We start from the raw sequence: 144,179 nt of genomic DNA on the forward strand, positions 1-144,179 counted from the left end.
TCAGGAGTCGCGAAAAATTTCGTATTTTATAGGAGATTGGCATGGGCGCACAAAAACGGCTCGATAGCGCCACCTACAGTGACTTTTGTCCCGACGCCCCGCATACGCTTTAACGTACAAGCTTGATTTTTACAGGGCATGTTCTTCAGATGGAGACCTACAAAAAAGTCTGAAAGGACCCACCTGTCACTCGCACAGGAAGTCTGATATATTGAGGTCAATATGTCATTTTTGCTTCATTTTGGACATTTGCAGGCCTCACTCTAGAGCGAACTCCTCCTAGAGATTTGTGAATAATGACTCCAAACTTTGGTTTTGTAAACTAAACACATGTCCAATGTTAAATTGCGAAGCTTTTAAGTTTTTACGGATGTTTGTGACCGTGGCGGCGCGTCGAAAATGGAGGTCATTTTGAAAACACGCCATGAAAAGAAAAATGGCCATTACTCAGCCATGCAAAATCCAATCTGATCCAAAGTTGATATGCATGATTGTAGTCTGACTTTGAACACATATGCAGTGGAAGAATCTGGAATAGGTGTAGCGCCACCTGCTGGTAAAAGGAAATGACATGTTTTACTTGGAGCATCACTGCTCCAAGTAGGATGAGCCGACACACCTCAAAATGATGTCCACCTGTTGAAAAGCCATTGATGTTTACTCTGATAAAAAGCCATAACTTTCAATGCGGGGGTGTGGTCGTGACAGAGCGGCGAAGTTGGGCGTCTCGCCATGCACACAAAAGTTGCTCTCACGTGCACATTCCTTGTCCAATCTCACTGAAATTCAATAGAGGTGATGAGGCTTCCATTCTGAACCAATGGATATGACAATCTTGGACGAGCTCCACAGCGCCACCTAGATATTGACAAATACATTTTATGTCACATTCTGACCTATCTTTTCTCTGTGCTTTGTCCGACATTCATAAAATTACAACAGGAGATACTCATAAGGGTCTTCTCTCATTGTTTAAAGTTTCATGGGCGTACACCTGACGGTGCCTGCGCAAGCCACCGCCAAACAGGAAGTGGTTGATTGCGTTGCAGTCAGATAATTAAAAATTCATAAAAAATCAGCCGTTTGTATCACGAGGCTGAGATTTCAGAATGAGAGGCCTCTTACATATCTCCAACTTAGATACACAGCACTTGCATGGGTGAACAAAAAACGGCTCAATAGCGCCACCTACCATGTTTGTTTTTGAGAGCCCCGCCATGTTCTTTAACATACAAGCTTGATATTTACAGGACATGTTCATCAGATGGAGACCTACAAAAAAGTCTCTTGGAACCAAGCTGTCAGTCGCACAGGAAGTCTGCTATATTAATGTCAATATGTCAGTTTTGCTCTATTTTGGTCCTTTGCAGGCCTCGTTCTAGAACGAACTCCTCCTAGAGATTTTTGAACAATGACTCCAAACTTTGGTTTTGTAAACTAAACACATGTCCGATGTTAAATTGCGAAGCTTTTAAGTTTTTACGGTTGTTTGTGACCGTGGCGGCGCGTCAAAATTTGAGGTCGTTTCGAAATCACGCCATGAAAAGAAAAATGGCCATTACTCAGCCATAAATAATCTAATCTGATCCAAATTTGTTGTGCATGATTGTAGTCTGACTTTGAACACATCTGCAGTGGAAAAATCCGAAACAGGTGTAGCGCCACCTGTTGGCAACAGGAAATGACATGTTTTACTTGGAGCATCACTGCTCCAAGTAGGATGAGCAAACACACCTCAAAATGACGTCCACCTGTTGAAAAACCATTGAAGTTTACTCTGATGAAAAACAAATCTTTCAACGCGGGGGTGTGGTCGTGACAGAGCGGCGAAGTTGGGTATCTCGCCATGCACAAATGTTGCTCTCAAGTTCACATTCCTTGTCTGATCTCACTGAAATTAAATAGATTTGATGAAACTTCCATTCTGAACCCATGGATATGACAATTTTGGACGAGCTATATATGTTCATAAATGATCATGAAGCATGATCATATAATCAAGCTTCATAGGAAATCAGCCGTTTGTCTCAGGAAGCTGAGATTTCAGAATTAGATGCGTCTTACAAAGCTCCACGTTTGAAAAGCAGCACTATACGTACGAGAAACATTTAACCACCTTAATCACCCTATTGTGCTGAAAGCAAATTTTTGGACATTTTGACTCAAGCAAATATTTTTATCATAACTTCTGTTTAGTTTATCAGCACCAAAATAAAAAATATTTACATTTATAAAATGAACTGGTCAACTCTAGGATTTTATTTATTCAATCTTACATCCTCAAGCTTTTCATCAGTCTCCCCTGCTGCAGGAGTGGAGTTAGCCCCCCACCCCACCCCCCGGCTGTGTGATCACATGTAAATTAGCCACGAGTGGCAGACAGAAAGTAGAATAGTTAGAAAGCCTAGTTCAACACTAAAATACAGCAATTTCCTTTTTTTTTTGTTTGTCTTTTATACATCCTTAGCACTAATCATTGCTTTTTTATTCATCCAAAATACAATTAACTTTATATTTTATCTTTTTTTTTTTTTACAAACAAAATATATGAATGTGCTCCAAAACAAAACCCAGCCTCAGTACACTCCTACAGATGTAACATCAGACAGTAAATGTCTCTTTTATGCTTTTTTAATCAATGCTGCAACTTCTTTTCATTTCCTTTCAATACATCCAAAGAAATTAAACTACAACGACAACAAACACAACATATAGCAAATGTCTCTAAGAAGATTGTGTATATACATTATGTACCACCTTTAAACACCAAATAAATAACAAATCTTTCTAATACAATCACAAAAAATGGAACACAAAATGTAAAACCCAAATTAGAAATTGCAATTTTAAAAAGATACATTTTTCAGCAGCTTTTCAAATCAATCACATATTTTACTCTTCTGTGGATGAAACAAAGAAGTCCAGAGCAATGTAGCCACTTCTCCAAAGTCTCTGTCACCTTCAGTTTTACACAAAGTCTGTGAAAATCCACCATACATTGGTCACATGTATTCAGAGACCTGCTAAAAGTCCACAATTGTAAAAGCTCTTATATAGACAACTGTTTGTTTGCTTGGAGCTCTAAATATAAAAAAATGCTTTTCTATCACCTAGACACAGGTGGAGAACCATATCAACTGGATTAGTAACAGGGAAACATGTTTAGGTTTAAACTTACATCAATAGAGAACATGAAGCTGTTCATCACATTTTTGACCTAAACATGTAAACACATCCTTGGCTCTGCGGTTAGGAAATGGTACTTGGGAATCTCTTCATACCAGGAGCCAGCCTGAACATTGGAACATCACCACAGTGCCCATCCAGACTGGGAAAGCAACGGGGTCCACTTCACAGCCGTGAGGCTGCTATGTTTAACTCCAGCTGTCCCAGCAAGGGAGACAACTGCAGCAACATCCACTGACCAAGCTGGCAAGCCCTGGCAGAAAAGATCCCCACAAGAAAAACACTGGCTCAGGCAGGCTGGTCAATAAAAAAATATAGTTATGCCAATGTCTTGCAGCTCGCAGATCAAGTGGTTTAGTTTTCCAGTAATGTCAGTCAAGAATACAAGTTCAGATTCACCATATTCAGCAGATATCACCACCAATAGCACCTTAAAAATCCTGTTCTGTTTCGCTTTGCAGCTGAGGTTTTTTATGATTTTCACAATAGGAGTCATTATATGTCCAGAGCCAATCACTTCTGCACATAAGGCCTACTGGTGAAAGAAGCAGCAGTAATGCAGACATTTTGGAAAGTCTTGGTCAGCTTTATAGTGAGTGATGAAACCTGTTTGTCGGTCAATCATAGCAGGAGCCCCGTCTGCAGGTATGGCTACCAGCTTTTCTAATGGTACCTTTTTCTATACAAAAACTCCTTCACCGTGTTATACATTTCAACTCCTCTTGTAGTTGTCTGTTAGGGCAGATGTCTCAGGAGTTCTTCTCTTGTGGAAACCAAAAGCTATGCTGAACTGTTGCCGTCCACAGACTCATCCCACTGGACGTTAAACCACCTGCACTTTGTAAGATCCCGGTCCAGCTAATTGGCCAAGTTATCAGACATAGCTGACACTCATCTAGACATTGTAGTGAAAATTGAATGAGTTCTATTGTTCTCATCCTTAGGGACAGTGATAGCAATTATCATCATTGCTTGTTTCTTAATCTGATAAAAACCTTCTTCTACTTGATGAGAAAATGAGCAGGTCTAAACGAGGCTTAGATTTAAGAATTTTTTTCATGCTATATGCAAAAGTCTTTGTCCTTTAAGGCAACAGATTATAGTCCCCCCCCCCCCCCCCCACAGGCTGCTGTCATATTAATATTAGCTTGGAGCTCCAGAATGGACAAGAAAAAACGACGAGAATGGCTCGAGCAGGGCGTTGCTCACGGGGCGGTCGCTCGTGCCAGGCGGTGGCACGTGCTCGGGCCCGCTAAATGCTACTTGTAGCTTTAATTATTATTATTCTTTTTCTTCCGACGGAAGAGTCGCCTTTTTGAGGCCTTTAACATACCCCAAAACTCACCAAATTTGGCACACACATCAGGAGTCGCGAAAAATTTCGTATTTTACAGAAGATTGGCATGGGCGCACAAAAACGGCTCGACAGCGCCACCTACAGTGACATTTGTCCCGAGCCCCCGCATATGCTTTGACATACAAGCTTGATTTTTTCAGGACATGTTCATCAGATGGAAACCTACAAAAAAGTCTCTTGGTACCAAGCTGTCAGTCGCACAGGAAGTCTGCTATATTGGTGTCAATATGTCATTTTTGCTCTATTTTGGACATTTGTAGGCCTCCTTCTAGAACGAACTCCTCCTAGAGATTTATGAATAATGACTCCAAACTTTGGTTTTGTAAACTAAACACATGTCCGATGTTAAATTGCAAAGCTTTTAAGTTTTTATGGATGTTTGTGACCATGGCGGCGCGTCAAAATTGGAGGTCGTTTCGAAAACACGCCATGAAAAGAAAAATGGCCATTACTCAGCCATGCATAATCCAATCTGATCCAAAATTGATGTGCATGATTGTAGTCTGACTCTGAACACATCTGCAGTGAAAAAATCTGGAAAAAGTGTAGCGCCACCTGCTGGCAAGAGGAAATGACATGTTTTACTTGGAGCATCACTGCTCCGAGTAGGATGAGCCGACACACCTGAAAATGACGTCCACCTGTTGAAAAGCCATTGAAGTTTACTCTGACAAAAAACCATAACTTTCAATGCGGGGGTGTGGTCGTGACAGAACGGCAAAGTTGGGCATCTCGCCATGCACACAAAAGTTGCTCTCACGTGCACATTCCTTGTCCAATCTCACTGAAATTCAATGGATATGATGAAGCTTCTATTCTGAACCCATGGATATGACAATCTTGGACGAGCTCTATAGCGCCACCTAGTTATTGCATGGGGCACATTCTGCCCTGTATTTTCTCTTTGCTTTGTCCGATGTGCATGAAATTAAAACTGGAGATACTCAGAAGGGTCTTCTCTCATCATGTAAAGTTTCATGGGTGTACACCTGACGGTGCCTGCGTAACAGGAAGTGGTCGATTATGTGCACCCAAATAATAGAAATTTATTATAAATCAGCCGTTTGTCTCAGGAAGCTGAGATTTCAGAATTAGATGCCTTTAATAACCTCCAGCTTTGATATGTAACACTATAGGGTCTACGAGAAACTTCATCACTTGATTTTTTTAATGAAATTTTGGACTGAACAAAGATTTTTAGCATAAATTATGTTTAGGTTATCAGCACCAAGAATTCAACTTTCATAGGCATTTATGTGCTACTGCTTCCTAAAAAAATTCAGAATGATTGAAGTTACAGGTGACATCTTAGAGAGCGTTACATCCAAAAAGGTCCGAAAACGTCTTTTTAGGCAAAACTGCAAACACCTATTTTTTTGCATAACTTATCTTTCAAATATCAGCACAAAAAAATTAAAAACGGTAGGGATCTGTGTTTGCTGCCTTCCATATTTTTTTCAGACTTAAAAGTGTAACAGATGATTTATAAAAAATCCTTTTCATCCAAAAACCTGTGTTAAATCTGTCTAGACTCCAAACAAACATTTTTTTATGGTAACTTATGTTTCAACAATCGACACCAATTTTCACAGACCTAAAGCTGAACATGTCCCATAGCTCCCTGAATATTTTCATAGATATAAAATGAACTGGTCATTCTAACATCTGGCATTCTAACATCTAACATCTTACATGTCAAAGCCTCTCTCAGCCTGGCTCTGCTCAAGGAGTCGTGTTACAACCCCGCCCCCTCCTGCTGGGACCCCTGCTATGTAAATTAGCAAGCAGTGAACAGAGAGATGAGGAGTAAGAATGGTCATTACTCAGGCATGCATAATCCAAAGACAGCCAGTTAAACACTGAAAGACATATTTTTTCGGTATGTCTTTCATACATCTTTAGTATTAAAAACTCTCCAAGATGAATGTGCCTGACTCCACCTGCAGGTGGATCACAGACTTCCTGACGGACAGACAGCAGTATGTGAGGCTGGGGAAGCTCGTCTCAGATACTCGGACCACAAGCACCGGATCCCCCCAGGGCTGTGTCCTTTCACCCCTGTTACTCTCCCTGTACACAAACAGCTGCACAGCTGGTCACCTGTCTGTCAAACTCCTGAAGTTTGCTGACGACACCACACTCATCGGCCTCATCTCTGACGGAGATGAGTCGGCCTACAGGAGTGAAATAGCCAGGCTGGTGTCATAGTGCAGCGCTAACAACCTGGAGCTTAATGCTCTGAAGACAGTGGAGATGACAGTGGACTTCAGGAAGGCCCCAGCCCCCCTCCCCCCTGTCATCCTCTGTGACTCCCCGGTGACCTCTGTGGAGTCCTTCTGCTTCCTGGGAACCATCATCAGCCAGGACCTCAAGTGGGAGCAGAACATCAGCTCCATCACTAAGAAGGTCCAGCAGAGGATGTACTTCCTGAGGCAGCTGAAGAAGTTTCACCTCCCTGAAAAGATGCTGGTAGACTTTTACACCGCCATCATCGAATCCACCCTCACGTCCTCCATCACAGTCTGGTTCGCTGCGGCCACGGCCAGAGACAAGGCCAAGCTGCAACGCGTCATCCACTCAGCAGAGAAGGTGATCGGCTGCCACCTCCCGTCTCTCCAGGAGCTGCACATCTCCAGGACCTGGAGGCGGGCAGCCAGGATTGTAGCCAACCCCTCTCATCCAGGACATAATCTCTTTCGGCCCCTCCCTTTTGGCAAGAGGCTCCGGTCCATCAGGACCAGGACCTCGCGCCACAAGAACAGCTTCTTCCCCACTGCAGCCAGCCTGCTGAACAGAACCCCAACTCCCCCAGGTGACCCCCCTCCCCCCCCCGCCCACCAAAGGACTGTCGGTGCCACTTACAGGCCCCACCATCCCAGCCCATCTGTGCTCCCACTTTAATTCACCTTACTCTACTGTATATAGTGTGTTGTTGTTGTTAACTTAATTTTTAACTTATTCTTAATTGCACTATACACCAAGTCAAATTCCTCGTTTTGTAAAGTGCGCTCTACTGAACCTGGCAATAAAACTTTTTCTGATTTCTGATTCTGATTCTGATTCTATTAATCATTGTTTTTTATTCATTCAAAATGCAATTAAATCAATATTTTATCTTTTTTCTTTTCCTTTTTCTTTTTTTTTATCTCTTATATCCTTTTTTATAATCAATGTTTGAACTTCTTTTCCTTTCTATTGTCATGGTTTCAGTTTGTTGTCTTGTTTTTCGCTTTAGTTCTTGTTCTGTCTTGTTTGGTTCTGTTTCCTGTTTTATTTTGAAAGGTTTCCTGTCTTGTCATGTTTCTTGAGTTTTACTTCCTTTGGTCCCCATCTGCCCTAATCGTGTTCACCTGTGTCTTGTCTGCCCTGTCTGTATATAAGTCTTGTCTCTGCCTTCCTCCTGTGCTGGTCCATTAACTTCTGCTCATGTTGATCACGTCTTCTTGTCTGGCGTCCATGTCCCTTGCCATGCCACAGTAAGTTTTTGTTTTTAGTTTTGTCATCCTGCTCTGCAGCGCTTTTTGTTAGTTAAATAAACCCACTTGCCCTGAACCCGTTTGCCTCCCGTCTCTGCGCCTGGGTCCTACCTGCTCTCGAGCCTCCCCCCCACACGACATCTATACATCCAATGAAATTAAACTACAAATCAACAAACACAACTGATAACAAATGTCTCTAAAAAATGATGTGTATATTTGCAGAACCTTAAAAACACCAAACAAATAACAAATGCTTCCCAATTAAAGCACAAAAAATGGAACACAAAATGTAAAACCCAAGTTAGAAATTGCAATTTGAAAAAGATACTTTTTTCAGCAGCTTTTCAAAATCAATCACCAATTCTACTCTTCTGTGGATGAAACAAAGAACTCCAGAACAATGAAGCCATTTCTCTAAGTCTCTCTCACCTTCAGTTTTAAACAAGGTCTGTGAAAAGCCACCATACATTGGTCACATGAACTCAGAGACCTGCTAAAAGTGCACAATTGTAAAAGCTCTTTTATATAGACAACTGTTTGTTTGCTTAGAGCTCTAAATATAAAAAAAAATGCTTTTCTATCACCTAGACACAGATGGAGAACCATATCAACTGGATTAATAACAGGGTGGCATGTTTAGACAACATGAAGCTGTCCATCACATTTTTGACCTAAACATGTAAACACATCCTTGGCTCTGCGGTTAGGAAATGGTATTTGGGAATCTCTTTATACCAGGAGCCAGCCTGGCCATTGGAACATCGCCACAGTGCCCATCCAGACTGGGACAGCAACGGGGTCCACTTCAGAGCCGTGAGCTGCTGTGTTTAACTCCAGCTGTCCCAGCAAGGGAGACAACTGCAGCAACATCCACTGACCAAGCTGACAAGCCCTGGCAGAAAAGATCCCCACAAGAAAAACACTGGCTCAGGCAGGCTGGTCAAAAAAAATAGTTTTGCCATTGTCTTGCAGCTCGCAGATCAAGTGGTTTAGTTTTCCAGTAATGTCAGTCAAGAATGCAAGTTCAGATTCACAATGTTCATATTCACCATATTCAACAGACATCTCCTCCAATAGCACCTTAAAAATCCTGTGCTGTTTTGCTTTGCAGCTGAGGTTGTTTACGATTTTCAGAATAAGAGTCATTATATGTCCAGAGCCAATCACTTCTGCACATAAGGCCTGCTGGTGAATGACGCAGCAGTAATGCAGACATTTTGGAAAGTCTGGGTCAGCTTTACAGTGAGTGATGAAACCTGTTTGTCTATTGATCATAGCAGGAGTCCCATCTGCAGTCACTGCTACCAGCTTTTCTAATTGTACCTTTTTCTGCACAAAAACTCCTTCACCGTGTTATACATTTCAACTCCTCTTGTAGTTGTCTGTTAGGGCAGATGTGTCAGGAGTTCTTCTCTTGTGGAAACCAAAAGCTATGCTGTACTGTTGCCGTCCACAGACTCATCACACTGGACGTTAACCACCTGCACTTTGCAAGATCCCGGTCCAGCTAATTGGCCAAGTTATCAGACATAGCTGACACTCATCTAGACATTGTAGTGGAAATTGAATGAGTTCTATTGTTCTCATCCTTAGGGACAGTGATAGCAATTATCATCATTGCTTGAATTTTTTTCATGCTATATGCAAAAGTCTTTGTCCCTTAAGGCAACAGATTACAGCCCCCCCCCCCCCCCCCCCCCCCAGGCTGCTGTCGTATTAACAATAGCTTGGAGCTCCAGAATGGACAAGAAAAAACGACGAGAATGGCTCGAGCAGGGCGTTGCTCACGGGGCGGTCGCTCGTGCCATGCGGTCGCACGTGCTCGGGCCCGCTAAATGCTACTTGTAGCTTTAATTATTATTATTATTCTACCGGAAGAGTCGCCTTTTTGAGGCCTTTAACATACCCCAAAACTCACCAAATTTGGCACACACATCAGGAGTCGCGAAAAATTTCGTATTTTATAGGAGATTGGCATGGGCGCACAAAAACGGCTCGATAGCGCCACCTACAGTGACTTTTGTCCCGACGCCCCGCATACGCTTTAACGTACAAGCTTGATTTTTGCAGGGCATGTTCTTCAGATGGAGACCTACAAAAAAGTCCTAAAGGACCCACCTGTCACTCGCACAGGAAGTCTGATATATTGAGGTCAATATGTCATTTTTGCTTCATTTTGGACATTTGCAGGCCTCACTCTAGAGCGAACTCCTCCTAGAGATTTGTGAATAATGACTCCAAACTTTGGTTTTGTAAACTAAACACATGTCCGATGTTAAATTGCGAAGCTTTTAAGTTTTTACGGATGTTTGTGACCGTGGCGGCGCGTCGAAAATGGAGGTCATTTTGAAAACACGCCATGAAAAGAAAAATGGCCATTACTCAGCCATGCAAAATCCAATATGATCCAAAGTTGATATGCATGATTGTAGTCTGACTCTGAACACATCTGCAGTGGAAGAATCTGGAACAAGTGTAGCGCCACCTGCTGGTAAAAGGAAATTACATGTTTTACTTGGAGCATCACTGCTCCAAGTAGGATGAGCCGACACACCTCAAAATGATGTCCACCTGTTGAAAAGCCATTGATGTTTACTCTGATAAAAAGCCATAACTTTCAATGCGGGGGTGTGGTCGTGACAGAGCGGCGAAGTTGGGCATCTCGCCATGCACACAAAAGTTGCTCTCACGTGCACATTCCTTGTCCAATCTCACTGAAATTCAATAGAGGTGATGAGGCTTCCATTTTGAACCCATGGATATGACAATCTTGGACGAGCTCCATAGCGCCACCTAGATATTGACAAATACATTTTATGTCACATTCTGACCTATCTTTTCTCTGTGCTTTGTCCGACATTCATAAAATTACAACAGGAGATACTCACAAGGGTCTTCTCTCATCGTCTAAAGTTTCATGGGTGTACACCTGACGGTGCCTGCGCAAGCCACCACCAAACAGGAAGTGGTTGATTGCGTTGCAGTCAGATAATTAAAAATTCATAAAAAATCAGCCGTTTGTATCACGAGGCTGAGATTTCAGAATGAGAGGCCTCTTACATATCTCCAACTTAGATACACAGCACTTGCATGGGTGAACAAAAAACGGCTCAATAGCGCCACCTACAATGTTTGTTTTTGAGAGCCCCGCCATGTTCTTTAACATACAAGCTTGATATTTACAGGACATGTTCATCAGATGGAAACCTACAAAAAAGTCTCTTGGGACCAAGCTGTCAGTCGCACAGGAAGTCTGCTATATTGATGTCAATATGTCGGTTTTGCTCTATTTTGGTCCTTTGCAGGCCTCGTTCTAGAACGAACTCCTCCTAGAGATTTTTGAACAATGACTCCAAACTTTGGTTTTGTAAACTAAACACATGTCCGATCTTAAATTGCGAAGCTTTTAAGTTTTTACGGTTGTTTGTGACCGTGGCGGCGCGTCAAAATTTGAGGTCGTTTCGAAATCACGCCATGAAAAGAAAAATGGCCATTACTCAGCCATAAATAATCTAATCTGATCCAAATTTGTTGTGCATGATTGTAGTCTGACTTTGAACACATCTGCAGTGGAAAAATCCGAAACAGGTGTAGCGCCACCTGTTGGCAACAGGAAATGACATGTTTTACTTGGAGCATCACTGCTCAAAGTAGGATGAGCCGACACACCTCAAAATGATGTCCACCTGTTGAAAAGCCATTGATGTTTACTCTGATAAAAAGCCATAACTTTCAACGCGGGGGTGTGGTCGTGACAGAGCGGCGAAGTTGGGTATCTCGCCATGCACAAATGTTGCTCTCACGTTCACATTCCTTGTCTGATCTCACTGAAATTAAATAGATTTGATGAAACTTCCATTCTGAACCCATGGATATGACAATTTTGGACGAGCTATATATGTTCATCAATGATCATGAAGCATGATCATATAATCAAGCTTCATAGGAAATCAGCCGTTTGTGTCAGGAAGCTGAGATTTCAGAATTAGATGCGTCCTACAAAGCTCCATGTTTGAAAAGCAGCACTATACGTACGAGAAACATTTAACCACCTTAATCACCCTATTGTGCTGAAAGCAAATTTTTGGACATTTTGACTCAAGCAAATATTTTTATCATAACTTCTGTTTAGTTTATCAGCACCAAAATAAAAAATATTTACTTTTATAAAATGAACTGGTCAACTCTAGGATTTTATTTTATTCAATCTTACATCCTCAAGCTTTTCATCAGTCTCCCCTGCTGCAGGAGTGGTGTTAGCCCCCCCCCCACCCCCCGGCTGTGTGCTCACATGTAAATTAGCCAGGAGTGGCAGACAGAAAGTAGAACAGTTAGAAAGCCTAGTTCAACACAAAAATACAGCAATTTCCTTTGTTTTGTTTGTCTTTTATACATCCTTGGCACTAATTATTGCTTTTTTATTCATCCAAAATACAATTAACTTTATATTTTATCTTTTTTTTTTTTTACAAACAAAATATATGAATGTGCTCCAAAACAAAACCCAGTCTCAGTACACTCCTACAGATGTAACATCAGACAGTAAATGTCTCTTTTATGCTTTTTTTAATCAATGCTGCAACTTCTTTTCATTTCCTTTCAATACATCCAAAGAAATTAAACTACAACGACAACAAACACAACATATAGCAAATGTCTCTAAGAAGATTGTGTATATACATTATGTACCACCTTTAAACACCAAATAAATAACAAATCTTTCTAATACAATCACAAAAAATGGAACACAAAATGTAAAACCCAAATTAGAAATTGCAATTTTAAAAAGATACATTTTTCAGCAGCTTTTCAAAATCAATCACATATTTTACTCTTCTGTGGATGAAACAAAGAAGTCCAGAATAATGTAGCCACTTCTCCAAAGTCTCTGTCACCTTCAGTTTTACACAGAGTCTGTGAAAATCCACCATACATTGGTCACATGTATTCAGAGACCTGCTAAAAGTCCACAATTGTAAAAGCTCTTATATAGACAACTGTTTGTTTGCTTGGAGCTCTAAATATAAAAAAATGCTTTTCTATCACCTAAACACAGATGGAGAACCATATCAACTGGATTAGTAACAGGGAAACATGTTTAGGTTTAAACTTACATCAATAGACAACATGAAGCTGTTCATCACATTTTTGACCTAAACATGTAAACACATCCTTGGCTCTGCGGTTAGGAAATGGTATTTGGGAATCTCTTTATACCAGGAGCCAGCCTGGCCATTGGAACATCGCCACAGTGCCCATCCAGACTGGGACAGCAACGGGGCCCACTTCACAGCCGTGAGGCTGCTATGTTTAACTCCAGCTGTCCCAGCAAGGGAGACAACTGCAGCAACATCCACTGACCAAGCTGACAAGCCCTGGCAGAAAAGATCCCCACAAGAAAAACACTGGCTCAGGCAGGCTGGTCAATAAAAAAATATAGTTTTGCCAAGTCTTGCAGCTCGCAGATTAAGTGGTTTAGTTTTCCAGTAATGTCAGTCAAGAATACAAGTTCAGATTCACCATATTCATATTCACCATATTCAGCAGATATCTCCACCAATAGCACCTTAAAAATCCTGTTCTGTTTTGCTTTGCAGCTGAGGTTTTTTTTATGATTTTCACAATAGGAGTCATTATGTGTCCAGAGCCAATCACTTCTGCACATAAGGCCTACTGGTGAATGACGCAGCAGTAATGCAGACATTTTGGAAAGTCTGGGTCAGCTTTACAGTGAGTGATGAAACCTGTCTGCAGTCACTGCTACTGGCTTTTCTAATGGTACCTTTTTCTGCACAAAAACTCCTTCACCGTGTTATACATTTCAACTCCTCTTGTAGTTGTCTGTTAGGGCAGATGTGTCAGGAGTTCTTCTCTTGTGGAAACCAAAAGCTATGCTGTACTGTTGCCGTCCACAGACTCATCACACTGGACGTTAACCACCTGCACTTTGCAAGATCCCGGTCCAGCTAATTGGCCAAGTTATCAGACATAGCTGACACTCATCTAGACATTGTAGTGGAAATTGAATGAGTTCTATTGTTCTCATCCTTAGGGACAGTGATAGCAATTATCATCATTGCTTGTTTCTTAATCTGATAAAAACCTTCTTCTACTTGATGAGAAATTGAGCAGGTCTAAACGAGGCTTAGATTTAAGAATTTTTTTTCATGCTATATGCATAAGTCTTAGTCCTTTAAGGAAACAGATTACAGTCCCCCCCCCCCCCCACAGGCTGCTGTCATATTAACATTATCTTGGAGCTCCAGAATGGACAAGAAAAAACAACGAGAACAGCTCGAGCAGGGCGTTGCTCACGGGGCGGTCGCTCGTGCCAGGCGGTGGCACGTGCTCGGGCCCGCTAAATGCTACTTGTAGCTTTAATTATTATTATTATTCTTTTTCTTCCGACGGAAGAGTCGCCTTTTTGAGGCCTTTAACATACCCCAAAACTCACCAAATTTGGCACACACATCAGGAGTCGCGAAAAATTTCGTATTTTACAGGAGATTGGCATGGGCGCACAAAAACGGCTCGACAGCGCCACCTACAGTGACATTTGTCCCGAGCCCCCGCATATGCTTTGACATACAAGCTTGATTTTAACAGGGCATGTTCATCAGATAGAAACCTACAAAAAAGTCTCTTGGGACCAAGCTGTCAGTTGCACAGGAAGTCTGATATTTTGATGACAATATGTCATTTTTGCTGTATTTTGGTCATTCGCAGGCCTCGCTCTAGAACGAACTCCTCCTAGAGATTTGAGAGTAATGACTCCAAACTTTGGTTTTGTAAACTAAACACATGTCCGATGTTAAATTGCAAAGCTTTTAAGTTTTTATGGATGTTTGTGACCATGGCGGCGCGTCAAAATTGGAGGTCGTTTCGAAAACACGCCATGAAAAGAAAAATGGCCATTACTCAGCCATGCATAATCCAATCTGATCCAAAATTGATGTGCATGATTGTAGTCTGACTCTGAACACATCTGCAGTGAAAAAATCTGGAAAAAGTGTAGCGCCACCTGCTGGCAAGAGGAAATGACATGTTTTACTTGGAGCATCACTACTCCGAGTAGGATGAGCCGACACACCTTAAAATGACGTCCACCTGTTGAAAAGCCATTGAAGTTTACTCTGACAAAAAACCATAACTTTCAATGCGGGGGTGTGGTCGTGACAGAGCGGCAAAGTTGGGCATCTCGCTATGCACACAAAAGTTGCTCTCACGTGCACATTCCTTGTCCAATCTCACTGAAATTCAATGGATATGATGAAGCTTCTATTCTGAACCCATGGATATGACAATCTTGGACGAGCTCTATAGCGCCACCTAGTTATTGCATTGGGCACATTCTGCCCTGTATTTTCTCTTTGCTTTGTCCGATGTGCATGAAATTAAAACTGGAGATACTCAGAAGGGTCCTCTCTCATCATGTAAAGTTTCATGGGTGTACACCTGACGGTGCCTGCGTAACAGGAAGTGGTCGATTATGTGCACCCAAATAATAGAAATTTATTATAAATCAGCCGTTTGTCTCAGGAAGCTGAGATTTCAGAATTAGATGCCTTTAATAACCTCCAGCTTTGATATGTAACACTATAGGGTCTACGAGAAACTTCATCACTTGATTTTTTTAATGAAATTTTGGACTGAACAAAGATTTTTAGCATAAATTCTGTTTAGGTTATCAGCACCAAGAATTCAACTTTCATAGGCATTTATGTGCTACTGCTTCCTAAAAAAATTCAGAATTATTGAAATTACAGGTGAACTTTTAGACATCATTTCATCCAAAAAGGTCCGAAAACGTCTTTTTAGGCAAAACTGCAAACACCTATTTTTTTGCATAACTTATCTTTCAAATATCAGCACAAAAAAATTTAAAACGGTAGGGATCTGTGTTTGCTGCCTTCCATATTTTTTTCAGACTTAAAAGTGTAACAGATGATTTATAAAAAATCCTTTTTCATCCAAAAACCTGTGTTAAATCTGTCTAGACTCCAAACAAACATTTTTTTATGGTAACTTATGTTTCAACAATCGACACCAATTTTCACAGACCTATAGCTAAACATGTCCCATAGCTCCCTGAATATTTTCATAGATATAAAATGAACTGGTCATTCTAACATCTAACATCTTACATGTCAAAGCCTCTCTCAGCCTGGCTCTGCTGAAGGAGTCGTGTTACAACCCCGCCCCCTCCTGGTGGGACCCCTGCTCCTATGTAAATTAGCAAGCAGTGAACAGAGAGATGAGGAGTAAGAATGGCCATTACTCAGGCATGCATAATCCAAAGACAGCCAGTTAAACACTGAAAGACATATTTTTTCGGTATGTCTTTCATACATCTTTAGTATTAAAAACTCTCCAAGATGAATGTGCCTGACTCCACCTGCAGGTGGATCACAGACTTCCTGACGGACAGACAGCAGTATGTGAGGCTGGGGAAGCTCGTCTCAGATACTCGGACCACAAGCACCGGATCCCCCCAGGGCTGTGTCCTTTCACCCCTGTTACTCTCCCTGTACACAAACAGCTGCACAGCTGGTCACCTGTCTGTCAAACTCCTGAAGTTTGCTGACGACACCACACTCATCGGCCTCATCTCTGACGGAGATGAGTCGGCCTACAGGAGTGAAATAGCCAGGCTGGTGTCATAGTGCAGCGCTAACAACCTGGAGCTTAATGCTCTGAAGACAGTGGAGATGACAGTGGACTTCAGGAAGGCCCCAGCCCCCCTCCCCCCTGTCATCCTCTGTGACTCCCCGGTGACCTCTGTGGAGTCCTTCTGCTTCCTGGGAACCATCATCAGCCAGGACCTCAAGTGGGAGCAGAACATCAGCTCCATCACTAAGAAGGTCCAGCAGAGGATGTACTTCCTGAGGCAGCTGAAGAAGTTTCACCTCCCTGAAAAGATGCTGGTAGACTTTTACACCGCCATCATCGAATCCACCCTCACGTCCTCCATCACAGTCTGGTTCGCTGCGGCCACGGCCAGAGACAAGGCCAAGCTGCAACGCGTCATCCACTCAGCAGAGAAGGTGATCGGCTGCCACCTCCCGTCTCTCCAGGAGCTGCACATCTCCAGGACCTGGAGGCGGGCAGCCAGGATTGTAGCCAACCCCTCTCATCCAGGACATAATCTCTTTCGGCCCCTCCCTTCTGGAAAGAGGCTCCGGTCCATCAGGACCAGGACCTCGCGCCACAAGAACAGCTTCTTCCCCACTGCAGCCAGCCTGCTGAACAGAACCCCAACTCCCCCAGGTGACCCCCCCTCCCCCCCCGCCCACCAAAGGACTGTCGGTGCCACTTACAGGCCCCACCATCCCAGCCCATCTGTGCTCCCACTTTAATTCACCTTACTCTACTGTATATAGTGTGTTGTTGTTGTTAACTTAATTTTTAACTTATTCTTAATTGCACTATACACCAAGTCAAATTCCTCGTTTTGTAAAGTGCGCTCTACTGAACCTGGCAATAAAACTTTTTCTGATTTCTGATTCTGATTCTGATTCTATTAATCATTGTTTTTTATTCATTCAAAATGCAATTAAATCAATATTTTATCTTTTTTCTTTTCCTTTTTCTTTTTTTTTATCTCTTATATCCTTTTTTATAATCAATGTTTGAACTTCTTTTCCTTTCTATTGTCATGGTTTCAGTTTGTTGTCTTTTTTTTCGCTTTAGTTCTTGTTCTGTCTTGTTTGGTTCTATTTCCTGTTTTATTTTGAAAGGTTTCCTGTCTTGTCATGTTTCTTGAGTTTTACTTCCTTTGGTCCCCATCTGCCCTAATCGTGTTCACCTGTGTCTTGTCTGCCCTGTCTGTATATAAGTCTTGTCTCTGCCTTCCTCCTGTGCTGGTCCATTAACTTCTGCTCATGTTGATCACGTCTTCTTGTCTGGCGTCCATGTCCCTTGCCATGCCACAGTAAGTTTTTGTTTTTAGTTTTGTCATCCTGCTCTGCAGCGCTTTTTGTTAGTTAAATAAACCCACTTGCCCTGAACCCGTTTGCCTCCCGTCTCTGCGCCTGGGTCCTACCTGCTCTCGAGCCTCCCCCCCACATGACATCTATACATCCAATGAAATTAAACTGCAAATCAACAAACACAACTGATAACAAATGTCTCTAAAAAATGATGTGTATATTTGCAGAACCTTAAAAACACCAAACAAATAACAAATGCTTCCCAATTAAAGCACAAAAAATGGAACACAAAATGTAAAACCCAAGTTAGAAATTGCAATTTGAAAAAGATACTTTTTTCAGCAGCTTTTCAAAATCAATCACCAATTCTACTCTTCTGTGGATGAAACAAAGAACTCCAGAACAATGAAGCCATTTCTCTAAGTCTCTCTCACCTTCAGTTTTAAACAAGGTCTGTGAAAATCCACCATACATTGGTCACATGAACTCAGAGACCTGCTAAAAGTGCACAATTGTAAAAGCTCTTTTATATAGACAACTGTTTGTTTGCTTAGAGCTCTAAATATAAAAAAAATGCTTTTCTATCACCTAGACACAGATGGAGAACCATATCAACTGGATTAATAACAGGGTGGCATGTTTAGGTTTAAACTTACATCAATAGACAACATGAAGCTGTCCATCACATTTTTGACCTAAACATGTACACACATCCTTGGCTCTGCGGTTAGGAAATGGTATTTGGGAATCTCTTTATACCAGGAGCCAGCCTGGCCATTGGAACATCGCCACAGTGCCCATCCAGACTGGGACAGCAACGGGGTCCACTTCAGAGCCGTGAGCTGCTGTGTTTAACTCCAGCTGTCCCAGCAAGGGAGACAACTGCAGCAACATCCACTGACCAAGCTGACAAGCCCTGGCAGAAAAGATCCCCACAAGAAAAACACTGGCTCAGGCAGGCTGGTCAAAAAAAAATAGTTTTGCCATTGTCTTGCAGCTCGCAGATCAAGTGGTTTAGATTTCCAGTAATGTCAGTCAAGAATGCAAGTTCAGATTCACAATGTTCATATTCACCATATTCAACAGACATCCCCTCCAATAGCACCTTAAAAATCCTGTGCTGTTTTGCTTTGCAGCTGAGGTTGTTTACGATTTTCAGAATAAGAGTCATTATATGTCCAGAGCCAATCACTTCTGCACATAAGGCCTGCTGGTGAATGACGCAGCAGTAATGCAGACATTTTGGAAAGTCTGGGTCAGCTTTACAGTGAGTGATGAAACCTGTTTGTCTATTGATCATAGCAGGAGTCCCATCTGCAGTCACTGCTACCAGCTTTTCTAATTGTACCTTTTTCTGCACAAAAACTCCTTCACCGTGTTATACATTTCAACTCCTCTTGTAGTTGTCTGTTAGGGCAGATGTGTCAGGAGTTCTTCTCTTGTGGAAACCAAAAGCTATGCTGTACTGTTGCCGTCCACAGACTCATCACACTGGACGTTAACCACCTGCACTTTGCAAGATCCCGGTCCAGCTAATTGGCCAAGTTATCAGACATAGCTGACACTCATCTAGACATTGTAGTGGAAATTGAATGAGTTCTATTGTTCTCATCCTTAGGGACAGTGATAGCAATTATCATCATTGCTTGAATTTTTTTCATGCTATATGCAAAAGTCTTTGTCCCTTAAGGCAACAGATTACAGCCCCCCCCCCCCCCCCCCCCCCCCCCCCCCAGGCTGCTGTCGTATTAACAATAGCTTGGAGCTCCAGAATGGACAAGAAAAAACGACGAGAATGGCTCGAGCAGGGCGTTGCTCATGGGGCGGTCGCTCGTGCCGTGCGGTCGCACGTGCTCGGGCCCGCTAAATGCTACTTGTAGCTTTAATTATTATTATTATTATTATTATTATTATTCTACCGGAAGAGTCGCCTTTTTGAGGCCTTTAACATACCCCAAAACTCACCAAATTTGGCACACACATCAGGAGTCGCGAAAAATTTCGTATTTTATAGGAGATTGGCATGGGCGCACAAAAACGGCTCGATAGCGCCACCTACAGTGACTTTTGTCCCGACGCCCCGCATACGCTTTAACGTACAAGCTTGATTTTTACAGGGCATGTTCTTCAGATGGAGACCTACAAAAAAGTCTGAAAGGACCCACCTGTCACTCGCACAGGAAGTCTGATATATTGAGGTCAATATGTCATTTTTGCTTCATTTTGGACATTTGCAGGCCTCACTCTAGAGCGAACTCCTCCTAGAGATTTGTGAATAATGACTCCAAACTTTGGTTTTGTAAACTAAACACATGTCCAATGTTAAATTGCGAAGCTTTTAAGTTTTTACGGATGTTTGTGACCGTGGCGGCGCGTCGAAAATGGAGGTCATTTTGAAAACACGCCATGAAAAGAAAAATGGCCATTACTCAGCCATGCAAAATCCAATCTGATCCAAAGTTGATATGCATGATTGTAGTCTGACTTTGAACACATATGCAGTGGAAGAATCTGGAATAGGTGTAGCGCCACCTGCTGGTAAAAGGAAATGACATGTTTTACTTGGAGCATCACTGCTCCAAGTAGGATGAGCCGACACACCTCAAAATGATGTCCACCTGTTGAAAAGCCATTGATGTTTACTCTGATAAAAAGCCATAACTTTCAATGCGGGGGTGTGGTCGTGACAGAGCGGCGAAGTTGGGCGTCTCGCCATGCACACAAAAGTTGCTCTCACGTGCACATTCCTTGTCCAATCTCACTGAAATTCAATAGAGGTGATGAGGCTTCCATTCTGAACCAATGGATATGACAATCTTGGACGAGCTCCACAGCGCCACCTAGATATTGACAAATACATTTTATGTCACATTCTGACCTATCTTTTCTCTGTGCTTTGTCCGACATTCATAAAATTACAACAGGAGATACTCATAAGGGTCTTCTCTCATTGTTTAAAGTTTCATGGGCGTACACCTGACGGTGCCTGCGCAAGCCACCGCCAAACAGGAAGTGGTTGATTGCGTTGCAGTCAGATAATTAAAAATTCATAAAAAATCAGCCGTTTGTATCACGAGGCTGAGATTTCAGAATGAGAGGCCTCTTACATATCTCCAACTTAGATACACAGCACTTGCATGGGTGAACAAAAAACGGCTCAATAGCGCCACCTACCATGTTTGTTTTTGAGAGCCCCGCCATGTTCTTTAACATACAAGCTTGATATTTACAGGACATGTTCATCAGATGGAGACCTACAAAAAAGTCTCTTGGAACCAAGCTGTCAGTCGCACAGGAAGTCTGCTATATTAATGTCAATATGTCAGTTTTGCTCTATTTTGGTCCTTTGCAGGCCTCGTTCTAGAACGAACTCCTCCTAGAGATTTTTGAACAATGACTCCAAACTTTGGTTTTGTAAACTAAACACATGTCCGATGTTAAATTGCGAAGCTTTTAAGTTTTTACGGTTGTTTGTGACCGTGGCGGCGCGTCAAAATTTGAGGTCGTTTCGAAATCACGCCATGAAAAGAAAAATGGCCATTACTCAGCCATAAATAATCTAATCTGATCCAAATTTGTTGTGCATGATTGTAGTCTGACTTTGAACACATCTGCAGTGGAAAAATCCGAAACAGGTGTAGCGCCACCTGTTGGCAACAGGAAATGACATGTTTTACTTGGAGCATCACTGCTCCAAGTAGGATGAGCAAACACACCTCAAAATGACGTCCACCTGTTGAAAAACCATTGAAGTTTACTCTGATGAAAAACAAATCTTTCAACGCGGGGGTGTGGTCGTGACAGAGCGGCGAAGTTGGGTATCTCGCCATGCACAAATGTTGCTCTCAAGTTCACATTCCTTGTCTGATCTCACTGAAATTAAATAGATTTGATGAAACTTCCATTCTGAACCCATGGATATGACAATTTTGGACGAGCTATATATGTTCATAAATGATCATGAAGCATGATCATATAATCAAGCTTCATAGGAAATCAGCCGTTTGTCTCAGGAAGCTGAGATTTCAGAATTAGATGCGTCTTACAAAGCTCCACGTTTGAAAAGCAGCACTATACGTACGAGAAACATTTAACCACCTTAATCACCCTATTGTGCTGAAAGCAAATTTTTGGACATTTTGACTCAAGCAAATATTTTTATCATAACTTCTGTTTAGTTTATCAGCACCAAAATAAAAAATATTTACATTTATAAAATGAACTGGTCAACTCTAGGATTTTATTTATTCAATCTTACATCCTCAAGCTTTTCATCAGTCTCCCCTGCTGCAGGAGTGGAGTTAGCCCCCCACCCCACCCCCCGGCTGTGTGATCACATGTAAATTAGCCACGAGTGGCAGACAGAAAGTAGAATAGTTAGAAAGCCTAGTTCAACACTAAAATACAGCAATTTCCTTTTTTTTTTGTTTGTCTTTTATACATCCTTAGCACTAATCATTGCTTTTTTATTCATCCAAAATACAATTAACTTTATATTTTATCTTTTTTTTTTTTTACAAACAAAATATATGAATGTGCTCCAAAACAAAACCCAGCCTCAGTACACTCCTACAGATGTAACATCAGACAGTAAATGTCTCTTTTATGCTTTTTTAATCAATGCTGCAACTTCTTTTCATTTCCTTTCAATACATCCAAAGAAATTAAACTACAACGACAACAAACACAACATATAGCAAATGTCTCTAAGAAGATTGTGTATATACATTATGTACCACCTTTAAACACCAAATAAATAACAAATCTTTCTAATACAATCACAGAAAATGGAACACAAAATGTAAAACCCAAATTAGAAATTGCAATTTTAAAAAGATACATTTTTCAGCAGCTTTTCAAATCAATCACATATTTTACTCTTCTGTGGATGAAACAAAGAAGTCCAGAGCAATGTAGCCACTTCTCCAAAGTCTCTGTCACCTTCAGTTTTACACAAAGTCTGTGAAAATCCACCATACATTGGTCACATGTATTCAGAGACCTGCTAAAAGTCCACAATTGTAAAAGCTCTTATATAGACAACTGTTTGTTTGCTTGGAGCTCTAAATATAAAAAAATGCTTTTCTATCACCTAGACACAGGTGGAGAACCATATCAACTGGATTAGTAACAGGGAAACATGTTTAGGTTTAAACTTACATCAATAGAGAACATGAAGCTGTTCATCACATTTTTGACCTAAACATGTAAACACATCCTTGGCTCTGCGGTTAGGAAATGGTACTTGGGAATCTCTTCATACCAGGAGCCAGCCTGAACATTGGAACATCACCACAGTGCCCATCCAGACTGGGAAAGCAACGGGGTCCACTTCACAGCCGTGAGGCTGCTATGTTTAACTCCAGCTGTCCCAGCAAGGGAGACAACTGCAGCAACATCCACTGACCAAGCTGGCAAGCCCTGGCAGAAAAGATCCCCACAAGAAAAACACTGGCTCAGGCAGGCTGGTCAATAAAAAAATATAGTTATGCCAATGTCTTGCAGCTCGCAGATCAAGTGGTTTAGTTTTCCAGTAATGTCAGTCAAGAATACAAGTTCAGATTCACCATATTCAGCAGATATCACCACCAATAGCACCTTAAAAATCCTGTTCTGTTTCGCTTTGCAGCTGAGGTTTTTTATGATTTTCACAATAGGAGTCATTATATGTCCAGAGCCAATCACTTCTGCACATAAGGCCTACTGGTGAAAGAAGCAGCAGTAATGCAGACATTTTGGAAAGTCTTGGTCAGCTTTATAGTGAGTGATGAAACCTGTTTGTCGGTCAATCATAGCAGGAGCCCCGTCTGCAGGTATGGCTACCAGCTTTTCTAATGGTACCTTTTTCTATACAAAAACTCCTTCACCGTGTTATACATTTCAACTCCTCTTGTAGTTGTCTGTTAGGGCAGATGTCTCAGGAGTTCTTCTCTTGTGGAAACCAAAAGCTATGCTGAACTGTTGCCGTCCACAGACTCATCCCACTGGACGTTAAACCACCTGCACTTTGTAAGATCCCGGTCCAGCTAATTGGCCAAGTTATCAGACATAGCTGACACTCATCTAGACATTGTAGTGAAAATTGAATGAGTTCTATTGTTCTCATCCTTAGGGACAGTGATAGCAATTATCATCATTGCTTGTTTCTTAATCTGATAAAAACCTTCTTCTACTTGATGAGAAAATGAGCAGGTCTAAACGAGGCTTAGATTTAAGAATTTTTTTCATGCTATATGCAAAAGTCTTTGTCCTTTAAGGCAACAGATTATAGTCCCCCCCCCCCCCCCCCCCCCACAGGCTGCTGTCATATTAATATTAGCTTGGAGCTCCAGAATGGACAAGAAAAAACGACGAGAATGGCTCGAGCAGGGCGTTGCTCACGGGGCGGTCGCTCGTGCCAGGCGGTGGCACGTGCTCGGGCCCGCTAAATGCTACTTGTAGCTTTAATTATTATTATTCTTTTTCTTCCGACGGAAGAGTCGCCTTTTTGAGGCCTTTAACATACCCCAAAACTCACCAAATTTGGCACACACATCAGGAGTCGCGAAAAATTTCGTATTTTACAGAAGATTGGCATGGGCGCACAAAAACGGCTCGACAGCGCCACCTACAGTGACATTTGTCCCGAGCCCCCGCATATGCTTTGACATACAAGCTTGATTTTTTCAGGACATGTTCATCAGATGGAAACCTACAAAAAAGTCTCTTGGTACCAAGCTGTCAGTCGCACAGGAAGTCTGCTATATTGGTGTCAATATGTCATTTTTGCTCTATTTTGGACATTTGTAGGCCTCCTTCTAGAACGAACTCCTCCTAGAGATTTATGAATAATGACTCCAAACTTTGGTTTTGTAAACTAAACACATGTCCGATGTTAAATTGCAAAGCTTTTAAGTTTTTATGGATGTTTGTGACCATGGCGGCGCGTCAAAATTGGAGGTCGTTTCGAAAACACGCCATGAAAAGAAAAATGGCCATTACTCAGCCATGCATAATCCAATCTGATCCAAAATTGATGTGCATGATTGTAGTCTGACTCTGAACACATCTGCAGTGAAAAAATCTGGAAAAAGTGTAGCGCCACCTGCTGGCAAGAGGAAATGACATGTTTTACTTGGAGCATCACTGCTCCGAGTAGGATGAGCCGACACACCTGAAAATGACGTCCACCTGTTGAAAAGCCATTGAAGTTTACTCTGACAAAAAACCATAACTTTCAATGCGGGGGTGTGGTCGTGACAGAACGGCAAAGTTGGGCATCTCGCCATGCACACAAAAGTTGCTCTCACGTGCACATTCCTTGTCCAATCTCACTGAAATTCAATGGATATGATGAAGCTTCTATTCTGAACCCATGGATATGACAATCTTGGACGAGCTCTATAGCGCCACCTAGTTATTGCATGGGGCACATTCTGCCCTGTATTTTCTCTTTGCTTTGTCCGATGTGCATGAAATTAAAACTGGAGATACTCAGAAGGGTCTTCTCTCATCATGTAAAGTTTCATGGGTGTACACCTGACGGTGCCTGCGTAACAGGAAGTGGTCGATTATGTGCACCCAAATAATAGAAATTTATTATAAATCAGCCGTTTGTCTCAGGAAGCTGAGATTTCAGAATTAGATGCCTTTAATAACCTCCAGCTTTGATATGTAACACTATAGGGTCTACGAGAAACTTCATCACTTGATTTTTTTAATGAAATTTTGGACTGAACAAAGATTTTTAGCATAAATTATGTTTAGGTTATCAGCACCAAGAATTCAACTTTCATAGGCATTTATGTGCTACTGCTTCCTAAAAAAATTCAGAATGATTGAAGTTACAGGTGACATCTTAGAGAGCGTTACATCCAAAAAGGTCCGAAAACGTCTTTTTAGGCAAAACTGCAAACACCTATTTTTTTGCATAACTTATCTTTCAAATATCAGCACAAAAAAATTAAAAACGGTAGGGATCTGTGTTTGCTGCCTTCCATATTTTTTTCAGACTTAAAAGTGTAACAGATGATTTATAAAAAATCCTTTTCATCCAAAAACCTGTGTTAAATCTGTCTAGACTCCAAACAAACATTTTTTTATGGTAACTTATGTTTCAACAATCGACACCAATTTTCACAGACCTAAAGCTGAACATGTCCCATAGCTCCCTGAATATTTTCATAGATATAAAATGAACTGGTCATTCTAACATCTGGCATTCTAACATCTAACATCTTACATGTCAAAGCCTCTCTCAGCCTGGCTCTGCTCAAGGAGTCGTGTTACAACCCCGCCCCCTCCTGCTGGGACCCCTGCTATGTAAATTAGCAAGCAGTGAACAGAGAGATGAGGAGTAAGAATGGTCATTACTCAGGCATGCATAATCCAAAGACAGCCAGTTAAACACTGAAAGACATATTTTTTCGGTATGTCTTTCATACATCTTTAGTATTAAAAACTCTCCAAGATGAATGTGCCTGACTCCACCTGCAGGTGGATCACAGACTTCCTGACGGACAGACAGCAGTATGTGAGGCTGGGGAAGCTCGTCTCAGATACTCGGACCACAAGCACCGGATCCCCCCAGGGCTGTGTCCTTTCACCCCTGTTACTCTCCCTGTACACAAACAGCTGCACAGCTGGTCACCTGTCTGTCAAACTCCTGAAGTTTGCTGACGACACCACACTCATCGGCCTCATCTCTGACGGAGATGAGTCGGCCTACAGGAGTGAAATAGCCAGGCTGGTGTCATAGTGCAGCGCTAACAACCTGGAGCTTAATGCTCTGAAGACAGTGGAGATGACAGTGGACTTCAGGAAGGCCCCAGCCCCCCTCCCCCCTGTCATCCTCTGTGACTCCCCGGTGACCTCTGTGGAGTCCTTCTGCTTCCTGGGAACCATCATCAGCCAGGACCTCAAGTGGGAGCAGAACATCAGCTCCATCACTAAGAAGGTCCAGCAGAGGATGTACTTCCTGAGGCAGCTGAAGAAGTTTCACCTCCCTGAAAAGATGCTGGTAGACTTTTACACCGCCATCATCGAATCCACCCTCACGTCCTCCATCACAGTCTGGTTCGCTGCGGCCACGGCCAGAGACAAGGCCAAGCTGCAACGCGTCATCCACTCAGCAGAGAAGGTGATCGGCTGCCACCTCCCGTCTCTCCAGGAGCTGCACATCTCCAGGACCTGGAGGCGGGCAGCCAGGATTGTAGCCAACCCCTCTCATCCAGGACATAATCTCTTTCGGCCCCTCCCTTTTGGCAAGAGGCTCCGGTCCATCAGGACCAGGACCTCGCGCCACAAGAACAGCTTCTTCCCCACTGCAGCCAGCCTGCTGAACAGAACCCCAACTCCCCCAGGTGACCCCCCTCCCCCCCCCGCCCACCAAAGGACTGTCGGTGCCACTTACAGGCCCCACCATCCCAGCCCATCTGTGCTCCCACTTTAATTCACCTTACTCTACTGTATATAGTGTGTTGTTGTTGTTAACTTAATTTTTAACTTATTCTTAATTGCACTATACACCAAGTCAAATTCCTCGTTTTGTAAAGTGCGCTCTACTGAACCTGGCAATAAAACTTTTTCTGATTTCTGATTCTGATTCTGATTCTATTAATCATTGTTTTTTATTCATTCAAAATGCAATTAAATCAATATTTTATCTTTTTTCTTTTCCTTTTTCTTTTTTTTTATCTCTTATATCCTTTTTTATAATCAATGTTTGAACTTCTTTTCCTTTCTATTGTCATGGTTTCAGTTTGTTGTCTTGTTTTTCGCTTTAGTTCTTGTTCTGTCTTGTTTGGTTCTGTTTCCTGTTTTATTTTGAAAGGTTTCCTGTCTTGTCATGTTTCTTGAGTTTTACTTCCTTTGGTCCCCATCTGCCCTAATCGTGTTCACCTGTGTCTTGTCTGCCCTGTCTGTATATAAGTCTTGTCTCTGCCTTCCTCCTGTGCTGGTCCATTAACTTCTGCTCATGTTGATCACGTCTTCTTGTCTGGCGTCCATGTCCCTTGCCATGCCACAGTAAGTTTTTGTTTTTAGTTTTGTCATCCTGCTCTGCAGCGCTTTTTGTTAGTTAAATAAACCCACTTGCCCTGAACCCGTTTGCCTCCCGTCTCTGCGCCTGGGTCCTACCTGCTCTCGAGCCTCCCCCCCACACGACATCTATACATCCAATGAAATTAAACTACAAATCAACAAACACAACTGATAACAAATGTCTCTAAAAAATGATGTGTATATTTGCAGAACCTTAAAAACACCAAACAAATAACAAATGCTTCCCAATTAAAGCACAAAAAATGGAACACAAAATGTAAAACCCAAGTTAGAAATTGCAATTTGAAAAAGATACTTTTTTCAGCAGCTTTTCAAAATCAATCACCAATTCTACTCTTCTGTGGATGAAACAAAGAACTCCAGAACAATGAAGCCATTTCTCTAAGTCTCTCTCACCTTCAGTTTTAAACAAGGTCTGTGAAAAGCCACCATACATTGGTCACATGAACTCAGAGACCTGCTAAAAGTGCACAATTGTAAAAGCTCTTTTATATAGACAACTGTTTGTTTGCTTAGAGCTCTAAATATAAAAAAAAATGCTTTTCTATCACCTAGACACAGATGGAGAACCATATCAACTGGATTAATAACAGGGTGGCATGTTTAGACAACATGAAGCTGTCCATCACATTTTTGACCTAAACATGTAAACACATCCTTGGCTCTGCGGTTAGGAAATGGTATTTGGGAATCTCTTTATACCAGGAGCCAGCCTGGCCATTGGAACATCGCCACAGTGCCCATCCAGACTGGGACAGCAACGGGGTCCACTTCAGAGCCGTGAGCTGCTGTGTTTAACTCCAGCTGTCCCAGCAAGGGAGACAACTGCAGCAACATCCACTGACCAAGCTGACAAGCCCTGGCAGAAAAGATCCCCACAAGAAAAACACTGGCTCAGGCAGGCTGGTCAAAAAAAATAGTTTTGCCATTGTCTTGCAGCTCGCAGATCAAGTGGTTTAGTTTTCCAGTAATGTCAGTCAAGAATGCAAGTTCAGATTCACAATGTTCATATTCACCATATTCAACAGACATCTCCTCCAATAGCACCTTAAAAATCCTGTGCTGTTTTGCTTTGCAGCTGAGGTTGTTTACGATTTTCAGAATAAGAGTCATTATATGTCCAGAGCCAATCACTTCTGCACATAAGGCCTGCTGGTGAATGACGCAGCAGTAATGCAGACATTTTGGAAAGTCTGGGTCAGCTTTACAGTGAGTGATGAAACCTGTTTGTCTATTGATCATAGCAGGAGTCCCATCTGCAGTCACTGCTACCAGCTTTTCTAATTGTACCTTTTTCTGCACAAAAACTCCTTCACCGTGTTATACATTTCAACTCCTCTTGTAGTTGTCTGTTAGGGCAGATGTGTCAGGAGTTCTTCTCTTGTGGAAACCAAAAGCTATGCTGTACTGTTGCCGTCCACAGACTCATCACACTGGACGTTAACCACCTGCACTTTGCAAGATCCCGGTCCAGCTAATTGGCCAAGTTATCAGACATAGCTGACACTCATCTAGACATTGTAGTGGAAATTGAATGAGTTCTATTGTTCTCATCCTTAGGGACAGTGATAGCAATTATCATCATTGCTTGAATTTTTTTCATGCTATATGCAAAAGTCTTTGTCCCTTAAGGCAACAGATTACAGCCCCCCCCCCCCCCCCCCCCCCCAGGCTGCTGTCGTATTAACAATAGCTTGGAGCTCCAGAATGGACAAGAAAAAACGACGAGAATGGCTCGAGCAGGGCGTTGCTCACGGGGCGGTCGCTCGTGCCATGCGGTCGCACGTGCTCGGGCCCGCTAAATGCTACTTGTAGCTTTAATTATTATTATTATTCTACCGGAAGAGTCGCCTTTTTGAGGCCTTTAACATACCCCAAAACTCACCAAATTTGGCACACACATCAGGAGTCGCGAAAAATTTCGTATTTTATAGGAGATTGGCATGGGCGCACAAAAACGGCTCGATAGCGCCACCTACAGTGACTTTTGTCCCGACGCCCCGCATACGCTTTAACGTACAAGCTTGATTTTTGCAGGGCATGTTCTTCAGATGGAGACCTACAAAAAAGTCCTAAAGGACCCACCTGTCACTCGCACAGGAAGTCTGATATATTGAGGTCAATATGTAATTTTTGCTTCATTTTGGACATTTGCAGGCCTCACTCTAGAGCGAACTCCTCCTAGAGATTTGTGAATAATGACTCCAAACTTTGGTTTTGTAAACTAAACACATGTCCGATGTTAAATTGCGAAGCTTTTAAGTTTTTACGGATGTTTGTGACCGTGGCGGCGCGTCGAAAATGGAGGTCATTTTGAAAACACGCCATGAAAAGAAAAATGGCCATTACTCAGCCATGCAAAATCCAATATGATCCAAAGTTGATATGCATGATTGTAGTCTGACTCTGAACACATCTGCAGTGGAAGAATCTGGAACAAGTGTAGCGCCACCTGCTGGTAAAAGGAAATGACATGTTTTACTTGGAGCATCACTGCTCCAAGTAGGATGAGCCGACACACCTCAAAATGATGTCCACCTGTTGAAAAGCCATTGATGTTTACTCTGATAAAAAGCCATAACTTTCAATGCGGGGGTGTGGTCGTGACAGAGCGGCGAAGTTGGGCATCTCGCCATGCACACAAAAGTTGCTCTCACGTGCACATTCCTTGTCCAATCTCACTGAAATTCAATAGAGGTGATGAGGCTTCCATTTTGAACCCATGGATATGACAATCTTGGACGAGCTCCATAGCGCCACCTAGATATTGACAAATACATTTTATGTCACATTCTGACCTATCTTTTCTCTGTGCTTTGTCCGACATTCATAAAATTACAACAGGAGATACTCACAAGGGTCTTCTCTCATCGTCTAAAGTTTCATGGGTGTACACCTGACGGTGCCTGCGCAAGCCACCACCAAACAGGAAGTGGTTGATTGCGTTGCAGTCAGATAATTAAAAATTCATAAAAAATCAGCCGTTTGTATCACGAGGCTGAGATTTCAGAATGAGAGGCCTCTTACATATCTCCAACTTAGATACACAGCACTTGCATGGGTGAACAAAAAACGGCTCAATAGCGCCACCTACAATGTTTGTTTTTGAGAGCCCCGCCATGTTCTTTAACATACAAGCTTGATATTTACAGGACATGTTCATCAGATGGAAACCTACAAAAAAGTCTCTTGGGACCAAGCTGTCAGTCGCACAGGAAGTCTGCTATATTGATGTCAATATGTCGGTTTTGCTCTATTTTGGTCCTTTGCAGGCCTCGTTCTAGAACGAACTCCTCCTAGAGATTTTTGAACAATGACTCCAAACTTTGGTTTTGTAAACTAAACACATGTCCGATCTTAAATTGCGAAGCTTTTAAGTTTTTACGGTTGTTTGTGACCGTGGCGGCGCGTCAAAATTTGAGGTCGTTTCGAAATCACGCCATGAAAAGAAAAATGGCCATTACTCAGCCATAAATAATCTAATCTGATCCAAATTTGTTGTGCATGATTGTAGTCTGACTTTGAACACATCTGCAGTGGAAAAATCCGAAACAGGTGTAGCGCCACCTGTTGGCAACAGGAAATGACATGTTTTACTTGGAGCATCACTGCTCAAAGTAGGATGAGCCGACACACCTCAAAATGATGTCCACCTGTTGAAAAGCCATTGATGTTTACTCTGATAAAAAGCCATAACTTTCAACGCGGGGGTGTGGTCGTGACAGAGCGGCGAAGTTGGGTATCTCGCCATGCACAAATGTTGCTCTCACGTTCACATTCCTTGTCTGATCTCACTGAAATTAAATAGATTTGATGAAACTTCCATTCTGAACCCATGGATATGACAATTTTGGACGAGCTATATATGTTCATCAATGATCATGAAGCATGATCATATAATCAAGCTTCATAGGAAATCAGCCGTTTGTGTCAGGAAGCTGAGATTTCAGAATTAGATGCGTCCTACAAAGCTCCATGTTTGAAAAGCAGCACTATACGTACGAGAAACATTTAACCACCTTAATCACCCTATTGTGCTGAAAGCAAATTTTTGGACATTTTGACTCAAGCAAATATTTTTATCATAACTTCTGTTTAGTTTATCAGCACCAAAATAAAAAATATTTACTTTTATAAAATGAACTGGTCAACTCTAGGATTTTATTTTATTCAATCTTACATCCTCAAGCTTTTCATCAGTCTCCCCTGCTGCAGGAGTGGTGTTAGCCCCCCCCCCACCCCCCGGCTGTGTGCTCACATGTAAATTAGCCAGGAGTGGCAGACAGAAAGTAGAACAGTTAGAAAGCCTAGTTCAACACAAAAATACAGCAATTTCCTTTGTTTTGTTTGTCTTTTATACATCCTTAGCACTAATTATTGCTTTTTTATTCATCCAAAATACAATTAACTTTATATTTTATCTTTTTTTTTTTTTACAAACAAAATATATGAATGTGCTCCAAAACAAAACCCAGTCTCAGTACACTCCTACAGATGTAACATCAGACAGTAAATGTCTCTTTTATGCTTTTTTTAATCAATGCTGCAACTTCTTTTCATTTCCTTTCAATACATCCAAAGAAATTAAACTACAACGACAACAAACACAACATATAGCAAATGTCTCTAAGAAGATTGTGTATATACATTATGTACCACCTTTAAACACCAAATAAATAACAAATCTTTCTAATACAATCACAAAAAATGGAACACAAAATGTAAAACCCAAATTAGAAATTGCAATTTTAAAAAGATACATTTTTCAGCAGCTTTTCAAAATCAATCACATATTTTACTCTTCTGTGGATGAAACAAAGAAGTCCAGAATAATGTAGCCACTTCTCCAAAGTCTCTGTCACCTTCAGTTTTACACAGAGTCTGTGAAAATCCACCATACATTGGTCACATGTATTCAGAGACCTGCTAAAAGTCCACAATTGTAAAAGCTCTTATATAGACAACTGTTTGTTTGCTTGGAGCTCTAAATATAAAAAAATGCTTTTCTATCACCTAAACACAGATGGAGAACCATATCAACTGGATTAGTAACAGGGAAACATGTTTAGGTTTAAACTTACATCAATAGACAACATGAAGCTGTTCATCACATTTTTGACCTAAACATGTAAACACATCCTTGGCTCTGCGGTTAGGAAATGGTATTTGGGAATCTCTTTATACCAGGAGCCAGCCTGGCCATTGGAACATCGCCACAGTGCCCATCCAGACTGGGACAGCAACGGGGCCCACTTCACAGCCGTGAGGCTGCTATGTTTAACTCCAGCTGTCCCAGCAAGGGAGACAACTGCAGCAACATCCACTGACCAAGCTGACAAGCCCTGGCAGAAAAGATCCCCACAAGAAAAACACTGGCTCAGGCAGGCTGGTCAATAAAAAAATATAGTTTTGCCAAGTCTTGCAGCTCGCAGATTAAGTGGTTTAGTTTTCCAGTAATGTCAGTCAAGAATACAAGTTCAGATTCACCATATTCATATTCACCATATTCAGCAGATATCTCCACCAATAGCACCTTAAAAATCCTGTTCTGTTTTGCTTTGCAGCTGAGGTTTTTTTTATGATTTTCACAATAGGAGTCATTATGTGTCCAGAGCCAATCACTTCTGCACATAAGGCCTACTGGTGAATGACGCAGCAGTAATGCAGACATTTTGGAAAGTCTGGGTCAGCTTTACAGTGAGTGATGAAACCTGTCTGCAGTCACTGCTACTGGCTTTTCTAATGGTACCTTTTTCTGCACAAAAACTCCTTCACCGTGTTATACATTTCAACTCCTCTTGTAGTTGTCTGTTAGGGCAGATGTGTCAGGAGTTCTTCTCTTGTGGAAACCAAAAGCTATGCTGTACTGTTGCCGTCCACAGACTCATCACACTGGACGTTAACCACCTGCACTTTGCAAGATCCCGGTCCAGCTAATTGGCCAAGTTATCAGACATAGCTGACACTCATCTAGACATTGTAGTGGAAATTGAATGAGTTCTATTGTTCTCATCCTTAGGGACAGTGATAGCAATTATCATCATTGCTTGTTTCTTAATCTGATAAAAACCTTCTTCTACTTGATGAGAAATTGAGCAGGTCTAAACGAGGCTTAGATTTAAGAATTTTTTTCATGCTATATGCATAAGTCTTAGTCCTTTAAGGAAACAGATTACAGTCCCCCCCCCCCCCACAGGCTGCTGTCATATTAACATTATCTTGGAGCTCCAGAATGGACAAGAAAAAACAACGAGAACAGCTCGAGCAGGGCGTTGCTCACGGGGCGGTCGCTCGTGCCAGGCGGTGGCACGTGCTCGGGCCCGCTAAATGCTACTTGTAGCTTTAATTATTATTATTATTCTTTTTCTTCCGACGGAAGAGTCGCCTTTTTGAGGCCTTTAACATACCCCAAAACTCACCAAATTTGGCACACACATCAGGAGTCGCGAAAAATTTCGTATTTTACAGGAGATTGGCATGGGCGCACAAAAACGGCTCGACAGCGCCACCTACAGTGACATTTGTCCCGAGCCCCCGCATATGCTTTGACATACAAGCTTGATTTTAACAGGGCATGTTCATCAGATAGAAACCTACAAAAAAGTCTCTTGGGACCAAGCTGTCAGTTGCACAGGAAGTCTGATATTTTGATGACAATATGTCATTTTTGCTGTATTTTGGTCATTCGCAGGCCTCGCTCTAGAACGAACTCCTCCTAGAGATTTGAGAGTAATGACTCCAAACTTTGGTTTTGTAAACTAAACACATGTCCGATGTTAAATTGCAAAGCTTTTAAGTTTTTATGGATGTTTGTGACCATGGCGGCGCGTCAAAATTGGAGGTCGTTTCGAAAACACGCCATGAAAAGAAAAATGGCCATTACTCAGCCATGCATAATCCAATCTGATCCAAAATTGATGTGCATGATTGTAGTCTGACTCTGAACACATCTGCAGTGAAAAAATCTGGAAAAAGTGTAGCGCCACCTGCTGGCAAGAGGAAATGACATGTTTTACTTGGAGCATCACTACTCCGAGTAGGATGAGCCGACACACCTTAAAATGACGTCCACCTGTTGAAAAGCCATTGAAGTTTACTCTGACAAAAAACCATAACTTTCAATGCGGGGGTGTGGTCGTGACAGAGCGGCAAAGTTGGGCATCTCGCTATGCACACAAAAGTTGCTCTCACGTGCACATTCCTTGTCCAATCTCACTGAAATTCAATGGATATGATGAAGCTTCTATTCTGAACCCATGGATATGACAATCTTGGACGAGCTCTATAGCGCCACCTAGTTATTGCATTGGGCACATTCTGCCCTGTATTTTCTCTTTGCTTTGTCCGATGTGCATGAAATTAAAACTGGAGATACTCAGAAGGGTCCTCTCTCATCATGTAAAGTTTCATGGGTGTACACCTGACGGTGCCTGCGTAACAGGAAGTGGTCGATTATGTGCACCCAAATAATAGAAATTTATTATAAATCAGCCGTTTGTCTCAGGAAGCTGAGATTTCAGAATTAGATGCCTTTAATAACCTCCAGCTTTGATATGTAACACTATAGGGTCTACGAGAAACTTCATCACTTGATTTTTTTAATGAAATTTTGGACTGAACAAAGATTTTTAGCATAAATTCTGTTTAGGTTATCAGCACCAAGAATTCAACTTTCATAGGCATTTATGTGCTACTGCTTCCTAAAAAAATTCAGAATTATTGAAATTACAGGTGAACTTTTAGACATCATTTCATCCAAAAAGGTCCGAAAACGTCTTTTTAGGCAAAACTGCAAACACCTATTTTTTTGCATAACTTATCTTTCAAATATCAGCACAAAAAAATTTAAAACGGTAGGGATCTGTGTTTGCTGCCTTCCATATTTTTTTCAGACTTAAAAGTGTAACAGATGATTTATAAAAAATCCTTTTTCATCCAAAAACCTGTGTTAAATCTGTCTAGACTCCAAACAAACATTTTTTTATGGTAACTTATGTTTCAACAATCGACACCAATTTTCACAGACCTATAGCTAAACATGTCCCATAGCTCCCTGAATATTTTCATAGATATAAAATGAACTGGTCATTCTAACATCTAACATCTTACATGTCAAAGCCTCTCTCAGCCTGGCTCTGCTGAAGGAGTCGTGTTACAACCCCGCCCCCTCCTGGTGGGACCCCTGCTCCTATGTAAATTAGCAAGCAGTGAACAGAGAGATGAGGAGTAAGAATGGCCATTACTCAGGCATGCATAATCCAAAGACAGCCAGTTAAACACTGAAAGACATATTTTTTCGGTATGTCTTTCATACATCTTTAGTATTAAAAACTCTCCAAGATGAATGTGCCTGACTCCACCTGCAGGTGGATCACAGACTTCCTGACGGACAGACAGCAGTATGTGAGGCTGGGGAAGCTCGTCTCAGATACTCGGACCACAAGCACCGGATCCCCCCAGGGCTGTGTCCTTTCACCCCTGTTACTCTCCCTGTACACAAACAGCTGCACAGCTGGTCACCTGTCTGTCAAACTCCTGAAGTTTGCTGACGACACCACACTCATCGGCCTCATCTCTGACGGAGATGAGTCGGCCTACAGGAGTGAAATAGCCAGGCTGGTGTCATAGTGCAGCGCTAACAACCTGGAGCTTAATGCTCTGAAGACAGTGGAGATGACAGTGGACTTCAGGAAGGCCCCAGCCCCCCTCCCCCCTGTCATCCTCTGTGACTCCCCGGTGACCTCTGTGGAGTCCTTCTGCTTCCTGGGAACCATCATCAGCCAGGACCTCAAGTGGGAGCAGAACATCAGCTCCATCACTAAGAAGGTCCAGCAGAGGATGTACTTCCTGAGGCAGCTGAAGAAGTTTCACCTCCCTGAAAAGATGCTGGTAGACTTTTACACCGCCATCATCGAATCCACCCTCACGTCCTCCATCACAGTCTGGTTCGCTGCGGCCACGGCCAGAGACAAGGCCAAGCTGCAACGCGTCATCCACTCAGCAGAGAAGGTGATCGGCTGCCACCTCCCGTCTCTCCAGGAGCTGCACATCTCCAGGACCTGGAGGCGGGCAGCCAGGATTGTAGCCAACCCCTCTCATCCAGGACATAATCTCTTTCGGCCCCTCCCTTCTGGAAAGAGGCTCCGGTCCATCAGGACCAGGACCTCGCGCCACAAGAACAGCTTCTTCCCCACTGCAGCCAGCCTGCTGAACAGAACCCCAACTCCCCCAGGTGACCCCCCCTCCCCCCCCGCCCACCAAAGGACTGTCGGTGCCACTTACAGGCCCCACCATCCCAGCCCATCTGTGCTCCCACTTTAATTCACCTTACTCTACTGTATATAGTGTGTTGTTGTTGTTAACTTAATTTTTAACTTATTCTTAATTGCACTATACACCAAGTCAAATTCCTCGTTTTGTAAAGTGCGCTCTACTGAACCTGGCAATAAAACTTTTTCTGATTTCTGATTCTGATTCTGATTCTATTAATCATTGTTTTTTATTCATTCAAAATGCAATTAAATCAATATTTTATCTTTTTTCTTTTCCTTTTTCTTTTTTTTTATCTCTTATATCCTTTTTTATAATCAATGTTTGAACTTCTTTTCCTTTCTATTGTCATGGTTTCAGTTTGTTGTCTTTTTTTTCGCTTTAGTTCTTGTTCTGTCTTGTTTGGTTCTATTTCCTGTTTTATTTTGAAAGGTTTCCTGTCTTGTCATGTTTCTTGAGTTTTACTTCCTTTGGTCCCCATCTGCCCTAATCGTGTTCACCTGTGTCTTGTCTGCCCTGTCTGTATATAAGTCTTGTCTCTGCCTTCCTCCTGTGCTGGTCCATTAACTTCTGCTCATGTTGATCACGTCTTCTTGTCTGGCGTCCATGTCCCTTGCCATGCCACAGTAAGTTTTTGTTTTTAGTTTTGTCATCCTGCTCTGCAGCGCTTTTTGTTAGTTAAATAAACCCACTTGCCCTGAACCCGTTTGCCTCCCGTCTCTGCGCCTGGGTCCTACCTGCTCTCGAGCCTCCCCCCCACATGACATCTATACATCCAATGAAATTAAACTGCAAATCAACAAACACAACTGATAACAAATGTCTCTAAAAAATGATGTGTATATTTGCAGAACCTTAAAAACACCAAACAAATAACAAATGCTTCCCAATTAAAGCACAAAAAATGGAACACAAAATGTAAAACCCAAGTTAGAAATTGCAATTTGAAAAAGATACTTTTTTCAGCAGCTTTTCAAAATCAATCACCAATTCTACACTTCTGTGGATGAAACAAAGAACTCCAGAACAATGAAGCCATTTCTCTAAGTCTCTCTCACCTTCAGTTTTAAACAAGGTCTGTGAAAATCCACCATACATTGGTCACATGAACTCAGAGACCTGCTAAAAGTGCACAATTGTAAAAGCTCTTTTATATAGACAACTGTTTGTTTGCTTAGAGCTCTAAATATAAAAAAAATGCTTTTCTATCACCTAGACACAGATGGAGAACCATATCAACTGGATTAATAACAGGGTGGCATGTTTAGACAACATGAAGCTGTCCATCACATTTTTGACCTAAACATGTAAACACATCCTTGGCTCTGCGGTTAGGAAATGGTATTTGGGAATCTCTTTATACCAGGAGCCAGCCTGCCCACTGGAACATCGCCACAGTGCCCATCCAGACTGGGACAGCAACGGGGTCTACTTCAGAGCCGTGAGCTGCTGTGTTTAACTCCAGCTGTCCCAGCAAGGTAGACAACTGCAGCAACATCCACTGACCAAGCTGACAAGCCCTGGCAGAAAAGATCCCCACAAGAAAAACACTGGCTCAGGCAGGCTGGTCAAAAAAAAATAGTTTTGCCATTGTCTTGCAGCTCGCAGATCAAGTGGTTTAGTTTTCCAGTAATGTCAGTCAAGAATGCAAGTTCAGATTCACAATGTTCATATTCACCATATTCAACAGACATCTCCTCCAATAGCACCTTAAAAATCCTGTGCTGTTTTGCTTTGCAGCTGAGGTTGTTTACGATTTTCAGAATAAGAGTCATTATATGTCCAGAGCCAATCACTTCTGCACATAAGGCCTGCTGGTGAATGACGCAGCAGTAATGCAGACATTTTGGAAAGTCTGGGTCAGCTTTACAGTGAGTGATGAAACCTGTTTGTCTATTGATCATAGCAGGAGTCCCATCTGCAGTCACTGCTACCAGCTTTTCTAATTGTACCTTTTTCTGCACAAAAACTCCTTCACCGTGTTATACATTTCAACTCCTCTTGTAGTTGTCTGTTAGGGCAGATGTGTCAGGAGTTCTTCTCTTGTGGAAACCAAAAGCTATGCTGTACTGTTGCCGTCCACAGACTCATCACACTGGACGTTAACCACCTGCACTTTGCAAGATCCCGGTCCAGCTAATTGGCCAAGTTATCAGACATAGCTGACACTCATCTAGACATTGTAGTGGAAATTGAATGAGTTCTATTGTTCTCATCCTTAGGGACAGTGATAGCAATTATCATCATTGCTTGAATTTTTTTCATGCTATATGCAAAAGTCTTTGTCCCTTAAGGCAACAGATTACAGCCCCCCCCCCCCCCCCCCCCAGGCTGCTGTCGTATTAACAATAGCTTGGAGCTCCAGAATGGACAAGAAAAAACGACGAGAATGGCTCGAGCAGGGCGTTGCTCACGGGGCGGTCGCTCGTGCCATGCGGTCGCACGTGCTCGGGCCCGCTAAATGCTACTTGTAGCTTTAATTATTATTATTATTATTATTCTACCGGAAGAGTCGCCTTTTTGAGGCCTTTAACATACCCCAAAACTCACCAAATTTGGCACACACATCAGGAGTCGCGAAAAATTTCGTATTTTATAGGAGATTGGCATGGGCGCACAAAAACGGCTCGATAGCGCCACCTACAGTGACTTTTGTCCCGACGCCCCGCATACGCTTTAACGTACAAGCTTGCTTTTTACAGGGCATGTTCTTCAGATGGAGACTTACAAAAAAGTCTGAAAGGACCCACCTGTCACTCGCACAGGAAGTCTGATATATTGAGGTCAATTTGTCATTTTTGCTTCATTTTGTACATTTGCAGGCCTCGCTCTAGAACGAACTCCTCCTAGAGATTTTGGAGTAATGACTTCAAACTTTGGTTGTGTAAACTAGACACATGTCCGATGTTAAATTGCGAAGCTTTTAAGTTTTTATGGATGTTTGTGACCATGGCGGCGCGTCAAAATTGGAGGTCGTTTCGAAAACACGCCATGAAAAGAAAAATGGCCATTACTCAGCCATGCAAAATCCAATCTGATCCAAAATTGATGTGCATGATTGTAGTCTGACTCTGAACACATCTGCAGTGAAAAAATCTGGAAAAAGTGTAGCGCCACCTGCTGGCAAGAGGAAATGACATGTTTTACTTGGAGCATCACTACTCCGAGTAGGATGAGCCGACACACCTGAAAATGACGTCCACCTGTTGAAAAGCCATTGAAGTTTACTCTGACAAAAAACCATAACTTTCAATGCGGGGGTGTGGTCGTGACAGAGCGGCAAAGTTGGGCATCTCGCTATGCACACAAAAGTTGCTCTCACGTGCACATTCCTTGTCCAATCTCACTGAAATTCAATGGATATGATGAAGCTTCTATTCTGAACCCATGGATATGACAATCTTGGACGAGCTCTATAGCGCCACCTAGTTATTGCATGGGGCACATTCTGCCCTGTATTTTCTCTTTGCTTTGTCCGATGTGCATGAAATTAAAACTGGAGATACTCAGAAGGGTCTTCTCTCATCATGTAAAGTTTCATGGGTGTAAACCTGACGGTGCCTGCGTAACAGGAAGTGGTCGATTATGTGCACCCAAATAATAGAAATTTATTATAAATCAGCCGTTTGTCTCAGGAAGCTGAGATTTCAGAATTAGATGCCTTTAATAACCTCCAGCTTTGATATGTAACACTATAGGGTCTACGAGAAACTTCATCACTTGATTTTTTTAATGAAATTTTGGACTGAACAAAGATTTTTAGCATAAATTCTGTTTAGGTTATCAGCACCAAGAATTCAACTTTCATAGGCATTTATGTGCTACTGCTTCCTAAAAAAATTCAGAATTATTGAAGTTACAGGTGAACTTTTATTCAACATTTCATCCAAAAAGGTCCGAAAACGTCTTTTTAGGCAAAACTGCAAACACCTATTTTTTTGCATAACTTATCTTTCAAATATCAGCACAAAAAAATTAAAAACGGTAGGGATCTGTGTTTGCTGCCTTCCATATTTTTTTCAGACTTAAAAGTGTAACAGATGATTTATAAAAAATCCTTTTTCATCCAAAAACCTGTGTTAAATCTGTCTAGACTCCAAACAAACATTTTTTTATAGTAACTTATGTTTCAACAATCGACACCAATTTTCACAGACCTATAGCTAAACATGTCCCATAGCTACCTGAATATTTTCATAGATATAAAATGAACTGGTCATTCTAACATCTGGCATTCTAACATCTAACATCTTACATGTCAAAGCCTCTCTCAGCCTGGCTCTGCTGAAGGAGTCGTGTTACAACCCCGCCCCCTCCTGCTGGGACCCCTGCTATGTAAATTAGCAAGCAGTGAACAGAGAGATGAGAAGTAAGAATGGCCATTACTCAGGCATGCATAATCCAAAGACAGCCAGTTAAACACTGAAAGACATATTTTTTCGGTATGTCTTTCATACATCTTTAGTATTAAAAACTCTCCAAGATGAATGTGCCTGACTCCACCTGCAGGTGGATCACAGACTTCCTGACGGACAGACAGCAGTATGTGAGGCTGGGGAAGCTCGTCTCAGATACTCGGACCACAAGCACCAGATCCCCCCAGGGCTGTGTCCTTTCACCCCTGTTACTCTCCCTGTACACAAACAGCTGCACAGCTGGTCACCTGTCTGTCAAACTCCTGAAGTTTGCTGACGACACCACACTCATCGGCCTCATCTCTGACGGAGATGAGTCGGCCTACAGGAGTTAAATAGCCAGGCTGGTGTCATAGTGCAGCGCTAACAACCTGGAGCTTAATGCTCTGAAGACAGTGGAGATGACAGTGGACTTCAGGAAGGCCCCAGCCCCCCTCCCCCCTGTCATCCTCTGTGACTCCCCGGTGACCTCTGTGGAGTCCTTCTGCTTCCTGGGAACCATCATCAGCCAGGACCTCAAGTGGGAGCAGAACATCAGCTCCATCACTAAGAAGGTCCAGCAGAGGATGTACTTCCTGAGGCAGCTGAAGAAGTTTCACCTCCCTGAAAAGATGCTGGTAGACTTTTACACCGCCATCATCGAATCCACCCTCACGTCCTCCATCACAGTCTGGTTCGCTGCGGCCACGGCCAGAGACAAGGCCAAGCTGCAACGCGTCATCCACTCAGCAGAGAAGGTGATCGGCTGCCACCTCCCGTCTCTCCAGGAGCTGCACATCTCCAGGACCTGGAGGCGGGCAGCCAGGATTGTAGCCAACCCCTCTCATCCAGGACATAATCTCTTTCGGCCCCTCCCTTCTGGCAAGAGGCTCCGGTCCATCAGGACCAGGACCTCGCGCCACAAGAACAGCTTCTTCCCCACTGCAGTCAGCCTGCTGAACAGAACCCCAACTCCCCCAGGTGACCCCCCTCCCCCCCCCGCCCACCAAAGGACTGTCGGTGCCACTTACAGGCCCCACCATCCCAGCCCATCTGTGCTCCCACTTTAATTCACCTTACTCTACTGTATATAGTGTGTTGTTGTTGTTAACTTAATTTTTAACTTATTCTTAATTGCACTATACACCAAGTCAAATTCCTCGTTTTGTAAAGTGCGCTCTACTGAACCTGGCAATAAAACTTTTTCTGATTCCTGATTCTGATTCTGATTCTATTAATCATTGTTTTTTATTCATTCAAAATGCAATTAAATCAATATTTTATCTTTTTTCTTTTCCTTTTTCTTTTTTTTTATCTCTTATATCCTTTTTATAATCAATGTTTGAACTTCTTTTCCTTTCTATTGTCATGGTTTCAGTTTGTTGTCTTTTTTTTCGCTTTAGTTCTTGTTCTGTCTTGTTTGGTTCTGTTTCCTGTTTTATTTTGAAAGGTTTCCTGTCTTGTCATGTTTTTGAGTTTTACTTCCTTTGGTCCCCATCTGCCCTAATCGTGTTCACCTGTGTCTTGTCTGCCCTGTCTGTATATAAGTCTTGTCTCTGCCTTCCTCCTGTGCTGGTCCATTAACTTCTGCTCATGTTGATCACGTCTTCTTGTCTGGCGTCCATGTCCCTTGCCATGCCACAGTAAGTTTTTGTTTTTAGTTTTGTCATCCTGCTCTGCAGCGCTTTTTGTTAGTTAAATAAACCCATTTGCCCTGAACCCGTTTGCCTCCCGTCTCTGCGCCTGGGTCCTACCTGCTCTCGAGCCTCCCCCCCACACGACATCTATACATCCAATGAAATTAAACTACAAATCAACAAACACAACTGATAACAAATGTCTCTAAAAAATGATGTGTATATTTGCAGAACCTTAAAAACACCAAACAAATAACAAATGCTTCCCAATTAAAGCACAAAAAATGGAACACAAAATGTAAAACCCAAGTTAGAAATTGCAATTTGAAAAAGATACTTTTTTCAGCAGCTTTTCAAAATCAATCACCAATTCTACACTTCTGTGGATGAAACAAAGAACTCCAGAACAATGAAGCCATTTCTCTAAGTCTCTCTCACCTTCAGTTTTAAACAAGGTCTGTGAAAATCCACCATACATTGGTCACATGAACTCAGAGACCTGCTAAAAGTGCACAATTGTAAAAGCTCTTTTATATAGACAACTGTTTGTTTGCTTAGAGCTCTAAATATAAAAAAAAATGCTTTTCTATCACCTAGACACAGATGGAGAACCATATCAACTGGATTAATAACAGGGTGGCATGTTTAGACAACATGAAGCTGTCCATCACATTTTTGACCTAAACATGTAAACACATCCTTGGCTCTGCGGTTAGGAAATGGTATTTGGGAATCTCTTTATACCAGGAGCCAGCCTGGCCATTGGAACATCGCCACAGTGCCCATCCAGACTGGGACAGCAACGGGGTCCACTTCAGAGCCGTGAGCTGCTGTGTTTAACTCCAGCTGTCCCAGCAAGGGAGACAACTGCAGCAACATCCACTGACCAAGCTGACAAGCCCTGGCAGAAAAGATCCCCACAAGAAAAACACTGGCTAAGGCAGGCTGGTCAAAAAAAAAATAGTTTTGCCATTGTCTTGCAGCTCGCAGATCAAGTGGTTTAGTTTTCCAGTAATGTCAGTCAAGAATGCAAGTTCAGATTCACAATGTTCATATTCACCATATTCAACAGACATCTCCTCCAATAGCACCTTAAAAATCCTGTGCTGTTTTGCTTTGCAGCTGAGGTTGTTTACGATTTTCAGAATAAGAGTCATTATATGTCCAGAGCCAATCACTTCTGCACATAAGGCCTGCTGGTGAATGACGCAGCAGTAATGCAGACATTTTGGAAAGTCTGGGTCAGCTTTACAGTGAGTGATGAAACCTGTTTGTCTATTGATCATAGCAGGAGTCCCATCTGCAGTCACTGCTACCAGCTTTTCTAATTGTACCTTTTTCTGCACAAAAACTCCTTCACCGTGTTATACATTTCAACTCCTCTTGTAGTTGTCTGTTAGGGCAGATGTGTCAGGAGTTCTTCTCTTGTGGAAACCAAAAGCTATGCTGTACTGTTGCCGTCCACAGACTCATCACACTGGACGTTAACCACCTGCACTTTGCAAGATCCCGGTCCAGCTAATTGGCCAAGTTATCAGACATAGCTGACACTCATCTAGACATTGTAGTGGAAATTGAATGAGTTCTATTGTTCTCATCCTTAGGGACAGTGATAGCAATTATCATCATTGCTTGAATTTTTTTCATGCTATATGCAGGCTGCTGTCGTATTAACAATAGCTTGGAGCTCCAGAATGGACAAGAAAAAACGACGAGAATGGCTCGAGCAGGGCGTTGCTCACGGGGCGGTCGCTCGTGCCAGGCGGTCGCACGTGCTCGGGCCCGCTAAATGCTACTTGTAGCTTTAATTAGGGCCCGAGCACGGAGTGCAAGGACCCTATTGTATCTGTTAGAGTTATTATTATTATTATTAGGGCCCGAGCACGGAGTGCAAGGACCCTATTGTATCTGTTAGGTTTATTAGGGCCCGAGCACGGAGTGCAAGGACCCTATTGTATCTGTTAGGTTTATTATTAGGGCCCGAGCACGGAGTGCAAGGACCCTATTGTATCTGTTAGGTTTATTAGGGCCCGAGCACGGAGTGCAAGGACCCTATTGTAATTCGAATGTTTATTATTATTATTATTATTATTATTATTATTATTATTCTACCGGAAGAGTCGCCTTTTTGAGGCCTTTAACATACCCCAAAACTCACCAAATTTGGCACACACATCAGGAGTCGCGAAAAATTTCGTATTTTATAGGAGATTGGCATGGGCGCACAAAAACGGCTCGATAGCGCCACCTACAGTGACTTTTGTCCCGACGCCCCGCATACGCTTTAACGTACAAGCTTGAATTTTACAGGGCATGTTCTTCAGATGGAGACCTACAAAAAAGTCTGAAAGGACCCACCTGTCACTCGCACAGGAAGTCTGATATATTGAGGTCAATATGTCATTTTTGCTTCATTTTGGACATTTGCAGGCCTCGCTCTAGAACGAACTCCTCCTAGAGATTTTGGAGTAATGACTCCAAACTTTGGTTTTGTAAACTAGACACATGTCCGATGTTAAATTGCGAAGCTTTTAAGTTTTTACGGATGTTTGTGACCGTGGCGGCGCGTCGAAAATGGAGGTCATATTGAAAACACGCCATGAAAAGAAAAATGGCCATTACTCAGCCATGCAGAATTCAATCTGATCCAAAATTGATATGCATGATTGTAGTCTGACCCTGACCACATCAGAAGTGGAAAAATCCAGAACAGGTGTAGCGCCACCTGCTGGCAAAAGGAAATGACATGTTTTACTTGGAGCATAACTGCTCCGAGTAGGATGAGCCGACACACCTCAAAATGATGTCCACCTGTTGAAAAGCCATTGAAGTTTACTCTGATAAAAAGCCATAACTTTCAATGCGGGGGTGTGGTCGTGACAGAGCGGTGAAGTTGGGCGTCTCGCCATGCACACAAAAGTTGCTCTCACGTGCACATTCCTTGTCCAATCTCACTGAAATTCAATAGAGGTGATGAGGCTTTCATTCTGAACCAATGGATATGACAATCTTGGACGAACTCCATAGCGCCACCTAGATATTGACAAATACATTTTATGTCACATTCTGACCTATCTTTTCTCTTTGCTTTGTCCGACATTCATAAAATTACAACAGGAGATACTCATAAGGGTTTTCTCTCATCGTCTAAAGTTTCATGGGTGTACACCTGACGGTGCCTGCGCAAGCCACCACCAAACAGGAAGTGGTTGATTGCGTTGCAGTCAGATAATTAAAAATTCATAAAAAATCAGCCGTTTGTATCACGAGGCTGAGATTTCAGAATGAGATGCCTCATAAATATCTCCAACTTAGATATACAGCACTTGCATGGGTGAACAAAAACGGCTCAATAGCGCCACCTACCATGTTTGTTTTTGAGAGCCCCGCCATGTTCTTTAACATACAAGCTTGATTTTTACAGGACATGTTCATCAGATGAAAACCTACAAAAAAGTCTCTTGGTACCAAGCTGTCAGTTGCACAGGAAGTCTGCTATATTGGTGTCAATATGTCATTTTTGGTGTATTTTGGTCATTTGCAAGCCTCGTTCTAGAACGAACTCCTCCTAGAGATTTTTGAACAATGACTCCAAACTTTGGTTTTGTAAACTAAACACATGTTCAATATTAAATTGCGAAGCTTTTAAGTTTTTACGGTTGTTTGTGACCGTGGCGGCGCGTCAAAATTTGAGGTCGTTTCGAAATCACGCCATGAAAAGAAAAATGGCCATTACTCAGCCATAAATAATCTAATCTGATCCAAATTTGTTGTGCATGATTGTAGTCTGACTTTGAACACATCTGCAGTCGAAAAATCCGAAACAGGTGTAGCGCCACCTGTTGGCAACAGGAAATGACATGTTTTACTTGGAGCATCACTGCTCCAAGTAGGATGAGCCGACACACCTCAAAATGACGTCCACCTGTTGAAAAACCATTGAAGTTTACTCTGATAAAAAGCCATAACTTTCAATGCGGGGTGTGGTCTTGACAGAGCGGCAAAGTTGGGCGTCTCGCCATGCAGACAAATGTTGCTCTCATGTGCACATTCCTTGTCCAATCTCACTGAATTTCAATGGATATGATGAAGCTTCCATTCTGAACCCATGGATATGACAACTTTGGACGAGCTCTATAGCGCCACCTAGTTATTGCATGGGGCACATTCTGCCCTGTATTTTCTATGTGCTTTTTCCGATGTGCATGAAATTAAAACTGGAGATACTCAGAAGGCTCTTCTCTCATCATCTCAAGTTTCATGGCTGCACATCTGACGGTGCCTGCGTAAGGCACTGCCAAACAGGAAGTGGTCGATTCCGTTGCAGTCATATAATCAAGCTTTATAGGAAATCAGCCGTTTGTCTCAGGAAGCTGAGATTTCAGAATTAGATGCGTCCTACAAAGCTCCACGTTTGAAAAGCAGCACTATACGTACGAGAAACATTTAACCACCTTAATCACCCTATTGTGCTAAAAGCAAATTTTGGGAAATTTTGACTCAAGCAAATATTTTTATCATAACTTCTGTTTAGTTTATCAGCACCAAAATAAAAAATATTTACATTTATAAAATGAACTGGTCAACTCTAGGATTTTATTTATTCAATCTTACATCCTCAAGCTTTTCATCAGTCTCCCCTGCTGCAGGAGTGGAGTTAGCCCCCCCCCCAACCCCCGGCTGTGTGCTCACATGTAAATTAGCCAGGAGTGGCAGACAGAAAGTAGAACAGTTAGAAAGCCTAGTTCAACCCTAAAATACAGCATTTTCCTTTGTTTTGTTTGTCTTTTATACATCCTTAGCACTAATCATTGCTTTTTTATTCATCCAAAATACAATTAACTTTATATTTTATCTTTTTTTTTTTTTTACAAACAAAACATATGAATGTGCTCCAAAACAAAACCCAGCCTCAGTACACTCCTACAGATGTAACATCAGACAGTAAATGTCTCTTTTATGCTTTTTTTAATCAATGCTGCAACTTCTTTTCATTTCCTTTCAATACATCCAATAAAATTAAACTACAATGACAACAAACACAACATATAGCAAATGTCTCTAAGAAGATTGTGTATATACATTATGTACCACCTTTAAACACCAAATAAATAACAAATCTTTCTAATACAATCACAAAAAATGGAACACAAAATGTAAAACCCAAATTAGAAATTGCAATTTAAAAAAGATACATTTTTCAACAGCTTTTCAAAATCAATCACATATTTTACTCTTCTGTGGATGAAACAAAGAAGTCCAGAATAATGTAGCCACTTCTCCAAAGTCTCTGTCACCTTCAGTTTTAAACAAAGTCTGTGAAAATCCATTATACATTGGTCACATGTATTCAGAGACCTGCTAAAAGTGCACAATTGTAAAAGCTCTTTTATATAGACAACTGTTTGTTTGCTTAGAGCTCTAAATATAAAAAAATGCTTTTCTATCACCTAGACACAGGTGGAGAACCACATCAACTGGATTAGTAACAGGGAAACATGTTTAGGTTTAAACTTACATCAATAGACAACATGAAGCTGTTCATCACATTTTTGACCTAAACATGTAAACACATCCTTGGCTCTGCGGTTAGGAAATGGTAATTGGGAATCTCTTCATACCAGGAGCCAGCCTGAACATTGGAACATCACCACAGTGCCCACCCAGACTGGGACAGCAACGGGGTCCACTTCACAGCCGTGAGGCTGCTATGTTTAACTCCAGCTGTCCCAGCAAGGGAGACAACTGCAGCAACATCCACTGACCAAGCTGGAAAGCCCTGGCAGAAAAGATCCCCACAAGAAAAACACTGGCTCAGGCAGGCTGGTCAATAAAAAAATATAGTTTTGCCAATGTCTTGCAGCTCGCAGATCAAGTGGTTTAGTTTTCCAGTAATGTCAGTCAAGAATACAAGTTCAGATTCACCATATTCATATTCACCATATTCAGCAGATATCTCCACCATTAGCACCTTAAAAATCCTGTTCTGTTTTGCTTTGCAGCTGAGGTTTTTTTTATGATTTTCACAATAGGAATCATTATGTGTCCAGAGCCAATCACTTCTGCACATAAGGCCTACTGGTGAATGACGCAGCAGTAATGCAGACATTTTGGAAAGTCTGCGTCAGCTTTACAGCTTACAGTGAGTGATGAAACCTGTCTGCAGTCACTGCTACTGGCTTTTCTAATGGTACCTTTTTCTGCACAAAAACTCCTTCACCGTGTTATACATTTCAACTCCTCTTGTAGTTGTCTGTTAGGGCAGATGTGTCAGGAGTTCTTCTCTTGTGGAAACCAAAGGCTATGCTGTACTGTTGCCGTCCACAGACTCATCACACTGGACGTAAACCCTCTGCACTTTGCAAGATCCCGGTCCAGCTAATTGGCCAAGTTATCAGACATAGCTGACACTCATCTAGACATTGTAGTGGAAATTGAATGAGTTCTATTGTTCTCATTCTTAGGAACAGTGATAGCAATTATCATCATTGCTTGTTTCTTAATCTGATAAAAACCTTCTTCTACTTGATGAGAAATTGAGCAGGTCTAAACGAGGCTTAGATTTAAGAATTTTTTTCATGCTATATGCATAAGTCTTTGTCCTTTAAGGAAACAGATTACAGTCCCCCCCCCCCCCCCCCCCACAGGCTGCTGTCATATTAACATTATCTTGGAGCTCCAGAATGGACAAGAAAAAACAACGAGAATGGCTCGAGCAGGGCGTTGCTCACGGGGCGGTCGCTCGTGCCAGGCGGTGGCACGTGCTCGGGCCCGCTAAATGCTACTTGTAGCTTTAATTATTATTATTATTATTTTTCTTCTGCCGGAAGAATCGCATTTTTGAGGCCTTTAACATACCCCAAAACTCACCAAATTTGGCACACACATCAGGGGTCGCGAAAAATTTCGTATTTTATGAGAAATTGGCATGGGTGCGCAAAAATGGCTCGACAGCGCCACCTACACTGACTTTTGTCCCGACGCCCCGCATACGCTTTAACGTACAAGCTTGATTTTTTCAGGGCATGTTCATCAGATGGAAACCTACAAAAAAGTCTGTAGGTACCAAGCTGTCAGTCGCACAGGAAGTCTGCTATATTGATGTCAATATGTCATTTTTGCTCTATTTTGGACATTTGCAGGCCTCCTTCTAGAACGAACTCCTCCTAGAGATTTGTGAATAATGACTCCAAACTTTGGTTTTGTAAACTAGACACATGTCCGATGTTAAATTGCAAAGCTTTTAAGTTTTTACAGAAGTTTGTGACCGTGGCGGCGCGTAGAAATTCGACGTTGTTTCGAAAACACGCCATGAAAAGAAAAATGGCCATAACTCAGCCATGCATAATCCAATCTGATCAAAAATTGATATGCATGATTGTAGTCTGACTCTGAACACATCTGCAGTGAAAGAATCTGGAAAAAGTGTAGCGCCACCTGCTGGCAAGAGGAAATGACATGTTTGACTTGGAGCATCACTGCTCCGAGTAGGATGAGCCGACACACCTGAAAATGACGTCCACCTGTTGAAAAGCCATTGAAGTTTACTCTGACAAAAAACCATAACTTTCAATGCGGGGGTGTGGTCGTGACAGAGCGGCAAAGTTGGGCATCTCGCTATGCACACAAAAGTTGCTCTCACGTGCACATTCCTTGTCCAATCTCACTGAAATTCAATGGATATGATGAAGCTTCTATTCTGAACCCATGGATATGACAATCTTGGACGAGCTCTATAGCGCCACCTAGTTATTGCATTGGGCACATTCTGCCCTGTATTTTCTCTTTGCTTTGTCCGATGTGCATGAAATTAAAACTGGAGATACTCAGAAGGGTCCTCTCTCATCATGTAAAGTTTCATGGGTGTACACCTGACGGTGCCTGCGTAACAGGAAGTGGTCGATTATGTGCACCCAAATAATAGAAATTTATTATAAATCAGCCGTTTGTCTCAGGAAGCTGAGATTTCAGAATTAGATGCCTTTAATAACCTCCAGCTTTGATATGTAACACTATAGGGTCTACGAGAAACTTCATCACTTGATTTTTTTAATGAAATTTTGGACTGAACAAAGATTTTTAGCATAAATTCTGTTTAGGTTATCAGCACCAAGAATTCAACTTTCATAGGCATTTATGTGCTACTGCTTCCTAAAAAAATTCAGAATGATTGAAGTTACAGGTGACATCTTAGAGAGCATTACATCCAAAAAGGTCCGAAAACGTCTTTTTAGGCAAAACTACAAACACCTATTTTTTTTCATAACTTAATCATCATATATCAACACCATTTATTTTTTCAAATGTAGGGATCTGTGTTTGCTGCCTTCCATATTTTTTTCAGAAGTCCAGGTGAAACAGATGATTTTAAAAAAATCCTGATTCATCCCAAAACCTGTGCTTTTTCCGTCTGGACTCCAAACAAGTGTGTTTTAAAATTACTTATGCTTCAAATATCCACACCAAGTTTCACACGCATATAGCTGAACATGTCTAAATGCTTCTTGAATATTCTTTACAGATATAAAATGAACTGGTCAACTGTAGGATGTCATTTCCTCTTACATGCTTAAGTCTTTTCCTCATGCTGCAGCCTGCTCCTCAATCATCCCTGTTGCTGGAGTCAAATTTCACCCCCCCCCCCCCCCCCCACACACACACACACCAGCTGCCAGTTCATATGCTAACTAACCCAGAAGTGAGGTGACAAGAGTTTAGACACAAGAGGGAGGGCAGACTGCTTTTTCATTTGTTTTGTATGTCTTTCATAGATTTTTATGAATAATCATTGCTTTTCTAGTCATGTAAAATGCAATTAACCTAATATTTTATCTTTTTTTTTTACAAACAAAACATATGAATGTGCTCCAAAACAAAACCCAACTCTCAGTACAGTTCTACAGATGTAACATAAGACTTAGACAGTAAATGTCTCTTTTATCCTTTTTTAATCAATGCTGCAACTTCTTTTCCTTAATATAAATCCAATGAAATTAAACTACAAAACCAAAAAACACAACGTATAGCAAATTTCTCTAAATAAATTATGTGTATATACAATATGTAGCACTTTTAAACAAAATAATAACAAATCCTTCCAATACAAGCACAGAAAAATGGAACACAAAATTTAAAACCCAAATTTGAAATGGCAATTTTAAAAAGATAATTTTTTCAGCCTGCTAAAAGTGCACAATTGTAAAAGCTCTTTTATATAGACAACTGTTTGGTTGCTTAGAGCTCTAAATATAAAAACAATGCCTTTATGGACGTGGCACGGATGGCACGGATGTTCAGCAGGGTAAACCCCAGGAAAGCGGCGGGACCTGATGGAGTTCCCGGAAAGGTTCTGCGGGCCTGCGCCGATCAACTCTCCCAGGTCTTCACAAAAATCTTCAACCTGTCGCTAGCTCAGGCTTTCATCCCTGCTTGCCTGAAGTCATCCACTATCATCCCGATACCCAAAAAGTCCTCATCCACAGCCTTCCTCACGGACTTCCGCCCAGTTGCACTCACTGCTGTCATCACAAAGTGTCTGGAGCGGCTGCTCCTGGGACACATCAAAGACTCCCTCCCTCCAATCTTCGTCCCCCACCAGTTTGCTTACAAAGCAAACAGATCAACGGATGATGCCATTTCCATCACCCTCCACACTGCGCTGAGCCACCTGGAACACAGAGACACCTACGCCAGGATGCTCTTTGTGGACTATAGCTCAGCCTTTAACACAATCATTCCTGACATTCTGGTCAACAAACTGTCTGAACTAGGACTCCACCCACTCACCTGCTCGTGGATCAAGGACTTCCTGACAAACAGACCACAGACAGTCAAACTTGACCCCCACCTCTCCTCCACCCGGACGCTGAGCACAGGCTCCACACAGGGATGTGTGCTGAGTCCTCTGCTGTATACACTGTACACAGCAGACTGCAGACCAGCCCACACCAGCAACACCGTGGTGAAGTTTGCAGACGACACTACTGTGGTGGGGCTGATCTCTGGGGACGACGAGACGGCCTACAGAGACGAAGTCCTGAAACTCTCAAGGTGGTGTCAGGCTAATAACCTCATCCTGAACACCACCAAGACCAAGGAGATCATCCTGGACTTCAGAAAAAACAGAACAGATCCACCCCCACTCTACATCGATGGAAACTGTGTGGAGAGGGTCCACAGCTTCACCCTCCTGGGCACCACCATCTCTGCTGACCTCACATGGTCTAACAACACCATGACTGTCATCAGGAAGGCCCAGCAACGCCTGCACTTCCTGAGAAAACTTAGGAGGAACGACGTCAGCCAGGAGCTGCTGGTAACGTTCTACCGCTCAACCATTGAGAGCATTCTGTCCTATGGCATCACAGTGTGGTTTTCCCACTGCACTGAAGCAGAACGGCAGAGTCTCCAGAGAGTGGTAAAGACAGCGCAGAGGATCATCGGCTGCCCCCTCCCCTCACTGAAGGACATTTACCAGTCTCGCTGCCTCAGCAGAGTGACTAGCATCACCACTAACTCCACCCATTCTGCTTTCCCTCTGTTTGAACTGCTGCCCTCTGGAAGGAGGTACAGGTCCATCAGAACCAGGACAAACAGACTAAGAAACAGCTTTTTTCCACAGGCAATTATCATACGGAATGCACATACGTCCACCAACCACACCTCACTCTAATTTTACTACAATGCGTGCAATATCCTGACTGTCTAACCGGGTCACTGTGCAATAACTTGATATTTATTAAGCTGTGCTCACAGCAACTCATGTAATTCCATTCTATTTTATTCACAAATATTTAATATTTAACAGTTTCTGTCCATATTGTTCATTTTTTGTTAAGAGTTGTAAATACAGTATTTCTTTTTCTATTCTATTTTTATTTTTATTTTATGTAACTCCTTCACTCCAAGGCTGCTGCAATTTCATTGTATCCCCATGTACAATGACAATAAACGATTCTGATTCTGATTATATCACTTAGACACAGATGGAGAACCATATCAACTGGATTGGTAACAGCAACAACCACCGACCAAGCCGGCAAGCCCTGGCAGAAAAGATCCCCACAAGAAACACTGCAGGCTGTTCCATAAAAAATATAGTTTTACCATTGCCTTGCAGATCACAGTTGAAGTGGTTTAGTTTTCCTAAAAAAATTCAGAATGATTGAAGTTACAGGTGAACTTTTAGACAACATTTGATCCAAAAAGGTCCGAAAACGTCTTTTTAGGCAAAACTGCAAACACCTATTTTTTTGCATAACTTATCTTTCAAATATCAGCACAAAAAAATTAAAAACGGTAGGGATCTGTGTTTGCTGCCTTCCATATTTTTTTCAGACTTAAAAGTGTAACAGATGATTTATAAAAAATCCTTTTTCATCCAAAAACCTGTGTTAAATCTGTCTAGACTTAGTATTAAAAACTCTCCAAGATGAATGTGCCTGACTCCACCTGCAGGTGGATCACAGACTTCCTGACGGACAGACAGCAGTATGTGAGGCTGGGGAAGCTCGTCTCAGATACTCGGACCACAAGCACCGGATCCCCCCAGGGCTGTGTCCTTTCACCCCTGTTACTCTCCCTGTACACAAACAGCTGCACAGCTGGTCACCTGTCTGTCAAACTCCTGAAGTTTGCTGACGACACCACACTCATCGGCCTCATCTCTGACGGAGATGAGTCGGCCTACAGGAGTGAAATAGCCAGGCTGGTGTCATAGTGCAGCGCTAACAACCTGGAGCTTAATGCTCTGAAGACAGTGGAGATGACAGTGGACTTCAGGAAGGCCCCAGCCCCCCTCCCCCCTGTCATCCTCTGTGACTCCCCGGTGACCTCTGTGGAGTCCTTCTGCTTCCTGGGAACCATCATCAGCCAGGACCTCAAGTGGGAGCAGAACATCAGCTCCATCACTAAGAAGGTCCAGCAGAGGATGTACTTCCTGAGGCAGCTGAAGAAGTTTCACCTCCCTGAAAAGATGCTGGTAGACTTTTACACCGCCATCATCGAATCCACCCTCACGTCCTCCATCACAGTCTGGTTCGCTGCGGCCACGGCCAGAGACAAGGCCAAGCTGCAACGCGTCATCCACTCAGCAGAGAAGGTGATCGGCTGCCACCTCCCGTCTCTCCAGGAGCTGCACATCTCCAGGACCTGGAGGCGGGCAGCCAGGATTGTAGCCAACCCCTCTCATCCAGGACATAATCTCTTTCGGCCCCTCCCTTCTGGCAAGAGGCTCCGGTCCATCAGGACCAGGACCTCGCGCCACAAGAACAGCTTCTTCCCCACTGCAGTCAGCCTGCTGAACAGTACCCCAACTCCCCCAGGTGACCCCCCCTCCCCCCCCCCCCCCCCCGCCCACCAAAGGACTGTCGGTGCCACTTACAGGCCCCACCATCCCAGCCCATCTGTGCTCCCACTTTAATTCACCTTACTCTACTGTATATAGTGTGTTGTTGTTGTTAACTTAATTTTTAACTTATTCTTAATTGCACTATACACCAAGTCAAATTCCTCGTTTTGTAAAGTGCGCTCTACTGAACCTGGCAATAAAACTTTTTCTGATTTCTGATTCTATTAATCATTGTTTTTTATTCATTCAAAATGCAATTAAATCAATATTTTATCTTTTTTCTTTTCCTTTTTCTTTTTTTTTATCTCTTATATCCTTTTTTATAATCAATGTTTGAACTTCTTTTCCTTTCTATTGTCATGGTTTCAGTTTGTTGTCTTTTTTTTCGCTTTAGTTCTTGTTCTGTCTTGTTTGGTTCTGTTTCCTGTTTTATTTTGAAAGGTTTCCTGTCTTGTCATGTTTTTGAGTTTTACTTCCTTTGGTCCCCATCTGCCCTAATCGTGTTCACCTGTGTCTTGTCTGCCCTGTCTGTATATAAGTCTTGTCTCTGCCTTCCTCCTGTGCTGGTCCATTAACTTCTGCTCATGTTGATCACGTCTTCTTGTCTGGCGTCCATGTCCCTTGCCATGCCACAGTAAGTTTTTGTTTTTAGTTTTGTCATCCTGCTCTGCAGCGCTTTTTGTTAGTTAAATAAACCCACTTGCCCTGAACCCGTTTGCCTCCCGTCTCTGCGCCTGGGTCCTACCTGCTGTCGAGCCTCCCCCCCACACGACATCTATACATCCAATGAAATTAAACTACAAATCAACAAACACAACTGATAACAAATGTCTCTAAAAAATGATGTGTATATTTGCAGAACCTTAAAAACACCAAACAAATAACAAATGCTTCCCAAATAAAGCACAAAAAATGGAACACAAAATGTAAAACCCAAGTTAGAAATTGCAATTTGAAAAGATACTTTTTTCAGCAGCTTTTCAAAATCAATCACCAATTCTACTCTTCTGTGGATGAAACAAAGAACTCCAGAACAATGAAGCCATTTCTCTAAGTCTCTCTCACCTTCAGTTTTAAACAAGGTCTGTGAAAATCCACCATACATTGGTCACATGAACTCAGAGACCTGCTAAAAGTGCACAATTGTAAAAGCTCTTTTATATAGACAACTGTTTGTTTGCTTAGAGCTGTAAATATAAAAAATAATGCTTTTCTATCACCTAGACACAGATGGAGAACCATATCAACTGGATTAATAACAGGGTGGCATGTTTAGACAACATGAAGCTGTCCATCACATTTTTGACCTAAACATGTAAACACATCCTTGGCTCTGCGGTTAGGAAATGGTATTTGGGAATCTCTTTATACCAGGAGCCAGCCTGGCCATTGGAACATCGCCACAGTGCCCATCCAGACTGGGACAGCAACGGGGTCCACTTCAGAGCCGTGAGCTGCTGTGTTTAACTCCAGCTGTCCCAGCAAGGGAGACAACTGCAGCAACATCCACTGACCAAGCTGACAAGCCCTGGCAGAAAAGATCTCCACAAGAAAAACACTGGCTCAGGCAGGCTGGTCAAAAAAAAATAGTTTTGCCATTGTCTTGCAGCTCGCAGATCAAGTGGTTTAGTTTTCCAGTAATGTCAGTCAAGAATGCAAGTTCAGATTCACAATGTTCATATTCACCATATTCAACAGACATCTCCTCCAATAGCACCTTAAAAATCCTGTGCTGTTTTGCTTTGCAGCTGAGGTTGTTTACGATTTTCAGAATAAGAGTCATTATATGTCCAGAGCCAATCACTTCTGCACATAAGGCCTGCTGGTGAATGACGCAGCAGTAATGCAGACATTTTGGAAAGTCTGGGTCAGCTTTACAGTGAGTGATGAAACCTGTTTGTCTATTGATCATAGCAGGAGTCCCATCTGCAGTCACTGCTACCAGCTTTTCTAATTGTACCTTTTTCTGCACAAAAACTCCTTCACCGTGTTATACATTTCAACTCCTCTTGTAGTTGTCTGTTAGGGCAGATGTGTCAGGAGTTCTTCTCTTGTGGAAACCAAAAGCTATGCTGTACTGTTGCAGTCCACAGACTCATTACACTGGACGTTAACCACCTGCACTTTGCAAGATCCCGGTCCAGCTAATTGGCCAAGTTATCAGACATAGCTGACACTCATCTAGACATTGTAGTGGAAATTGAATGAGTTCTATTGTTCTCATCCTTAGGGACAGTGATAGCAATTATCATCATTGCTTGAATTTTTTTCATGCTATATGCAAAAGTCTTTGTCCCTTAAGGCAACAGATTACAGCCCCCCCCCCCCCCCCCCCCCCCCCCCCAGGCTGCTGTCGTATTAACAATAGCTTGGAGCTCCAGAATGGACAAGAAAAAACGACGAGAATGGCTCGAGCAGGGCGTTGCTCACGGGGCGGTCGCTCGTGCCATGCGGTCGCACGTGCTCGGGCCCGCTAAATGCTACTTGTAGCTTTAATTATTATTATTATTATTATTATTATTCTTCCGACTTTTCCGTCGCCTTTTTGAGGCCTTTAACATACCCCAAAACTCACCAAATTTTGTATACACATCAGGAGTCGCGAAAAATTTCATATTTTATAGGAGAACGGCATAGGTAAACAAAAATGGCTCAATAGCGCCACCTGCAAAATTTGTTTTCGCGAGCACCTCCATATGCTTTATAGTACAAACCTGATTTTAACAGGGCATGTTCATCGGATAGAAACCTACAAAAAAGTCTCTTGGGACCAAGCTGTCAGTCGCACAGGAAGTCTGATATTTTGATGACAATATGTCATTTTTGCTGTATTTTGGTCATTTGCAGGCCTCGCTCTAGAACGAACTCCTCCTAGAGATTTGAGAGTAATGACTCCAAACTTTGGTTTTGTAAACTAGACACATGTCCGATGTTAAATTGCAAAGCTTTTAAGTTTTTATGGATGTTTGTGACCATGGCGGCGCGTCAAAATTGGAGGTCGTTTCGAAAACACGCCATGAAAAGAAAAATGGCCATTACTCAGCCATGCATAATCCAATCTGATCCAAAATTGATGTGCATGATTGTAGTCTGACTCTGAACACATCTGCAGTGAAAAAATCTGGAAAAAGTGTAGCGCCACCTGCTGGCAAGAGGAAATGACATGTTTTACTTGGAGCATCACTACTCCGAGTAGGATGAGCCGACACACCTGAAAATGACGTCCACCTGTTGAAAAGCCATTGAAGTTTACTCTGACAAAAAACCATAACTTTCAATGCGGGGGTGTGGTCGTGACAGAGCGGCAAAGTTGGGCATCTCGCTATGCACACAAAAGTTGCTCTCACGTGCACATTCCTTGTCCAATCTCACTGAAATTCAATGGATATGATGAAGCTTCTATTCTGAACCCATGGATATGACAATCTTGGACGAGCTCTATAGCGCCACCTAGTTATTGCATTGGGCACATTCTGCCCTGTATTTTCTCTTTGCTTTGTCCGATGTGCATGAAATTAAAACTGGAGATACTCAGAAGGGTCCTCTCTCATCATGTAAAGTTTCATGGGTGTACACCTGACGGTGCCTGCGTAACAGGAAGTGGTCGATTATGTGCACCCAAATAATAGAAATTTATTATAAATCAGCCGTTTGTCTCAGGAAGCTGAGATTTCAGAATTAGATGCCTTTAATAACCTCCAGCTTTGATATGTAACACTATAGGGTCTACGAGAAACTTCATCACTTGATTTTTTTAATGAAATTTTGGACTGAACAAAGATTTTTAGCATAAATTCTGTTTAGGTTATCAGCACCAAGAATTCAACTTTCATAGGCATTTATGTGCTACTGCTTCCTAAAAAAATTCAGAATGATTGAAGTTACAGGTGACATCTTAGAGAGCATTACATCCAAAAAGGTCCGAAAACGTCTTTTTAGGCAAAACTACAAACACCTATTTTTTTTCATAACTTAATCATCATATATCAACACCATTTATTTTTTTAAATGTAGGGATCTGTGTTTGCTGCCTTCCATATTTTTTTCAGAAGTCCAGGTGAAACAGATGATTTTAAAAAAATCCTGATTCATCCCAAAACCTGTGCTTTTTCCGTCTGGACTCCAAACAAGTGTGTTTTAAAATTACTTATGCTTCAAATATCCACACCAAGTTTCACACGCATATGGCTGAACATGTCTAAATGCTTCTTGAATATTCTTTACAGATATAAAATGAACTGGTCAACTGTAGGATGTCATTTCCTCTTACATGCTTAAGTCTTTTCCTCATGCTGCAGCCTGCTCCTCAATCATCCCTGTTGCTGGAGTCAAATTTCACCCCCCCCCCCCCCCCCCCCACACACACACACCAGCTGCCAGTTCATATGCTAACTAACCCAGAAGTGAGGTGACAAGAGTTTAGACACAAGAGGGAGGGCAGACTGCTTTTTCATTTGTTTTGTATGTCTTTCATAGATTTTTATGAATAATCATTGCTTTTCTAGTCATGTAAAATGCAATTAACCTAATATTTTATCTTTTTTTTTACAAACAAAACATATGAATGTGCTCCAAAACAAAACCCAACTCTCAGTACAGTTCTACAGATGTAACATAAGACTTAGACAGTAAATGTCTCTTTTATCCTTTTTTAATCAATGCTGCAACTTCTTTTCCTTAATATAAATCCAATGAAATTAAACTACAAAACCAAAAAACACAACCTATAGCAAATTTCTCTAAATAAATTATGTGTATATACAATATGTAGCACTTTTAAACAAAATAATAACAAATCCTTCCAATACAAGCACAGAAAAATGGAACACAAAATTTAAAACCCAAATTTGAAATGGCAATTTTAAAAAGATAATTTTTTCAGCCTGCTAAAAGTGCACAATTGTAAAAGCTCTTTTATATAGACAACTGTTTGGTTGCTTAGAGCTCTAAATATAAAAACAATGCCTTTATGGACGTGGCACGGATGGCATGGATGTTCAGCAGGGTAAACCCCAGGAAAGCGGCGGGACCTGATGGAGTTCCCGGAAAGGTTCTGCAGGCCTGCGCCGATCAACTCTCCCAGGTCTTCACAAAAATCTTCAACCTGTCGCTAGCTCAGGCTTTCATCCCTGCTTGCCTGAAGTCATCCACTATCATCCCGATACCCAAAAAGTCCTCATCCACAGCCTTCCTCACGGACTTCCGCCCAGTTGCACTCACTGCTGTCATCACAAAGTGTCTGGAGCGGCTGCTCCTGGGACACATCAAAGACTCCCTCCCTCCAATCTTCGTCCCCCACCAGTTTGCTTACAAAGCAAACAGATCAACGGATGATGCCATTTCCATCACCCTCCACACTGCGCTGAGCCACCTGGAACACAGAGACACCTACGCCAGGATGCTCTTTGTGGACTATAGCTCAGCCTTTAACACAATCATTCCTGACATTCTGGTCAACAAACTGTCTGAACTAGGACTCCACCCACTCACCTGCTCGTGGATCAAGGACTTCCTGACAAACAGACCACAGACAGTCAAACTTGACCCCCACCTCTCCTCCACCCGGACGCTGAGCACAGGCTCCACACAGGGATGTATGCTGAGTCCTCTGCTGTATACACTGTACACAGCAGACTGCAGACCAGCCCACACCAGCAACACCGTGGTGAAGTTTGCAGACGACACTACTGTGGTGGGGCTGATCTCTGGGGACGACGAGACGGCCTACAGAGACGAAGTCCTGAAACTCTCAAGGTGGTGTCAGGCTAATAACCTCATCCTGAACACCACCAAGACCAAGGAGATCATCCTGGACTTCAGAAAAAACAGAACAGATCCACCCCCACTCTACATCGATGGAAACTGTGTGGAGAGGGTCCACAGCTTCACCCTCCTGGGCACCACCATCTCTGCTGACCTCACAGGGTCTAACAACACCATGACTGTCATCAGGAAGGCCCAGCAACGCCTGCACTTCCTGAGAAAACTTAGGAGGAACGACGTCAGCCAGGAGCTGCTGGTAGCGTTCTACCGCTCAACCATTGAGAGCATTCTGTCCTATGGCATCACAGTGTGGTTTTCCCACTGCACTGAAGCAGAACGGCAGAGTCTCCAGAGAGTGGTAAAGACAGCGCAGAGGATCATCGGCTGCCCCCTCCCCTCACTGAAGGACATTTACCAGTCTCGCTGCCTCAGCAGAGTGACTAGCATCACCACTAACTCCACCCATTCTGCTTTCCCTCTGTTTGAACTGCTGCCCTCTGGAAGGAGGTACAGGTCCATCAGAACCAGGACAAACAGACTAAGAAACAGCTTTTTTCCACAGGCAATTATCATACGGAATGCACATACGTCCACCAACCACACCTCACTCTAATTTTACTACAATGCGTGCAATATCCTGACTGTCTAACCGGGTCACTGTGCAATAACTTGATATTTATTAAGCTGTGCTCACAGCAACTCATGTAATTCCATTCTATTTTATTCACAAATATTTAATATTTAACAGTTTCTGTCCATATTGTTCATTTTTTGTTAAGAGTTGTAAATACAGTATTTCTTTTTCTATTCTATTTTTATTTTTATTTTATGTAACTCCTTCACTCCAAGGCTGCTGCAATTTCATTGTATCCCCATGTACAATGACAATAAACGATTCTGATTCTGATTATATCACTTAGACACAGATGGAGAACCATATCAACTGGATTGGTAACAGCAACAACCACCGACCAAGCCGGCAAGCCCTGGCAGAAAAGATCCCCACAAGAAACACTGCAGGCTGTTCCATAAAAAATATAGTTTTACCATTGCCTTGCAGATCACAGTTGAAGTGGTTTAGTTTTCCTAAAAAAATTCAGAATGATTGAAGTTACAGGTGAACTTTTAGACAACATTTGATCCAAAAAGGTCCGAAAACGTCTTTTTAGGCAAAACTGCAAACACCTATTTTTTTGCATAACTTATCTTTCAAATATCAGCACAAAAAAATTAAAAACGGTAGGGATCTGTGTTTGCTGCCTTCCATATTTTTTTCAGACTTAAAAGTGTAACAGATGATTTATAAAAAATCCTTTTTCATCCAAAAACCTGTGTTAAATCTGTCTAGACTTAGTATTAAAAACTCTCCAAGATGAATGTGCCTGACTCCACCTGCAGGTGGATCACAGACTTCCTGACGGACAGACAGCAGTATGTGAGGCTGGGGAAGCTCGTCTCAGATACTCGGACCACAAGCACCGGATCCCCCCAGGGCTGTGTCCTTTCACCCCTGTTACTCTCCCTGTACAAAAACAGCTGCACAGCTGGTCACCTGTCTGTCAAACTCCTGAAGTTTGCTGACGACACCACACTCATCGGCCTCATCTCTGACGGAGATGAGTCGGCCTACAGGAGTGAAATAGCCAGGCTGGTGTCATAGTGCAGCGCTAACAACCTGGAGCTTAATGCTCTGAAGACAGTGGAGATGACAGTGGACTTCAGGAAGGCCCCAGCCCCCCTCCCCCCTGTCATCCTCTGTGACTCCCCGGTGACCTCTGTGGAGTCCTTCTGCTTCCTGGGAACCATCATCAGCCAGGACCTCAAGTGGGAGCAGAACATCAGCTCCATCACTAAGAAGGTCCAGCAGAGGATGTACTTCCTGAGGCAGCTGAAGAAGTTTCACCTCCCTGAAAAGATGCTGGTAGACTTTTACACCGCCATCATCGAATCCACCCTCACGTCCTCCATCACAGTCTGGTTCGCTGCGGCCACGGCCAGAGACAAGGCCAAGCTGCAACGCGTCATCCACTCAGCAGAGAAGGTGATCGGCTGCCACCTCCCGTCTCTCCAGGAGCTGCACATCTCCAGGACCTGGAGGCGGGCAGCCAGGATTGTAGCCAACCCCTCTCATCCAGGACATAATCTCTTTCGGCCCCTCCCTTCTGGCAAGAGGCTCCGGTCCATCAGGACCAGGACCTCGCGCCACAAGAACAGCTTCTTCCCCACTAGAGTCAGCCTGCTGAACAGAACCCCAACTCCCCCAGGTGACCCCCCCCTCCCCCCCCCGCCCACCAAAGGACTGTCGGTGCCACTTACAGGCCCCACCATCCCAGCCCATCTGTGCTCCCACTTTAATTCACCTTACTCTACTGTATATAGTGTGTTGTTGTTGTTAACTTAATTTTTAACTTATTCTTAATTGCACTATACACCAAGTCAAATTCCTCGTTTTGTAAAGTGCGCTCTACTGAACCTGGCAATAAAACTTTTTCTGATTTCTGATTCTATTAATCATTGTTTTTTATTCATTCAAAATGCAATTAAATCAATATTTTATCTTTTTTCTTTTCCTTTTTCTTTTTTTTTATCTCTTATATCCTTTTTTATAATCAATGTTTGAACTTCTTTTCCTTTCTATTGTCATGGTTTCAGTTTGTTGTCTTTTTTTTCGCTTTAGTTCTTGTTCTGTCTTGTTTGGTTCTGTTTCCTGTTTTATTTTGAAAGGTTTCCTGTCTTGTCATGTTTTTGAGTTTTACTTCCTTTGGTCCCCATCTGCCCTAATCGTGTTCACCTGTGTCTTGTCTGCCCTGTCTGTATATAAGTCTTGTCTCTGCCTTCCTCCTGTGCTGGTCCATTAACTTCTGCTCATGTTGATCACGTCTTCTTGTCTGGCGTCCATGTCCCTTGCCATGCCACAGTAAGTTTTTGTTTTTAGTTTTGTCATCCTGCTCTGCAGCGCTTTTTGTTAGTTAAATAAACCCACTTGCCCTGAACCCGTTTGCCTCCCGTCTCTGCGCCTGGGTCCTACCTGCTGTCGAGCCTCCCCCCCACACGACATCTATACATCCAATGAAATTAAACTACAAATCAACAAACACAACTGATAACAAATGTCTCTAAAAAATGATGTGTATATTTGCAGAACCTTAAAAACACCAAACAAATAACAAATGCTTCCCAAATAAAGCACAAAAAATGGAACACAAAATGTAAAACCCAAGTTAGAAATTGCAATTTGAAAAGATACTTTTTTCAGCAGCTTTTCAAAATCAATCACCAATTCTACTCTTCTGTGGATGAAACAAAGAACTCCAGAACAATGAAGCCATTTCTCTAAGTCTCTCTCACCTTCAGTTTTAAACAAGGTCTGTGAAAATCCACCATACATTGGTCACATGAACTCAGAGACCTGCTAAAAGTGCACAATTGTAAAAGCTCTTTTATATAGACAACTGTTTGTTTGCTTAGAGCTCTAAATATAAAAAAAAAATGCTTTTCTATCACCTAGACACAGATGGAGAACCATATCAACTGGATTAATAACAGGGTGGCATGTTTAGACAACATGAAGCTGTCCATCACATTTTTGACCTAAACATGTAAACACATCCTTGGCTCTGCGGTTAGGAAATGGTATTTGGGAATCTCTTTATACCAGGAGCCAGCCTGGCCATTGGAACATCGCCACAGTGCCCATCCAGACTGGGACAGCAACGGGGTCCACTTCAGAGCCGTGAGCTGCTGTGTTTAACTCCAGCTGTCCCAGCAAGGGAGACAACTGCAGCAACATCCACTGACCAAGCTGACAAGCCCTGGCAGAAAAGATCCCCACAAGAAAAACACTGGCTCAGGCAGGCTGGTCAAAAAAAAATAGTTTTGCCATTGTGTTGCAGCTCGCAGATCAAGTGGTTTAGTTTTCCAGTAATGTCAGTCAAGAATGCAAGTTCAGATTCACAATGTTCATATTCACCATATTCAACAGACATCTCCTCCAATAGCACCTTAAAAATCCTGTGCTGTTTTGCTTTGCAGCTGAGGTTGTTTACGATTTTCAGAATAAGAGTCATTATATGTCCAGAGCCAATCACTTCTGCACATAAGGCCTGCTGGTGAATGACGCAGCAGTAATGCAGACATTTTGGAAAGTCTGGGTCAGCTTTACAGTGAGTGATGAAACCTGTTTGTCTATTGGTCATAGCAGGAGTCCCATCTGCAGTCACTGCTACCAGCTTTTCTAATTGTACCTTTTTCTGCACAAAAACTCCTTCACCGTGTTATACATTTCAACTCCTCTTGTAGTTGTCTGTTAGGGCAGATGTGTCAGGAGTTCTTCTCTTGTGGAAACCAAAAGCTATGCTGTACTGTTGCCGTCCACAGACTCATTACACTGGACGTTAACCACCTGCACTTTGCAAGATCCCGGTCCAGCTAATTGGCCAAGTTATCAGACATAGCTGACACTCATCTAGACATTGTAGTGGAAATTGAATGAGTTCTATTGTTCTCATCCTTAGGGACAGTGATAGCAATTATCATCATTGCTTGAATTTTTTTCATGCTATATGCAAAATTCTTTGTCCCTTAAGGCAACAGATTACAGCCCCCCCCCCCCCCCCCCCCCCCCCAGGCTGCTGTCGTATTAACAATAGCTTGGAGCTCCAGAATGGACAAGAAAAAACGACGAGAATGGCTCGAGCAGGGCGTTGCTCACGGGGCGGTCGCTCGTGCCATGCGGTCGCACGTGCTCGGGCCCGCTAAATGCTACTTGTAGCTTTAATTATTATTATTATTATTATTATTCTTCCGACTTTTCCGTCGCCTTTTTGAGGCCTTTAACATACCCCAAAACTCACCAAATTTTGTATACACATCAGGAGTCGCGAAAAATTTCATATTTTATAGGAGAACGGCATAGGTAAACAAAAATGGCTCGATAGCGCCACCTGCAAAATTTGTTTTCGCGAGCACCTCCATATGCTTTATAGTACAAACCTGATTTTAACAGGGCATGTTCATCGGATAGAAACCTACAAAAAAGTCTCTTGGGACCAAGCTGTCAGTCGCACAGGAAGTCTGATATTTTGATGACAATATGTCATTTTTGCTGTATTTTGGTCATTTGCAGGCCTCGCTCTAGAACGAACTCCTCCTAGAGATTTGAGAGTAATGACTCCAAACTTTGGTTTTGTAAACTAGACACATGTCCGATGTTAAATTGCAAAGCTTTTAAGTTTTTATGGATGTTTGTGACCATGGCGGCGCGTCAAAATTGGAGGTCGTTTCGAAAACACGCCATGAAAAGAAAAATGGCCATTACTCAGCCATGCATAATCCAATCTGATCCAAAATTGTTGTGCATGATTGTAGTCTGACTCTGAACACATCTGCAGTGAAAAAATCTGGAAAAAGTGTAGCGCCACCTGCTGGCAAGATGAAATGACATGTTTTACTTGGAGCATCACTGCTCTGAGTAGGATGAGCCGACACACCTGAAAATGACGTCCACCTGTTGAAAAGCCATTGAAGTTTACTCTGACAAAAAACCATAACTTTCAATGCGGGGGTGTGGTCGTGACAGAGCGGCAAAGTTGGGCATCTCGCTATGCACACAAAAGTTGCTCTCACGTGCACATTCCTTGTCCAATCTCACTGAAATTCAATGGATATGATGAAGCTTCTATTCTGAACCCATGGATATGACAATCTTGGACGAGCTCTATAGCGCCACCTAGTTATTGCATTGGGCACATTCTGCCCTGTATTTTCTCTTTGCTTTGTCCGATGTGCATGAAATTAAAACTGGAGATACTCAGAAGGGTCCTCTCTCATCATGTAAAGTTTCATGGGTGTACATCTGACGGTGCCTGCGTAACAGGAAGTGGTCGATTATGTGCACCCAAATAATAGAAATTTATTATAAATCAGCCGTTTGTCTCAGGAAGCTGAGATTTCAGAATTAGATGCCTTTAATAACCTCCAGCTTTGATATGTAACACTATAGGGTCTACGAGAAACTTCATCACTTGATTTTTTTAATGAAATTTTGGACTGAACAAAGATTTTTAGCATAAATTCTGTTTAGGTTATCAGCACCAAGAATTCAACTTTCATAGGCATTTATGTGCTACTGCTTCCTAAAAAAATTCAGAATGATTGAAGTTACAGGTGACATCTTAGAGAGCATTACATCCAAAAAGGTCCGAAAACGTCTTTTTAGGCAAAACTACAAACACCTATTTTTTTTCATAACTTAATCATCATATATCAACACCATTTATTTTTTTAAATGTAGGGATCTGTGTTTGCTGCCTTCCATATTTTTTTCAGAAGTCCAGGTGAAACAGATGATTTTAAAAAAATCCTGATTCATCCCAAAACCTGTGCTTTTTCCGTCTGGACTCCAAACAAGTGTGTTTTAAAATTACTTATGCTTCAAATATCCACACCAAGTTTCACACGCATATAGCTGAACATGTCTAAATGCTTCTTGAATATTCTTTACAGATATAAAATGAACTGGTCAACTGTAGGATGTCATTTCCTCTTACATGCTTCAGTCTTTTCCTCATGCTCTGCCTGCTCCTCAATCCGCCCTGTTGCTGGAGTCAAATTTCACCCCCCCCCCCCCCCCCCCACACACACACACACACCAGCTGCCTGTTTATATGCTAACTAACCCAGAAGTGAGGTGACAATAGTTTAGACACAAGAGGGAGGGCAGACTGCTTTTTCATTTGTTTTGTATGTCTTTCATAGATTTTTATGAATAATCATTGCTTTTCTAGTCATGTAAAATGCAATTAACTTAATATTTTATCTTTTTTTTTTTACAAACAAAACATATGAATGTGCTCCAAAATTGTGGGGCTGATCTCTGGGGACGACGAGACGGCCTACAGAGACGAAGTCCTGAAACTCTCAAGGTGGTGTCAGGCTAATAACCTCATCCTGAACACCACCAAGACCAAGGAGATCATCCTGGACTTCAGAAAAAACAGAACAGATCCACCCCCACTCTACATCGATGGAAACTGTGTGGAGAGGGTCCACAGCTTCACCCTCCTGGGCACCACCATCTCTGCTGACCTCACATGGTCTAACAACACCATGACTGTCATCAGGAAGGCCCAGCAACGCCTGCACTTCCTGAGAAAACTTAGGAGGAACGACGTCAGCCAGGAGCTGCTGGTAACGTTCTACCGCTCAACCATTGAGAGCATTCTGTCCTATGGCATCACAGTGTGGTTTTCCCACTGCACTGAAGCAGAACGGCAGAGTCTCCAGAGAGTGGTAAAGACAGCGCAGAGGATCATCGGCTGCCCCCTCCCCTCACTGAAGGACATTTACCAGTCTCGCTGCCTCAGCAGAGTGACTAGCATCACCACTAACTCCACCCATTCTGCTTTCCCTCTGTTTGAACTGCTGCCCTCTGGAAGGAGGTACAGGTCCATCAGAACCAGGACAAACAGACTAAGAAACAGCTTTTTTCCATAGGCAATTATCATACGGAATGCACATACGTCCACCAACCACACCTCACTCTAATTTTACTACAATGCGTGCAATATCCTGACTGTCTAACCGGGTCACTGTGCAATAACTTGATATTTATTAAGCTGTGCTCACAGCAACTCATGTAATTCCTTTCTATTTTATTCACAAATATTTAATATTTAACAGTTTCTGTCCATATTGTTCATTTTTTGTTAAGAGTTGTAAATACAGTATTTCTTTTTCTATTCTATTTTTATTTTTATTTTATGTAACTCCTTCACTCCAAGGCTGCTGCAATTTCATTGTATCCCCATGTACAATGACAATAAACGATTCTGATTCTGATTATATCACTTAGACACAGATGGAGAACCATATCAACTGGATTGGTAACAGCAACAACCACCGACCAAGCCGGCAAGCATAATCCAAAGACAGCCAGTTAAACACTGAAAGACATATTTTTTCGGTATGTCTTTCATACATCTTTAGTATTAAAAACTCTCCAAGATGAATGTGCCTGACTCCACCTGCAGGTGGATCACAGACTTCCTGACGGACAGACAGCAGTATGTGAGGCTGGGGAAGCTCGTCTCAGATACTCGGACCACAAGCACCGGATCCCCCCAGGGCTGTGTCCTTTCACCCCTGTTACTCTCCCTGTACACAAACAGCTGCACAGCTGGTCACCTGTCTGTCAAACTCCTGAAGTTTGCTGACGACACCACACTCATCGGCCTCATCTCTGACGGAGATGAGTCGGCCTACAGGAGTGAAATAGCCAGGCTGGTGTCATAGTGCAGCGCTAACAACCTGGAGCTTAATGCTCTGAAGACAGTGGAGATGACAGTGGACTTCAGGAAGGCCCCAGCCCCCCTCCCCCCTGTCATCCTCTGTGACTCCCCGGTGACCTCTGTGGAGTCCTTCTGCTTCCTGGGAACCATCATCAGCCAGGACCTCAAGTGGGAGCAGAACATCAGCTCCATCACTAAGAAGGTCCAGCAGAGGATGTACTTCCTGAGGCACCTGAAGAAATTTCACCTCCCTGAAAAGATGCTGGTAGACTTTTACACCGCCATCATCGAATCCACCCTCACGTCCTCCATCACAGTCTGGTTCGCTGCGGCCACGGCCAGAGACAAGGCCAAGCTGCAACGCGTCATCCACTCAGCAGAGAAGGTGATCGGCTGCCACCTCCCGTCTCTCCAGGAGCTGCACATCTCCAGGACCTGGAGGCGGGCAGCCAGGATTGTAGCCAACCCCTCTCATCCAGGACATAATCTCTTTCGGCCCCTCCCTTCTGGCAAGAGGCTCCGGTCCATCAGGACCAGGACCTCGCGCCACAAGAACAGCTTCTTCCCCACTGCAGCCAGCCTGCTGAACAGAACCCCAACTCCCCCAGGTGACCCCCCCCTCCCCCCCCCCGCCCACCAAAGGACAGTCGGTGCCACTTACAGGCCCCACCATCCCAGGCCATCTGTGCTCCCACTTTAATTCACCTTACTCTACTGTATATAGTGTGTTGTTGTTGTTAACTTAATTTTTAACTTATTCTTAATTGCACTATACACCAAGTCAAATTCCTCGTTTTGTAAAGTGCGCTCTACTGAACCTGGCAATAAAACTTTTTCTGATTCCTGATTCTGATTCTGATTCTATTAATCATTGTTTTTTATTCATTCAAAATGCAATTAAATCAATATTTTATCTTTTTTCTTTTCCTTTTTCTTTTTTTTTATCTCTTATATCCTTTTTTATAATCAATGTTTGAACTTCTTTTCCTTTCTATTGTCATGGTTTCAGTTTGTTGTCTTTTTTTTCGCTTTAGTTCTTGTTCTGTCTTGTTTGGTTCTGTTTCCTGTTTTATTTTGAAAGGTTTCCTGTCTTGTCATGTTTCTTGAGTTTTACTTCCTTTGGTCCCCATCTGCCCTAATCGTGTTCACCTGTGTCTTGTCTGCCCTGTCTGTATATAAGTCTTGTCTCTGCCTTCCTCCTGTGCTGGTCCATTAACTTCTGCTCATGTTGATCACGTCTTCTTGTCTGGCGGCCATGTCCCTTGCCATGCCACAGTAAGTTTTTGTTTTTAGTTTTGTCATCCTGCTCTGCAGCGCTTTTTGTTAGTTAAATAAACCCACTTGCCCTGAACCCGTTTGCCTCCCGTCTCTGCGCCTGGGTCCTACCTGCTCTCGAGCCTCCCCCCCACACGACATCTATACATCCAATGAAATTAAACTACAAATCAACAAACACAACTGATAACAAATGTCTCTAAAAAATGATGTGTATATTTGCAGAACCTTAAAAACACCAAACAAATAACAAATGCTTCCCAATTAAAGCACAAAAAATGGAACACAAAATGTAAAACCCAAGTTAGAAATTGCAATTTGAAAAAGATACTTTTTTCAGCAGCTTTTCAAAATCAATCACCAATTCTACTCTTCTGTGGATGAAACAAAGAACTCCAGAACAATGAAGCCATTTCTCTAAGTCTCTCTCACCTTCAGTTTTAAACAAGGTCTGTGAAAATCCACCATACATTGGTCACATGAACTCAGAGACCTGCTAAAAGTGCACAATTGTAAAAGCTCTTTTATATAGACAACTGTTTGTTTGCTTAGAGCTCTAAATATAAAAAAAATGCTTTTCTATCACCTAGACACAGATGGAGAACCATATCAACTGGATTAATAACAGGGTGGCATGTTTAGACAACATGAAGCTGTCCATCACATTTTTGACCTAAACATGTAAACACATCCTTGGCTCTGCGGTTAGGAAATGGTATTTGGGAATCTCTTTATACCAGGAGCCAGCCTGGCCATTGGAACATCGCCACAGTGCCCATCCAGACTGGGACAGCAACGGGGTCCACTTCAGAGCCGTGAGCTGCTGTGTTTAACTCCAGCTGTCCCAGCAAGGTAGACAACTGCAGCAACATCCACTGACCAAGCTGACAAGCCCTGGCAGAAAAGATCCCCACAAGAAAAACACTGGCTCAGGCAGGCTGGTCAAAAAAAAATTGTTTTGCCATTGTCTTGCAGCTCGCAGATCAAGTGGTTTAGTTTTCCAGTAATGTCAGTCAAGAATACAAGTTCAGATTCACAATGTTCATATTCACCATATTCAACAGACATCTCCTCCAATAGCACCTTAAAAATCCTGTGCTGTTTTGCTTTGCAGCTGAGGTTGTTTACGATTTTCAGAATAAGAGTCATTATATGTCCAGAGCCAATCACTTCTGCACATAAGGCCTGCTGGTGAATGACGCAGCAGTAATGCAGACATTTTGGAAAGTCTGGGTCAGCTTTACAGTGAGTGATGAAACCTGTTTGTCTATTGATCATAGCAGGAGTCCCATCTGCAGTCACTGCTACCAGCTTTTCTAATTGTACCTTTTTCTGCACAAAAACTCCTTCACCGTGTTATACATTTCAACTCCTCTTGTAGTTGTCTGTTAGGGCAGATGTGTCAGGAGTTCTTCTCTTGTGGAAACCAAAAGCTATGCTGTACTGTTGCCGTCCACAGACTCATCACACTGGACGTTAACCACCTGCACTTTGCAAGATCCCGGTCCAGCTAATTGGCCAAGTTATCAGACATAGCTGACACTCATCTAGACATTGTAGTGGAAATTGAATGAGTTCTATTGTTCTCATCCTTAGGGACAGTGATAGCAATTATCATCATTGCTTGAATTTTTTTCATGCTACATGCAAAAGTCTTTGTCCCTTAAGGCAACAGATTACAGCCCCCCCCCCCCCCCCCCAGGCTGCTGTCGTGTTAACAATAGCTTGGAGCTCCAGAATGGACAAGAAAAAACGACGAGAATGGCTCGAGCAGGGCGTTGCTCACGGGGCGGTCGCTCGTGCCATGCGGTTGCACGTGCTCGGGCCCGCTAAATGCTACTTGTAGCTTTAATTATTATTATTCTTTTTCTTCCGACGGAAGAGTCGCCTTTTTGAGGCCTTTAACATACCCCAAAACTCACCAAATTTGGCACACACATCAGGAGTCGCGAAAAATTTCGTATTTTACAGGAGATTGGCATGGGCGCACAAAAACGGCTCGACAGCGCCACCTACAGTGACATTTGTCCCGAGCCCCCGCATATGCTTTGACATACAAGCTTGATTTTTTCAGGGCATGTTCTTCAGATGGAGACCTACAAAAAAGTCTGAAAGGACCCACCTGTCACTCGCACAGGAAGTCTGATATATTGAGGTCAATATGTCATTTTTGCTCTATTTTGGACATTTGCAGGCCTCCTTCTAGAACGAACTCCTCCTAGAGATTTGAGAGTAATGACTCCAAACTTTGGTTTTGTAAACTAAACACATGTCCGATGTTAAATTGCAAAGCTTTTAAGTTTTTACAGAAGTTTGTGGCCGTGGCGGCGCGTAGAAATTTGACGTTGTTTCGAAAACACGCCATGAAAAGAAAAATGGCCATAACTCAGCCATGCATATTCCAATCTGATCCAAAATTGATATGCATGATTGTAGTCTGACTCTGAACACATCTGCAGTGAAAGAATCCGGAAAAAGTGTAGCGCCACCTGCTGGCAAGATGAAATGACATGTTTTACTTGGAGCATCACTGCTCTGAGTAGGATGAGCCGACACACCTGAAAATGACATCCACCTGTTGAAAAGCCATTGAAGTTTACTCTGACAAAAAACCATAACTTTCAATGCGGGGGTGTGGTCGTAACAGAGCGGCAAAGTTGGGCATCTCGCCATGCACACAAAAGTTGCTCTCACGTGCACATTCCTTGTCCAATCTCACTGAAATTCAATGGATATGATGAAGCTTCTATTCTGAACCCATGGATATGACAATCTTGGACGAGCTCTATAGCGCCACCTAGTTATTGCATTGGGCACATTCTGCCCTGTATTTTCTCTTTGCTTTGTCCGATGTGCATGAAATTAAAACTGGAGATACTCAGAAGGGTCCTCTCTCATAATCTGAAGTTTCATGGGTGTACACCTGACGGTGCCTGCGTAACAGGAAGTGGTCGATTATGTGCACCCAAATAATAGAAATTTATTATAAATCAGCCGTTTGTCTCAGGAAGCTGAGATTTCAGAATTAGATGCCTTTAATAACCTCCAGCTTTGATATGTAACACAATAGGGTCTATGAGAAACTTCATACCTCTTTTTTTCCTATGCAATTTTGGACTGAACAAAGATTTTTAGCATAAATTCTGTTTAGGTTATCAGCACCAAAGACTACACTTTAATAGGCATTTATGTGCTACTGCTTCCTAAAAAAATTCAGAATGATTGAAGTTACAGGTGAACTTTTATTCAACATTTCATCCAAAAAGGTCCGAAAACGTCTTTTTAGGCAAAACTACAAACACCTATCATTTTTCATAACTTAATCATCATATATCAACACCATTTATTTTTTTAAATGTAGGGATCTGTGTTTGCTGCCTTTTGATATTTTTTTCAGAAGTCCAGGTGAAACAGATGATTTTTAAAAAATCCTGATTCATCCCAAAACCTGTGCTTTTTCCGTCTGGACTCCAAACAAGTGTGTTTTAAAATTACTTATGCTTCAAATATCCACACCAAGTTTCACACGCATATAGCTGAACATGTCTAAATGCTTCTTGAATATTCTTTACAGATATAAAATGAACTGGTCAACTGTAGGATGTCATTTCCTCTTACATGCTTTAGTCTTTTCCTCATGCTGCAGCCTGCTCCTCAATCTGCCCTGTTGCTGGAGTCAAATTTCACCCCCCCCCCCCCCCCACACACACACACACACCAGCTGCCTATTCATATGCTAACTAACCCAGAAGTGAGGTGACAATAGTTTAGACACAAGAGGGAGGGCAGACTGCTTTTTCATTTGTTTTGTATGTCTTTCATAGATTTTTATGAATAATCATTGCTTTTCTAGTCATGTAAAATGCAATTGACTTAATATTTTATCTTTTTTTTTTACAAACAAAACATATGAATGTGCTCCAAAACAAAACCCAACTCTCAGTACAGTTCTACAGATGTAACATAAGACTTAGACAGTAAATGTCTCTTTTATCCTTTTTTAATCAATGCTGCAACTTCTTTTCCTTAATATAAATCCAATGAAATTAAACTACAAAACCAAAAAACACAACCTATAGCAAATTTCTCTAAATAAATTATGTGTATATACAATATGTAGCACTTTTAAACAAAATAATAACAAATCCTTCCAATACAAGCACAGAAAAATGGAACACAAAATTTAAAACCCAAATTTGAAATGGCAATTTTAAAAAGATAATTTTTTCAGCCTGCTAAAAGTGCACAATTGTAAAAGCTCTTTTATATAGACAACTGTTTGGTTGCTTAGAGCTCTAAATATAAAAACAATGCCTTTATGGACGTGGCACGGATGGCACGGATGTTCAGCAGGGTAAACCCCAGGAAAGCGGCGGGACCTGATGGAGTTCCCGGAAAGGTTCTGCGGGCCTGCGCCGATCAACTCTCCCAGGTCTTCACAAAAATCTTCAACCTGTCGCTAGCTCAGGCTTTCATCCCTGCTTGCCTGAAGTCATCCACTATCATCCCGATACCCAAAAAGTCCTCATCCACAGCCTTCCTCACGGACTTCCGCCCAGTTGCACTCACTGCTGTCATCACAAAGTGTCTGGAGCGGCTGCTCCTGGGACACATCAAAGACTCCCTCCCTCCAATCTTCGTCCCCCACCAGTTTGCTTACAAAGCAAACAGATCAACGGATGATGCCATTTCCATCACCCTCCACACTGCGCTGAGCCACCTGGAACACAGAGACACCTACGCCAGGATGCTCTTTGTGGACTATAGCTCAGCCTTTAACACAATCATTCCTGACATTCTGGTCAACAAACTGTCTGAACTAGGACTCCACCCACTCACCTGCTCGTGGATCAAGGACTTCCTGACAAACAGACCACAGACAGTCAAACTTGACCCCCACCTCTCCTCCACCCGGACGCTGAGCACAGGCTCCACACAGGGATGTGTGCTGAGTCCTCTGCTGTACACACTGTACACAGCAGACTGCAGACCAGCCCACACCAGCAACACCGTGGTGAAGTTTGCAGACGACACTACTGTGGTGGGGCTGATCTCTGGGGACGACGAGACGGCCTACAGAGACGAAGTCCTGAAACTCTCAAGGTGGTGTCAGGCTAATAACCTCATCCTGAACACCACCAAGACCAAGGAGATCATCCTGGACTTCAGAAAAAACAGAACAGATCCACCCCCACTCTACATCGATGGAAACTGTGTGGAGAGGGTCCACAGCTTCACCCTCCTGGGCACCACCATCTCTGCTGACCTCACATGGTCTAACAACACCATGACTGTCATCAGGAAGGCCCAGCAACGCCTGCACTTCCTGAGAAAACTTAGGAGGAACGACGTCAGCCAGGAGCTGCTGGTAACGTTCTACCGCTCAACCATTGAGAGCATTCTGTCCTATGGCATCACAGTGTGGTTTTCCCACTGCACTGAAGCAGAACGGCAGAGTCTCCAGAGAGTGGTAAAGACAGCGCAGAGGATCATCGGCTGCCCCCTCCCCTCACTGAAGGACATTTACCAGTCTCGCTGCCTCAGCAGAGTGACTAGCATCACCACTAACTCCACCCATTCTGCTTTCCATCTGTTTGAACTGCTGCCCTCTGGAAGGAGGTACAGGTCCATCAGAACCAGGACAAACAGACTAAGAAACAGCTTTTTTCCACAGGCAATTATCATACGGAATGCACATACGTCCACCAACCACACCTCACTCTAATTTTACTCCACCTGCAGGTGGATCACAGACTTCCTGACGGACAGACAGCAGTATGTGAGGCTGGGGAAGCTCGTCTCAGATACTCGGACCACAAGCACCGGATCCCCCCAGGGCTGTGTCCTTTCACCCCTGTTACTCTCCCTGTACACAAACAGCTGCACAGCTGGTCACCTGTCTGTCAAACTCCTGAAGTTTGCTGACGACACCACACTCATCGGCCTCATCTCTGACGGAGATGAGTCGGCCTACAGGAGTGAAATAGCCAGGCTGGTGTCATAGTGCAGCGCTAACAACCTGGAGCTTAATGCTCTGAAGGCAGTGGAGATGACAGTGGACTTCAGGAAGGCCCCAGCCCCCCTCCCCCCTGTCATCCTCTGTGACTCCCCGGTGACCTCTGTGGAGTCCTTCTGCTTCCTGGGAACCATCATCAGCCAGGACCTCAAGTGGGAGCAGAACATCAACTCCATCACTAAGAAGGTCCAGCAGAGGATGTACTTCCTGAGGCAGCTGAAGAAGTTTCACCTCCCTGAAAAGATGCTGGTAGACTTTTACACCGCCATCATCGAATCCACCCTCACGTTCTCCATCACAGTCTGGTTCGCTGCGGCTACGGCCAGAGACAAGGCCAAGCTGCAACGCGTCATCCACTCAGCAGAGAAGGTGATCGGCTGCCACCTCCCGTCTCTCCAGGAGCTGCACATCTCCAGGACCTGGAGGTGGGCAGCCAGGATTGTAGCCAACCCCTCTCATCCAGGACATAATCTCTTTCGGCCCCTCCCTTCTGGCAAGAGGCTCCGGTCCATCAGGACCAGGACCTCGCGCCACAAGAACAGCTTCTTCCCCACTGCAGTCAGCCTGCTGAACAGTACCCCAACTCCCCCAGGTGACCCCCCCTCCCCCCCCCCGCCCACCAAAGGACTGTCGGTGCCACTTACAGGCCCCACCATCCCAGCCCATCTGTGCTCCCACTTTAATTCACCTTACTCTACTGTATATAGTGTGTTGTTGTTGTTAACTTAATTTTTAACTTATTCTTAATTGCACTATACACCAAGTCAAATTCCTCGTTTTGTAAAGTGCGCTCTACTGAACCTGGCAATAAAACTTTTTCTGATTTCTGATTCTGATTCTATTAATCATTGTTTTTTATTCATTCAAAATGCAATTAAATCAATATTTTATCTTTTTTCTTTTCCTTTTTCTCTTTTTTTTTATCTCTTATATCCTTTTTATAATCAATGTTTGAACTTCTTTTCCTTTCTATTGTCATGGTTTCAGTTTGTTGTCTTTTTTTTCGCTTTAGTTCTTGTTCTGTCTTGTTTGGTTCTGTTTCCTGTTTTATTTTGAAAGGTTTCCTGTCTTGTCATGTTTCTTGAGTTTTACTTCCTTTGGTCCCCATCTGCCCTAATCGTGTTCACCTGTGTCTTGTCTGCCCTGTCTGTATATAAGTCTTGTCTCTGCCTTCCTCCTGTGCTGGTCCATTAACTTCTGCTCATGTTGATCACGTCTTCTTGTCTAGCGTCCATGTCCCTTGCCATGCCACAGTAAGTTTTTGTTTTTAGTTTTGTCATCCTGCTCTGCAGCGCTTTTTGTTAGTTAAATAAACCCACTTGCCCTGAACCCGTTTGCCTCCCGTCTCTGCGCCTGGGTCCTACCTGCTCTCGAGCCTCCCCCCCACACGACATCTATACATCCAATGAAATTAAACTACAAATCAACAAACACAACTGATAACAAATGTCTCTAAAAAATGATGTGTATATTTGCAGAACCTTAAAAACACAAAACAAATAACAAATGCTTCCCAATTAAAGCACAAAAAATGGAACACAAAATGTAAAACCCAAGTTAGAAATTGCAATTTGAAAAAGATACTTTTTTCAGCAGCTTTTCAAAATCAATCACCAATTCTACTCTTCTGTGGATGAAACAAAGAACTCCAGAACAATGAAGCCATTTCTCTAAGTCTCTCTCACCTTCAGTTTTAAACAAGGTCCTTGAAAATCCACCATACATTGGTCACATGAACTCAGAGACCTGCTAAAAGTGCACAATTGTAAAAGCTCTTTTATATAGACAACTGTTTGTTTGCTTAGAGCTCTAAATATAAAAAAAAAATGCTTTTCTATCACCTAGACACAGATGGAGAACCATATCAACTGGATTAATAACAGGGTGGCATGTTTAGACAACATGAAGCTGTCCATCACATTTTTGACCTAAACATGTAAACACATCCTTGGCTCTGCGGTTAGGAAATGGTATTTGGGAATCTCTTTATACCAGGAGCCAGCCTGGCCATTGGAACATCGCCACAGTGCCCATCCAGACTGGGACAGCAACGGGGTCCACTTCAGAGCCGTGAGCTGCTGTGTTTAACTCCAGCTGTCCCAGCAAGGGAGACAACTGCAGCAACATCCACTGACCAAGCTGACAAGCCCTGGCAGAAAAGATCCCCACAAGAAAAACACTGGCTCAGGCAGGCTGGTCAAAAAAAAATAGTTTTGCCATTGTCTTGCAGCTCGCAGATCAAGTGGTTTAGTTTTCCAGTAATGTCGGTCAAGAATGCAAGTTCAGATTCACAATGTTCATATTCACCATATTCAACAGACATCTCCTCCAATAGCACCTTAAAAATCCTGTGCTGTTTTGCTTTGCAGCTGAGGTTCTTTACGATTTTCAGAATAAGAGTCATTATATGTCCAGAGCCAATCACTTCTGCACATAAGGCCTGCTGGTGAATGACGCAGCAGTAATGCAGACATTTTGGAAAGTCTGGGTCAGCTTTACAGTGAGTGATGAAACCTGTTTGTCTATTGATCATAGCAGGAGTCCCATCTGCAGTCACTGCTACCAGCTTTTCTAATTGTACCTTTTTCTGCACAAAAACTCCTTCACCGTGTTATACATTTCAACTCCTCTTGTAGTTGTCTGTTAGGGCAGATGTGTCAGGAGTTCTTCTCTTGTGGAAACCAAAAGCTATGCTGTACTGTTGCCGTCCACAGACTCATCACACTGGACGTTAACCACCTGCACTTTGCAAGATCCCGGTCCAGCTAATTGGCCAAGTTATCAGACATAGCTGACACTCATCTAGACATTGTAGTGGAAATTGAATGAGTTCTATTGTTCTCATCCTTAGGGACAGTGATAGCAATTATCATCATTGCTTGAATTTTTTTCATGCTATATGCAAAAGTCTTTGTCCCTTAAGGCAACAGATTACAGCCCCCCCCCCCCCCCCCCCAGGCTGCTGTCGTATTAACAATAGCTTGGAGCTCCAGAATGGACAAGAAAAAACAACGAGAATGGCTCGAGCAGGGCGTTGCTCACGGGGCGGTCGCTCGTGCCATGCGGTCGCACGTGCTCGGGCCCGCTAAATGCTACTTGTAGCTTTAATTAGGGCCCGAGCACGGAGTGCAAGGACCCTATTGTATCTGTTAGGTTTATTATTAGGGCCCGAGCACGGAGTGCAAGGACCCTATTGTAATTCGAATGTTTATTATTATTATTATTATTATTATTATTATTATTATTCTACCGGAAGAGTCGCCTTTTTGAGGCCTTTAACATACCCCAAAACTCACCAAATTTGGCACACACATCAGGAGTCGCGAAAAATTTCGTATTTTATAGGAGATTGGCATGGGCGCACAAAAACGGCTCGATAGCGCCACCTACAGTGACTTTTGTCCCGACGCCCCGCATACGCTTTAACGTACAAGCTTGATTTTTACAGGGCATGTTCTTCAGATGGAGACTTACAAAAAAGTCTGAAAGGACCCACCTGTCACTCGCACAGGAAGTCTGATATATTGAGGTCAATATGTCATTTTTGCTTCATTTTGGACATTTGCAGGCCTCGCTCTAGAACGAACTCCTCCTAGAGATTTTGGAGTAATGACTTCAAACTTTGGTTGTGTAAACTAGACACATGTCCGATGTTAAATTGCAAAGCTTTTAAGTTTTTATGGATGTTTGTGACCATGGCGGCGCGTCAAAATTGGAGGTCGTTTCGAAAACACGCCATGAAAAGAAAAATGGCCATTACTCAGCCATGCAAAATCCAATCTGATCCAAAATTGATATGCATGATTGTAGTCTGACTCTGAACACATCTGCAGTGAAAAAATCTGGAAAAAGTGTAGCGCCACCTGCTGGCAAGAGGAAATGACATGTTTTACTTGGAGCATCACTGCTCCGAGTAGGATGAGCCGACACACCTGAAAATGACGTCCACCTGTTGAAAAGCCATTGAAGTTTACTCTGACAAAAAACCATAACTTTCAATGCGGGGGTGTGGTCGTGACAGAGCGGCAAAGTTGGGCATCTCGCTATGCACACAAAAGTTGCTCTCACGTGCACATTCCTTGTCCAATCTCACTGAAATTCAATGGATATGATGAAGCTTCTATTCTGAACCCATGGATATGAAAATCTTGGACGAGCTCTATAGCGCCACCTAGTTATTGCATGGGGCACATTCTGCCCTGTATTTTCTCTTTGCTTTGTCCGATGTGCATGAAATTAAAACTGGAGATACTCAGAAGGGTCTTCTCTCATCATGTAAAGTTTCATGGGTGTACACCTGACGGTGCCTGCGTAACAGGAAGTGGTCGATTATGTGCACCCAAATAATAGAAATTTATTATAAATCAGCCGTTTGTCTCAGGAAGCTGAGATTTCAGAATTAGATGCCTTTAATAACCTCCAGCTTTGATATGTAACACTATAGGGTCTACGAGAAACTTCATCACTTGATTTTTTTAATGAAATTTTGGACTGAACAAAGATTTTTAGCATAAATTATGTTTAGGTTATCAGCACCAAGAATTCAACTTTCATAGGCATTTATGTGCTACTGCTTCCTAAAAAAATTCAGAATTATTGAAGTTACAGGTGAACTTTTATTCAACATTTCATCCAAAAAGGTCCGAAAACGTCTTTTTAGGCAAAACTGCAAACACCTATTTTTTTGCAAAACTTATCTTTCAAATATCAGCACAAAAAAATTAAAAACGGTAGGGATCTGTGTTTGCTGCCTTCCATATTTTTTTCAGACTTAAAAGTGTAACAGATGATTTATAAAAAATCCTTTTTCATCCAAAAACCTGTGTTAAATCTGTCTAGACTCCAAACAAACATTTTTTTATGGTAACTTATGTTTCAACAATCGACACCAATTTTCACAGACCTATAGCTAAACATGTCCCATAGCTACCTGAATATTTTCATAGATATAAAATGAACTGGTCATTCTAACATCTGGCATTCTAACATCTAACATCTTACATGTCAAAGCCTCTCTCAGCCTGGCTCTGCTGAAGGAGTCGTGTTACAACCCCGCCCCCTCCTGCTGGGACCCCTGCTATGTAAATTAGCAAGCAGTGAACAGAGAGATGAGAAGTAAGAATGGCCATTACTCAGGCATGCATAATCCAAAGACAGCCAGTTAAACACTGAAAGACATATTTTTTCGGTATGTCTTTCATAAATCTTTAGTATTAAAAACTCTCCAAGATGAATGTGCCTGACTCCACCTGCAGGTGGATCACAGACTTCCTGACGGACAGACAGCAGTATGTGAGGCTGGGGAAGCTCGTCTCAGATACTCGGACCACAAGCACCGGATCCCCCCAGGGCTGTGTCCTTTCACCCCTGTTACTCTCCCTGTACACAAACAGCTGCACAGCTGGTCACCTGTCTGTCAAACTCCTGAAGTTTGCTGACGACACCACACTCATCGGCCTCATCTCTGACGGAGATGAGTCGGCCTACAGGAGTTAAATAGCCAGGCTGGTGTCATAGTGCAGCGCTAACAACCTGGAGCTTAATGCTCTGAAGACAGTGGAGATGACAGTGGACTTGAGGAAGGCCCCAGCCCCCCTCCCCCCTGTCATCCTCTGTGACTCCCCGGTGACCTCTGTGGAGTCCTTCTGCTTCCTGGGAACCATCATCAGCCAGGACCTCAAGTGGGAGCAGAACATCAGCTCCATCACTAAGAAGGTCCAGCAGAGGATGTACTTCCTGAGGCAGCTGAAGAAGTTTCACCTCCCTGAAAAGATGCTGGTAGACTTTTACACCGCCATCATCGAATCCACCCTCACGTCCTCCATCACAGTCTGGTTCGCTGCGGCCACGGCCAGAGACAAGGCCAAGCTGCAACGCGTCATCCACTCAGCAGAGAAGGTGATCGGCTGCCACCTCCCGTCTCTCCAGGAGCTGCACATCTCCAGGACCTGGAGGCGGGCAGCCAGGATTGTAGCCAACCCCTCTCATCCAGGACATAATCTCTTTCGGCCCCTCCCTTCTGGCAAGAGGCTCCGGTCCATCAGGACCAGGACCTCGCGCCACAAGAACAGCTTCTTCCCCACTGCAGCCAGCCTGCTGAACAGAACCCCAACTCCCCCAGGTGACCCCCCCTCCACCCCCCGCCCACCAAAGGACTGTCGGTGCCACTTACAGGCCCCACCATCCCAGCCCATCTGTGCTCCCACTTTAATTCACCTTACTCTACTGTATATAGTGTGTTGTTGTTGTTAACTTAATTTTTAACTTATTCTTAATTGCACTATACACCAAGTCAAATTCCTCGTTTTGTAAAGTGCGCTCTACTGAACCTGGCAATAAAACTTTTTCTGATTCCTGATTCTGATTCTGATTCTATTAATCATTGTTTTTTATTCATTCAAAATGCAATTAAATCAATATTTTATCTTTTTTCTTTTCCTTTTTCTTTTTTTTTTTATCTCTTATATCCTTTTTTATAATCAATGTTTGAACTTCTTTTCCTTTCTATTGTCATGGTTTCAGTTTGTTGTCTTTTTTTTCGCTTTAGTTCTTGTTCTGTCTTGTTTGGTTCTGTTTCCTGTTTTATTTTGAAAGGTTTCCTGTCTTGTCATGTTTCTTGAGTTTTACTTCCTTTGGTCCCCATCTGCCCTAATCGTGTTCACCTGTGTCTTGTCTGCCCTGTCTGTATATAAGTCTTGTCTCTGCCTTCCTCCTGTGCTGGTCCATTAACTTCTGCTCATGTTGATCACGTCTTCTTGTCTGGCGTCCATGTCCCTTGCCATGCCACAGTAAGTTTTTGTTTTTAGTTTTGTCATCCTGCTCTGCAGCGCTTTTTGTTAGTTAAATAAACCCACTTGCCCTGAACCCGTTTGCCTCCCGTCTCTGCGCCTGGGTCCTACCTGCTCTCGAGCCTCCCCCCCACACGACATCTATACATCCAATGAAATTAAACTACAAATCAACAAACACAACTGATAACAAATGTCTCTAAAAAATGATGTGTATATTTGCAGAACCTTAAAAACACCAAACAAATAACAAATGCTTCCCAATTAAAGCACAAAAAATGGAACACAAAATGTAAAACCCAAGTTAGAAATTGCAATTTGAAAAAGATACTTTTTTCAGCAGCTTTTCAAAATCAATCACCAATTCTACACTTCTGTGGATGAAACAAAGAACTCCAGAACAATGAAGCCATTTCTCTAAGTCTCTCTCACCTTCAGTTTTAAACAAGGTCTGTGAAAATCCACCATACATTGGTCACATGAACTCAGAGACCTGCTAAAAGTGCACAATTGTAAAAGCTCTTTTATATAGACAACTGTTTGTTTGCTTAGAGCTCTAAATATAAAAAAAAATGCTTTTCTATCACCTAGACACAGATGGAGAACCATATCAACTGGATTAATAACAGGGTGGCATGTTTAGACAACATGAAGCTGTCCATCACATTTTTGACCTAAACATGTAAACACATCCTTGGCTCTGCGGTTAGGAAATGGTATTTGGGAATCTCTTTATACCAGGAGCCAGCCTGGCCATTGGAACATCGCCACAGTGCCCATCCAGACTGGGACAGCAACGGGGTCCACTTCAGAGCCGTGAGCTGCTGTGTTTAACTCCAGCTGTCCCAGCAAGGGAGACAACTGCAGCAACATCCACTGACCAAGCTGACAAGCCCTGGCAGAAAAGATCCCCACAAGAAAAACACTGGCTCAGGCAGGCTGGTCAAAAAAAAATAGTTTTGCCATTGTCTTGCAGCTCGCAGATCAAGTGGTTTAGTTTTCCAGTAATGTCAGTCAAGAATGCAAGTTCAGATTCACAATGTTCATATTCACCATATTCAACAGACATCTCCTCCAATAGCACCTTAAAAATCCTGTGCTGTTTTGCTTTGCAGCTGAGGTTGTTTACGATTTTCAGAATAAGAGTCATTATATGTCCAGAGCCAATCACTTCTGCACATAAGGCCTGCTGGTGAATGACGCAGCAGTAATGCAGACATTTTGGAAAGTCTGGGTCAGCTTTACAGTGAGTGATGAAACCTGTTTGTCTATTGATCATAGCAGGAGTCCCATCTGCAGTCACTGCTACCAGCTTTTCTAATTGTACCTTTTTCTGCACAAAAACTCCTTCACCGTGTTATACATTTCAACTCCTCTTGTAGTTGTCTGTTAGGGCAGATGTGTCAGGAGTTCTTCTCTTGTGGAAACCAAAAGCTATGCTGTACTGTTGCCGTCCACAGACTCATCACACTGGACGTTAACCACCTGCACTTTGCAAGATCCCGGTCCAGCTAATTGGCCAAGTTATCAGACATAGCTGACACTCATCTAGACATTGTAGTGGAAATTGAATGATTTCTATTGTTCTCATCCTTAGGGACAGTGATAGCAATTATCATCATTGCTTGAATTTTTTTCATGCTATATGCAAAAGTCTTTGTCCCTTAACCCCCCCCCCCCCCCCCCAGGCTGCTGTCGTATTAACAATAGCTTGGAGCTCCAGAATGGACAAGAAAAAACGACGAGAATGGCTCGAGCAGGGCGTTGCTCACGGGGCGGTCGCTCGTGCCAGGCGGTCGCACGTGCTCGGGCCCGCTAAATGCTACTTGTAGCTTTAATTATTATTTTTCTTCCGCCGGAAGAATCGCATTTTTGAGGCCTTTAACATACCCCAAAACTCACCAAATTTGGCACACACATCAGGAGTCGCGAAAAATTTCATATTTTATGAGAAATTGGCATGGGCGCGCAAAAACGGCTCGACAGCGCCACCTACAATGACTTTTGTCCCGACGCCCCGCATACGCTTTAACGTACAAGCTTGATTTTTTCAGGGCATGTTCATCAGATGGAAACCTACAAAAAAGTCTGTAGGTACCAAGCTGTCAGTTGCACAGGAAGTCTGCTATATTGATGTCAATATGTCATTTTTGCTCTATTTTGGACATTTGCAGGCCTCCTTCTAGAACGAACTCCTCCTAGAGATTTGTGAATAATGACTCCAAACTTTGGTTTTGTAAAATAAACACATGTCCGATGTTAAATTGCGAAGCTTTTAAGTTTTTACGGTTGTTTGTGACCGTGGCGGCGCGTAGAAATTCGACGTTGTTTCGAAAACACGCCATGAAAAGAAAAATGGCCATTACTCAGCCATGCATAATCCAATCTGATCCAAAATTGATGTGCATGATTGTAGTCTGACTCTGAACACATCTGCAGTGAAAAAATCTGGAAAAAGTGTAGCGCCACCTGCTGGCAAGAGGAAATGACATGTTTTACTTGGAGCATCACTACTCCGAGTAGGATGAGCCGACACACCTGAAAATGACGTCCACCTGTTGAAAAGCCATTGAAGTTTACTCTGACAAAAAACCATAACTTTCAATGCGGGGGTGTGGTCGTGACAGAGCGGCAAAGTTGGGCATCTCGCTATGCACACATAGCGAGATGCCCAACGTCCACCTGTTGAAAAGCCATTGAAGTTTACTCTGACAAAAAACCATAACTTTCAATGCGGGGGTGTGGTCGTGACAGAGCGGCAAAGTTGGGCATCTCGCTATGCACACAAAAGTTGCTCTCACGTGCACATTCCTTGTCCAATCTCACTGAAATTCAATGGATATGATGAAGCTTCTATTCTGAACCCATGGATATGACAATCTTGGACGAGCTCTATAGCGCCACCTAGTTATTGCATTGGGCACATTCTGCCCTGTATTTTCTCTTTGCTTTGTCCGATGTGCATGAAATTAAAACTGGAGATACTCAGAAGGGTCTTCTCTCATCATGTAAAGTTTCATGGGTGTACACCTGACGGTGCCTGCGTAACAGGAAGTGGTCGATTATGTGCACCCAAATAATAGAAATTTATTATAAATCAGCCGTTTGTCTCAGGAAGCTGAGATTTCAGAATTAGATGCCTTTAATAACCTCCAGCTTTGATATGTAACACTATAGGGTCTACGAGAAACTTCATCACTTGATTTTTTTAATGAAATTTTGGACTGAACAAAGATTTTTAGCATAAATTCTGTTTAGGTTATCAGCACCAAGAATTCAACTTTCATAGGCATTTATGTGCTACTGCTTCCTAAAAAAATTCAGAATTATTGAAGTTACAGGTGACATCTTAGAGAGCATTACATCCAAAAAGGTCCGAAAACGTCTTTTTAGGCAAAACTACAAACACCTATTTTTTTTCATAACTTAATCATCATATATCAACACCATTTATTTTTTTAAATGTAGGGATCTGTGTTTGCTGCCTTCCATATTTTTTTCAGAAGTCCAGGTGAAACAGATGATTTTAAAAAAATCCTGATTCATCCCAAAACCTGTGCTTTTTCCGTCTGGACTCCAAACAAGTGTGTTTTAAAATTACTTATGCTTCAAATATCCACACCAAGTTTCACACGCATATAGCTGAACATGTCTAAATGCTTCTTGAATATTCTTTACAGATATAAAATGAACTGGTCAACTGTAGGATGTCATTTCCTCTTACATGCTTAAGTCTTTTCCTCATGCTGCAGCCTGCTCCTCAATCATCCCTGTTGCTGGAGTCAAATTTCACCCCCCCCCCCCCCCCCCCCACACACACACACACCAGCTGCCAGTTCATATGCTAACTAACCCAGAAGTGAGGTGACAAGAGTTTAGACACAAGTGGGAGGGCAGACTGCTTTTTCATTTGTTTTGTATGTCTTTCATAGATTTTTATGAATAATCATTGCTTTTCTAGTCATGTAAAATGCAATTAACCTAATATTTTATCTTTTTTTTTTACAAACAAAACATATGAATGTGCTCCAAAACAAAACCCAACTCTCAGTACAGTTCTACAGATGTAACATAAGACTTAGACAGTAAATGTCTCTTTTATCCTTTTTTAATCAATGCTGCAACTTCTTTTCCTTAATATAAATCCAATGAAATTAAACTACAAAACCAAAAAACACAACGTATAGCAAATTTCTCTAAATAAATTATGTGTATATACAATATGTAGCACTTTTAAACAAAATAATAACAAATCCTTCCAATACAAGCACAGAAAAATGGAACACAAAATTTAAAACCCACATTTGAAATGGCAATTTTAAAAAGATAATTTTTTCAGCCTGCTAAAAGTGCACAATTGTAAAAGCTCTTTTATATAGACAACTGTTTGGTTGCTTAGAGCTCTAAATATAAAAACAATGCCTTTATGGACGTGGCACGGATGGCACGGATGTTCAGCAGGGTAAACCCCAGGAAAGCGGCGGGACCTGATGGAGTTCCCGGAAAGGTTCTGCGGGCCTGCGCCGATCAACTCTCCCAGGTCTTCACAAAAATCTTCAACCTGTCGCTAGCTCAGGCTTTCATCCCTGCTTGCCTGAAGTCATCCACTATCATCCCGATACCCAAAAAGTCCTCATCCACAGCCTTCCTCACGGACTTCCGCCCAGTTGCACTCACTGCTGTCATCACAAAGTGTCTGGAGCGGCTGCTCCTGGGACACATCAAAGACTCCCTCCCTCCAATCTTCGTCCCCCACCAGTTTGCTTACAAAGCAAACAGATCAACGGATGATGCCATTTCCATCACCCTCCACACTGCGCTGAGCCACCTGGAACACAGAGACACCTACGCCAGGATGCTCTTTGTGGACTATAGCTCAGCCTTTAACACAATCATTCCTGACATTCTGGTCAACAAACTGTCTGAACTAGGACTCCACCCACTCACCTGCTCGTGGATCAAGGACTTCCTGACAAACAGACCACAGACAGTCAAACTTGACCCCCACCTCTCCTCCACCCGGACGCTGAGCACAGGCTCCACACAGGGATGTGTGCTGAGTCCTCTGCTGTATACACTGTACACAGCAGACTGCAGACCAGCCCACACCAGCAACACCGTGGTGAAGTTTGCAGACGACACTACTGTGGTGGGGCTGATCTCTGAGGACGACGAGACGGCCTACAGAGACGAAGTCCTGAAACTCTCAAGGTGGTGTCAGGCTAATAACCTCATCCTGAACACCACCAAGACCAAGGAGATCATCCTGGACTTCAGAAAAAACAGAACAGATCCACCCCCACTCTACATCGATGGAAACTGTGTGGAGAGGGTCCACAGCTTCACCCTCCTGGGCACCACCATCTCTGCTGACCTCACATGGTCTAACAACACCATGACTGTCATCAGGAAGGCCCAGCAACGCCTGCACTTCCTGAGAAAACTTAGGAGGAACGACGTCAGCCAGGAGCTGCTGGTAACGTTCTACCGCTCAACCATTGAGAGCATTCTGTCCTATGGCATCACAGTGTGGTTTTCCCACTGCACTGAAGCAGAACGGCAGAGTCTCCAGAGAGTGGTAAAGACAGCGCAGAGGATCATCGGCTGCCCCCTCCCCTCACTGAAGGACATTTACCAGTCTCGCTGCCTCAGCAGAGTGACTAGCATCACCACTAACTCCACCCATTCTGCTTTCCCTCTGTTTGAACTGCTGCCCTCTGGAAGGAGGTACAGGTCCATCAGAACCAGGACAAACAGACTAAGAAACAGCTTTTTTCCACAGGCAATTATCATACGGAATGCACATACGTCCACCAACCACACCTCACTCTAATTTTACTACAATGCGTGCAATATCCTGACTGTCTAACCGGGTCACTGTGCAATAACTTGATATTTATTAAGCTGTGCTCACAGCAACTCATGTAATTCCATTCTATTTTATTCACAAATATTTAATATTTAACAGTTTCTGTCCATATTGTTCATTTTTTGTTAAGAGTTGTAAATACAGTATTTCTTTTTCTATTCTATTTTTATTTTTATTTTATGTAACTCCTTCACTCCAAGGCTGCTGCAATTTCATTGTATCCCCATGTACAATGACAATAAACGATTCTGATTCTGATTATATCACTTAGACACAGATGGAGAACCATATCAACTGGATTGGTAACAGCAACAACCACCGACCAAGCCGGCAAGCCCTGGCAGAAAAGATCCCCACAAGAAACACTGCAGGCTGTTCCATAAAAAATATAGTTTTACCATTGCCTTGCAGATCACAGTTGAAGTGGTTTAGTTTTCCTAAAAAATTCAGAATGATTGAAGTTACAGGTGAACTTTTAGACAACATTTGATCCAAAAAGGTCCGAAAACGTCTTTTTAGGCAAAACTGCAAACACCTATTTTTTTGCATAACTTATCTTTCAAATATCAGCACAAAAAAATTAAAAACGGTAGGGATCTGTGTTTGCTGCCTTCCATATTTTTTTCAGACTTAAAAGTGTAACAGATGATTTATAAAAAATCCTTTTTCATCCAAAAACCTGTGTTAAATCTGTCTAGACTTAGTATTAAAAACTCTCCAAGATGAATGTGCCTGACTCCACCTGCAGGTGGATCACAGACTTCCTGACGGACAGACAGCAGTATGTGAGGCTGGGGAAGCTCGTCTCAGATACTCGGACCACAAGCACCGGATCCCCCCAGGGCTGTGTCCTTTCACCCCTGTTACTCTCCCTGTACACAAACAGCTGCACAGCTGGTCACCTGTCTGTCAAACTCCTGAAGTTTGCTGACGACACCACACTCATCGGCCTCATCTCTGACGGAGATGAGTCGGCCTACAGGAGTGAAATAGCCAGGCTGGTGTCATAGTGCAGCGCTAACAACCTGGAGCTTAATGCTCTGAAGACAGTGGAGATGACAGTGGACTTCAGGAAGGCCCCAGCCCCCCTCCCCCCTGTCATCCTCTGTGACTCCCCGGTGACCTCTGTGGAGTCCTTCTGCTTCCTGGGAACCATCATCAGCCAGGACCTCAAGTGGGAGCAGAACATCAGCTCCATCACTAAGAAGGTCCAGCAGAGGATGTACTTCCTGAGGCAGCTGAAGAAGTTTCACCTCCCTGAAAAGATGTTGGTAGACTTTTACACCGCCATCATCGAATCCACCCTCACGTCCTCCATCACAGTCTGGTTCGCTGCGGCCACGGCCAGAGACAAGGCCAAGCTGCAACGCGTCATCCACTCAGCAGAGAAGGTGATCGGCTGCCACCTCCCGTCTCTCCAGGAGCTGCACATCTCCAGGACCTGGAGGCGGGCAGCCAGGATTGTAGCCAACCCCTCTCATCCAGGACATAATCTCTTTCGGCCCCTCCCTCCTGGCAAGAGGCTCCGGTCCATCAGGACCAGGACCTCGCGCCACAAGAACAGCTTCTTCCCCACTGCAGTCAGCCTGCTGAACAGTACCCCAACTCCCCCAGGTGACCCCCCCTCCCCCACCCCCCCCCCGCCCACCAAAGGACTGTCGGTGCCACTTACAGGCCCCACCATCCCAGCCCATCTGTGCTCCCACTTTAATTCACCTTACTCTACTGTATATAGTGTGTTGTTGTTGTTAACTTAATTTTTAACTTATTCTTAATTGCACTATACACCAAGTCAAATTCCTCGTTTTGTAAAGTGCGCTCTACTGAACCTGGCAATAAAACTTTTTCTGATTTCTGATTCTATTAATCATTGTTTTTTATTCATTCAAAATGCAATTAAATCAATATTTTATCTTTTTTCTTTTCCTTTTTCTTTTTTTTTTATCTCTTATATCCTTTTTTATAATCAATGTTTGAACTTCTTTTCCTTTCTATTGTCATGGTTTCAGTTTGTTGTCTTTTTTTTTGCTTTAGTTCTTGTTCTGTCTTGTTTGGTTCTGTTTCCTGTTTTATTTTGAAAGGTTTCCTGTCTTGTCATGTTTCTTGAGTTTTACTTCCTTTGGTCCCCATCTGCCCTAATCGTGTTCACCTGTGTCTTGTCTGCCCTGTCTGTATATAAGTCTTGTCTCTGCCTTCCTCCTGTGCTGGTCCATTAACTTCTGCTCATGTTGATCACGTCTTCTTGTCTGGCGTCCATGTCCCTTGCCATGCCACAGTAAGTTTTTGTTTTTAGTTTTGTCATCCTGCTCTGCAGCACTTTTTGTTAGTTAAATAAACCCACTTGCCCTGAACCCGTTTGCCTCCCGTCTCTGCGCCTGGGTCCTACCTGCTCTCGAGCCTCCCCCCCACACGACATCTATACATCCAATGAAATTAAACTACAAATCAACAAACACAACTGATAACAAATGTCTCTAAAAAATGATGTGTATATTTGCAGAACCTTAAAAACACCAAACAAATAACAAATGCTTCCCAATTAAAGCACAAAAAATGGAACACAAAATGTAAAACCCAAGTTAGAAATTGCAATTTGAAAAAGATACTTTTTTCAGCAGCTTTTCAAAATCAATCACCAATTCTACTCTTCTGTGGATGAAACAAAGAACTCCAGAACAATGAAGCCATTTCTCTAAGTCTCTCTCACCTTCAGTTTTAAACAAGGTCTGTGAAAATCCACCATACATTGGTCACATGAACTCAGAGACCTGCTAAAAGTGCACAATTGTAAAAGCTCTTTTATATAGACAACTGTTTGTTTGCTTAGAGCTCTAAATATAAAAAAAATGCTTTTCTATCACCTAGAGACAGATGGAGAACCATATCAACTGGATTAATAACAGGGTGGCATGTTTAGACAACATGAAGCTGTCCATCACATTTTTGACCTAAACATGTAAACACATCCTTGGCTCTGCGGTTAGGAAATGGTATTTGGGAATCTCTTTATACCAGGAGCCAGCCTGGCCATTGGAACATCGCCACAGTGCCCATCCAGACTGGGACAGCAATGGGGTCCACTTCAGAGCCGTGAGCTGCTGTGTTTAACTCCAGCTGTCCCAGCAAGGGAGACAACTGCAGCAACATCCACTGACCAAGCTGACAAGCCCTGGCAGAAAAGATCCCCACAAGAAAAACACTGGCTAAGGCAGGCTGGTCAAAAAAAAAATAGTTTTGCCATTGTCTTGCAGCTCGCAGATCAAGTGGTTTAGTTTTCCAGTAATGTCAGTCAAGAATGCAAGTTCAGATTCACAATGTTCATATTCACCATATTCAACAGACATCTCCTCCAATAGCACCTTAAAAATCCTGTGCTGTTTTGCTTTGCAGCTGAGGTTGTTTACGATTTTCAGAATAAGAGTCATTATATGTCCAGAGCCAATCACTTCTGCACATAAGGCCTGCTGGTGAATGACGCAGCAGTAATGCAGACATTTTGGAAAGTCTGGGTCAGCTTTACAGTGAGTGATGAAACCTGTTTGTCTATTGATCATAGCAGGAGTCCCATCTGCAGTCACTGCTACCAGCTTTTCTAATTGTACCTTTTTCTGCACAAAAACTCCTTCACCGTGTTATACATTTCAACTCCTCTTGTAGTTGTCTGTTAGGGCAGATGTGTCAGGAGTTCTTCTCTTGTGGAAACCAAAAGCTATGCTGTACTGTTGCCGTCCACAGACTCATCACACTGGACGTTAACCACCTGCACTTTGCAAGATCCCGGTCCAGCTAATTGGCCAAGTTATCAGACATAGCTGACACTCATCTAGACATTGTAGTGGAAATTGAATGAGTTCTATTGTTCTCATCCTTAGGGACAGTGATAGCAATTATCATCATTGCTTGAATTTTTTTCATGCTATATGCAAAAGTCTTTGTCCCTTAAGGCAACAGATTACAGCCCCCCCCCCCCCCCCCCCCCCCCCCCCCCCCGGCTGCTGTCGTATTAACAATAGCTTGGAGCTCCAGAATGGACAAGAAAAAACGACGAGAATGGCTCGAGCAGGGCGTTGCTCACGGGGCGGTCGCTCGTGCCGTGCGGTCGCACGTGCTCGGGCCCGCTAAATGCTACTTGTAGCTTTAATTATTATTATTATTATTCTTTTTCTTCCGACGGAAGAGTCGCCTTTTTGAGGCCTTTAACATACCCCAAAACTCACCAAATTTTGTATACACATCAGGAGTCGCGAAAAATTTCATATTTTATAGGAGAACGGCATAGGTAAACAAAAATGGCTCGATAGCGCCACCTGCAAAATTTGTTTTCGCGAGCACCTCCATATGCTTTATAGTACAAACCTGATTTTAACAGGGCATGTTCATCGGATAGAAACCTACAAAAAAGTCTCTTGGGACCAAGCTGTCAGTCGCACAGGAAGTCTGATATTTTGATGACAATATGTCATTTTTGCTGTATTTTGGTCATTCGCAGGCCTCGCTCTAGAACGAACTCCTCCTAGAGATTTGAGAGTAATGACTCCAAACTTTGGTTTTGTAAACTAGACACATGTCCGATGTTAAATTGCAAAGCTTTTAAGTTTTTATGGATGTTTGTGACCATGGCGGCGCGTCAAAATTGGAGGTCGTTTCGAAAACACGCCATGAAAAGAAAAATGGCCATTACTCAGCCATGCATAATCCAATCTGATCCAAAATTGATGTGCATGATTGTAGTCTGACTCTGAACACATCTGCAGTGAAAAAATCTGGAAAAAGTGTAGCGCCACCTGCTGGCAAGAGGAAATGACATGTTTTACTTGGAGCATCACTACTCCGAGTAGGATGAGCCGACACACCTGAAAATGACATCCACCTGTTGAAAAGCCATTGAAGTTTACTCTGACAAAAAACCATAACTTTCAATGCGGGGGTGTGGTCGTGACAGAGCGGCAAAGTTGGGCATCTCGCCATGCACACAAAAGTTGCTCTCACGTGCACATTCCTTGTCCAATCTCACTGAAATTCAATGGATATGATGAAGCTTCTATTCTGAACCCATGGATATGACAATCTTGGACGAGCTCTATAGCGCCACCTAGTTATTGCATTGGGCACATTCTGCCCTGTATTTTCTCTTTGCTTTGTCCGATGTGCATGAAATTAAAACTGGAGATACTCAGAAGGGTCCTCTCTCATCATGTAAAGTTTCATGGGTGTACACCTGACGGTGCCTGCGTAACAGGAAGTGGTCGATTATGTGCACCCAAATAATAGAAATTTATTATAAATCAGCCGTTTGTCTCAGGAAGCTGAGATTTCAGAATTAGATGCCTTTAATAACCTCCAGCTTTGATATGTAACACTATAGGGTCTACGAGAAACTTCATCACTTGATTTTTTTAATGAAATTTTGGACTGAACAAAGATTTTTAGCATAAATTCTGTTTAGGTTATCAGCACCAAGAATTCAACTTTCATAGGCATTTATGTGCCACTGCTTCCTAAAAAAATTCAGAATGATTGAAGTTACAGGTGACATCTTAGAGAGCATTACATCCAAAAAGGTCCGAAAACGTCTTTTTAGGCAAAACTACAAACACCTATTTTTTTTCATAACTTAATCATCATATATCAACACCATTTATTTTTTTAAATGTAGGGATCTGTGTTTGCTGCCTTCCATATTTTTTTCAGAAGTCCAGGTGAAACAGATGATTTTAAAAAAATCCTGATTCATCCCAAAACCTGTGCTTTTTCCGTCTGGACTCCAAACAAGTGTGTTTTAAAATTACTTATGCTTCAAATATCCACACCAAGTTTCACACGCATATAGCTGAACATGTCTAAATGCTTCTTGAATATTCTTTACAGATATAAAATGAACTGGTCAACTGTAGGATGTCATTTCCTCTTACATGCTTAAGTCTTTTCCTCATGCTGCAGCCTGCTCCTCAATCATCCCTGTTGCTGGAGTCAAATTTCACCCCCCCCCCCCCCCCCACACACACACACACCAGCTGCCAGTTCATATGCTAACTAACCCAGAAGTGAGGTGACAAGAGTTTAGACACAAGAGGGAGGGCAGACTGCTTTTTCATTTGTTTTGTATGTCTTTCATAGATTTTTATGAATAATCATTGCTTTTCTAGTCATGTAAAATGCAATTAACCTAATATTTTATCTTTTTTTTTTACAAACAAAACATATGAATGTGCTCCAAAACAAAACCCAACTCTCAGTACAGTTCTACAGATGTAACATAAGACTTAGACAGTAAATGTCTCTTTTATCCTTTTTTAATCAATGCTGCAACTTCTTTTCCTTAATATAAATCCAATGAAATTAAACTACAAAACCAAAAAACACAACGTATAGCAAATTTCTCTAAATAAATTATGTGTATATACAATATGTAGCACTTTTAAACAAAATAATAACAAATCCTTCCAATACAAGCACAGAAAAATGGAACACAAAATTTAAAACCCAAATTTGAAATGGCAATTTTAAAAAGATAATTTTTTCAGCCTGCTAAAAGTGCACAATTGTAAAAGCTCTTTTATATAGACAACTGTTTGGTTGCTTAGAGCTCTAAATATAAAAACAATGCCTTTATGGACGTGGCACGGATGGCACGGATGTTCAGCAGGGTAAACCCCAGGAAAGCGGCGGGACCTGATGGAGTTCCCGGAAAGGTTCTGCGGGCCTGCGCCGATCAACTCTCCCAGGTCTTCACAAAAATCTTCAACCTGTCGCTAGCTCAGGCTTTCATCCCTGCTTGCCTGAAGTCATCCACTATCATCCCGATACCCAAAAAGTCCTCATCCACAGCCTTCCTCACGGACTTCCGCCCAGTTGCACTCACTGCTGTCATCACAAAGTGTCTGGAGCGGCTGCTCCTGGGACACATCAAAGACTCCCTCCCTCCAATCTTCGTCCCCCACCAGTTTGCTTACAAAGCAAACAGATCAACGGATGATGCCATTTCCATCACCCTCCACACTGCGCTGAGCCACCTGGAACACAGAGACACCTACGCCAGGATGCTCTTTGTGGACTATAGCTCAGCCTTTAACACAATCATTCCTGACATTCTGGTCAACAAACTGTCTGAACTAGGACTCCACCCACTCACCTGCTCGTGGATCAAGGACTTCCTGACAAACAGACCACAGACAGTCAAACTTGACCCCCACCTCTCCTCCACCCGGACGCTGAGCACAGGCTCCACACAGGGATGTGTGCTGAGTCCTCTGCTGTATACACTGTACACAGCAGACTGCAGACCAGCCCACACCAGCAACACCGTGGTGAAGTTTGCAGACGACACTACTGTGGTGGGGCTGATCTCTGGGGACGACGAGACGGCCTACAGAGACGAAGTCCTGAAACTCTCAAGGTGGTGTCAGGCTAATAACCTCATCCTGAACACCACCAAGACCAAGGAGATCATCCTGGACTTCAGAAAAAACAGAACAGATCCACCCCCACTCTACATCGATGGAAACTGTGTGGAGAGGGTCCACAGCTTCACCCTCCTGGGCACCACCATCTCTGCTGACCTCACATGGTCTAACAACACCATGACTGTCATCAGGAAGGCCCAGCAACGCCTGCACTTCCTGAGAAAACTTAGGAGGAACGACGTCAGCCAGGAGCTGCTGGTAACGTTCTACCGCTCAACCATTGAGAGCATTCTGTCCTATGGCATCACAGTGTGGTTTTCCCACTGCACTGAAGCAGAACGGCAGAGTCTCCAGAGAGTGGTAAAGACAGCGCAGAGGATCATCGGCTGCCCCCTCCCCTCACTGAAGGACATTTACCAGTCTCGCTGCCTCAGCAGAGTGACTAGCATCACCACTAACTCCACCCATTCTGCTTTCCCTCTGTTTGAACTGCTGCCCTCTGGAAGGAGGTACAGGTCCATCAGAACCAGGACAAACAGACTAAGAAACAGCTTTTTTCCACAGGCAATTATCATACGGAATGCACATACGTCCACCAACCACACCTCACTCTAATTTTACTACAATGCGTGCAATATCCTGACTGTCTAACCGGGTCACTGTGCAATAACTTGATATTTATTAAGCTGTGCTCACAGCAACTCATGTAATTCCATTCTATTTTATTCACAAATATTTAATATTTAACAGTTTCTGTCCATATTGTTCATTTTTTGTTAAGAGTTGTAAATACAGTATTTCTTTTTCTATTCTATTTTTATTTTTATTTTATGTAACTCCTTCACTCCAAGGCTGCTGCAATTTCATTGTATCCCCATGTACAATGACAATAAACGATTCTGATTCTGATTATATCACTTAGACACAGATGGAGAACCATATCAACTGGATTGGTAACAGCAACAACCACCGACCAAGCCGGCAAGCCCTGGCAGAAAAGATCCCCACAAGAAACACTGCAGGCTGTTCCATAAAAAATATAGTTTTACCATTGCCTTGCAGATCACAGTTGAAGTGGTTTAGTTTTCCTAAAAAAATTCAGAATGATTGAAGTTACAGGTGAACTTTTAGACAACATTTGATCCAAAAAGGTCCGAAAACGTCTTTTTAGGCAAAACTGCAAACACCTATTTTTTTGCATAACTTATCTTTCAAATATCAGCACAAAAAAATTAAAAACGGTAGGGATCTGTGTTTGCTGCCTTCCATATTTTTTTCAGACTTAAAAGTGTAACAGATGATTTATAAAAAATCCTTTTTCATCCAAAAACCTGTGTTAAATCTGTCTAGACTTAGTATTAAAAACTCTCCAAGATGAATGTGCCTGACTCCACCTGCAGGTGGATCACAGACTTCCTGACGGACAGACAGCAGTATGTGAGGCTGGGGAAGCTCGTCTCAGATACTCGGACCACAAGCACCGGATCCCCCCAGGGCTGTGTCCTTTCACCCCTGTTACTCTCCCTGTACACAAACAGCTGCACAGCTGGTCACCTGTCTGTCAAACTCCTGAAGTTTGCTGACGACACCACACTCATCGGCCTCATCTCTGACAGAGATGAGTCGGCCTACAGGAGTGAAATAGCCAGGCTGGTGTCATAGTGCAGCGCTAACAACCTGGAGCTTAATGCTCTGAAGACAGTGGAGATGACAGTGGACTTCAGGAAGGCCCCAGCCCCCCTCCCCCCTGTCATCCTCTGTGACTCCCCGGTGACCTCTGTGGAGTCCTTCTGCTTCCTGGGAACCATCATCAGCCAGGACCTCAAGTGGGAGCAGAACATCAGCTCCATCACTAAGAAGGTCCAGCAGAGGATGTACTTCCTGAGGCAGCTGAAGAAGTTTCACCTCCCTGAAAAGATGCTGGTAGACTTTTACACCGCCATCATCGAATCCACCCTCACGTCCTCCATCACAGTCTGGTTCGCTGCGGCCACGGCCAGAGACAAGGCCAAGCTGCAACGCGTCATCCACTCAGCAGAGAAGGTGATCGGCTGCCACCTCCCGTCTCTCCAGGAGCTGCACATCTCCAGGACCTGGAGGCGGGCAGCCAGGATTGTAGCCAACCCCTCTCATCCAGGACATAATCTCTTTCGGCCCCTCCCTTCTGGCAAGAGGCTCCGGTCCATCAGGACCAGGACCTCGCGCCACAAGAACAGCTTCTTCCCCACTGCAGCCAGCCAGCTGAACAGAACCCCAACTCCCCCAGGTGACCCCCCCTCCCCCCCCGCCCACCAAAGGACTGTCGGTGCCACTTACAGGCCCCACCATCCCAGCCCATCTGTGCTCCCACTTTAATTCACCTTACTCTACTGTATATAGTGTGTTGTTGTTGTTAACTTAATTTTTAACTTATTCTTAATTGCACTATACACCAAGTCAAATTCCTCGTTTTGTAAAGTGCGCTCTACTGAACCTGGCAATAAAACTTTTTCTGATTTCTGATTCTATTAATCATTGTTTTTTATTCATTCAAAATGCAATTAAATCAATATTTTATCTTTTTTCTTTTCCTTTTTCTTTTTTTTTATCTCTTATATCCTTTTTTATAATCAATGTTTGAACTTCTTTTCCTTTCTATTGTCATGGTTTCAGTTTGTTGTCTTTTTTTTCGCTTTAGTTCTTGTTCTGTCTTGTTTGGTTCTGTTTCCTGTTTTATTTTGAAAGGTTTCCTGTCTTGTCATGTTTTTGAGTTTTACTTCCTTTGGTCCCCATCTGCCCTAATCGTGTTCACCTGTGTCTTGTCTGCCCTGTCTGTATATAAGTCTTGTCTCTGCCTTCCTCCTGTGCTGGTCCATTAACTTCTGCTCATGTTGATCACGTCTTCTTGTCTGGCGTCCATGTCCCTTGCCATGCCACAGTAAGTTTTTGTTTTTAGTTTTGTCATCCTGCTCTGCAGCGCTTTTTGTTAGTTAAATAAACCCACTTGCCCTGAACCCGTTTGCCTCCCGTCTCTGCGCCTGGGTCCTACCTGCTGTCGAGCCTCCCCCCCACACGACATCTATACATCCAATGAAATTAAACTACAAATCAACAAACACAACTGATAACAAATGTCTCTAAAAAATGATGTGTATATTTGCAGAACCTTAAAAACACCAAACAAATAACAAATGCTTCCCAAATAAAGCACAAAAAATGGAACACAAAATGTAAAACCCAAGTTAGAAATTGCAATTTGAAAAGATACTTTTTTCAGCAGCTTTTCAAAATCAATCACCAATTCTACTCTTCTGTGGATGAAACAAAGAACTCCAGAACAATGAAGCCATTTCTCTAAGTCTCTCTCACCTTCAGTTTTAAACAAGGTCTGTGAAAATCCACCATACATTGGTCACATGAACTCAGAGACCTGCTAAAAGTGCACAATTGTAAAAGCTCTTTTATATAGACAACTGTTTGTTTGCTTAGAGCTGTAAATATAAAAAAAAATGCTTTTCTATCACCTAGACACAGATGGAGAACCATATCAACTGGATTAATAACAGGGTGGCATGTTTAGACAACATGAAGCTGTCCATCACATTTTTGACCTAAACATGTAAACACATCCTTGGCTCTGCGGTTAGGAAATGGTATTTGGGAATCTCTTTATACCAGGAGCCAGCCTGGCCATTGGAACATCGCCACAGTGCCCATCCAGACTGGGACAGCAACGGGGTCCACTTCAGAGCCGTGAGCTGCTGTGTTTAACTCCAGCTGTCCCAGCAAGGGAGACAACTGCAGCAACATCCACTGACCAAGCTGACAAGCCCTGGCAGAAAAGATCCCCACAAGAAAAACACTGGCTAAGGCAGGCTGGTCAAAAAAAAAATAGTTTTGCCATTGTCTTGCAGCTCGCAGATCAAGTGGTTTAGTTTTCCAGTAATGTCAGTCAAGAATGCAAGTTCAGATTCACAATGTTCATATTCACCATATTCAACAGACATCTCCTCCAATAGCACATTAAAAATCCTGTGCTGTTTTGCTTTGCAGCTGAGGTTGTTTACGATTTTCAGAATAAGAGTCATTATATGTCCAGAGCCAATCACTTCTGCACATAAGGCCTGCTGGTGAATGACGCAGCAGTAATGCAGACATTTTGGAAAGTCTGGGTCAGCTTTACAGTGAGTGATGAAACCTGTTTGTCTATTGATCATAGCAGGAGTCCCATCTGCAGTCACTGCTACCAGCTTTTCTAATTGTACCTTTTTCTGCACAAAAACTCCTTCACCGTGTTATACATTTCAACTCCTCTTGTAGTTGTCTGTTAGGGCAGATGTGTCAGGAGTTCTTCTCTTGTGGAAACCAAAAGCTATGCTGTACTGTTGCCGTCCACAGACTCATTACACTGGACGTTAACCACCTGCACTTTGCAAGATCCCGGTCCAGCTAATTGGCCAAGTTATCAGACATAGCTGACACTCATCTAGACATTGTAGTGGAAATTGAATGAGTTCTATTGTTCTCATCCTTAGGGACAGTGATAGCAATTATCATCATTGCTTGAATTTTTTTCATGCTATATGCAAAAGTCTTTGTCCCTTAAGGCAACAGATTACAGCCCCCCCCCCCCCCCCCCCCCCCCCCCCCAGGCTGCTGTCGTATTAACAATAGCTTGGAGCTCCAGAATGGACAAGAAAAAACGACGAGAATGGCTCGAGCAGGGCGTTGCTCACGGGGCGGTCGCTCGTGCCATGCGGTCGCACGTGCTCGGGCCCGCTAAATGCTACTTGTAGCTTTAATTAGGGCCCGAGCACGGAGTGCAAGGACCCTATTGTAATTCGAATGTTTATTATTATTATTATTATTATTATTATTATTATTATTCTACCGGAAGAGTCGCCTTTTTGAGGCCTTTAACATACCCCAAAACTCACCAAATTTGGCACACACATCAGGAGTCGCGAAAAATTTCGTATTTTATAGGAGATTGGCATGGGCGCACAAAAACGGCTCGATAGCGCCACCTACAGTGACTTTTGTCCCGACGCCCCGCATACGCTTTAACGTACAAGCTTGATTTTTACAGGGCATGTTCTTCAGATGGAGACCTACAAAAAAGTCTGAAAGGACCCACCTGTCACTCGCACAGGAAGTCTGATATATTGAGGTCAATATGTCATTTTTGCTTCATTTTGGACATTTGCAGGCCTCGCTCTAGAACGAACTCCTCCTAGAGATTTTGGAGTAATGACTCCAAACTTTGGTTTTGTAAACTAAACACATGTCCGATGTTAAATTGCGAAGCTTTTAAGTTTTTACGGATGTTTGTGGCCGTGGCGGCGCGTCGAAAATGGAGGTCATTTTGAAAACACGCCATGAAAAGAAAAATGGCCATTACTCAGCCATGCAAAATCCAATCTGATCCAAAATTGATATGCATGATTGTAGTCTGACTTTGACCACATCAGAAGTGGAAAAATCCAGAACAGGTGTAGCGCCACCTGCTGGCAAAAGGAAATGACATGTTTTACTTGGAGCATCACTGCTCCGAGTAAGATGAGCCGACACACCTCAAAATGATGTCCACCTGTTGAAAAGCCATTGAAGTTTACTCTGATAAAAAGCCATAACTTTCAATGCGGGGGTGTGGTCGTGACAGAGCGGTGAAGTTGGGCGTCTCGCCATGCACACAAAAGTTGCTCTCACGTGCACATTCCTTGTCCAATCTCACTGAAATTCAATAGAGGTGATGAGGCTTCCATTCTGAACCAATGGATATGACAATCTTGGACGAACTCCATAGCGCCACCTAGATATTGACAAATACATTTTATGTCACATTCTGACCTATCTTTTCTCTGTGCTTTGTCCGACATTCATAAAATTACAACAGGAGATACTCATAAGGGTCTTCTCTCATCGTCTAAAGTTTCATGGGTGTACACCTGACGGTGCCTGCGCAAGCCACCACCAAACAGGAAGTGGTTGATTGCGTTGCAGTCAGATAATTAAAAATTCATAAAAAATCAGCCGTTTGTATCACGAGGCTGAGATTTCAGAATGAGATGCCTCATAAATATCTCCAACTTAGATATACAGCACTTGCATGGGTGAACAAAAACGGCTCAATAGCGCCACCTACCATGTTTGTTTTTGAGAGCCCCGCCATGTTCTTTAACATACAAGCTTGATTTTTACAGGACATGTTCATCAGATGAAAACCTACAAAAAAGTCTCTTGGTACCAAGCTGTCAGTTGCACAGGAAGTCTGCTATATTGATGTCAATATGTCATTTTTGGTGTATTTTGGTCATTTGCAAGCCTCGTTCTAGAACGAACTCCTCCTAGAGATTTTTGAACAATGACTCCAAACTTTGGTTTTGTAAACTAAACACATGTCCGATCTTAAATTGCGAAGCTTTTAAGTTTTTACGGTTGTTTGTGACCGTGGCGGCGCGTCAAAATTTGAGGTCGTTTTGAAATCACGCCATGAAAAGAAAAATGTCCATTACTCAGCCATAAATAATCTAATCTGATCCAAATTTGTTGTGCATGATTGTAGTCTGACTTTGAACACATCTGCAGTGGAAAAATCCGAAACAGGTGTAGCGCCACCTGTTGGCAACAGGAAATGACATGTTTTACTTGGAGCATCACTGCTCCAAGTAGGATGAGCAAACACACCTCAAAATGACGTCCACCTGTTGAAAAACCATTGAAGTTTACTCTGATGAAAAACAAATCTTTCAACGCGGGGGTGTGGTCGTGACAGAGCGGCGAAGTTGGGTATCTCGCCATGCACAAATGTTGCTCTCACGTTCACATTCCTTGTCTGATCTCACTGAAATTAAATAGATTTGATGAAACTGACATTCTGAACCCATGGATATGACAATTTTGGACGAGCTATATATGTTCATAAATGATCATGAAGCATGATCATATAATCAAGCTTCATAGGAAATCAGCCGTTTGTCTCAGGAAGCTGAGATTTCAGAATTAGATGCGTCCTACAAAGCTCCATGTTTGAAAAGCAGCACTATACGTACGAGAAACATTTAACCACCTTAATCACCCTATTGTGCTGAAAGCAAATTTTTGGACATTTTGACTCAAGCAAATATTTTTATCATAACTTCTGTTTAGTTTATCAGCACCAAAATAAAAAATATTTACATTTATAAAATGAACTGGTCAACTCTAGGATTTTATTTATTCAATCTTACATCCTCAAGCTTTTCATCAGTCTCCCCTGCTGCAGGAGTGGAGTTAGCCCCCCCCCCCCCCCCCCCCCCCCCCCGGCTGTGTGCTCACATGTAAATTAGCAGGAGTGGCAGACAGAAAGTAGAACAGTTAGAAAGCCTAGTTCAACACTAAATTACAGCAATTTCCTTTGTTTTGTTTGTCTTTTATACATCCTTAGCACTAATCATTGCTTTTTTATTCATCCAAAATACAATTAACTTTATATTTTATCTTTTTTTTTTTTTTTTACAAACAAAATATATGAATGTGCTCCAAAACAAAACCCAGTCTCAGTACACTCCTACAGATGTAACATCAGACAGTAAATGTCTCTTTTATGCTTTTTTAATCAATGCTGCAACTTCTTTTCATTTCCTTTCAATACATCCAAAGAAATTAAACTACAACGACAACAAACACAACATATAGCAAATGTCTCTAAGAAGATTGTGTATATACATTATGTACCACCTTTAAACACCAAATAAATAACAAATCTTTCTAATACAATCACAAAAAATGGAACACAAAATGTAAAACCCAAATTAGAAATTGCAATTTTAAAAAGATACATTTTTCAGCAGCTTTTCAAAATCAATCGCATATTTTACTCTTCTGTGGATGAAACAAAGAAGTCCAGAGCAATGTAGCCACTTCTCCAAAGTCTCTGTCACCTTCAGTTTTACACAAAGTCTGTGAAAATCCACCATACATTGGTCACATGTATTCAGAGACCTGCTAAAAGTCCACAATTGTAAAAGCTCTTATATAGACAACTGTTTGTTTGCTTGGAGCTCTAAATATAAAAAAATGCTTTTCTATCACCTAGACACAGATGGAGAACCATATCAACTGGATTAGTAACAGGGAAACATGTTTAGGTTTAAACTTACATCAATAGACAACATGAAGCTGTTCATCACATTTTTGACCTAAACATGTAAACACATCCTTGGCTCTGCGGTTAGGAAATGGTACTTGGGAATCTCTTCATACCAGGAGCCAGCCTGAACATTGGAACATCACCACAGTGCCCATCCAGACTGGGACAGCAACGGGGTCCACTTCACAGCCGTGAGGCTGCTGTGTTTAACTCCAGCTGTCCCAGCAAGGGAGACAACTGCAGCAACATCCACTGACCAAGCTGGCAAGCCCTGGCAGAAAAGATCCCCACAAGAAAAACACTGGCTCAGGCAGGCTGGTCAATAAAAAAATATAGTTTTGCCAATGTCTTGCAGCTCGCAGATCAAGTGGTTTAGTTTTCCAGTAATGTCAGTCAAGAATACAAGTTCAGATTCACCATATTCAGCAGATATCTCCACCAATAGCACCTTAAAAATCCTGTTCTGTTTTGCTTTGCAGCTGAGGTTTTTTATGATTTTCACAATAGGAGTCATTATATGTCCAGAGCCAATCACTTCTGCACATAAGGCCTACTGGTGAAAGAAGCAGCAGTAATGCAGACATTTTGGAAAGTCTTGGTCAGCTTTAAAGTGAGTGATGAAACCTGTTTGTCGGTCAATCATAGCAGGAGCCCCGTCTGCAGGTATGGCTACCAGCTTTTCTAATGGTACCTTTTTCTGCACAAAAACTCCTTCACCGTGTTATACATTTCAACTCCTCTTGTAGTTGTCTGTTAGGGCAGATGTGTCAGGAATTCTTCTCTTGTGGAAACCAAAAGCTATGCTGTACTGTTGCCGTCCACAGACTCATCACACTGGACGTTAAACCACCTGCACTTTGTAAGATCCCGGTCCAGCTAATTGGCCAAGTTATCAGACATAGCTGACACTCATCTAGACATTGTAGTGAAAATTGAATGAGTTCTATTGTTCTCATCCTTAGGGACAGTGATTGCAATTATCATCATTGCTTGTTTCTTAATCTGATAAAAACCTTCTTCTACTTGATGAGAAAATGAGCAGGTCTAAACGAGGCTTAGATTTAAGAATTTTTTTCATGCTATATGCAAAAGTCTTTGACCTTTAAGGCAACAGATTATAGTCCCCCCCCCCCCCCATGGGCTGCTGTCATATTAACATTAGCTTGGAGCTCCAGAATGGACAAGAAAAAACGACGAGAATGGCTCGAGCAGGGCGTTGCTCACGGGGCGGTCGCTCGTGCCAGGCGGTGGCACGTGCTCGGGCCCGCTAAATGCTACTTGTAGCTTTAATTATTATTATTATTATTATTCTACCGGAAGAGTCGCCTTTTTGAGGCCTTTAACATACCCCAAAACTCACCAAATTTGGCACACACATCAGGAGTCGCGAAAAATTTCGTATTTTATAGGAGATTGGCATGGGCGCACAAAAACGGCTCGATAGCGCCACCTACAGTGACGTTTGTCCCGACGCCCCGCATACGCTTTAACGTACAAGCTTGATTTTTACAGGGCATGTTCTTCAGATGGAGACTTACAAAAAAGTCTGAAAGGACCCACCTGTCACTCGCACAGGAAGTCTGATATATTGAGGTCAATATGTCATTTTTGCTCTATTTTGGACATTTGCAGGCCTCGCTCTAGAACGAACTCCTCCTAGAGATTTGTGAATAATGACTACAAACTTTGGTTTTGTAAACTAGACACATGTCCGATGTTAAATTGCGAAGCTTTTAAGTTTTTACGGTTGTTTGTGACCGTGGCGGCGCGTAGAAATTCGACGTTGTTTCGAAAACACGCCATGAAAAGAAAAATGGCCATTACTCAGCCATGCATAATCCAATCTGATCCAAAATTGATATGCATGATTGTAGTCTGACTCTGAACACATCTGCAGTGAAAGAATCTGGAAAAAGTGTAGCGCCACCTGCTGGCAAGTGGAAATGACATGTTAGACTTGGAGCATCACTGCTCCAAGTAGGATGAGCCGACACACCTGAAAATGACGTCCACCTGTTGAAAAGCCATTGAAGTTTACTCTGACAAAAAACCATAACTTTCAATGCGGGGGTGTGGTCGTGACAGAGCGGCAAAGTTGGGCATCTCGCTATGCACACAAAAGTTGCTCTCACGTGCACATTCCTTGTCCAATCTCACTGAAATTCAATGGATATGATGAAGCTTCTATTCTGAACCCATGGATATGACAATCTTGGACGAGCTCTATAGCGCCACCTAGTTATTGCATTGGGCACATTCTGCCCTGTATTTTCTCTTTGCTTTGTCCGATGTGCATGAAATTAAAACTGGAGATACTCAGAAGGGTCCTCTCTCATCATGTAAAGTTTCATGGGTGTACACCTGACGGTGCCTGCGTAACAGGAAGTGGTCGATTATGTGCACCCAAATAATAGAAATTTATTATAAATCAGCCGTTTGTCTCAGGAAGCTGAGATTTCAGAATTAGATGCCTTTAATAACCTCCAGCTTTGATATGTAACACTATAGGGTCTACGAGAAACTTCATCACTTGATTTTTTTAATGAAATTTTGGACTGAACAAAGATTTTTAGCATAAATTCTGTTTAGGTTATCAGCACCAAGAATTCAACTTTCATAGGCATTTATGTGCTACTGCTTCCTAAAAAAATTCAGAATGATTGAAGTTACAGGTGACATCTTAGAGAGCATTACATCCAAAAAGGTCCGAAAACGTCTTTTTAGGCAAAACTGCAAACACCTATTTTTTTGCATAACTTATCTTTCAAATATCAGCACAAAAAAATTAAAAACGGTAGGGATCTGTGTTTGCTGCCTTCCATATTTTTTTCAGACTTAAAAGTGTAACAGATGATTTATAAAAAATCCTTTTCATCCAAAAACCTGTGTTAAATCTGTCTAGACTCCAAACAAACATTTTTTTATGGTAACTTATGTTTCAACAATCGACACCAATTTTCACAGACCTAAAGCTGAACATGTCCCATAGCTCCCTGAATATTTTCATAGATATAAAATGAACTGGTCATTCTAACATCTGGCATTCTAACATCTAACATCTTACATGTCAAAGCCTCTCTCAGCCTGGCTCTGCTGAAGGAGTCGTGTTACAACCCCGCCCCCTCCTGCTGGGACCCCTGCTATGTAAATTAGCAAGCAGTGAACAGAGAGATGAGGAGTAAGAATGGCCATTATTCAGGCATGCATAATCCAAAGACAGCCAGTTAAACACTGAAAGACATATTTTTTCGGTATGTCTTTCATACATCTTTAGTATTAAAAACTCTCCAAGATGAATGTGCCTGACTCCACCTGCAGGTGGATCACAGACTTCCTGACGGACAGACAGCAGTATGTGAGGCTGGGGAAGCTCGTCTCAGATACTCGGACCACAAGCACCGGATCCCCCCAGGGCTGTGTCCTTTCACCCCTGTTACTCTCCCTGTACACAAACAGCTGCACAGCTGGTCACCTGTCTGTCAAACTCCTGAAGTTGGCTGACGACACCACACTCATCGGCCTCATCTCTGACGGAGATGAGTCGGCCTACAGGAGTGAAATAGCCAGGCTGGTGTCATAGTGCAGCGCTAACAACCTGGAGCTTAATGCTCTGAAGACAGTGGAGATGACAGTGGACTTCAGGAAGGCCCCAGCCCCCCTCCCCCCTGTCATCCTCTGTGACTCCCCGGTGACCTCTGTGGAGTCCTTCTGCTTCCTGGGAACCATCATCAGCCAGGACCTCAAGTGGGAGCAGAACATCAGCTCCATCACTAAGAAGGTCCAGCAGAGGATGTACTTCCTGAGGCAGCTGAAGAAGTTTCACCTCCCTGAAAAGATGCTGGTAGACTTTTACACCGCCATCATCGAATCCACCCTCACGTCCTCCATCACAGTCTGGTTCGCTGCGGCCACGGCCAGAGACAAGGCCAAGCTGCAACGCGTCATCCACTCAGCAGAGAAGGTGATCGGCTGCCACCTCCCGTCTCTCCAGGAGCTGCACATCTCCAGGACCTGGAGGCGGGCAGCCAGGATTGTAGCCAACCCCTCTCATCCAGGACATAATCTCTTTCGGCCCCTCCCTTCTGGCAAGAGGCTCCGGTCCATAAGGACCAGGACCTCGCGCCACAAGAACAGCTTCTTCCCCACTGCAGCCAGCCTGCTGAACAGAACCCCAACTCCCCCAGGTGACCCCCCCCTCCCCCCCCGCCCACCAAAGGACTGTCGGTGCCACTTACAGGCCCCACCATCCCAGCCCATCTGTGCTCCCACTTTAATTCACCTTACTCTACTGTATATAGTGTGTTGTTGTTGTTAACTTAATTTTTAACTTATTCTTAATTGCACTATACACCAAGTCAAATTCCTCGTTTTGTAAAGTGCGCTCTACTGAACCTGGCAATAAAACTTTTTCTGATTCCTGATTCTGATTCTGATTCTATTAATCATTGTTTTTTATTCATTCAAAATGCAATTAAATCAATATTTTATCTTTTTCCTTTTTCTTTTTTTTTTATCTCTTATATCCTTTTTTATAATCAATGTTTGAACTTCTTTTCCTTTCTATTGTCATGGTTTCAGTTTGTTGTCTTGTTTTTCGCTTTAGTTCTTGTTCTGTCTTGTTTGGTTCTGTTTCCTGTTTTATTTTGAAAGGTTTCCTGTCTTGTCATGTTTCTTGAGTTTTACTTCCTTTGGTCCCCATCTGCCCTAATCGTGTTCACCTGTGTCTTGTCTGCCCTGTCTGTATATAAGTCTTGTCTCTGCCTTCCTCCTGTGCTGGTCCATTAACTTCTGCTCATGTTGATCACGTCTTCTTGTCTGGCGTCCATGTCCCTTGCCATGCCACAGTAAGTTTTTGTTTTTAGTTTTGTCATCCTGCTCTGCAGCGCTTTTTGTTAGTTAAATAAACCCACTTGCCCTGAACCCGTTTGCCTCCCGTCTCTGCGCCTGGGTCCTACCTGCTCTCGAGCCTCCCCCCCACACGACATCTATACATCCAATGAAATTAAACTACAAATCAACAAACACAACTGATAACAAATGTCTCTAAAAAATGATGTGTATATTTGCAGAACCTTAAAAACACCAAACAAATAACAAATGCTTCCCAATTAAAGCACAAAAAATGGAACACAAAATGTAAAACCCAAGTTAGAAATTGCAATTTGAAAAAGATACTTTTTTCAGCAGCTTTTCAAAATCAATCACCAATTCTACTCTTCTGTGGATGAAACAAAGAACTCCAGAACAATGAAGCCATTTCTCTAAGTCTCTCTCACCTTCAGTTTTAAACAAGGTCTGTGAAAATCCACCATACATTGGTCACATGAACTCAGAGACCTGCTAAAAGTGCACAATTGTAAAAGCTCTTTTATATAGACAACTGTTTGTTTGCTTAGAGCTCTAAATATAAAAAAAAATGCTTTTCTATCACCTAGACACAGATGGAGAACCATATCAACTGGATTAATAACAGGGTGGCATGTTTAGACAACATGAAGCTGTCCATCACATTTTTGACCTAAACATGTAAACACATCCTTGGCTCTGCGGTTAGGAAATGGTATTTGGGAATCTCTTTATACCAGGAGCCAGCCTGGCCATTGGAACATCGCCACAGTGCCCATCCAGACTGGGACAGCAACGGGGTCCACTTCAGAGCCGTGAGCTGCTGTGTTTAACTCCAGCTGTCCCAGCAAGGTAGACAACTGCAGCAACATCCACTGACCAAGCTGACAAGCCCTGGCAGAAAAGATCCCCACAAGAAAAACACTGGCTCAGGCAGGCTGGTCAAAAAAAATAGTTTTGCCATTGTCTTGCAGCTCGCAGATCAAGTGGTTTAGTTTTCCAGTAATGTCTGTCAAGAATGCAAGTTCAGATTCACAATGTTCATATTCACCATATTCAACAGACATCTCCTCCAATAGCACCTTAAAAATCCTGTGCTGTTTAGCTTTCCAGCTGAGGTTGTTTACGATTTTCAGAATAAGAGTCATTATATGTCCAGAGCCAATCACTTCTGCACATAAGGCCTGCTGGTGAATGACGCAGCAGTAATGCAGACATTTTGGAAAGTCTGGGTCAGCTTTACCCCCCCCCCCCCCCCCCCAGGCTGCTGTCGTATTAACAATAGCTTGGAGCTCCAGAATGGACAAGAAAAAACGACGAGAATGGCTCGAGCAGGGCGTTGCTCACGGGGCGGTCGCTCGTGCCATGCGGTCGCACGTGCTCGGGCCCGCTAAATGCTACTTGTAGCTTTAATTATTATTATTATTATTATTCTACCGGAAGAGTCGCCTTTTTGAGGCCTTTAACATACCCCAAAACTCACCAAATTTGGCACACACATCAGGAGTCGCGAAAAATTTCGTATTTTATAGGAGATTGGCATGGGCGCACAAAAACGGCTCGATAGCGCCACCTACAGTGACGTTTGTCCCGACGCCCCGCATACGCTTTAACGTACAAGCTTGATTTTTACAGGGCATGTTCTTCAGATGGAGACTTACAAAAAAGTCTGAAAGGACCCACCTGTCACTCGCACAGGAAGTCTGATATATTGAGGTCAATATGTCATTTTTGCTCTATTTTGGACATTTGCAGGCCTCGCTCTAGAACGAACTCCTCCTAGAGATTTGTGAATAATGACTACAAACTTTGGTTTTGTAAACTAGACACATGTCCGATGTTAAATTGCGAAGCTTTTAAGTTTTTACGGTTGTTTGTGACCGTGGCGGCGCGTCGAAAATGGAGGTCATTTTGAAAACACGCCATGAAAAGAAAAATGGCCATTACTCAGCCATGCAAAATCCAATATTATCCAAAGTTGATATGCATGATTGTAGTCTGACTTTGAACACATCTGCAGTGGAAGAATCTGGAATAGGTGTAGCGCCACCTGCTGGTAAAAGGAAATGAAATGTTTTACTTGGAGCATCACTGCTCCAAGTAGGATGAGCCGACACACCTCAAAATGATGTCCACCTGTTGAAAAGCCATTGATGTTTACTCTGATAAAAAGCCATAACTTTCAATGCGGGGGTGTGGTCGTGACAGATCGGCGAAGTTGGGCGTCTCGCCATGCACACAAAAGTTGCTCTCACGTGCACATTCCTTGTCCAATCTCACTGAAATTCAATAGAGGTGATGAGGCTTCCATTCTGAACCCATGGATATGACAATCTTGGACGAGCTCCATAGCGCCACCTAGATATTGACAAATACATTTTATGTCACATTCTGACCTATCTTTTCTCTGTGCTTTGTCCGACATTCATAAAATTACAACAGGAGATACTCATAAGGGTCTTCTCTCATCGTCTAAAGTTTCATGGGTGTACACCTGACGGTGCCTGCGCAAGCCACCACCAAACAGGAAGTGGTTGATTGCGTTGCAGTCAGATAATTAAAAATTCATAAAAAATCAGCCGTTTATATCACGAGGCTGAGATTTCAGAATGAGAGGCCTCTTACATATCTCCAACTTAGATACACAGCACTTGCATGGGTGAACAAGAAACGGCTCAATAGCGCCACCTACCATGTTTGTTTTTGAGAGCCCCGCCATGTTCTTTAACATACAAGCTTGATATTTACAGGACATGTTCATCAGATGGAAACCTACAAAAAAGTCTCTTGGGACCAAGCTGTCAGTCGCACAGGAAGTCGGCTATATTGATGTCAATATGTCAGTTTTGCTCTATTTTGGTCCTTTGCAGGCCTCGTTCTAGAACGAACTCCTCCTAGAGATTTTTGAACAATGACTCCAAACTTTGGTTTTGTAAACTAAACACATTTCCGATCTTAAATTGCGAAGCTTTTAAGTTTTTACGGTTGCTTGTGACCGTGGCGGCGCGTCAAAATTTGAGGTCGTTTCGAAATCACGCCATGAAAAGAAAAATGGCCATTACTCAGCCATAAATAATCTAATCTGATCCAAATTTGTTGTGCATGATTGTAGTCTGACTTTGAACACATCTGCAGTGGAAAAATCCGAAACAGGTGTAGCGCCACCTGTTGGCAACAGGAAATGACATGTTTTACTTGGAGCATCACTGCTCCAAGTAGGATGAGCAAACACACCTCAAAATGACGTCCACCTGTTGAAAAACCATTGAAGTTTACTCTGATGAAAAACAAATCTTTCAACGCGGGGGTGTGGTCGTGACAGAGCGGCGAAGTTGGGTATCTCGCCATGCACAAATGTTCCTCTCACGTTCACATTCCTTGTCTGATCTCACTGAAATTAAATAGATTTGATGAAACTTCCATTCTGAACCCATGGATATGACAATTTTGGACGAGCTATATATGTTCATAAATGATCATGAAGCATGATCATATAATCAAGCTTCATAGGAAATCAGCCGTTTGTCTCAGGAAGCTGAGATTTCAGAATTAGATGCGTCTTACAAAGCTCCACGTTTGAAAAGCAGCACTATACGTACGAGAAACATTTAACCACCTTAATCTCCCTATTGTGCTGAAAGCAAATTTTTGGACATTTTGACTCAAGCAAATATTTTTATCATAACATCTGTTTAGTTTATCAGCACCAAAATAAAAAATATTTACATTTATAAAATGAACTGGTCAACTCTAGGATTTTATTTATTCAATCTTACATCCTCAAGCTTTTCATCAGTCTCCCCTGCTGCAGGAGTGGAGTTAGCCCCCCCCCCCCCCCCCCCCCCCCCGGCTGTGTGCTCACATGTAAATTAGCCAGGAGTGGCAGACAGAAAGTAGAACAGTTAGAAAGCCTAGTTCAACACTAAAATACAGCAATTTCCTTTGTTTTGTTTGTCTTTTATACATCCTTAGCACTAATCATTGCTTTTTTATTCATCCAAAATACAATTAACTTTATATTTTATCTTTTTTTTTTCCAAACAAAATATATGAATGTGCTCCAAAACAAAACCCAGTCTCAGTACACTCCTACAGATGTAACATCAGACAGTAAATGTCTCTTTTATGCTTTTTTAATCAATGCTGCAACTTCTTTTCATTTCCTTTCAATACATCCAAAGAAATTAAACTACAACGACAACAAACACAACATATAGCAAATGTCTCTAAGAAGATTGTGTATATACATTATGTACCACCTTTAAACACCAAATAAATAACAAATCTTTCTAATACAATCACAAAAAATGGAACACAAAATGTAAAACCCAAATTAGAAATTGCAATTTTAAAAAGATACATTTTTCAGCAGCTTTTCAAAATCAATCACATATTTTACTCTTCTGTGGATGAAACAAAGAAGTCCAGAGCAATGTAGCCACTTCTCCAAAGTCTCTGTCACCTTCAGTTTTACACAAAGTCTGTGAAAATCCATTATACATTGGTCACATGTATTCAGAGACCTGCTAAAAGTCCACAATTGTAAAAGCTCTTATATAGACAACTGTTTGTTTGCTTGGAGCTCTAAATATAAAAAAATGCTTTTCTATCACCTAGACACAGATGGAGAACCATATCAACTGGATTAGTAACAGGGAAACATGTTTAGGTTTAAACTTACATCAATAGACAACATGAAGCTGTTCATCACATTTTTGACCTAAACATGTAAACACATCCTTGGCTCTGCGGTTAGGAAATGGTACTTGGGAATCTCTTCATACCAGGAGCCAGCCTGAACATTGGAACATCACCACAGTGCCCATCCAGACTGGGACAGCAACGGGGTCCACTTCACAGCCGTGAGGCTGCTGTGTTTAACTCCAGCTGTCCCAGCAAGGGAGACAACTGCAGCAACATCCACTGACCAAGCTGGCAAGCCCTGGCAGAAAAGATCCCCACAAGAAAAACACTGGCTCAGGCAGGCTGGTCAATAAAAAAATATAGTTTTACCAATGTCTTGCAGCTCGCAGATCAAGTGGTTTAGTTTTCCAGTAATGTCAGTCAAGAATACAAGTTCAGATTCACCATATTCAGCAGATATCTCCACCAATAGCACCTTAAAAATCCTGTTCTGTTTTGCTTTGCAGCTGAGGTTTTTTATGATTTTCACAATAGGAGTCATTATATGTCCAGAGCCAATCACTTCTGCACATAAGGCCTACTGGTGAAAGAAGCAGCAGTAATGCAGACATTTTGGAAAGTCTTGGTCAGCTTTACAGTGAGTGATGAAACCTGTTTGTCGGTCAATCATAGCAGGAGCCCCGTCTGCAGTCACTGCTACCAGCTTTTCTAATTGTACCTTTTTCTGCACAAAAACTCCTTCACCGTGTTATACATTTCAACTCCTCTTGTAGTTGTCTGTTAGGGCAGATGTGTCAGGAGTTCTTCTCTTGTGGAAACCAAAAGCTATGCTGTACTGTTGCCGTCCACAGACTCATCACACTGGACGTTAAACCACCTGCACTTTGTAAGATCCCGGTCCAGCTAATTGGCCAAGTTATCAGACATAGCTGACACTCATCTAGACATTGTAGTGAAAATTGAATGAGTTCTATTGTTCTCATCCTTAGGGACAGTGATAGCAATTATCATCATTGCTTGTTTCTTAATCTGATAAAAACCTTCTTCTACTTGATGAGAAAATGAGCAGGTCTAAACGAGGCTTAGATTTAAGAATTTTTTTCATGCTATATGCAAAAGTCTTTGTCCTTTAAGGCAACAGATTATAGTCCCCCCCCCCCCCCCCCCCACACAGGCTGCTGTCATATTAACATTAGCTTGGAGCTCCAGAATGGACAAGATAAAACGACGAGAATGGCTCGAGCAGGGCGTTGCTCACGGGGCGGTCGCTCGTGCCAGGCGGTGGCACGTGCTCGGGCCCGCTAAATGCTACTTGTAGCTTTAATTATTTTTGTATTCCCGCAAAAGAATTACAAAAATTAAACAATTCAACATGTGAACCTCTTTTTATAACACTTTTTGGGAGAATTAAAGGGGAACAGAAGAAAAGCGATGGAGCTATGTTTGAGTGTCATGCTAAACAGCTCCTAAAGAGAGGTTATTTCCACAACATCTCTAAACTCAAAAGCGTGATTTCTAAACATGAACTAGAGATGATAATCCATGCCCTTATGTCCTAACATTTAGAGTACTGCAGCAGGCTTTTCACTTGTCTAAACAAGAAGGAATTGAGAAGTCTGGGTCCAGAAATCTACTACACAAACATCCCCTCCATTTTAAAGTCTCCTCTGGCTCCCAGTCACTTTTAGAATGCTTTTTAAATCCTGTTCCTGCCCTTCAGAGCCCTACATGAACAAGCAACCCCGTATATCTCAGACCTCATCCAGCCCTGTCTCCCCTCCCAAAGGCTGAGATCCTCAGGGCAAAATCTGCTGACGGGTCCCCAGCACGTGTTTTAAAATCCGAGGAGATGGTTCTTTTAAAGCAGTTGGACCTGGACTGTGGAACAAACTCCCACTTCCCTTTTGTTCACTGGACTCTTGATGTTTACTAAAGCCAACATAAAAACTAATTTTATAATCAAGCTTTCCAGTCCCATTGAATGTGCCACTAGCTGGTGGACTGTATTCTATTATTTTTTTATTTTTTTATCTGTGATGTATTTTAGGTATTTTTCCTCCATTTTTTTATTTAACCTTTATTTTACCACGAAACCCCTCTAAGAGACCTGGACCGAAAGGCTACACCGCAAGAGAAAAACATCATGACTGTATTTGTGACTGCTGTCTGTGAAATATGCTATAGAAATAAATATTACTTACTTAATACAAAAACGTATTATGTCTTCCCGTTTTACTTAACAGTTGTTGGATTTCTTTTTATTTCATTTTGCCTTTTCTTAAACATACTGACCAACTGGAAATGTTATGTATTTCAAAGCCCTTTTTTTTAATCCAGTGAACAAAATAATTTATACTGTTAGAATACTACATAATCAGTTTTACACTTTTTTTGTTAATGTTAAATATTAGGAATTTAATTTGAACATGAGTGTTTAAACAGAACTCAAAGATGAGTCAAAATGAAATAATAAATGAGTTTATTGGTATGTTTTGTCTGACCTTCTCTTCATTGGTCTCTTCATTCATCGCGTTCAGGTTTCTCTGTAGTTCTCATTAGAGTTGTGATTAGACCCTCTAAATCACTTTGGAATCTTTGGTGTCTTTTTTTGTGTTTATGCAGTTTCATTGACTTTTGTTGTTTCTTTCTTAATATTATTCTTCCAGGAATAAAACAAAAAGGATTTTCTTCTTTTTTTAATGTAGATGCATCAATTTTGTCTTTGCTTTACTTAATTTTTTCCTCCTCATTATGCGTTTTTAGCTTGTTAACAGTTCCTTATATTGTTTGCTAAGGAAGAAATTTTCAGTGGTCAAATTGTGTTTCTAAACGACTGCTACACTAAAGTCAGCATGCAGCCTATAAATGGATAAAGCTTCGGGGCACAGTTTTTTTTTTTTTTTTTTTTTTTTTTTTAAACTTGTCCTGTCCAACAGCTAGGCAGACAGATGAGAGCTGAGGGCCTCTTGGGTTGGACATATTTTACTTTAACAAGAGGGGTTATTAATCTTCAGACAAACCAAAGGTATGTCTGAATAAACCCCTTTTGTAATTGAGGCCAAACTTTATTAATTTCAAACATGTCTGAAAATCTTTGGTGTTGGACCGGACGGAAAAGGAAAGAGGGGAAGAAGAAAGAGGGACGTTAGAGAGAGGGGGGGTAGGGGGTGATAATAGGAGGGGAAGGGGGATAAGACCATGAAGCAGCATAAAGCAACAAGTTTACTGGTTGTTAATCATTATGGTAAGGTTCAAATGTAAAAAAAAAACAAAAAAAAAAGGGCGGAGCCTGTCCACACACACACTCAAATGTTATAAACACACCTGTTAGTTGCAAAAATGTCCACCTGTCGACATGTACACAAAACAGATATTGTTCACACGCATACTTATGCCTTAAAACCAACTAGTGTGAAATATTTCAGTCATTCAGTCTGTTGAGCTGACACCTGTGCTCAGGTGAGTGTTTATGTTCTTCTAAAATGGATGGTGGAACGTGAAAAGAAGGAGGGAGAGTGCCCAGCCATCCCCACCCCAAGACCCCCACCGCACCAGCAGCGGCAGCCGGATTCCCCCCAACACCACACGGGAACCGGCAGGGAACAACCGCCGCCCGGGCGACCAAGCCCGCCACCCAGGCCAGGGCCAGCAGGGCCGCCGCAAGGCCCCCAGAGCCAGAGAGCAGGGAGGCACGGAGGGAAAGAGGGCACCGCCCCAGCCCAACCAGGAGAGCAGCCCCCCCGCCGCGCCGGGAGAACCCAACGCAGGGCCCCACCGGAGAAGGACGCCCACAGCCCCAGACGAGCACCCCACCACCACCCAGGGGTTCCGGGCATCCCCCCGCCCCAACCCCAGGTACGGGCCAGGACCCCCCAAGGGAGACCCACTCCGCACTCCAGGCAGCCATCCGCCCGGCCAACGGTTGGTCCAGGGAGGAGCGAGGCAGGGGCCCGCCGCCCCCGCCCAGGAGGGGGGAACCCCGGGGAAAAAAGAGGGCCCACAAGGGGTGTTGTAAATATGGCCCGACCAGGCTCGGCCACAGTTGGAAATTTGGCGGGGCCCAGCACTCAGGAGCAAGGACCAGAACCCACCCCCCAGGGACACGAACACCCCCGGCTCAGATGTAATGTGAACCCCCCCACCGCGCGGAGAGAGCACCGCCGGGCCCAGGAAGCCAGCACCCCGGGGACACAGCCGCCGTTGCAAAGGGGCCCGTACCCCCCACCAGGGAAGAGGCAGGGGACAGATGGTCCTAGGTCCCACCTTCCTTGCAAAATGTGTGTGCGTGTATGTGTGTTTGAGAGAGTGTGTGTGTGCATGTGTGTGTGTTTATGTTGGGATGTATATATTGAGGGGGGAGGGGTGTGTGTACTAAGGGGGGTGCGGTTAAAATTGGCGGGTAGGGCACTAAGGGGACGTCTCCTGATTACTCACAGTGACGTCCCCTCACCCTCCCCACCAAGGGGCCCTAAATGTCTAAGGTGCGGTTAAAATTGGCGGGTAGGGTGCTAGGAGGACATCCGCTGCTTGCTGGCAGTGATGTCCAAGCACCCCCCCTACCAAGGGCCCTACATGTCTAAGGTGCAAATAAAACCGAAAGAGGGGGGGCCCACTCCATACGGCAACCACAGGAGGGGGGTCACTGCCTAGTAAACCCCCCCCCCAAGGCTCATCGCAGGCTAAGCCCCCCACCCCCTCACCCTATTATGAGGTTATATGAGGAAGGGGGTAAGTTGGGGACAGATGATAGACTGTCCCCCGGTGGTCAAACAGCCGTCCCCCGCCCCCCCCCCCCCCCCCCCCCCAGCAAGGGGGCCAGGCCCACCCAGCCCCGGGGCCCCACCCCCGGAGGCGCAGACACCCCAGGCCCAGCACCACCACCCCCACACAGAGAGAGGGGAGCCAGAAAGCGCCGGCCCCCCCCGGAGCAAGCCCAGGCCCCCACCCCCAAACGCCGGCCCTAGAAGAGCTCTGGTCAGGCCTCGACGGGACCGAGGCAGCCAACCGGCCGGGGAAACCGCCGATGGCCTCAGCGGAGACCCCGACCCGTCAACCCCCCCTGCCCCGTACCAATAGTGGCCCCCCCCCTCCCCCAGAATGCCCCCCCACAGGACAGGGCCGACAAGACCCCCACCCCACCCCACCCCCAGACCCCGCAGCCGAAGCGGATGACACCCAGAGCGACCGGGGGCCCCAAGAGGGTTGTCCCGTCCCGCCCCAGAGCCAGGGAAGGGCCGATCCCAGCCCCAGGTGTAGACGGGAAGCCCATCCAGCGCCGCTGGGCCCCCCCCCCCCAGAGCAGCGCCCCCCGCCAACCCCCCCCAGCACAGGCAAAGGGACCACCCCCCCAAGCCAAGCCAGACCACCACCCCACCCCCCCCACCACGCACCCCCACACCCAAGCCCAGAGGACCACGCAGCGCCCCAGGCCGCCCCACCCAGGCGCCGGACCCGACCCCCCGACCAACGGAGCCCCCACCACCCCCGGCCAGGCACCGGAGGCCCCGACCCCCACCCCGGCCCACGGCAGAAGGGCAAGGAGCAGCGACGACCATGCCCCCCCCACCCCCTAAGTCACGGAGTTAGCTATGGGAGACCAGAGAGACCGAATTATTTCAAAGTTACTTGAACTTTGTGCTGACATTTTTTCCAAGCTGATATGATCAAGCAGCAGATTTCTGTGTTGACTTATATTTATATTTTTTTTGCTTTTACAATTTATTAAAATAGTTTTTTTAGCAATGCAAAGAGTTATGAAAATGATAGAGCCTAATCCTCCTTCTACATCGATGGCACTCATGTCACCAAGCACACAAAGTGACGGTGAAGCTGTGATTGAAACCTTAAGCCAGACTGATAGATCGGCACATACCTGCTGCCAGAGAGCCTGGACAGGCGTGCAGAACCATAGTGCATGCATGTAATTGTCGGGTAGATTACTGTCACAGTGCTGACAAATGTCTGAGTTACTGAGACCCATCTTGAACATCCTCTGTCCAGTGTAGTAAATTCTGTGAAGAGTTTTGAAATGGATTAGCTGCAGATTTGGATTTTTTGTCATTTTAAAGGTGTTTAGACAAAGTTCTGACCAAAAACTTTCATCTCTGCTGAAGCTCAAATCCGCATCCCATTTTGTTGTCGGAAGTGAAATATTGTTATCTAAATTACATAAATGTTTGTATATTTTGGAGAGAGTTTTATTCATTGAGAAATTGATCAGAGTGGTAACTACATCTGGTAGCTTTAAATCGTTGTCTCTGTATTTAAACTTTTTAGTAATAATTGATTTAAGTTGCTGATATTCCAAGAAGTTATATATTCCATGTTTGTCTTGAAGTTCCTGGGGAGTTATGAATCTTCTATCAATAATTATGTGCTCTAGTTGTTTTATGCCCCCTGCTTGCCAAGCTGGGAAGTGGATAATTTTTTTGTTTATGAGGATGTCTGGGTTGTTCCAGATGGGTGTCATTTTGCACGGTTGAATTGATGATTTTGATATTTTGAGAAATTCCCACCAGGCTGTTAAAGTGGCATTTATATTAATACTTTTGAAACAATCCTGTTTTTTAAGTATTTGACTAATAAATGGAAGATCTGACAGGTTGATCTTTCCACATAACGCCTGTTCCAAGTCTAACCATGAGTTGGTTTCTGGATTATTTTTTAACCATTTTAAGATGTATTGTAATCTATTTGCAAGAAAGTAATTGTGGAAGTTAGGTAATTCTAATCCTCCACAGCTTTTTGCAGATTTTAAAGTTTTTAGACTAATTCTTGCAGGTTTATTGTTCCATAGAAAGCTTGATATGGATGAGTCTAATGTTTTGAACCATTTTAATGGCGGTTGTGTGGGAATCATTGAGAAGAGATAATTAACTTTGGGTAAGATTTTCATTTTAACCGTGGCTACCTTGCCCATAAGGGACAAAGGCAGGTTGGTCCAGCGTGTTAGGTCGTCCTGTATGGTTTTCAGTAATGGGGTGTAGTTTAGCAGCACCAGTTCTGATATTTTGGGGGAAAAATAAATACCTAGATATTTTATATTGCCTGATTTAACTGGTATTGTGAGTCCTTGCTCCGCATTACTGTTCAGTGGTAATAAAACAGATTTATTCCAATTAATGGAATAGTCTGATATAGAAGAGAATTCATTAATGATTGTTGCCGTTTCATTTACAGAATGTATATTACTTAAAAACAGTAATATGTCATCTGCATAGAGACTAATTTTATGATGGCTGTGTTTGGTTTTAATTTGTTTGGCACAGTATTTTTAAGAGGTGCAGAGATATTTCTTCATATGGTAAGAAAAATGATCTTATGAAAAAATCTTATAAAAAAAAAGAAATCGAGTCCCTAAATCTGTTTTCTTAAACTAATATTATGTTGGAGTTAAAAAAAAAACTTTTTTGATAAGATTATTTTTCTCGCGAGTCAGAAAATAAGACTTTTTTTTAATTTACTTGGAACAAAAATCGTTTTACTTTCTGAACATTTCGTTTCTGCAGTGTGGTGGATAGAGGACTTCAGATATTCCCTCAAAAAATCCTGCACATGCTAACCATCTGCATGTGGCTGCAGAGGTTGTTCAGGGATTGAATCCTTTCATTTGCAGATATCAAAGCTGTGCTGACATCAGAAGAGTCAGAGGAGAAAGAGACTAAGAAAGACGAAGACAAGGAAAGCAATAAGGAGTGATAGCACAGCTGGGAGGAAGCAGGCGGATATTAAATTATTCTCTTTTGATTTTATTATTATTTTTTTTTTCTGGAGAGAAATCATTTCATCGCTGGAATAAAGTCCTTTTCTCCCCCTTTGAGGACTGCTCCTCCCCCACAAATATTTGTTAATACTGTTTAAAAGTTGAATGCTGGCACAAAAGTGCAGGAGGAAAATAATACAATATTTTGTCCATGGTTAGCTGGAAGAGATTGAGAATGTAGCTATTTAAGCTGATTAATGGAGAGGGATTCAAAGTACAGCTCAAAACCTCCCAGTGTTGCTGCCTTTGGGAGATAGCAAAAACGTCCACGGACCAAAGAGCGGCTCTTTGAATATGAATGTAGCTGGATAAATCAATGCACAGTCAAATAAAAATGCTGCTTGAAGGACAATGAAGACAGACATGCTCACTTTGACTCAGTTTGAAAAAAGCCCACTTTTCCATGACAAGTGTGAACCCATGAATGTAAAAGGGAACGCAAGGTAAAGCTTTCAAAAGTAACGCAAGATAGAAAATGACAAATCAACAGAATGAATGCCACACATGAAGAGAGCCACATCCAGTTCTAGGAGCACTTTAAAAAGGAAAATAGAGGAGGTGAAATAATTCTTTATAAAGGAATGTTTTTGACTCAAAAAAGTTTGAAAAATAGCCGTAACAGAAAGGGTTTGACCTAATTAAAAACTTGCCCGATAGCTCAAAAATGACATGTTTTTATTATTATTTTTTATATCTTCTTTGACTTTAGAGTAAACGTCATGTCAAGAGCAAACCTTTTTTTTTTAAATAAACAAAAATATTTAATGCTGCTGTCACTATTTAGTTTTGACTCAAGAAACTGAGATTAGAGCTGCAAGCTTTTTTTGGACAGTGGAAGTATGAGTGAGCCAGAATCTCCAAAGAAATGACCACTGCGAACAGAGGTCTGAGTAGCAATTACTGTCACCTACTGGCTGCTGGGAGACAAATAACTTTGACTTATTTACAGTTGAAATGACAAAAAACAAAATTTAAGATTTGGGTGGATGTTTTAATTGGCACACTGAAAAGTACTGTTAAAAAAGCAAAGAATTACCTCATTGTGAAAAACCCGGAGTGTTTTTATTTTGAAAGTGACTTTTAGGGACTGTTATTTCTTTGGTTTGCTTTTTTGTTTAGACTGTTGAATGAAGCGGCCAGTTTTCTGTTCAATAAATGTAAAATAAAAATGCAGCTTTTTCCCACCAACAGCGGTAAGTTTTCAGGCGTTTTTTTTGTTTGGTTTCCAGTGCGTTATCATTCTTTGCATTTATGACATATTGACATCATTCAAAATAAATACACATCCCATTTTTGCAATCAAATTATAGAATGTAGTAACTAATGGCAAGCGGTAAATAAAAATCTTTTCCCAGAAAACAAGAATGCAGCTTTTCATGTTTCTTCTCTCCCTCGTAGAAAGTGAACAGCAGCTCAGTTGGTATGATCAATCACAGCTCCACACCACAAAGATCACCACCCACACAAAGCACAGAGAGAAGCCATCAAAGGAAGGAATACATCACACTGTTTCACTGATGATAAATTCTTGTTTTTTTCTTCATTTGCTACCAAATATAAGGAGAAAACTATTCCAAGGTTAGATTTTAATGTTACCCTAAACCCAATGATCCAAAGAGTGAGGAGTTTTGGTGAAATCCAACTGTTAGGAAACAGAGGAATTGTCCTGAATATATTTCTGGGTTTAGAATATCTCACCTTTTCACACACCATTGCCTATCTGCTCATTATAATATATATGTTTGCTAAGGTAGCAATTAGGTCCATATACTCTGCCTTTTCACATTGTCCCTATGTGTACAAAAATAGCTACAGGTGACCTTTTCCATTCTTACTCTTCAGCTTCCCCTCACACTTCTTTTTGTTTCACCACATTTTCACACTTTGTGCTGAAGCCCCATAGGGTTTCAGAGCAGTATACTGGAAAGAAACATCAAGGAGGGCAGGCTACAATCCAAACTGTATCATTAAAGCATGTTTGATGGCGGACACATTGGTTTTGCCAAATGAACTTGTGAAAATGAGATCTATTTCACTAATGGAGCCATTAATTTAAGATCCAACAAAGTGACTTTATTATTGCTCCAATAAAACAGACCTCAGCCTTCTTATATATTATAAAGACCATCTTTTATACTTAAGTGACAGACACAGCCCAAAAAGACTTTTTCCCGTAATATATGAGGCCCTAAATTAAATGTTACTTAATTTGTATTTATTTATTTTATTTTAGAAAGAAGAAAAATAGATGCTCTCAGCCTCAAATTGGGTAGGGGAGAAGGTGATCAATTCTTTTGACATTATTGCTGACTAATAATATATTGTTTTAAATGCAACACAAAGCAATTTTTTTGAGCATTTTTTGTGCCGGGTTACACTTTTCTCATTGATAAAAAACCACAAGGCACAACACCAACAAAACAAAAAAAAAAACTTTGTAGTCTTAGACAATAATAAGTAATGATGGGTGATACCACACTTTTAAGATTTTTAGAAAACTTTTGGCATAAAATATTAGATACCAATTACCGTTACTGATTACTGGTATTTTTTTAGTGGGGATTTTTTTCTCATGCATCTTATTTGTTTTCCTAAAAACAAAGACCATCAGAAACGGGACAGGTAACTACTTTAATAAACAAGGTAAAAACAAAAAAGAAGGGAACATTTACATACGCACAATTACATTCACTTTTCATTGGAAATGGTCATTTGAACTCTGTTGTTGTTGTTAGCTTCACCCTGCATATGCAGTGGCGATCCAACTTTGAGTGGAAATGCACACCTGAATTGTCTGGACCATTCTAAACCGGACCGCACCACTCAACAAAAACTAGGCTTTACTGGGTCCAGGATGATGTTACGGCAAGCAGCCAACCTAGAAAGCCTGGCTGAGCGGAATTAACCCTTTTGTTGATTCAGCTTCCTTGGGAAAACAGCATTCAAAGATAATGGAGTTCCTCTCCGACAAACAGACAATCGAACTACCAAAGCTATCACCTTCCCACTCAAGTTACAACTTTAAACATTTGGCAACCCAAAGCAACAATTCTTAGGAGTACAATTCTGGTTTTACCTCTGCATGGCACTTTAAAAGAACCCTCCTTTTCAAGCACAATAGATCAACACCTCAAAGTTTATGCATAAGTCTATGATGGGAGGTTGTGAAGAAAACCCTCAAATGATGTTCTCTTTAACTTTTCCACTGTGATTTTAAGATGTGGATCAACATTGATGATATTACCTTATTTGTAAAATATCTATTCACAGCACCAACATTCCAGGGGAAATGCTGTATTGATTGGTTCAACTTTTCCCTACCATCTTAAAAAGAGCTGCACAAGCTAAAATAGTCACTCCAAATTTTTTTTGCAAGTTTTTAGTTTTTCTTTAAGTGTGTTGCTTTGAACGTTTGAGGAGAAACCAAGATATTTTTCTTGTCGTTTAAGTCATGAGATTGAGCTAAAGTTTTTGCTTGCATATTTTTCATTTGATTGAATTCTTTTCGGTTTATTTTATTTTATTATTTTTTGTCTCTACCCAATTTAAAAGACAGTCTTGAACATGTTTTTTTTTTAATATTTTGACTCTTTTAGTTTGAAACAGATTATTTTTATTTTTTATTGTGTAACCAATTGATAAATTGCGTTTCCAAGCCAGCACAGGAACTTATCATTTTGATCACAAACTCTAAATAAAGAAATCACTCGACCGCTGCGGAAGCCGGCAGGATCGACCTGGATCAAGCAGTCCAGTACGATTTCCTTGTGAAGTAACCTTCATTTTTGATAAACTTGGCTGAAGATCACGATAATTATAAAGCCCCTCTCCTGGATCATCCTGCAGGTAATGGGACATGCCACCCCTTCTTGACGGATCAAACCTGAACAAGGTGAATTCAGACTGCTGGTGAGGATCACAGCCTTCAATTCAATTCAAGTTTATTTATATAGCCCAACACTACAACAATGGTCGTCTCAATGGGCTTCACACCGGTAATTGTATAATAAACATGAAATCATAAAGAGTATGAAGTCCTAAACTAAACAGATTAAGCAATGAATGAAAGAGTTTTCAGTTCGGCCTAGAGGTCAGGGTAAAGATGAACTTTATCATAACAAACATCAAGCCTTTGCCCTGAATTTTATTAATTTCTGAGGATCCATCCTCAGCTCATCACTTTAACACGTTTTTATACGGAACACACGCTAAATATCTCCACACACACACTTACATTTCATTTCAATATGTTATTCATATATATATTCATTTTATTTTTTGTTTTGCTTCTAGTTTATTAGTTGGAAGTTTGTGTCTAAGTCCTTGCAGATTGTTTTTCAATAATTTGCTCTTAAGTCTTGTACTTCCAACTTGTGTAAACCTCATTTTATTCTTTTTTCTCAGTGAAGTCCCTTCAGATGGTACACCCTAACCGATGAAGTGAATATTAGTTAAGTGATTATATGTAACAGCTAATAACTGAGTACATTTCTCCTCCATTACAAAGGTGGTGCCTCAACAATAGTTTTCAATCAACTTTAGGGTAGAATATTCCCAAAATTCACCCCTTTAATGCTACAATGTCATTGATATAATGTGACCGTTAAAGACAGTTACTAATATTATAAGGTTTCATGTTGTATCACTAATAGCTAATAGGGGTTTACAATATATGAACATTTTAGGCCCCAGATTTGCTTATTTATGTAAACATGACCCAAATCAGCCATCTGTTATTAATAAATTCCTCTACTTAACTCATAGCCCTCCATCTGCTGGTTAATAACCTTGAAAGCATTGTATAAAGCATTAAGGATATATTTAGATTCTTTATGGAAACTTCAAGTAAATGTTGGTGCATCATTTTAGTCAGATTATGAGGCTGAATTTTGCACTAATAGAACTGTTCATGCTTCAGTACGGTTTAAGAGGCGTTTTACCAGCTATACACGGATAGGTTTAGGGTAATTGTCAGCCAATACAAACCCAACTTCGTGAAACGTCAGTCATCCTAGAACATGACATCTGACATCATGCAGAGTTATGTCTTTAAAATCAAAGCAAGCAGATAATTAAAAAGTATATTTTGACAATTAATAATATGTCACATTCTGCCCATGTTTGAACATGTTCAGTTAAAGCAGCCTTTACAATGTTCCTAATTCTACCATCTCCAACATTTTTGTAAGAAGGAAAACAATTTGTTGAAAGCCTTTACAGCTTTGATGGCAATAATTTGACATGGTTGTTGTCAGTCCTACGCTCTCAGTGCATCAAGGTAAAATGTGGACAATTGACAGCAAGTTCTTAGAGGCTTTTACTTTACAATTTGGAGAAAATCATTAAATTAAGAGCTCTGTCAGTGCAGTACAACTACTGTTTGAAAGGTTGTGCTTTCACAGGATCATCAGACAAGCTTCTAATCTTTTTTTAGCTATGTTGTTGCCCATTTACTGATGTTCATGGAATCTTTTTTTTCTGAATCCTATTCCTACTTATTCCCACATTCTTCCAACATAAACTTAAATCTGTGTGTTAAAGTGTTTTAAGGCCATGTGTCACCTTTTATTTTTACTTTGAATGAGGCAAGACTTACTTTGACCTTTTTTTTTTTTTTTTGTTCAGACAGCACTCAAAACATTGTTGCACTTGGCCCTTAAACCACATCAATGTACTGTCAACCATTTTTCTTTCTATGTCATGATTTGCAAGAACTGAAACAGACCCAGACGATGGAACCCGGAAGGAAAACAGGAGAGTATAAGGTAAGTTAAGGTGATTTCTTTTTGCTGGACGTGGATCCGTTGGCGAGGATGACGGCTGGTGACTGCACGTGAGCAGCTGAGCGAGCGACGAGCAACGAACTGGCGATGAACGCTGGAACTGGATCTCCTTAAGAAGGCTGCAGGTGAGATGAGTTGAGTGGAAACACCTGGGAGTCCTCAGGAGCAGAACAGAGAGGCACCATAACAGGCTAGAGACTCAGTATGGGTTCATATTTAAGTTTTTTTTTTTTCAAACTTATATTGCAAAACATTTATGGTCATACATTTGATTGGCAGATCCACAGTGGTTTTTGACTTTTAAACAATTTAAAAAAAAAAAAAAATTCAATATATTTTTTTGCAATTCCCTTTAAGGTACGCCACAGCATCTCACCCTACCTTCTACTACTTTCTTTCTACTTACACCAGCCTCAACAATGCGCATCCAAGCTACAATTTGTTTGGTCATGCTCAAGTTCACGTGTCGCTACTTAAGTTTTTAAGTCCGTTTTTTCGGGCTCTTCGTATAAATCATGAGGTCATTGAATGCGCGCTGAAAGTTATACCAGTTAAACTTTGACCAATCAGGGATTGCATTTGGTAGTCAAGTATTAGTAGCATCACTCCCAACCGTTTAATTATTGCAGTTTGTGCCCGGCTAGAGAAATATGACACCAAGTATTTCATTCAATTTATTTATATAGCCCAAAATTACAACAATAGTTGTCTCAATGGGGTTTATAATAAACATGAAATCATAAAGAACATGGATTCATACAATTCAATTGGTAATGGCTAAACTTAACGAAACAGAACGAGCTAAATTGGGCATCCCTGCCTAAGATCCACCTTTGACATGTCAGAATAGACATGTGAGAGAAAAAAGCCTTGAGCAAGACTTGTACAGTTTCAATGTTTTGTACCAAGCCTCCTCTAACTGCAAGTAAACATGCTGTGTACTTTTATTATTCTCACTCTATATATGTTATGTGTGAATGATGTTATACAGTTAAGTAGCTCTGTGGCCCCGAACAATTTCCCTCTCTGAAAACAATAAAGTTTACCTTAACTTACCTTACCTTAGTATCGGGTAGTAACAGTCCAGTGTGACGACAGTATTTTAAAAACATGTTAAAGAACTGACATTCTTAAATGTGAATCACATGTCAAGTGTCCCTCTTAACTATCCATGAACCTCCCACTTGTTTTTTCTCAGTATCTTCTTGCTACAACCTTAGCATCCTTTTACCAGCACATTCAAACGTCCAACTTATCTCATCTGGCTAACCTGCATTATCTCCAAAGAATTAAAAACATATATATATATTTTTTAAACACGGGGGTCAAAACTGATCATTTCTTTTAAATTGTGATATTAAACATCCATTCATCTTTTTCTAGGCTCACTTAATTCCTTCCTAGAGATCACAGGAATGCTGGAGCCCACCAAGCTACTGATCGGCAAAGATGATGACTGGACCGTTTGTCTTTTTTGTTGCCCTGCAATAGATTGGCAAACAATCACACACACAACCACACCTAAGGGTCTATTAGAAGTCACCAATCAGCCATTGAAACGCGTTTTTCGATTGAAGCTAGATTGCCTGGAGAAAACCCAAACCAAGTTCTTCTTAATGTGAGGCGAGGGTGCTGGCCATTTTACTGTACAGCCCCGAAATAAAACAGCAGGCTTAAAATAAAAATATATTTATCAAAAGGTATACATTGTCTCAATATTCTTGTGTGGCTTCAATAACAATCTTTGGAATGAATTAAAAACAAAACAAAAAGGAAAAAACAGTTAATTTAAAATACGGTTACTCGTTTTTACAACCATGTTATCAATATGACTCATTTCCTTTTAGGTTAGCTAATGAGAGCTCACACTCCATTGTGTCAGTTTTATTTAATGGGGTCTCCTTAATCACATACAGTGAACCAAGATGTCCCAAAAAAGCAAATCTAGGGCAGGGATGACCCTCTCGCTCCTATTAACCTGCCTTACAATCAATACTTGAAGTTTAGGGAATAAGAGGGTTACTGCGATCATTACTTGGTCAGGGAAGAGCCTCATCTGGAGTGGAGCTGAACTAAAGTCTCTGTAAATTGCTGTGGGATTATTAAAAGGTTCTGCTGCTGGGGTCTTTAGAGAATATTATGTTTGAGAAACAGAACAAGGGAAATAGTAAATGGGTAAAGAAGGATAAGAGGGGAAAGGAAAGAGAGCATGAACTTCTTCAGGGATCTGCTGATAAGCACACCTATTCCCTGCCCTTCACCGATACGCCAAGACACCTAATTAAAACCCCTCAAAATAGAGGTGACCACATCTGGCCTGATTGTAAAAGATGGTCATTAATCTACATTCCGCATCTAAAGACCTGGGAGGGTTTGGACTGTTTTTCAGCATCATATCTGCAGACCTGACAAAAACAATAACAAGGCAAAGATAATTACATTTCCACTTTTCTTATCTTTCATAAAAAAGTAATAGTTCGGATAAGCCAAATAGTTTCAACTATGGCTTACCCACTTTCCATTATTGTGATGTTTACAAATTACCACACCACCATAATGGGATAGTTTGATCCACTTTTTGTTGGTGTGCAACACAGTACCATATTAATCACACAGCTGTTGACATTAAGGATTGTAACACCTCAGATTAAGGCTCTGTATTTACTGAGATCTGATTGTCAGAGTCATTTCAAATGGTTGTTCCAAAGGTGTTTGAAAAAGTGTTCGAAAAGTTTCTGGGTGTTTTTTTTTGTTTGTTTTTTCAAGACCTTAATCTTATATCCCTTAGATGTCAGACTAATTTCAGTCACAAAACACCCACAAAGTGTCTCAAACATGTTTTGAATATATTTTCACTTAACTTTCACTGACCAATACAGTATACGAGAAAATTTTAGGACAGGTATAAAATGTTATCCATACCTTCATTTTATAGCATAGAAGCTAAATCTACTACAATTATTGCAGCAATAATGTGCATTTACTCAAATTTCTGTTGTGTTGTTAATTCTTTCTGTTGGGTTTCTTTCCCTTTTATGTTTCCTTACAAACTATTTCTTTCCCTTTTTTGCCAGTTACTGACAGTTACTTCTTGGGACTCACTAAAAAAAAGACAATTACCAGCTTTTGTGGATAAGAATACATTGGCCCCTTGCTATAAAGCAGTTCACCTTTCACAATCTTCGCTGTATTGCGTAGTTTTTTAGTGCACTTTTGCAGCACATTGTGTTCTGTGTCCTGATTGGCTGATTGTCAATACCCTCAGGGCAGAATTTCAGAATGTGTTTATTTTGCAAAGTGTACACAAATCTTTAGCAGATCTTTGGTTTTGTCCTATGATACTGGAGTTCTTTTTTATGATGGTTTGAATTTTTAGAGATTGAGAAAAGTGAATAAAATGAGAAGTGAGGAGTTTTACAGATTTTACAGCTTCCTTTTTAATAGTTAAATCTTTGCAGATTTTGTCTATTGCAGTTTAATTTTAGAATGTTATTACCAGCTACTACTACAAATATGTTGTATAGATGAACAGATAGATGTTGTATTCAACCAGTGTGTGAAACTTGCAAGTAAGATAAAAAGAAATAATAAATACCCCACCCTCAAAAGTCTTAGCAAAGACACGGATTGTCACTTTTACTTCACTTCCTGCTTTTAAAAAAGGAAAAAATAAGTCCTTCAGGTTGTAGTTGTTCATCCTGTTTTGTTCCCATTCATTGGAGCCAGACCCAGCCAACGAATTGTTACAGTAAATGGGTACTTTCCAGTCCCTATTTGATGTCTAGACTAGCTTGTTCCGCCATTCCGGCTCTTGTTTGGACAATTACATTATTTCAGCTCTCCAGGCTGCTGACTCCATTCAACTCTTTTGTGTTTCAAACACAAAGAGGTCTGACTCTAAAAGAGGGGGTGTTAATGAAGTTCTGTCATTGAAACTAACATAATGGTATACAGCTGGCAACGGAGGCTGTGGGATTCAAGAGAGAATTTGGGTTTGAGGTTACAGAAGGTCTCAATTTCCTCATGTCATTCCTTTTGACTGTAGAAAAAAAAAGGAAAAAATGTGCAAAGAATTGAAATTTTTTACAAGATTGAGTTAATGCGCTTTTGAACCATTTTTTTTTTATTTAAAATGGTATGAAGCGGCAAGGGAAACCAGCCTTGGCTGAGGCCCTGCTGTGGAGGTGCCCACACTGGGCTGTGCAGCTGACCTGGTGCAGTGTGGTGTGGCTTAGACCAGGCCGTAGACCAGTCACACACAGACACGCACTAAAGGAGGATGGTTTAGGGATGAGAAGGAGGGAGGTAAGAATGTGTGCCCTGTCTAGGCTATCCCACCTTGGTGGGACACAGCCTGGGTATATAGATAGATAGATAGATAGATAGATAGATAGATAGATAGATAGATAGATAGATAGATAGATAGATAGATAGATAGATAGATAGATAGATAGATAGATAGATAGATACAAAATGTAAGTGTAAGTGTGGATGCTTTGTTTTGGACTAGTTTCTTCACTTAAAGTGAAGTATGTCTTATGTAAGACAAATGGCACATTGGCGTGAAGTGTTCACTGGTAATATTGCGGCTAAGCTTTCAGAGTCTCGCTTTTTTATGATTTATTTTGAGTGTAATTTGTTTTTTTTCATAAATGACATTTGACCTTGTCAATCAATCTCCTCTGAACACATTCTGTACTGGAGGCACTGCACAGTGTGCTACGTTTACATAAATCTTCATTGTGAGCAGATTTTTGTTTTCATTATAACTGGTCTAATTTTTATAGAAAGGTTTGAATTTTGAGAGTTTCCAGAAGAGAGAAGTGTAAAACTGCATAACTGTCTGAGAAAAGTGTATAACGTGTGTAGTGAGGAGTTTTACAGCCTTAAAACCTCTAATCCAACGTTGCAGGTATCAACTGTCGCAGGTTATTTATGGAACTTATCCTGCATCAAACGAGGGAAAACTATATTGTATTTACAGATTTACTGGTTTATTTTAATAATACCCCAAAATTACAAAACACAGGTTCTCTAGTGATCCTAAAAAGACATTTTTGCAGTTATGCATACGGTGTCCACATGATTCACATTCAATTATTTTTTGTAAGTGAATGATTGACAAATAGTCAAATAGAGTTTGATTTGTTGCTTGAAAGGAAGTAGGAAAAAGCTAACTTGTACTGCAATGTGTCATTTGTACAGGTGTCATACACTTTGTTTACATGCCACCTCCATTCAAAAGATGAAATTGTGTGCAATCTATGCACCATCTCTGTCATACTAATTATTTATTTCCCATTTTAAATTTCAACTTTTTTTCACCATTATTTTAACCAAACTTTTACCAAAGGTCTTAAATCAGAAACTTGTTGATTACACAGTCATTTGTGTGGAGATGCTACACTGACACATCTGGTGCATCCACATACTGGCAGCCCAGTGAGATAACTGTGTAAGTGTAACCCTCAGCGTAAGTGTAAGGTTCAACTTCAACTGAAATGAAGATTCACGAGTCAATTTCCGTGTATCAGTGAGCTTATGCCCACCTCAGCCTCAGATTTCTATCCAGGTGGTTTTGCATTTGCAGCACATCCACCTTCACACTAGAGGTAGGGTTTTCTATCTGAGAATCAATGCACTCTACAGCAGTTGTGAAAACTATTTATCCGAGATACATTACTTTTCTGTCATGTGCAAAAGGCCAAAAGGTCATTCGGAGCTGACAGAAATTCTGGCAGCAGCCGTTTCAGAGCATTTTAATCCACTTTAAAAAACAACAAAGCCCACTGTCACTTTAGTTCTAATGCTGCAATTATCTGCATTATTTTGCATAATGCTGCAGGTCTGACTGCCAGTAGAAGTGACCTTAAAGCACTTAGTGAGTTTTGTTTAGGTCAGAACTTCACATATATAGGTAGCTTATTTAAAACTTGAAGTTTTCTTTAGGTAGTGTACCCAATGGGCACACATTTTTTGAAAGAATTGTTTGTATCTACTAAATTATTATATCAAAGCTCCATTTCACTGTCATCGGCCTTAGTTATATGATTAGAAATATAAACGGTGCATATCCCATACATGAATGCATATTTCTGCATTTGGGCAAAGCATTTCAGCAAAGAAAGGTAAATCCTCTCAACAGTTTTGTCTTCTTGGAGACTGCACTTGCCAGTCAAATGTAAGCCTTTTGACAGAGTAAAAAAGAAATATGGGAAGAACACAAAATATGTGAGTGGTTTATGAAATTTGATTGAAACAGAAAGATTTTAAAAGACTGACGGGAGAGGGTATAATTTAATTTTAAAAAGATTTGAGTAAAATAAATGAAAAAAAAAAAAGAATCATTTATTTCAGAGTCACAGATGAAGGAGAATCCAAAAACTATGTCTAAAAGCTGGACACACTGAGGGGGTTCCATCCTTTAGCCTGCCTTTTTTGTTCTGTCTGGAGCAACAACTCCCACTGAGCACATTTCTAAAGAGATATGCTTTGAAAGTGTATTAGTTCAACAGGACTCATAACATTGTGAGTTTAACTTTCACACATTTTCACTTTTATTTTTAATCTTGTAGGATATTTCTGCCTTTTCATGCAGGATTTTCTCACTAGTCATTCTCTGTCATTGCGACATGACTTTCAACACAAGGCGGATTTTTGCATCACCACAATATGTGTCGGGTATCACCCCAACACTAAATGACAAGCATGAGTCATTTTTGTTGCTGCTTTGGCAGCAGACCTTGACCACACCAGGAGGGTCTGTAGTGGCGGCTGGGTTAACCCTTGTGCCATCTTAGGTGACCCCACCCTTACATTGACGTGTTCTCCCTACCATGACAAATTCAAATTCAAATTCAACTTTATTTATATAGCGCTTTTCATGCTTCATAGCATCTCAAAGTGCTTCCCAAAGAAAGAATAAAACAAATAGGATAAATATATATATATATATTAGTTAAAAAAATAAACAAAATAAAAAGAATATAATAATAATAAAAATAAATGCAAATAATAATAAAATAAATGAATTAATAAAAACACACAAAAACCCAACACATACACATCCCTCCTTTAAAATAAAAACAAATAAAATTAGCTGTTAAAATTTTATAAAATCAAATAAAAACATGTGGACAAGTACAAACTATGTAAAAGCTTTACTAAAAAGATGTGTTTTAAGTTTTTTCTTAAAAACCTCCACAGTGGCTGAAGCCCTCACGTCCTCAAAGGTGGATAAAGGTGGAAAGATTTCATGTAATCCATGGACACCAGTGAAGATTACAAATCATTGAAGAAAAAAGGTTCAGTGCACTGTCTAGTGGGTCTAGATGACCCAACTCCCAATGTTAAAGTGCCTAGGATAGCACAAGGGTTACACTAGATAAGAGTGAAACGGTATGGCTCTAAATGTACTGCTGGACTGAGCCGTTTCACAATACAGTGCTGTTACTTTAACTAAATGGATAGGTAACGACTACTTAAAAGACAGCATTTGTTGTCTAATATTCTAATATTTAGCAATTTAGTTCACCTTTTTTGTTTTTAGGGAAATGATAGGTTTGTATTGTTTACTGTGCCAAGAAAAAATAAAAGATAGGCAAGTCCACCTTCTGCTGGACTTTAATGTTCAATTTAAATGGAGGACAAGTCCTTACTTTATTTAGGACAGTAGTGGACATTGTGAAATGAGGCTCAAATCAGCATGTAGTTTATTTAAGAGCTCTTATTTGTACTTTTCTTCTTTTTTAAATCTCACTTCCCACCAAAATACAAGGCCATCTGTCTTGTCTCTATGTTTAGCTTAGTAATAAAACTTCTGGCTAAACCATTGCTCCAGACAAAGGAGTAATTGAACAACAAATGTTTACAATCCTAGTGAAAAACGGCTAGAATTTTTGCTAGAAAAGGAATAATGAAACACTCTTTCCATTATCCCTGTAAAGTCCAAATAAATAAATCACATAATGTCTACTATTTTTGTCCTGAGCAGAAAGTTATTTTTCTTCCCTTGACTTGGTGCGAGCCAACTGGGCTGATTGTACACGGCAGACTTTCATCTGCCACAATCATGGGCACTCTTCCATGACACCAAACTATGATTTTCCTCAAACGGAGAGCAAAGTTAGAAAAACACCAAGCAGAGAGACAGCATTACAACAAAACAAGTCTACTAAACCACATCCATTTTTAGAGACCAAAGAAACGTGAAACGCATACTTTTAAATAAAGTGGTGAGAGTTTGGAAGTAGTTTACCTACAACACAATGATGTGTGTGGGGGTGGGTCTACATGTCCTAAACACTCCATCAGCTGTATTGGATGTATTGGTCCAATAGTCTGTCCCTAAAAGTAGTTCCATGCTCCTAAAGGCCGTGTCACACTAGCGCTACGTACAATCTAAACATTGTCTACGTGTGGAATTTTCGGTCTTTCGTAATACATGCATAATACATGCCTTTCAGGTGCCAGTGGTTAAAAAAAAAAAAAAACGTGTCTCCCGGGAGATTTGTATCTCCAAGCAGAGGAGCGGCTTTGGGACGTGGATTTTTGTTACCAGTCGGGTCCAGACAAAATAAAGGCTGATGTTATTCCAGTGTAAATTCCTCCACGGCTAAATGTTGTTAACACATATTAACCTAATCCTAACCCTAATCTGTGCGCACAGGTTAGTACGGTATATCCGATTTTATTTTATTTTTTTAACCACTGGCACCTGGAGGGTTCGGTATATTTCACTTAAATTGATTCAGTTAAAGACCCACAACTTTTTCTCACTTTTTTCCATGTATATTTACATATGACCAAAATTTAATCCGTGCCATATGTGCAAATTGTATGTAGCGGCAGTGTGACATGGAATTTAACCCACTGATGAAAAGCCAACAACTTAACTGGCTTTTGAAATGTATCAGTTACATTGCAGCACTGCAGCACTTTTCTAATAAAGTAGGAGTCCTGGTTTAACATATTCATTTTACAACGGACAAATGGGTGGCAGCAGGGCAGAATGTTGGCATTTGCCACCAATGTCCCTTTCATTATGTGACTCATAACAGGTTTGTGTTGCATTGCGGAGATGACGAGTGGCTCAAGCTGTTCACAGATGGCTGACTTCCTCCAAGCTTGAAATGGTGATTAAGCCAACACGTCCTTTCAGTCTAAATATATAAAACATCTAATTTGCACCACTGGACGAAAGCTCTGGGGTGACGTGAGGCCTTATCTTGCTACAGGCTGGCAGCACAGTGGGGTGGTACGTGTGTGCCTCCTAATTTCCCACCAGCGTGATGACCATTTTCAGCCCATGTGCACTCTGCTGCCTTGTTAACAGGCAGCAGTTTGTCGATGTTGAGCTGGCAGATGTGTCTGCATAAAAATAGGGCATGTCCAGCTATGCCATGAGAGCACTGGTAATATGATGTTGTCACAGGCGGCTAACCTTCGCTGCTCACACCTAACCTCTTCTCATTAAATGTAACCGTTAGTAGAACTGGAGAAAGAAAACATATCTCAGTTACAAGGAAAGGTGACACAGAAATAGACTTTTCTAATTGTGATCCAGTATTTTCCATGCAAAGAAGTACATGGAGTAACTCCATGCACCACAGATTTCCTTTCTTGGAATTTAAGGGGAAATCCATAGTCAGTGTGAGTAAGTGTTTGTCAGTGTCATAAATTGTTGTGTCAAATTTCAGAAGAGGTTTGTTTCAGTTTAAGGTATTCCATTAACTAATTTATACATGTCATTTTTCATTTTCTTCTTTGAAATGAAAACCATGCCTCTAAAGGTGCTTTCAGACTGGAAAAATCCACTGTTCCGGACCATGTCCACTTCATTTGGTTGGGAGATTTTTACTTTCTTGTTTGCGTAATATTTTCTTGGTTGGGGAGTTATTTTTGGCTTATTTTTTATGTCACTTTGGGATTCATTTGTTAACCTTTTTCAGATTTAGGGTGCTTTCAGACTGGAAAATTGAGTGGGTCCAGGACAGAGTCCTGAACCTTGCATTTGGCCTGTATTCAGACTGCTGCCAAGCAACCTTTCCTGTTTCAAACCAAAGCTTGTAAACAAAACTATGCAACTAAAGATCTCATCAGTCATTGGCCAGGAATTACAAGGCCAAAGCAACGAGAGGCAGAAATTATGTAAGTCCTGCGGCTTTGCAACACTTGCCAAGGTATATTCTGTAATTCAGACTTTATATTTAGCCTTTATATTGAGCCTTTAAAACATTTGACAGATTCTCTGGAGCCCGCTTGTGGAAAGGGTTTTTGGTCTTCTAAAAAAACTCACTCCTGATTGCTGAGAGTGGTTGCCATAGCAATGTAGACTCAGACCGACTCGGACCAATTACTGCTTACTGACAATTTTTGGTTCCAACATGGCGACAGCCATATCACGAAAAAATAGCAACTGAATTGACTTAATTTGGTTGGAACTGGAAACAGTCATTTTCTTTGGGTGATGTCACACTCACTTGCTCCATTTCTCTGTTTCTGTCTCTGATCACGCTCAAATCTCTATACCCTTTTGTGATTCTGCCCCCCCTGACCAAGTGTCCCCCTCTGGACTTGTTTGCTTTGAGGATTTGTGATTCAGACCTGTGCTTGTGGATCACAATGACTTCCTTGCCCTGAGGTATGGACCCACTTCTGTTCCTGACTGTTTTTGCCTGCAGTCTTTCTGCCAGGTTTTAGGTTTGGCGTCGGTAAAATCATTAAACCTTCCCCTGCTGGTCTGAGATTGTGTTGGTTGTGCATCCTCTAAACGTGTCAATGATTTTCCTGCAGACTTTGAAAATCCCTCTAACAAGACAATTCTTTTTTTGAATCTTTTTGAACTTGAAATTTTATGATGGATTGAAAACATTTCCTCTGATTTTATTTTCAATGAAAGAAATCTTTGTAGTTGATGTGATTTCCTGCTGCTTATGCTGTTTTCCATCCACTGTGAAGTTGAATGTATGGTCTTCTGCGACAAGGGGTTTTTGGTGTTTTTATTGACTTTTTTTTATCAATTTGAAGCATTTTTGTTTAGTTTCACATATCTAGGAACAAATGGAAATCTTAAGAATTGCTGCTCTCAGGATATTTCAATTTATAACACTCTGGTCTGCACACATACAGAATGTTGTAAATACCAATCCCAGCAGGTTTGTGAAAATAGATCTCTGAATTAGTACATCAAGTACCAACTATTGGACAATCTACTACTCATGGTGGTATTTAAAATTTCAAGGAGTTGTCAGGTCATGTAGTTATGCATCGCACCCTTGTCACGTGGTGAGTGAGCACACTTACCCACTCCTGAATGGAAAAGGTCAGAATGTCTCACATGAATTCAGTGTGATCACATCCAGCTCAGTATAGTTGTGTAAAGAGCCTAGAAGCAACAGGGATTCACTCCTTAGCCCAGAATGGTCCTGCCCTCTCCATTGTTGAAAAGCTTTTTTTAAATTACCCCTCCCTATTCTCTGTCTTCCCTCCCTGATGTTGGGATGGGGGTTGAGGGGGCAGTTAAAGTCATTCTGAGGCCAAAAGCCTCTCCGCATGTCACAGATTGCTAGCTGTTACTGTAAATGTCAAGCATTTGTTGTGATCACATTCTTCCTGTTAGTGAGGGTCCAGCAAGAAGCACCCCCCCCCCACACACACACACACATTAATGCACACATTCTCCAGTACAACCTTTACAAGGAGGATTTCCTTGATGGTTAAAAAGTTACTTCTCCCTTTAAATCAAATTTATATCCTCTTTTTGGGATAAAAGAAAGTTCAATTCTATTTCAAAACATCAAAGCCATTATTTCTATCATTTGTAGTTTATTAATTTAAAAAAAAACACCTATTTATTGGTATAAGAAGTTTCCTATGGATATCCGGATATCCATCCGCGCACCCCACTAATGACTGGAGTGCTGCCTGATAGGCATCGCATGACAGCATCACCTGTATGTCATAAGTGTGTTTTACTTCAATTATCCTTACAAATACTTTACAATACATTTAGCACACATACAACAATGGTACGTTTCATTTTCATGACATCACTTGAGGTGGCCACTGGTGAACCTCCAGAAACTTTTCATTGGGGTGGCCGGTAGGGGGCCACATTAAATCTTGGGGTGGCACACAAAAACCATGAGCAATTTTTTTTTTTTTTTTAACTTGTCCTGTCCAACAGCTAGGCAAACAGATGAGAGCTGAGGGCCTCTTATGTTGGACATATTTTATTTTAACAAGAGGGCTTATTCATCTTCAGACAAACCAAAGGTATGTCTGAATAAACCCCTTTTGTAATTGAGGCCAAACTTTATTAATTTCAATCATGTTTGAAAATCTTTGGTGTTGGACCGGACGGAAAAGGAAAGAGGGGAAGAAGAGAGAGGGACGTTAGAGAGAGGGGGGGGTAGGAGGGTGATAATCGGAGGGGAAAGGGGGGTAAGACCATGAAGCAGCATAGAGCAGACAGACTTACTGGTTGTTTATCGTTACGGTACGGTTCAAATGTAGTACAAAAAGGGCGGGGCCTGTTCACACACACTCAAATATTATCAACACACCTGCTAGCCGCAAAAATGTCCACATGTCAACATGCACACAAAACAGATAGTGTTCACGAACGCATACCTATGCCTTTAAACCAACTAGTGTGAAATCTTTCATTCATTCAATCATGCAAACTATTAGTGCAAAGGTGAGCTAACACCTGTGCTCAGGTGAGTGTTTATGTTCTTCTAAAATGGATGGTGGAATGTGAAAAGAAGGAGGAGGAGCGCCCAGCCACCCCCACCCCCACACCCCCGCCGCAGCAGCAGCGGCAGCCGGAATTCCCCCAACGCCACACGGGAACAGGCAGGGAACAACCGCCCCCCGGGCGACCAAGACCGCCACCCAGGCCAGGGCCAGCAGGACCGCCGCGAGGCCCCCAGAGCCAGAGAGCAGGGAGGCGCAGAGGGAAAGAGAGCGCCGCCCCAGCCCAGCCAGGAAAGCAGCCCCCCGCCGCGCCGGAAGAGCCCAACGCAGGGCCCCACCGGAGAGGGACGCCCACAGCCCCAGACGAGCACCCCACCACCACCCAGGAGTTCCGGGCATCCCCCCGCCCCGACCCCAGGTACGAGCCAGGACCCCCCAAGGGAGCCATGAGCAATTTTTTTTTTTAAATTCATTTTACTAAACGTAGTAAAACAACCTTTAGAAAACCAACAGAAATTTAAATGCCCACTGATATTTTGTAGAACATTAACTTATAGTAGTTACTACTAGTATAATAACTAAAAGATACTAGGTGATATAATTAGTAGATACTACTACTGATGTATTTTTATTTGTTTGTGTGTATTTAATGCTTAGGTGTGTCTGCTTGGGGTGTTCGGCTCTTGACAGGGAGATATCTATATGAACAAAAATGAAATCAGTTGTTCTGAAATAATAATAATAATAATACCCTTCCATGGTAATTATTAATTATATCTGTAGACATTTCTATTCAGGCTAATAAACATGAAACTGTTTTAATATTAGGGCAACATAATTCTTACTTCACCTGTTGGTCCAGGAACAGGTGGAGCCACTTTAGCTGAGTTCTGCCTTCCTTCGCTGACCAGTGATGCTGACTGTCCCTCGTCTGATGCTGTCTCATATTTGTCTTCCTCATTCTCTTCTGTCATTCATGCTGGCTGAGGATCATGGTGCTCTGTCTATCATTCCTCCTCCTCACTACTCCTCTGTTGCTCCCCTACCATCTCTTTCGCTCCTTCTTTTTTTCTTAAAATACTTTTTTTCTTAAAATAAGAATATATGTAAACTTTCTGTTCCTTCTCTTAAAATTGACATACAAAAGCATCAACTAATGACTGTAGGTAACTCTGAGGAAACAGGACAAAAACACATCAAAATGTTGCGGTAACACAACAACCAGTGCTTAAATAGTGCCATGAAATGAGAGGCGCATGTGACAGGGACATCCTTTTTTACGTATTAATAAAAAGTAATCGGTAATCGCACATCCACCACCGCTGATGGTGTGGCATATTTGCGCACAATACAGATCAGGTGATCTAAAGTACAGTAAAGGGGTTGTTAAAAGACACCACAGAAAATATTTAACAGGCATGAAAAGAAATGTAGTGTTTTGGTATGTGTGATTGTGTGCTCGTGCACGTGCGTGCGTGCGTGCTGAAACCTGTGCTCGCGCGATGCAGGAAGGGAGGGGGGAGAGCACGTGTGAGGGTGTGGAGCGCATATACGCACGGTCAGTCGCCATTTTGGACTTAAGGAAAAAGTAATAAAGAAAGTTCATCTTAAGGAACTGAGACTGGTTCTTTTGTCTAACCGGCCCGGAGGCTCTGAGGGTTTGAACACGGAAGTGAACCCCGCGTCTTATTCGTGTTCTGCATCCATTCGTGGCCACATGAGTCACAAGAGAACTTTGAGACGCACCTCTGCTCCCCTTAAGATGCACCCGCTTCTCTGTACGATCTGTCACAGGCTTCGACCAGCCAAAAACCCACAGCACCCACAGCTTACAGCTCACCCGCGTTCAGCTGCATGTGACTAAGGCATTAAGAGTGGGACAGTATCATCCCCCGATATTTGAAGATGGTCCCGACAGTCACAGCGCAGGAATACAAATTGAGTTTTAATGCTAATGAACAAACAATCAAGACCAAACGTACAACAGAAAGTTGGTATCTTATCTCTAATTTGTCTTTGTATCATTTTAGGCCGTACTTGTGCTCTGTTTTAGCAAAGAAAAATAAAACACATGGCACATTAGCAAAACGGCACAAAACTGTGAAAAATTCCACGTCAGGGGGCCAAGTACTAAATGGTAGCTGTCATTACAAAATGCCATTTGATTCAGATCTTTAAAATGTATTAGTTCAGAGCTTAAAATTGCATCACTGAGTGCTCATCAATACAAGAGAAGTGCTGCATAATTGTAGTCCATTTACCATTTCATTTATATTTCACTTGGATGACGGCTTCGGCGGAGGAAAATTACAACAAATGACAAGAACTGAGTAGTCCTACATTTGTGATAATTTAATTTTCTTGCCAAAAAAATAAAAAAAAAATGGCACAGAGGAGGAGCTCAGAGTAGGAGCCTAAAACTTGATTATATTAATCAAATATAATTGAAAAGTCTTTGCTAATCATCCATACAAGATAAAAAACTGGCGTGTTCTTTGGGCCATAGCAATATTGGTAGATATAAATATAACACCGAGATCATTTTATTTAAATGCAAACTAAAAAACAGATAACAGTAAACCCTTGTTTTTCGCGGGGGTTACGTTCCAAAAAGAACCCGTGATAGGCAAAATCCGTGAAGTAGAAACCTTTATTTTTTTAACTGATTATACAATTAAATACTCTATTATACATTGAAAAGAAAGAACAAACCATTTCACAGGCTCAAGCATTTGTTTCACAAATAAAAGTACTTTAGAAACGTTTTTTTTTCAACAAATAACTTCTGTACTGTCAAATAATAATTTTAATCATCAATGTGAACAGAAGGCTTCAAATCGCGGAGATTAGCCCCGCCCACCGCGACCCGAGAGTAATTGGATTAAACGGGAGGAAATTTAAAATGATTATGAAAAAATACAAAGTACAGTCGGACAAATAGTGACTCAGGTGTATTTCACTGCTCTTCAGACTGAGCCGCTGCATCCTGACTGTAGTGGATGCAGCGGCTCTGCAGTGTTTTCTTCTTTTGAAGCCCGCGGTGCAGGTGTGTTTGTTCGGGAGAAGAACATAGTGATAGGCAGTTGTTGTCGCTCTTTTTTCTATGGGTTTTAGAGAAACTCGAAATTGCAAGAGACGTACGTAGATCACGTACGTAATGTAAATTTGGTAAGCTGTTTCACGTATGTGTACATATTAAACTGCAACGTTATTGACGCACAGGTAGAGAAGAAGCGAAGTGACTTTTTAGCCAATCAGAATGCAGAACACAATGCACGATGCAAATCTGTAG

Source organism: Oryzias latipes, chromosome 10, assembly GCF_053564925.1.
Source record: "Oryzias latipes strain Hd-rR chromosome 10, Olatipes_Hd-rR_3.1".
NCBI classification, from domain to species: Eukaryota; Metazoa; Chordata; class Actinopteri; order Beloniformes; family Adrianichthyidae; genus Oryzias; species Oryzias latipes.